General features: G+C 44.2%; 1 protein-coding gene across 1 annotated transcript; it reads left to right on the forward strand.

Moving 5' to 3' along the window:
* Positions 1-651: 651 nt before the first annotated feature.
* rmp24 (ribonuclease MRP subunit p24) lies at positions 652-119,660 on the forward strand. Its single transcript, XM_084312274.1, has 5 exons — positions 652-895; positions 37,430-37,446; positions 42,652-42,869; positions 117,469-117,654; positions 119,299-119,660. The coding sequence occupies exons 1-5, from the start codon at positions 813-815 to the stop codon at positions 119,341-119,343; spliced, it is 549 nt and encodes a 182-aa protein (XP_084168400.1). The 5' UTR covers positions 652-812; the 3' UTR covers positions 119,344-119,660.
* Positions 119,661-128,352: the final 8,692 nt, after the last annotated feature.

Raw genomic sequence — 128,352 nt, forward strand, 5'->3', positions numbered from 1 at the left:
GGGGACAGCCCTACTGGCTGGTAAGATTCTGAAATGCAATACTACCTATACTCCTCAAAAATATACAAGCAAAAAAAAATTTAAATGAAAAAAAAATATATATATATATGTATTTGTATATACCGTATATATACCCTACCAATTCCATGTGAAAACTACTTGGCAATAAAGACCTTTCTGATTCTGAATGGACGGCCCGAGACCTCACTATGAATGAATGAATGAATGAATGAATGCATGAATGAATGAATGAATGTATGCATGAATGAATGAATAAAAACTTTATTTAACAGATTGCAGAATGGGTACAATACAGACAGTACGGCTCAATACACACAATTGTTAAGGGAATGCAGACCAGAGAAAGACGTTTGTCTTGTTTACATCATGCAGTCTCATGCATACATTTATCACGGGTTTACCAAATTATCGCATTATATCTCGTCTCTATCTCTCAAATTATAATCTACTTCAAATATGTTGAAAGAGAAAACAGCATTTAATTTCCTTGTGTGACCTTATAAATGTAGAACTACAGCTGCTCCGCGACGTGAGCCAAATGTACACAGTTTCCCACAATGCATCAGAAACGTCAGAGTCCTGCGACGCAACAACGTGGGTTTCGTTTGTCTTCCTTGGTTGGGAGCTGAATATATGATTCGTGTTTTTACTGCTCTATATAACTTCAGCAGATTGAATTAGCGCTATTTCAGAATCGATACACACTGTGCTGTTATTGTTATATTCAAATAAGTCAAAACAACACCCAGCGTGGTTCATTTATCTCGCAGCGCACTCGGATTCCCTTGAAAATGGAAAACAGTACCGTCACATTTTTAACGAAGGCTTCGGTGTTGTATCGAGAATCTTGCCCGGAGCTATCACGGTTCCTACTGTAAGTTATTCAATTTAATAATATGCTTCAATTGTGTACTGCTCTTGTTTATTTTATTTTTTACAACAGCGTGTTGCCCACTTCTACGCTGGCTAGTTATTTGTTGTTGTAATGACACTGTTCTGCCGCTAGGTGGAGGAGCTTGATCAATGATTGCAGTTGGTCTGTCTCCTGGCTAATGTACCAAGAATAGCATTCGTTGTCGTTCTAGCCCATTCCTAACTCTATGTAATGTTTTTATTGCTGAAGCAGTCTAACTTTTATTTTCAACATGATTCTGGTCATTGTTTCGCCAGACTGCATACAGTAGAGAGAGAGACAGGATGGGAGTAGGGTTGTAGCCTAGTGACAATGCCCCCAAAATGTTGAGATACTCCTACCGGAGGTAGAACAAAACACAAGCATGTTTTCCCTCATCTCTAAGGTCTCCCATATATGAAATGGATTCTTGTATACAAATATTTTACTGCAAAACTTGTTAAATTGATAAGATATTGTTATACACCCCCAAAGGAAAAAATAACCAAAATATAGCCTGGCCGTATGGGAGTTGAGACATATAAACTCATGTAGATTAATAATACAAGCGCCAAGAGCTTTCAAATTTGACATGCTAGCAGTCATACAGTTGCTTAACCTAATAGAAAAACGATCGGTACTCGGTATCGGCCGATACCCACAGCCCAGGTATCGGTATCGTGACTGAAAAAGTCAGATTGGTGCATCCGTAGTCATTGGTCAAGTTCAAGTTCTCTTATTTGTCAAATACACAACAATACAGGGAGCATTGCATGTAATTTTGAAATTATGTTTGAAATTCTGCTCATGTCTGACGCCTGGCCACATGCAGCTGGCTGGCAGTCTCTCTGCTCATGTCTGGCCACATGCAGCAGGCTGGCAGTCTCTCTGCTCATGTCTGGCCACATGCAGCAGGCTGGCTGTCTCTCTGCTCATGTCTGGCCACATGCAGCAGGCTGGCAGTCTCTCTGCTCATGTCTGGCCACATGCAGCTGGCTGGCAGTCTCTCTGCTCATGTCTGGTCTCGTGCAGCAGGCTGGCAGTCTCTCTGCTCATGTCTGGTCTCGTGCAGCAGGCTGGCAGTCTCTCTGCTCATGTCTGGTCTCGTGCAGCAGGCTGGCAGTCTCTCTGCTCATGTCTGGTCTCATGCAGCTGGCTGGCAGTCTCTCTGCTCATGTCTGGTCTCGTGCAGCAGGCTGGCAGTCTCTCTGCTCATGTCTGGTCTCGTGCAGCAGACTGGCAGTCTCTCTGCTCATGTCTGGTCTCGTGCAGCAGACTGGCAGTCTCTCTGCTCATGTCTGGTCTCGTGCAGCTGGCTGGCAGTCTCTCTGCTCATGTCTGGTCTCATGCAGCTGGCTGGCAGTCTCTCTGCTCATGTCTGGTCTCGTGCAGCTGGCTGGCAGTCTCTCTGCTCATGTCTGGTCTCATGCAGCTGGCTGGCAGTCTCTCTGCTCATGTCTGGTCTCATGCAGCAGGCTGGCAGTCTCTCTGCTCATGTCTGGTCTCGTGCAGCAGACTGGCAGTCTCTCTGCTCATGTCTGGTCTCATGCAGCTGGCTGGCAGTCTCTCTGCTCATGTCTGGTCTCATGCAGCAGGCTGGCAGTCTCTCTGCTCATGTCTGGTCTCGTGCAGCAGACTGGCAGTCTCTCTGCTCATGTCTGGTCTCATGCAGCAGGCTGGCAGTCTCTCTGCTCATGTCTGGTCTCGTGCAGCAGACTGGCAGTCTCTCTGCTCATGTCTGGTTTCGTGCAGCAGACTGGCAGTCTCTCTGCTCATGTCTGGTCTCATGCAGCAGGCTGGCAGTCTCTCTGCTCATGTCTGGTCTCATGCAGCTGGCTGGCAGTCTCTCTGCTCATGTCTGGTCTCGTGCAGCTGGCTGGCAGTCTCTCTGCTCATGTCTGGTCTCGTGCAGCTGGCTGGCAGTCTCTCTGCTCATGTCTGGTCTCGTGCAGCTGGCTGGCAGTCTCTCTGCTCATGTCTGGTCTCGTGCAGCAGACTGGCAGTCTCTCTGCTCATGTCTGGTCTCGTGCAGCTGGCTGGCAGTCTCTCTGCTCATGTCTGGTCTCGTGCAGCAGACTGGCAGTCTCTCTGCTCATGTCTGGTCTCGTGCAGCTGGCTGGCAGTCTCTCTGCTCATGTCTGGTCTCGTGCAGCTGGCTGGCAGTCTCTCTGCTCATGTCTGGCCTCGTGCAGCTGGCTGGCAGTCTCTCTGCTCATGTCTGGTCTCGTGCAGCTGGCTGGCAGTCTCTCTGCTCATGTCTGGTCTCGTGCAGCTGTAACACCTGTTCTGTGAATGAATGAGAATTTTATTTCTGTGTCATGTCCGGCGACGACCCATCCATTACGGAATTATAAAACAACAATTGAACATAACGATCACTTCCCAAGGTTTCTAAGCTACGCCATGCACACCATCAGAGGCCAAAATACATCACATAATATGTTCTTTTCGTACGTTTATCCCAAGCTTTCTCTAAATACCTGTTCATACTTCACTGACTCATACTCTTTGCACATAACTGCCCAATTGCACAGCCCTGGCCTATTCCTATTCCTATTTTGTCTTTATTGTACTATATTATATTGTGCTATATTTAATTTAGTTTATATCCCATTTTATATTATTTGACCTCTTTATTTACAGTACAGCCCTGGCCTATATTTTTATTTTATTTCATAATTATTATATTCTATTGTGCTCAACTTAGTTCATATTTCATTTTACTCCACCTCTTTATTGTATTATCTGTCCGTTAATGTCTGTCTGCTAATGTCGCACCGAAAATGACCAAAGCAAATTCCTTGTATGTGAAAACTACTTGGCAATAACCTTTCTGATTCTGATTCTAAATATTCAGCAAGTGCGAATTATACCCTGTGATCAAAAATCCATTTGAATCTATCTGCATCACTAAACCACATTAACTCCAGGTTTTTACACCTGTCGAATAACTTTTGACGCAACTCATAGCGTGTGTAATTAACCTTCCGGGAGGGTCTGTGTTTTCGTTGCTGCTCGACAGTAACAACAGTAATTAATGTTGTGAACTCGTCGCGTCGCTTGACTCGCTTCATCACTTCACCGTTTCCTCGCTTCACCGGAGCTCTTGTTGCTCCAAATAGTCGTCGGCTAATTCATTCCATTTCCTTTTGATACAAGAAGTTTCACACGGCGGGGATTACATTCATCCTGGGTTGGCTGACGGCCCGATGTCATTAAGGTGTGTGTGTGCGCGCGTGTGTGTGTGTCTGTCTGTGTGTCTGTGTGTGTGTGTGTGTGTACGTTTAACCTATGTCTGCTTACAATTTGTGTGTTGTGTGTAGACATTAAGGCTGAGCCCGAACGTTCGAACGTTCGTTACGCTGACATTCGGACTTTAATTAATGGGTTCGAACGTTCGGTGAAAAAAAAATAAAGGAGGCGCACGACGTTGAGGCGATGTGAAGCGGCGCGTCCCCCGCAGCGCTCGGCTCAACCAGTATGGTCTGCCGGGCTGTAGCTGGATACTATTCTCTCAACCAGAGCTCTCAACCAATGCAATAGAACAATTTTGATTGACAGGCGATTCTGCCAATTACGTCACACCGCTTGCACCCGCCTCTGCTGTTACCACCAATCGGCAAGCGTTTATTAGTTTTTTACTTCCGGCAATGCACAACATTACTTGCGAGAAGCACAACAGACTTACCGTAGCTAATACGTTAGCTCCCCGCCGAGGAAGTAAAAGTCGTAACAAGGTTTCCGTAGGTGAACCTGCGGAAGGATCATTAATGAATACCAGCCTTTTTCGGCCACGGAGCACGAGCTTCATGGCGGGAGGTGGTTGCGTTGGAAACAACTCTGGCCGAGGGCGGACGGGCGGCAGGCGGGGGCCCCTCCACCGGTGTCTCTCTGTCTCTCAGCCGTCCCCCGTTCCGAGGTAGACGGTGGACGGGTCTGTTGAGGAGCCGAGGCGCGCGCCTCTCTCCCCTTCTCGTCGACCAAGAGTGAATACCTGTTATTGAACGTGTAACACTAACTATATAACGTTAATGCCACAAAACGAATGCCTTTGTTTATCTAGCCCCTTACGTGACTGCGGTGTGCAAGGGCTATTGTTTATCGTAGTAACTTTGATGCAGTAGCTTGTTTATTTTCTTCTGAGTGCTTTGTTTAATTACATGTTTACATGAACAGCCACCACTGTAAACAACATGTTTTTCACCAATAGACTATGCAATGCCGCCCTCCGTAGGATCTATAATAATACAAAAAAAAAAAAAATTATTATAATTTGTTTTTTAATTAATAATTTTTTTTTAAACGAACGTTCGAACGTTCGTTCGATAAACCCTGGCGAACGTTCAAACCCTAAAAACAGGGTTCAGGGACAGCCTTAGTAGACATGTTTAAATTAGCATCCATTGTGTCTAATGTGTGTGCAACAGTGCAGTGTGTGTGTGGGGACTCATGCTGCACATATTTAACTGTCTCATCAGCCAGAGCCCCAAATCCTCAGCCTTGTCTTTACGCTCAACCTGAGCCGGGACATTTGCGGCGAGGATTATGGACGGAAAAAGGAAAATCCAGGTTTTATTATCCGGGGTCATCTTACGGATTCGTGTTAAACCCGCTGCTACTTTTACACATGAAGCTGTTCCCCAGGCGCTCTGGCATCAGCGTGCCGCGATTATGAAGTGTATTATAGTTACATCTGACGGAAATAACAGCTGTGTCCAGTCTGTGAGGGTTGTGTCATGAGAGACTCCCAGGGCTGTCGCTGTTCTCCATTAAAGAGTCATAGGAATGTCCCCCATTAAAGAGTCATAGGAATAATGTCCTCCATTAAAGAGTCCTAGGAATGTCCTCCATTAAAGAGTCCTAGGAATTAGGGATGCCCCGATCACGTTTTTTGCCACCGATACCGATCACCGATCGTCGTGAGCCATATCGGCCGATACCGATCCGATACCGATCGTTTTTGATTAAAGGGGAACTATCCTATAAATGGCCTTTTTGAGTGTTTAGCATTGTTTCCTAGCTATGTGAACTTATATTAATATGATCTATGTCTCAAAATTCTCATATTGGCGCATTCTTCCAATTCTCCTCTCACAATATTCACCCTCACTGAACTGAGTCATTTGAAAATGTGATGATTTGTGATGTCAGAAAGACACTGCTGCATGTTAATGGAGAGGTGCAGGATGAGCTGCACACAGTGACTGGACCTGGACCTGGAGCCCAGGCTCCAAACGGCTCGAGATCTTGAGGTAGAAAAATGCTGTTTTTGAGGACTTGATTAGAAATACAAAACAATGAATAAAAAAAATATATATATTACAGAGGTGTTCCATAGACTCACAGGAATTGTGTAAAAGTGCCCAAATAGTGAAAGAAATAGTAAAATAGTTCCCCTTTAAAAGAAATTAAAATCTATTTTATATAATTTTTTTTTTTTATAAAATATATATATTATATAATTAGACTTGTACTTGTATTATCTGCGAGACATCGCCACCACGCAACAAGCTCCACTGTCTGTGTGTACTCTAGTAGCCTCCAGCTACGGCCAGGATTCTCCGGAGCTGCACCTGGACCCTATACTCGAGTAGCCTCGAGCTACGGCAAGGATTCTCCGGCGCTGCAGCTGGACCCTAGTATTGGTATAACGTTAAATCACATTCACAAGCCCTCAGCTCGAATACGCATCGAATCAGTGTTATAAGACATTGATATCAGGAGCTATCTGTAGCTACTGCTAGCCGGATATATAACGTTAATGAATTATTTAGTTCAATGGGACATTTAGTTTTGACCAGTGAACTAGCTTGCGCTAACGTGAGATAACAGCTAACAGCTAACAGGTATCATACACTCTACTAGACTTTCTGGAGCGTTTGTTTATGTCAGGAGCTATCGGTAGCTGGCCGGCTAGATTATTTTCATATAATTCGATATCGATAATTATCGTCGATATAATGTCTGTCAAGTTTAATGAACTTCTTATGCTGCTGCGAATGTCTCGAGTCGAGTTGATGTCGTCATCAGTCCGCGCACGTTAGCAGTTAGCCGACAAGCGGAGTATCTCATGAGACAATGTAATAAATATGACACTAAAATACTCTCTTCCGCCACAATATATTGAAACGACGTCCACTGTATACCCCACACTACTATAAACGTGGCCTCAGAATTCACGCCACACACATACTCGGCACGTAAATATATAAAACATCGCTGTGCAAGCTAGTTATCCTAGCCAGCCTGTTGTTTCTAAGCGGTGTATTCCATGACAATGTGCTAAATATGACACTAAAATACTCTCTTCCGCCACAATATATTGAAACGACGTCCACTGTATACCCCACACTACTATAAACGTGGCCTCAGAATTCACGCCACACACATACTCGGCACGTAAATATATAAAACATCGCCGTGCAAGCTAATTAGCCTAGCAAGCCTTGTTGTTGAGTGAGTCCTACCTCTGGGTCTCCTTCCGGGTCTCCTTCGCTCTCGGCCATCTCCTTCACTGATTGGTTGTTAGTGCGTGCTCATATCCAAGCTTGGAAAATCGATATATCGAAACTTTGCGACCACGTTTCATGTTTATTTCGAGGAAATAATTTATCGCGATAGTTATCGTTATCGTTTTATCGCCCAGCCCTAATTCATACTAAAATACGGTCTAAAGTATAAGTATGTTTTTATTGTTTTCTGCAGCTTTCTGCAGAACGTGATTTATAGCCCTAAATGCATTATATTGATGATTGTATACAGTTTGATAGCGATCGGCGCAAGATAAAACATTTCAAATGGACGTGCTTCTAGAAGTTACTACTTATCATCTGATGTTGACCGGATGGGGGGGGGGGTCGTTTATAATTTCGTGGCCAACGTTAGATGATTCATCTAGTGTGGGTGATATGATCATTAGAGCAGTTTGTATCGAACACGTTAAAAAAAAACGCTGAAACTCACCGTAGCTTCCTCGTAGCGTTGGGCGATGAGCGTGGAGCAAAAATATTCCTATTATGGGATGTTGAAATATGCGATCCATCTCCAGGTTGTATAATAGTATATACGTCCAAATCATGTTGTTTATCGAGTTATTGGTACTGGATTGCTATCCATTGTGTCTAGCTCGAGTCCCGGGACTATTAGCGAGTGATCGGACCGAATTGGAATGAGCACCAGCTTCCGTTTCCGGTTTCCGGTTTGGGCGATCCGCCGATTGGCCACCAGATGGCGCTCTTGAACCGTTGGAGAGTTGAGAGGGGATCAACAGTAGATCTCAAGTCTCCGGGGGAGAAATATGCTACGATTGCGATCACAGATTTTTGAAATATTGATCTCAATGACGTGTTACGGCGTCATTGGCAGAATTTGCATGGCGGGGAATGACTAGTTTAGGCGTCCTTGGCAGAGAAAGTGTTAAAGAATGCTCTTTTTGTTTTTATATTATTGACCAATTCAATAGTTCATTCCTAATAAACAAAATCTGTTAGATAACAAAGTGTGTCAGTTATCTGCAGGAAATAGCCTAACTCATTCTATATAGGCAACCCAATACTAGGGGTGCACCGATATATCGGTCGGGTATCGGTATCGGCCGATAAGTGCCTTGTTGACTGCTATCGGCCTATCGGCAGATAAGCTCAAATGTGCCGATAGCAGTCGCCGATAACTAACCATCCATTTGTGTAGCGTCAAAGGGCAAAAAAAAAAAAAGTTCACTCGCGACCCACCTGCACAACGCCCGCCGTCCCCCCCACACACACACAAGCTACTGCATCAAAGTTACTATTATGATTAACAAGGCATTCGTTTTGTGGCATTAACGTTATATAGTTAGTGTTACACGGACAATAACATCAGCATATTATTATTACCCATAGCAGCAAGGCATTACTCCGAGTCCGTTCATAGCCGGGAGGCAGAAGACTAACGTTACTGGTGAAAATGTGATTTACGTTGGAATACTCCTTTGCCAACTTGCTGTACTTTGCTTGCAGGTCTGCAGCCATTATTACTGGATTAAGAATAGCCCCAACTTTAGCCAACGTAACGTTATGGCTAAACCTTTAACATTAGTTAACCCTAGCTTTCGGTTAGCTGTTCAATGCTAATAACACAACCAAGCGAATCCATCAGAGCTCCCCATCAACACCGCTCTGTCGGGAGGATGGCATTTAAGAAAGTATCTGCTGTTAAAATGACACAAACATTCGTTTTGTGGCATTAACGTTATTATAGTTAGTTACACGTTCAATTACATCAGCATAGTATTTACCCGAAGATAGCAAGCAAGCCGTGCATAGCTCGGTTACATTCCGTTGCTCATTCCGTACCCAACTACACATTCTGCAATCTGTTAATAAAGTTTTCAACCAGACAAATGTATAGAAAGGCTTTGTTTTATTATAACATTTGTTGCAGTAAAATCATTGTGTCTCGTTTGGCCATCCTGTGGAGCGCGCTGGTCGGCGGGCACTGCCGGGCAGCTAACGTATTAGCTTGTTGTGGTTCTGAGTTTGACTCGCATTCTCGCAAGCAGATCAATGGCGGCATGCCCCGAAGTAGAAAAATGAATAAACGCTTGGTGGTAAGCAGGAGGTGGGTGCTAGCGGTGTGGCGTAATTGGCCGAATCGACTGTCAATCAAAATGGTTCCATTGCATTGGTTGAAAGCTCTGGTTGAGAGAATAGTATCCCGCTGCAGGCCGCCAGAATGGTTCCATTGCATTGGTTGAAAGCTCTGGTTGAGAAAATAGTATCCCTCTGCAGGCCGCCAGACGATACTGGGAGATTGATCAGTGATACCATAAACATATTTCTTGATGTTTCCTTTTTTAAGTAAGTAAAGAGGCCTACAAATACAAACACACATACAAATATACAGTAGTTTCATTAAAAAAAAAAAAAAAATTAAAAAAAAAATTAAAAAAAATTTAAAATACTTATTTTTTGCCACAATTATCGGTATCGGTATCGGCCGATTGTGTTAGTTGAACAATCGGTATCGGTATCGGTGGCCAATTTTCATATCGGTGCACCCCTACCCAATACTATAGTAAATTAATGTTAGAAGAAGGGACACAAATATGCGTTGTCTGCTTGTGTCCGTCTTTTTGTTGGTGTCTGCCTTTTTCTGTGTGTCTGTTGATTTGAGATGTATTCCCAGCTGTTTGAGGATAGAACCCACGAAACAGAATCCAGAAGCTCTGTGGGGCCCTGCGACAAATATGAGCCTAATATTACTTGCTAATATTACTCATACCTATATTACCTAGAGCAGGGGTTCTCAAACTTTTTTATACCATGATCCCATTTTATTTAGGATTCTTTTTGGCAATACACATTTATAAAATGAGGCATATTTAGCCAAAATATGTTGCCAGAACATTAAAAAAAAAATGTAAAAAAAAAAGAAATAATAATAATTGACTTGCCAATGCTTGAGGCGCACTGTCACCTACCCACGACCCCACTTTGCGTCGCCACCCGTAGTTTGAGAACCGCTGACCTAGAGCACTCTGTACTGGGTTTGGTTACCGAGACCCCAGGAGTTTAAAGTTCTAGGTCAGGCCTTCTCAGTTTTGAGGTTGGGAGGGAGCGGGGTTCCTAGGAAAAACTGCCTAAACAAACTAAAATTACTGTAATTTATTGTCATTTTCAAATAAAAAAACAGGTTTTGGACTGCACCGAAGCCACTGTGACGGTCACTGTGACGTTTGTTAGCAAACTCTTGCTTCCGAAAACTAAACTGCACACACTTTGGTATAGGCATATATAGGCTAGAAACAGACTACTTTACTGCGACCAGCGACCGGAATCTGGATAAAGGAGGGGTTTAGCGCGAAATGTATTACATTCTACGATGGACTTGAGAGAGGATTGTGCGGTTCCACCAGCTAAGAAAGCCAAGAAGAGCTACTGCAAATATCTCGCCAAGTGGGAGGAGACGTTCCCGTACCTCACGAAAAGCAACGTTTCAACACTCTAAGCTTTTTGTAAATTAATGAAAGTCATACAGTCATAATACCCATACCGGGGTATTATGTCAGCAAGGTATGACTGTATGAAAAAAATGATACCGCCCAAGCCTACTTGGTAGTTGTAGTCTATTGTGCGATTAAATACCATGTCCCCGTCTGCGTAGAGTCCATACACCAACACCAAATCCCAGAATTCCTAGCGAACAATCGAATCGAAACTGAATGTTGCATCGCCAAAGAAGAACTTCCTTTCAATAAGTTTAAGCCGCTAATTTTGCTCTGCAAGAAGAACGGAGCGGATATCAGTCCATTTTATGACAACCACGTCCGATGTGGAGAGATGATAAGAGACCATAGCCGATTAAATTAAGTCGGATCTGGCAGTGATGATGATGATGATGATAATGACACTTCTAACGTTCAGCCATACATTAGGTGAGTCGCCCACTATTAGGACGTTTTTCAATACTTAAATACTGTCTACTTAAATTTCCCTCCGGGGATCAATAAAGTATCAACCTATCTATCTAATAATGAGACAATATGCAAATAAAATAATACTAATAATTGTCACGGTTCCCCGTATGAAAGTGGCTTGCAACTTACTGCTGGTAAAATCACTGTTTATTTCTCGTTTTGCATAGTATTACATTCCTCTTCTATAAAGTCCCACCGTAAGAGCTATGGCCTCATACAGGTCCATTCAACCTTTTTGATTAGAGTCTTTCCTTCGAGCTAAGTTGAACTGAACATTTCACTGTCAAAAGCGCAAACTTAAACAAGGTTGCGTTGCAACACGGTTTTCAAAATAAAGATCACATATACAAATACCGTAGTAGGCCTCTCAATTCTTATAAAAAAGTCCCGGATATACATAAACATTAACACTTTGATCGCCATGGTTAAATTCATAATTTACCATCCCTCGCCATCTCTATTTGTCTATGGAGAAGTTCCCCTTCTTTACAGGGCTATAACTTTTTAAATTGTATTGCTAAATTGACATTATTATGGCCCATTCAATGTCCTATATCTATTGTTCAGGGTGTAGCAACGTTATACTTTTTCATTCACATATTCATACTAAAATACGGTCTAAAGTATAAGTATGTTTTTATCGTTTTCTGCAGCTTTCTCCAGAACTTGATTTATAGCCCCAAATGCATTATATTGATGATGAAATACAGTTTGATAGCGATCGGTGCCAGATACAAATTTTCAACTGGAGGTACTTCTAGAAGTTACTACGTATCATCTGATGTTGACCGGATGGGCGGGGGGTCGTTTATAATTCCGTGGCCAACGTTAGATGATTCATGTAGTGTGGGTGATATGGTCATCAGAGCAGTTAGTAAAGAACACGTTGGAAAATAATGCTGGATCTTACCGTATCTTCCTCGGGCCGTTGGACGATCAGCTTGGAGTAGACAGTTTTCTATTATGGGATGTTGATCTAGATGAACCATTTCCAGGTTGTATAATACTATATACATCCAAATAACGTTTATTGAGTTAGGGCGAGCGATTGATTATCCAGTGTGTCGAGATGGAGTCCGGCTAACGATCGCGAGTGCCCAGACGAAATATGGATGAGCACTTCCTGTTTGGCGCGTCACTTCCTGTTGGCCGATCTGCTGATCGGCCACCAGATGGTGCTCTTGAACCGTTAGACAGTTGAGTGGAGCTCAGCAGTATATCTCAGGTCCCCGGAGGAGAAATATGATTTCGATCACAGATTTTTGAAATATTGATATCAAAGACGTGTTATGGCGTCTTCGGCAGAATGAGCATGGTGGGCAATGACGAGTTTCGGCGTTTCCGGCGATTAAAGTGTTAATTGGCATAGATCTCTATAAACGGCCCAACACATTGATCACTTTAGGCACACCCTGAAACCAGTAACATCACAAATATGAAGCGGGTAACAGGCCACGTGAGCGGATCGGCGCGGCCGAGAAATCCGCTCTTCGCTCTTTAAAGCTTGGTCCGCTCCGCTAATCGCTCATGTTGACCCCGCCCCCAAGTCGCTCTCCGCTCGCTCCCCGCTCACCCCCCGCTCACCTTGAATCGAGCGCTCCCCGCGCCAGATCGCTCGGCAGTTTTTTTTTTTTTTTTTTGGAGCATGGTGTAAATTAGCTCAAACTACAACAGTCTACACCCCCTGGGCCCCTTAACAATTGTTTGTATTGAGCCGCATTGTAATTGTAGCCATTCTGCAATGTTAAATAACGTTGTTTATCCATTCACTAGCTCTATTAAGCGATGATAGGCTAGCCGAGCCACAATGCTATGGTCGCTGCCATTAACGTTAGCATGTAAGCTAACGTCAACAACAATGGCGTCGATACTTTTTCTAACAGGAGTGAGTGTGGGCGTCTCTACAGTGACAAAGCCTGAACAGGATATCACAGGTTCACCCTTCTCATTGGTTGAAAATGGCCTTCATGTTTGTACATCGCCATCTGTTGCTTTGGCATTGTACTGCATGTATATATTACATCAACAGTGTTAAACCACTGTGAGCGGCCTGGAGTGGATTGGAGCGGAGGAGAACTCTCGCTCCGGACGTCGCACCGACTCATTTTAAAACCCACTCCTCGCTCACGTCAAAACCGCCCGCTCCGCGCCCCGCGCCGCTCACGCGCCGCGCCGCTCACATGGCCTGGCGGGTAATTACCCATAAAAATAATAAACCTTTCATGGGGTTATTTACAATAATAATAATTCATTTTATTTATAAAGCACTTTTCATTGTGAAAAAATGGTATGCAGAGTTTCTTGTCCTCCTGATTAATGCAATGGTGTGTGTGTTGTGGTGATCTCATTCAAGGAGCACTACAAGCGCGCGCACACACACACACACACACAGTTTGTTGTTTTTGTTCTATTAGTGATTTACACACTTTCTCAGTTGGTTCATTATAAAAGATACAAACCTGAAAACAAAACCACTTAAATGTTAAATAAAAGGACCACAGTAATGAGGCAGGAGGAACATATTTTTTTGCATTATAATGATAAAATTGTTATTAAAAAATTTGCCCCTAAAAAATATTCTGTGCCCCTAAATTTGCCCCTAGTGAAAAAGCTTAGCGTACAGCCCTGATATAAGATATATTTTAAGCACTCACAAATTTTTCGCAGTCTCCCCATTGATTAAATCGATGGCGTTCTAGTGCCCCCTGGCACCCCGCCCCCTGGCGCTGAATGAGACAGACAATAACAGACAGATAATACAATAAAGAGGTGTCGTAAGATAAAATGATGGTGTCAGTGAGGGACCAGAGCCTTGTTGATGAGGCTCACTCCAGAGGGGAAGAAACTCGATGCGATAAGTCTGACGAGAAACCTGTCTATAGACTAACCCTAATTCGATCCCTAATTCAATCAGTCAATTCGGTCGGCATCCAAACAAATAGTCTGGATACCGTGTGTGTGTGCGTGCGCCACTGCGCCATGGTCTTAATGTTTTCCCAGCACTAATTAACAAACTGTCCATCAAGTCCTCTAGGGGTTCATAGGTCGTCGCTTCCTGCACTGCTAGCGGTGGCCGTGCGTCACTGGAGACCTGGGTGGGAGACTGTGAGTTATGACTCATATATGTACTCACTGCCTCGCATATCAGTTCCCGCTCGGTGCTGCCGTCTTCACCCTCCTGACAGTGCAGTGAGGAGTGTGTGTGGTGTGGGGGGGGGGGCTTTGTGTATTAACCTGTTGTGTGTGTGTAGTGTGTACACAAATAGCCATGTGTTTTCGTGTGTGGGTGTTTGTGTAAACATGTGTCCTTGTCCTTGTGAAAGTGAAGTGACGTCATCGTGTTGTGACGGTGCTACCGAGTGTGGTTTCCTTCCTGTCAGTCCATAATCACAGCTATATGACCGATGACAGAGATGTTTGACAACTTGTACTGTATGGATTCAAGATTCAAGAGGTTTATTTGTCACATACATACCAGGGTGAGTGAAATGCGGGTGGCCATGCCCGCTTTGATTGTGCAATAATACTGAATAATAAAATGGACATTAACGGGCAATAAAATAGACATAAAATAGACATGTTAAAGTCCTGAGATAATGCAATACAATGTTAGCTATGAATTAAGGCACTGGGTCCTATCTACACTACTATACAATATACAGTTTTTACTCTATATCCGTATGCTATACTTGCTATTTCTAAACTATACTATACAAGAACCACATCAGTTCTTTCCTTAAAGTGACCTTTATTTTCCTCGTTCCTTTAAAGTGTCCTTTCCATTTTGTTTAAAGTGACCGTTTGTGTGTGAGCAACTGCAGAATGTGTGTTGTGTGTGTGCTTTAGGGTTTTTCGAACTGACGTATTGACTTGTATGGAAGACAGATGTTTGACCTGTACTGTACTGTAGACAGATGTTTGACCTGTACTGTAGACAGATGTTTGTTTGACCTGTACTGTACTGTAGACATATGTTTGATCTGTAGTGTACTGGAGACAGATGTTTGACCTGTACTGTACTGTAGACAGATGTTTGATCTGTAGTGTACTGGAGACAGATGTTTGACCTGTACTGTACTGAAGACAGTACGGGACCCCCGCCCCTCCTGAAGAAAAAGTTTGTGCGTCCGTCCGTCCGTCTGTCTGTCTGTCTGTCTTTGGAAAGACCAAATGAGGTCAGAGGAGTTTGATAGTATTTACTGGTGAGGATGGCCAGATAATGTTGATATTTAAACTTTTTAAATAATTATACAGAGAGAAGCTTCAGCAAACACGTACAAAACGCTGCTGACAGCTGACCGACAAAAGAGAATCCCTCACTGAGGAAAACACAAAGGCCTAATCATCATGTATCACAATGGTGATGTCAGCCAGAGATGGGGAGAAGCATGAATATGACTTGTACTGTACTGAAGACGGATGTTTGACTTGTACTGCATGGAAGACATGTTAATATGAACCGACAGACACCACTTCCACTGTCGGTACAGGCTCCAGGCACTAAATCTTCTCGATCCATTACCATCCCTGATCTATCACTATCACTCTCTGACCTGGCCCCGCCCCTCTCTCAGCCTTGTGCCGGTGGATCTGGCCTTGGTCATCCATCATGGAACTCTCAAGGGGCCGACAGTGGCTCAGTTAGAATAGGTAAAGCTGTGGTCGTCTTGTAATCTGAAGGTTCCCGGTTCGATTCCAGCTCCTCCGCCCGCAGCTTGTAGACGTGTCCTTGAACAAGATATTTTACTCAGGTTGACACCTCGCATGGTCGCCACTCCGCTGTCGATGTGTGAATGTGAGGCAGAGGTTGTAAAGCGCTATAGGAATGCAGTCTATTTACCAGAGTGAAAGGACTGGACTGACCACACACACGCACACATGCACACACGCTAGAGCTGCCGCGATTACCGCATTACCGCGGTATCGCGGTTACATCACGCCCACCGCAAGAGTAGGCTGAATACCGCATCACCGCTGTTTTTTTATAATAATAATAAAGTACCCTCCTCTCGTTGGGCTTGCGGCTCTGCAGATATACCCTACTCCTCTATCGAGGTTCCAAGCGACCCTATTGGGTACCAGAAAAGTCACGTGAAACATTGCAGACCACTGATTGGTCAGAAGAGAGACGCGTCACACGTTGGATCAGAGCTCATCACAACACGGCTAATAACGTTAGCTTTAGCTCCCCGCCGGAGTGGACTACCATCGCTCCTCAGGAGTACTAAACGAGACATAATGATTTTACTGTCTGCAACGAATGTTATAATAAAAGCCCATCGTTCTATACACTTGTCTGATTGAAAACTTTATTAACAGACCGCAGAATGGGACAACTCGGCACGCTCTGAGCAAAGAAAGGAACTGAGATATGAATTGAGTATTTCTTGCCTTGCTATGGTCCGGTAAATACGCTGATGATATTGAACGTGTAACTATATAACGTTAATGCCACAAAACGAATGCCTTTATTATAAAGTAGTAACTTTATAATAATAATAAGAAGAAAGGGTCGGGGGGTAACCACCCCTGCCCGCGACACCGAGTGAACACAACCAGAGGGGAAACTTCGAATCCGTGTTTCACTTTCAATAACGAATGCGTGCTTGCCGAATCCCAAACAATATTCATGCTGCAAAGTCATCCTCTAAAGATAGACATTTAGACTAGAGGCAGGCTATATGCTATAAAGAGTAGACTACTAAAAAAAATGCATTCAAACTTTTTTTTTTTTTTTTTTTTTGTGCATGCGGTAATAACCGCGGCGGTAGGAAATATTTCGCAAATTTGTGCGGTAAGGAAAACATCAATACCGCGGCAGCTCTAACACACGCACACTCCAACTCCCTATCCTAGAGGTATAACCAGTTTCTCTCCACAAGGATGTTTCCAAGTTGGGACATTTGTTCCCTACAAATGACAACAAAACAAGGATACAGACACACAGACACACACACACACACACAGTATAAGCAAACACACACACATACAGTATATAAACAAACACACACAAACACACACATACAGTATATAAACAAGCACACACATACAGTATATATAAACAAACACTAGGGATGACCCCCGGACCCCGGTTTTAAACGGGAACCGGTACTATATTAGAAAATACCGGAGTATTTATAAGCTCCGACGTCATCGGTACTGCTATCGATACTCTAGAGAAATTATTATTATTATTTAAAAGTTGCCAACGATCTCTCCTTTCTCTGTCTCTGCACGAGAAGCGAGCGGCAGCGAGTCATCATTATTACACACACTCCTCGCGAGTCGCTAGACATACGGGTACTTCTTTACATACGGGTACTCCTTAGTGTTCCTCCTTAGTGCTGTCCCCGACGCCCGTGCCCCTGCACACAGACAGCTCTGCCTCTGCATGCACTGAGTCGTGATGGCGGATAGAGCGAACTGCGAAGCGTTCTAAAGTATGGATATACAACGCACGTTGCCACAAGTGCAACAAAACATTTGCCACTGAGGGTGGCAATACGAGCAATCTATCAAAACATGTTGGCAAAACACGATATTAGTGTGCAGAAATGCGCCGTATTTGACTGCCTTGCGCGCACTGTTCCATCTGCATCCACGTCCACTGCAGCCGGTAAGACAAGATACGGAGTTTCCTAGGCTAATAACGAATTATTACAAATAGGCTAATAAACAAAATAATTGTTTAGCTACAAATACTACAATCTAAAAACTTTTTATAGATCGTCAAGCTGAGGCGTCAGCCACCAATGTGTCCCAGGCCAGTGAGCCCACCACACATCCTCCCTCTACCTCCACCACCCAAAGTCCTTTCTCCCTAGCAGCTAGAGGAATGATGACCGAGGATAGGGTGAACGAGTGTCACAGGGCTGTGACAAAGTTTGTTGTCAAAGGCCTGCACCCGTTCTCTACAGTGGAGTCCAAGGACTTTAGGTAACAACTAATCATTCAGTGTATATCGTTTTTTTTGTATACATAGTTGTCTAACTTGTCTGTTGTTGTTGTTGTTGTTGTTGTTGTTGTTGTTGTTGTTGTTATAAGTTATTATTGAAGCAGCTATTCCCACCACTCCACACAAATTTACAATAATTCAATAATTTCTAATCTTTACTGTAGGGAGATGACCAATGCTCTCAACTGCAAATATACCCCTCCCTGCAGGAATGTCCTCAGTAACACACTGATTCCTGCCTGGTATAATGTTGAAAAGGCCAATGTTATCACAGAGCTTAAAGATGTGCCAAAGTTAGCCTTTACATCGGATGGGTGGACCAGCTTAACTCAGGACCACTACTACTAAATAAAATAGAAAGTCCCAAAATAGTTAATTTATCTGACTGCTTGTATTAATTGATAAAAAAGTAGCCATGTGCAGTAATATAGTTATATAACAGAATAATAAAGCAATGTCGATTCTGTTCTTAATTTTTTTTTGCTAAATCAAAAAGAACCGATAAGAGTATCGATAAAGTACCGAACCGTTAAGCAGTATCGATAAGAGTAGTAGTATCGATAAAATCCTAACGATACCCATCCCTAACAAACACACACACATACACACAGTATATATTTACACACACACATACACACATACATACAGTATATATAAACACACACACATACATACAGTATATATAAACACACACACACATACATACAGTATAAACATACATACATACATACATACATACATACATACATACATACATACATACATACATACATACATACATACATACATACATACATACATACATACATACATACATACAGTATATATAAACAAACACACACACACATACAGTATATATAAACATACATACATACATACATACATAAATACATACATACATACATACATACATACATGCAGTATATATAAACACACACACATACAGCATACATACATACTAGGGGTGGGGGGAAAAAATCGATACGTAGTAGACTTTGCGTGGCGATACTGTATCGATATTTAATTATTCATAAAAAAAAAAAAAAAAAAATTTGTATAAGGAAGTTGCATTGTTCATTTCAATACCTGTAATAGTACAGTAGTCCACACACACACATGTGCATTCAGTTGGAATATGACTGTAATACAAACAGTTCAGATTGTCAGGTACATGCAACACGGATTACAGTTGTAGGCTCAATTTGCCTATCTAAGCCAGAATACGTCTTTAACGCGCTCACACCACATTGACTTGGGCTGTCTTGTTACTCACTGTTTTGATGTTGTTGATGGTTGCATCTGATGGGTTCGAACCGGTTGAGTTTTATGGAAGGAGTTGTGTAAAAGTTTCAAATAATAGCGGGGCAAACAATGAAACAAAACAGGCTCCAGACTTGAACTAAAAAGGTTTCAAAACAAACAGGCGCAGCAAAAGGGTTTCAAATAAACTCATAATGATTCTAAACAAAGTCTTTCTTTCATTCATTCATCAATCTGCGCTGTGTGTGTGTGTAGCAAGCGAGCGGTTGAAATCTATTAAATCTATTAAATCAAATGAAATGGCTCCTACAACAGTGTTTACATCTGTCTGCTTGAGAAAATACCATGTTCTGCAATAAAAATTATTGAAGTGAGATGAACACTGAACTTTATTTTATTAGATAAAACATGTTGACAAAGTTTTACTTTGCAGTTGAAAAAAGGTAATAAAAAAAAAAAATTTGATCCACTTTTTCTCCCATTTTCTATATTTTTCTCCCATCCCAATTTCGTATCATCCAATTCAACCCTCCCCTGTCACGAACGCTGTTTCTTGCCTCCCACAAGCCGGCTGCAATGTGGACTAAGTCATACATAGCACAAGTCCCCTCCGGTACTTGAGGTAACAGCAGTCGCATCTTTTCACCTGCGCAGCTCGATCTCTCAGTGGCGAGGAGTAACGCGTGGGAGGCTCACGCTGCCCCCGACACTTCCTGATTCTACTGCGCAGGCGCACCAACCGACCTGTGGGAGTCGCTGTCCACAACGCCCGATCCCCACCCATCAGTTTCCCACCCCCTAATACGGCCAATGTGTATTAGTATGAACGACCAGCTAAACTGAAAGCAATGTGGAGCGCTGGGCTCGAACAGGCAAGCCCAGCATCTCCGTCATGAGCGCCTTGCCCACTACGCCACGTAGCCGCCCCGTAATAAATAAAATTTGATAAAAAAAAATAAAAAATCGCAATACTCAGCGTATCACGATATATTTAGTATCACGATAGTATCGTATCGTGAGGTCTCTGGCGATTCCCACCCCTAATACATGCATACGGTATATATAAACAAACACACATACATACACATAGTATATTTAAACAAACACACTTAAACACACACCCAGGTGTTGTGATGCTATGAGTTATTGGCGGCACTAGAAGGTTCTTCACGGGTAAATGGGACGGTCCATATGCAGTAGAAACCCATACTCCCCCCACTTCAAGGGCTTTGTTGATACTATCTTCCCAGTTCCCGCTCCCAGCGAAGCGGTGGCGTGTGAGGGACCCTATCTGAGATGTCTATCTCCCCTACTAAGTGTGCACTTAAAAGGAAATGCACGACAAGTATGTTAATGAGATGAGTGTGGCGAGGAGGCTGGCTCCCCAGGGGGGAGGTCATGTGATCTAACATCTCCCGACTCCAACACATCGAGTTTTAGATGCACGAGTATAGGTCACATGTGGTGTCGGACTTCAAGAGTTTTATTTGTTACATACATACACGAGACATGCAGTGAAATGTAGGTGGCCGTGCCCGTCTCGATCGTGCAAAAATACAAATAATAAAATAGAAAAATAAAATAGACATGATAAAAAAGTAATAAGAATAAGATACAATGCCAGGCACTGAGTAATATATACAATAATATACAAATATATATAAATAAAATATATCTTTTTTGTAGTCTATTTGTGTGTGGGGTGTGTGAGAGAGTAAGTGAGGATTTCCTGTAGCTGCATTTTGCGCATGTGAGCCGCGGTATCTCTCTCCTCTCCTTTGGAAAACTAGCGTTAGCTCAAAAGCACAGAATCGGATGATAACACTCGGGGTTTCAAAATAAAAGAGCGACGTCTAAAACAGGAAAGACTTATATTTTGTACATTTGTGGCACGCACTTATTACTTGACTATTTTTGTTTTTACAGAAAACCTTTTTTTAAATGAAAACTAAATGAAAACGAAAAAGATCGGATCCATCTTCGTCTGGACAAGGCCTGAGTTTTTGCTGTATGAATGCGGAGGCGCTTGTCTGACCGCAGCAGCTTGAATAGCTTCAGGGGGACCTAATCAGAGCAGCATAACTGGACCACATACCACTTTAACACAACCTTTAATCAGAGCAGAATAACTGGACCACCTACCACTTTAACACAACCTTTAATCAGAGCAGAATAACTGGACCACCTACCACTTTAACACAACCTTTAATCAGAGCAGAATAACTGGACCACCTACCACTTTAACATAACCTTTAATCAGAGCAGCATAACTGGACCACATACCACTTTAACATAACCTTTAATCAGAGCAGAATAACTGGACCACATACCACTTTAACATAACCTTTAATCAGAGCAGAATAACTGGACCACATACCACTTTAACATAACCTTTAATCAGAGCAGCATGACTGGACCACATACCACTTTAACATAACCTTTAATCAGAGCAGCATAACTGGACCACATACCACTTTAACACAACCTTTAATCAGAGCAGCATAACTGGACCACATACCACTTTAACATAACCTTTAATCAGAGCAGCATAACTGGACCACATACCACTTTAGCATAACCTTTAATCAGAGCAGCATAACTGGACCACATGCCACTTTAACATAACCTTTAATCAGAGCAGCATAACTGGACCACATACCACTTTAACACAACCTTTAATCAGAGCAGCATAACTGGACCACATACCACTTTAACATAACCTTTAATCAGAGCAGCATAACTGGACCACATACCACTTTAACGTAACATTTAGAGGTCAATGGATTGAGGATTGAACGCTCCCAAGCACCGGAATACGTTATGTAGAATGCATACTTTTACTTTAGATACTACATTCAATAGCAAATATACATCTCTACTTTTACTTACGTAGAATTTGAATGGAGGACTTTTACCTTTTATTAGAGTACTCATTTATCTGAGTAGTTCTACTTTTACTCAAGTAAAGGAACTGTGTACTTCTTCCACCACTGGCGAATATAAAGGATCAATGGCTCCTCGTTGACGGTCGAAGCAGCTGTTCAGCCAACATTAGAAATATCCTCTCTCTCTCTCTCTCTCTCTCTCTCTCTCTCTCTCTCTCTCTCTCTCTCTCTCTCTCTCTCTCTCTCTCTCTCTCCTCTCTCTCTCTCTCTCCCCTCCCTCCTCATCTTTCTTCTCTCTCTCTCCCCCTCTCTCTCCCCTCTCCCTCCCCCTCTCCCCCCACTCTCTCTCTGTCTCTGTCTCCTCTCTCTCCCTCTCTCTCGTCTCTATCCCTCCCTCCTCATCTCTCTCTTCTCTCTCCTCCCTCTCCCTCTCCATCTGTCTTCCTCTCTCACTCTCTCTTTCTCTCTCTCTCTTTCTCTCTCTCTTTCTCTCTCACCCTCTCTGTCTCTCCCTCCTCATCTCTCATTCATAAATCAAGCGGCTCTCTGAAACCAGTACCATGCTGGGCGAGATGACGAGGCTTCAGTTACGATGCTTCATGCTGGCTTCCAACGATTATGAAAACCAAGATGAATCGAGATACAACTATTTTATATATATAACAATTTACATTTACATTTAGTCATTTAACTGAATGCTTTTATCCAAAGCGACTTACAAGTTCTGTACGACAAGTCAGCAGGAAGGGTACAACTCTTACAGCAGAGTAACAATGATCATCAAACAGTGCTGAGACTTGGGTGCTGCGGTGTTGAGTGCATAGTAGTAATAAAGACATATTAGTATAGTAGGAAGGAACGAGTGCATGATAGATTAAGAAGGTTAGTGGGTTTTTTTCTTTTTTTTTCTCTTATATTTCTTATATATAAAATAAAAATATTTTCAGATATTGATTGAAGAAGTGTGTTTTTAGTCGACAATTTAAGTTCAATAAATGCATGATGTTTTCTCAATGAGCCTGAAACAGATACACTTCCTCACCAAATGTGAAAAATATAAATATCTTAGAGAAACGCATTCTTAAACTATCAGATACAGAAAAACTACCAGTCCTACTAGGGGAGGACTCAACAAGCTGTGAGTCTATGTTGCTGCCTGCCATAGACTGAGGGACAGTGAGTGACAGTCACCTGATACACGTGTATGCTATAATATTTGATGATTATGTGTTGATGATATTGTACTTTGATATTGATATCTGTTTTCTAATTAATGTTTAAATGTTAATATTAATCATTTGCTTTGGCAACATGTACATGTTATGTCATGCCAATAAAGCCATTTGAATTTAATTTAATTGAAATTGAGTAATGGTGTTAAATAACATAACGTGTAAGGCTGAGATGATATGCCATTTGGAAGAATAGATAAATCGGGACCAAATTATCAATAAATATAGATAAATATTGATATCTTTATTAGTATTAAAAATATATATATATCTTTTATTATTATTTAAACAACAAATCTATGTTTATTTTGCAGCAATTCTTTGTCGTTGCCGCCATCTTTAGTGTTAGAGATGTCCCCATTCAAAACGACCACAATGATCCTTCTCATTTTATAGTCGGTGGTCTCTGGATGTGATGGAGGAGTGCACTGCATGTTGAATGCACAGTGCAGACAGAGTTGCAATTCAACTGAATTGAGATGAAATGGGGATGTTTTAACTAAAACATGCCACAAGACCTAGTATTTTAGTATAAAGTATAAAAAACATATATATATATATAATTCTTTTACACAATGCAAAGAAATCGATAAGTGATGCCACTTATCGATTTCACGCAGTTATCGATAATTATCGATACGTGGTCTCAGCCTTAATAACGTGCGTATGGTTCTTGTCGCTATGCAGCGGCCGTGGCGTGTGGTCGTCCTCCTCACATCTCAGTACTTAGTGCCAGGGCTCCTCTATAATCCAGCCAGTGATTAGCCCAGTAGACTGGGGGGGGGGGGGGGGACGTGTGGAAGGTGGAGCCAGCGCCGGACTTCAGCGTTAAGTCCCTCTCTAGCCCCCTGCCAAGCCTCTGCGCAACCGCATTCATCTGACGCCAGCTATACCGCCATCCAACACCGCCGCCGCTGTTCGTCATCGCACGGCACGCACGCGATTGGCAGAGAGAGAGTCGGCCAGTCGCCACGACAGCTGTCGGCGGATCAGATTAGAGACCCTGCCCCCCCCCCCCCCCCCTCCTCTCACCACAGCGGATATCACGGGCAGTATTTTTAGCTGGAGGCTAACTTTAGCAGCACTGGGTCCCACCAGCAGCTCAGCTATCTAAGTGGCTCGTCCAAACACATCCCCTTCCTGAGATTCCTGAATAGAGTCTGTGGAGATGGTTGGAACGCAGTCTCATAGTGTCGTGTGGAGACGGTCGGAACAAGGGATGTGCACACAGGTGCGGTCTATTGTTGCCCGGGCAACAGCCCGTTTAGTAGGGATGGGTACCTTTCACATTTGAACCGATACCGGTACCTGTGAATCGATACCGGTACCCAATGGTACCTTTTTTCGGTATTTTAGTCTCAAGAAATTTAATTTACCTACCTCAGTCGTAAAAAATAAATTCAAACTTCAAATAACTACAATTTAGACAGTTTTCGGCTTGTCATTGCTCCGACTGCTTTGTTGTTGAATCAAGTCAAATCCTAGGTAAGCATATATTGTGCGTGTGAACGTTGACATGAAAAGAAAAAAGTTAAAAAAAAATAAATAAATAAAAAAAGATTTCTTTTTTTTTTTTTTTTATTTCTCACTTGATTCGATACTCGGTAGTACCGACGTGTTTCGGTTCGGTACCTCAAAAGTACCGAATTCGGTACCCATCCCTACCGTTTAGTCTGATTGGCTGAGTTGCCCCTCTGGCGAATGCCCGTTCGTTGGAGGGTAGGATGGATGACCTAAGGGCGAGGGTCCGGTTCCAACGGGAGATGAGAGACATCAACATCATGTGTCTCACAGAAACATGGCTCACGTCGGCGACTCCGGACAAAAGCGTCTCTCCCTCGGACGCCTTCACCGTATTACGTGCAGATCGAACGGCTGCCTCAGGAAAGAGCATCGGCGGCGGGGTCTGCCTCCTCACGAACAATTCCTGGGTTAATCCCGAAGGGGTGCATGTTCTCTCAAGATCGTGTTCCCCGGACATGGAACACCTTTCTATCCTGTGCCGTCCGTTCCACCTCCCCAGGGAGTTCACCGCGGTCATCATGACCGCCGTATATATTCCCCCACAGGCGAATACGGGCAAAACGCTGGGAGAACTACATGATCACCTCAACAGACACCAGATCAAACATCCGCACGCAGCGATGGTAGTGGCTGGCGATTTCAACCAGGCAAACCTGAAGAAAGTGATGCCGTCCTTTTTTCAGCACATCGCCTGCTCCACCAGAGGGAGGAACACACTCGACCACTGTTATTCCCCGTTCAGAGCCGGCTACAAGGCAGTAGCCGCTCCGCCATTAACGGGGTCCTCAAGCTCGAGTGACCACGACTCCATCTTGCTATTTCCCGCATATCAACAAAGATCACGTGACGCCGTCGTGTCACGTGAGACAAAGAAGTGGACCGACGAATCAGAGGCCACGCTCCAGGACGTGTTAGCAGACACGGATTGGGATATGTTCCAAGGAAGCGCCAGTGACGTCAGCGAGCTCGCAGACACAGTGGTGAGCTACATAACAACAATAGCTGATGGTACTGTCCTCACGAAAATGGTGCGGGTTTTCCCAAACCAGAAACCGTGGGTGGACAGCACTATTAGAGCAGCTCTGAACTCTCGCACCACCGCCTACAACCTGGATAGAGAGTCAGGAAACATGGAGTATAAGGCTTCAGTCTATACTCTACGCAAGGCTGTTAAACTTGCTAAGAGGACATATGCTGACAAACTGGAGACACAAATGGCACAAAACGACACGAGGATTATGGCAGAGACTGAAGACAATAACTGACTATAAAGTCAGCGCCCCCTCAATGGGGAGCGACGACGCCTCCCTCGCGGACAAGCTCAACACCTTCTACGCTCGGTTTGGTGTAGACAGTTGCGCTGCTGGCTCTCTGGCTAGTGACGTCACTGGCGCGCCGGCTGTTGTGGAGGGGGGGGGGGGGGCAACCGCGGGGGGGCGGGGATGCTCTCTCGTTGTCGGAACACAGTGTGAGAAGAGCATTTATGCAGGTGAACACCAGGAAGGCTGCTGGCCCAGATGGTATAACAGGACGCATACTCAAGTCCTGTGCCAACCAGCTGGCCCCGGTGTTCACCGCCATATTTAATCAATCAATCAGTGGTCCCTGCCTGCTTCAAGATGTCTACCATCATCCCTGTACCGAAGAAACCCTCCCCAACATGTCCAAATAACTACAGACCGGTGGCACTCACCTCTGTGGTCATGAAATGTTTCGAGAGGCTGGTCAAGGACCACATTTGTGCCTCCCTCCCCAGTGATATGGACCCTATGCAATTTGCATACAGGACAAACGGGTCCACCGACGACGCGGTCTCCCAGGTACTGCACAGCACCCTCTCTCACCTTGACCGTCAGAAGGGGGGCTATGTGAGACTGTTGTTCATTGACTACAGCTCAGCGTTCAACACCATAGTCCCCACCAGACTGGTGGACAAGCTGATCGAGCTAGGTCTGAGCTCCGCCCTGAGCGCCTGGGTACTGGACTTTCTGAGCGAAAGACCCCAGGCGGTCAGGGTTGGGGGTCAGACCTCCAACACCATCACCCTGAGCATCGGGTCCCCCCAGGGCTGTGTTCTGAGCCCCCTGCTGTACTCACTCTACACACACGATTGTGTGGCCAAGTTCAGCTCCAACTCCATAGTGAAGTTCGCAGACGACACGGTGGTGGTGGGGCTGATCTCGGACAACGACGAGAAGGCCTACCGGGAGGAGGTTGAGGTACTGGAACGCTGGTGCCAGGACAACAGCCTGCTCCTGAACATTGGTAAAACCAAGGAGCTGATCGTGGATTTTAAGAGAGGACAGCAGGAGACGCACACACCACTGATGATTAACGGGGCTACCGTGGACAGGGTGAGCAGCTTTAAGTACCTGGGGGTCCACATCTCAGAGGATCTGACATGGTCAACACACATAGACACAGTAGTAAAGAAGGCGAAACAGCGCCTCTACCACCTGAGACAGTTAAGGAAGTTCAGAGTATCGGGGAAGATACTCCAGTCCTTCTACTCAGGAGCGGTAGAGAGCATCCTGACCGGAAACATCACTGCCTGGTATGGAAACAGCACGGCACAGGACAAGAAGGCCCTACAGAGAGTGGTGCGCTCAGCCGAGCGTACCACGGGTATTGCACTACCTCCCCTGCAGGTTCTATACACCAAGAGGTGCAAATCCAGAGCCTGCAGAATAATGAAAGACCCCCACCACCCCAATAACAGCCTGTTTCAGCTGCTGAGGTCAGGCAGACGCCTGTGAACCCCAGCTACTAGGACAGAGAGGCTTAGGCTTAGCTTCTTCCCCCAGGCCATCAGAGTCCTGAACAATGAACATTGAGTACCACAGAACACTGAACTATCCACACATAAGCACACATGAGCACACACACGACACGCACGCAGTGCACGCTCACACACTAGCAGCCACTTAACACTTTAACATGAGCCAGGGCTGTACGCTAAGCTTTTTCACTAGGGGCACAAAAAAAAATTTTTTTTAGGGGCACATTTTTAAATAACAATTTTACCATTATTTATATCGATTGTTTTTGATTTTTTTTAAAAAGAGAAAAAAAAAATTTTATATACATTTTTTTTTAATAAAATATATATATTATATAATCATACTTGTAGTTGTATTATCTGCGAGACATCGCCACCACGCAACAAGTCAAAATGCTCGCTATATGCAACCAGCTCCACTGTCTGTGTGTACTCGAGTAGCCTCCAGCTACGGCCAGGATTCTCCGGAGGTGCAGCTGGACCCTATACTGTAGCCTCCAGCTACGGCCAGGATTCTCCGGCGCTGCAGCTGGACCCTATTGACTATATTCAGCGTGCCCTCAGCTCGAATACGCATCGAGTCAGTGTTATAAGACATTGATATCAGGAGCTATCTGAACTATTTAGTTTAATGGGACGTTTCGTTTTGAACAGTAAGCTAACGCGGGCTATCATGCACTACTATAGACTTGCTGGAGCATTTGTTGATATCAGTAGCTAGCGGCTGGCAGGCTCACGAGGTCCCACTAGAGACTAGTGTTTACAACAGCCACGGGCATAGCTGTCAACATTTCGTTTTGAGAAAACGTGCACGTTTTAGCCCCGCCCCTTCTCCTGGCCCCGCCCCCTCAGCCCGCCCCCTCCAACCCGGCCCCGCCCCCTCCCAATGGAGCTGCCTCGTCGCTGCCATCTGCTGGTCAAAACCTGTATGTACCCAGCCATTTCGTTGTAGGGTAAACTTTTCCTACTTAGAGTGTAAATGCTATGTAAATTATGGTTTTGTTGAACATTTGTATTTCACAGGAGAGAAACTGTATTCAAAGAAAGCTATTAAAATAGTCTTTGAATCTAAATATACTTTCTTTGTGTTGATTTTACATTAATTCCATGATTTTACTCAAGTAAATATCTGTTACAAGCTTCGGTTTTATGTAGAAAAATGCTGTTTTTAATCTAGATTAATCTAGATTGATTACAGAAAATTGTGAGATTGATTAGTTAATTTTTTTTATCTATTGGCGGCGCTGGTGTATATATTATATATATATATATATATATATATATATGTATGTGTATGTGTATATATGTAATGTGTGTATATATGTCAGAGAATCAGCCCCTTGCGTCCTTAGTGTAAAGCATATGACATGGTGTATGTTTGTTCATTGATGTGACAGTGTCTGGCAACATACTATTGTTCTTTTTATTTCTTTGTGTTTGTGATTTGTCTTGATGTGTTTGTGAAACTATAAAAGCAATCAATCAATGAGTGTCTTTATACCTTCATCACTGTAGGCTACATATTAATACTACAACTCGTTAAAGCTATAAAAAAATACCTATGGTCATTAATTTAGCAGTGGGAATATCATTTTGGAACAGTGTGTGTCTACAGAGAAATGTGAGATAGAAAAAAAGCCAATGCGATTTTGTGTTTTTCCTCAATATCTCTGCAATGCCTGCGAGTTACCAGTAACTGTATTTGTCATACCATGACAATTCACGACAACTTTTAAAACGGATCAATTATTATTTATAAATCGCATTCAGGAAATTGGGCGTCAGAGTGAAGGAGGGGGACGCCGAGGCGCAGAGCAAACGGCTGTTCACCAAGACATTTACACATTCCTTCCTGCATCACATACACAGTAACTTTGTATTGTTTTATCCACAGAAGATTTGCAAACCCTTTGTTCCAGAGACAAAAGCCACAGAGTGGGCAATCAAGAGACACTGGCTAAGTTGATTTGACACCCTCGGTGCCGCATCAGTCTCTCCCCTGAGCTCTGAGCAAATCCGCTCGCTACTTCTGTTCTTATTCTTCTTCGGCTCGCAACCGTCTCCCGGTCTGACTTCCTGTGATAACGGTCTAATCTACACTGCTGCCACCTGTCGTCACGGAGGAGAATTGCACCCATTTTGTAAAAAAAATAATAATAATAATTAGTACAAAATACGTACCAATCCGTGCGCCGTAAAAACGCCGTGCAGAGGGTCGAAATACAGGAGAATCCCGGTAAAACCGTGCGTGTTGACAGCTATGGCCACGGGTGCGCTGGAGGAGGAGGCGCAGCAGACGCTGCAGCTCTCTCTGTGTGTCTTGAGTTCAGTTCAGTTCGGCTCACTATAGGAGGTCAAACGCGTCGAAAATATGAAGCAATACTAACTTTACTTTTCTTCATAGCTAAATCAGACAGTCAGCCAGTCTATCAGAGTGAGTGCTCAGTTGATTGTTCCCGCTGATCATACCTGCTGGCTGAGTGCTCACTGCTCAGCTCGCGTGAGTGACGGCATCGCGTCATCACACGCCTTGGATAATTTAGGAGTGAAATGCGAATGCAAGGCTTGAAAGCACTACTCGCAAGCCCGCCCCCAGATAATATTTACCAATCGCAACGGCCAATTAAAGGGGCAATTCGCGACCATCTCGTCGCACTGTACAGCCCTGTGAGCGGGCACACACTCATGCGCACACACCAGGGCTCCAGACTAACTTTTTTCACCACCGTCCCAGAACCGTCCCGAAATACAATTTTAACCGTCCCAAAGTGAATGTAACCGTCCCAAAAATCAAATGTAGTTTCTTTACTTTGGTTTTGTCGTCTATAGTTGTTATTGCCATAAGAAACACCATTCAGAGAAGGGGAGAATAAATTGATTTAGTCAAAAGGCTCCCATGGTGGAAAGATTTCACAAGAATAATTATGATTAAAAATAAATATAAAAAAAAAGTGTTTAACAAGGTGCTAGTATAGGGATATTTGGTCACGGTGCTGTTATAGTCAACCAATTGGAGCCATGTTGATTATTCCTTCCATAGGAAAATATATTTAAATGTATTTTATTTCGTTTTAGTTTTTTTTGTATTACAAATGTGTGTTTATGGTTGAAAATGTTAGAGATAAATAAAGATCAAATCAAATCTAACTGAATAAGTTATCCCTCTTCTAACAAGAAAGAAAAACGTAGTTTAGCTTTAAACTACATAATGTCATTGCGTCCAGAGATTCCACCTTTGATAACTAAAGTAATGACACTTGACTAGTAATGAAACATGTCCCTTAGATCGCGCTGTCCTCCTGGTCGATATTGATAATTGCTGCTAAATTCCAGCGGGCCCTCCTCACTGAATATGGATTCATTGTGTAGCTGAAGTGAAGTTTGCCTATAGCCTGTCGTCTATTTCTCCGCGTTCGTTTAGATAAATGTAACGTTATGCCAATTAACTCGCAATGGTAGTAACATTACGTGTTAGTATAGAATCGAATAGAAATCCTTTAATAATCCAGAGGGAAATTCGGCACTACAGAGCAGACTATGTATCGCTCACATTGAACAACAATAAACATTTAGGTCAATAGGACTAAAATAGGAATAACAATTATAATAATATTAAAAATAAGAATAAAATAGTGTGAACTATGGATTAATCAGTGGCAGTCTGATACGTTAGTCAGTAACGTTAGCTAGCAATAAGCAGCTATAACTAGAACGCGTCGATAACTGTATACAGTTCCAATAGACTAACATTACACTTCTGTGATTTAAATGTGTCCTCACCTTAGACTCGGGGGTAGTATTGCTGGATGCAGTTCCCTGTTGGTCATTTTGGGTCTGTGTTTATCCTCTTCAAATAGCGCAGCATGTTTGCGGTGCTCTCTTCACTGAGAGGATGCCACAGTATAGCGCGCGTTTTTTTTTTTTTTTTATAACATTCTGATCTTTCCGCGGTTCTTGTACAGTGGTCTCGTGCCGTGCGACTGTCAATTACCAGCTGTCATTCACTGTGTCAACCAGGGTTAAATACCAGTGGAGAAAGCCTAGGTAAGAGAGATTTCCCTCACCTGTTAACACGTTTTTCTTTTTTGATGCGAGATTCATTTGGGGTGTGACGCTGCTGCAGCGCGACTGGCTGATGAGAGGTGGGTAGGAGTTTGATGCTGCAGCGCGACTGGCTAAGGAGAGGTGGGTAGGAACTTGATGCTGGATTAGTGTATCGCTGCGTTGGGAGGCGGAGATAGTCATTGGATTTGGCAAATCACGCTACGTTTAGACTTCAGTGAACTTAGTCAGCACGAGACATTCACCATTTGACAGCAATATATGCGCACACTGACAGTCGGCCAATTGACATTTCCTGTGGGAAAAAAAATCCTCTCCGTCCCGGTTGCGTCCCAGCAAAGATTTCTGTTCGTCCCAAATCAATATTTGATCGTCCCCGGGACGACGGGCAGGGAGCGAAATTAACTTTTTGACTCACCGGCCAGTGGCGGGTAGATGGGAAGAGTCTACCCGCCAAGCATATTTCTTACCTGCCAATTTTTCTTTGATTACAAAAAAATATATATATATTTTATATAAAAATTTTTTTTTAAATAAAATATATATTTTATAATCATACTTGTAGTTGTATTATCTGCGAGACATCGCCACCACGCAATAAGTCAAAATGCTTGCTATCTGCAAACAGCTCCACTGTCTGTGTGTATACTTGAGTAGCCTCCAGCTCCAGCAAGGATTCTCCGGCCCTGCAGCTAGACCCTATATTCAGCTAGACCCTACATTCAGCATGCAAGGATTCTCCGGCGATGCAGCTGGACCCTATTTATAACGTTACGGTTCTATTGTCAAATCACATTCAACATGCCCTCAGCTAGAATACGCATTCAATCAATGTTATAAGACATTGATATCAGGAGCTATCTGTAGCTACTGCTAGCCCGGTAGATAACGGTAAGACAATTTAGTTTACTGGGACAGATGGTGAGCTAGCTAAGCTAGCTAACGAGGGAACGGAGGTATTGTGCACTCGAGTCGACTATTGCTGGAGCATTTGTTGATATCAGCAGCTATCGGTAGCTAGCCAGCTAGATACCGTTAGACAATGCCTCGTCATGTATTAAACTAAAAGTGAATAGTTGACTGGGTCATTGTTTAAACAGTAACGGTAGCTGGCTAGAGCAGACTGCCCGCATACGGCAATGGTGGCGTTTCAGGAAGTAAACAAGCCAAATAAGAGCTTCCGATTGGTCATTTGCTTTTTTTCTCATGAAACCAGTCACGTCACTCTACTGTGATTGGACCGTTGACTTGAGTGCAATGTGGGACTTGTAGTTTTTTAACGATCTCGCGGCGGAGAAAAAAAAGACGAGCGCTGCTATAATATCTACTCGCACAAGAGTATCATTATGAACTACACGTCTACACGCCACACGGCGGGCAGCCCTCTAAGTGTCAAGCGCCAAAGGTAAAAACAGAGCGCCCCTGGCGGGCGGCGGGCTTTAGTTTCGGTCCCTGACGACGGGACATCGTTAGTCTCGAGCCCTGGCACACACTCACACTTATTGCCAAAAGGAAAGGCCACTTTAAATCAGTAGTAGCAACAGTAACAGTGTATGCACTACCAAAGCTACCTAGCATGTCCTATATGCTCTGTAAATAACTATGTACAGATACCGATTTTGATGTCACCATGTTACCTGTTACCTGTTATTGCTAGGGATGGGTATCGTTAGGATTTTATCGATACTACTACTCTTATCGATACTGCTTAACGGTTCGGTACTTTATCGATACTCTTATCGGTTCTTTTTGGTTCTTTTTTTGCAAGAAAAAAAGACAATTAATTAAGAACAGAATCAACATTGCTTTATTATTTATAAATACAACTTTATAAATAAGTATTATAAATAAATATAATTTCTTCAGCAACAGCAGCAGCAATGTTCTTTTATATAACTTTATAAATAAATATAATAAATTAATATAATTTCTTCAGCAACAGCAGCAACAATGTTTTAAATGTGTCTGACTCTGAATTATAGACTTTTTATAATAAACAACAAATGCAAAAGGCTAACAGAACTGTGACACTCGTTCACCCTATCCTCTGTCATCCTTCCTCTAGCTGCTAGGGATAAAGGACTTTGGGTGGTGGAGGGAGGTAGAGGGAGGATATGTGTGGTGGCCCTGGGCTCACTGGCCTGGGACACATTGGTGGCTGACGCCTCAGCTTGACGATCTATAAAAAGTTTAGATTGTAGTATTTGTAGCTAAACAATTGTTTTGTTTATTAGCCTATTTGTAATAATTCGTTATTAGCCTAGGCAACTCCGTATCTTGGCTTACGGTTACGGCTGCAGTGGATGCAGATGGAACACTGCGCGCAAGGCAGTCGAATACGCGCATTTCTGCACACTAATATCATGTTTTGCCAACAGATGTTTTGATAAATTGATTTGCTCGTATTGCCACCCTTACTGGCAAATGTTTTGTTGCACTTGTGGCAACGTGCATTGTCGGCATTGACCCTTGTAAAGTATATCCATACTTTAGAACGCTTCGCTCTATCCGCCATGATCACGACTCAGTGCATGCAGAGCTGCTGTCTGTGTGCAGAGCGCTATAGCACGGGGCGTCGGGGACTTTCATTAAGGAGTACCCGTATGTAGTACCCGGATGTCTATGTGTAGCACTAGCGAGCGACTCGCGAGGAGTGTGTGTAATAATTGACTCGCTGGCTGCGGCTCGCTTCTCGTGCAGAGACAGAGAGGATCGTTCGCAACTTTTAAATAATAATAATAATAATAATAATAATAATTTCTCTAGAGTATCGATAGCAGTACCGAGGACGTCAGAGCTTATAAATACTCCGGTATTTTCTAATATAGTACCGGTTCCCGTTTAAAACCGGGGTCCGGGGGGCATCCCTAGTTATTGCACAATGTTTTTGTATTGGATTCTATTATGTTGTACCCACTGTATTGCTCATCGTTGCGGGCAAGACCACCCGCATTTCTTTGTATACTCGTATGCCGTGACAAATAAAACTCTTGACTTGACTTGACTTGACCCCACTGGTGCCCGTACAGTTGAAAAACGTCACGTCAACCGTCAAGTGCCCTGGCGAGAAGTGAATGCAGGGCTCTACGCTAACCTTTTTCCCAAGGAGTACATGTGCTCCTAAACATTTTTACACATCTGTGCAATACCACCAAAGTCACTGGCCCACTGTCTGTGTGGATGTGCGTGTGCAAACGGGAACGGGACACACATCTGTGCAATAGCACATACCACCAAAGTCACTGATCCACTGTGTGTGTGTACGTGCCTGTGCTAACTTTGCTAGCGTTATCAGCCGTCAATATAACGTTATCCGCCTCAGTAACATTAGCTGCCTCGCCGGATTCCTCTTTCTCCTTGTCTCTCTTTCGCTCAAAATAAAAATGAATGGGCTTCATGGCTGGCTGAATTATTAGCGTTGTCTGAATGTATAACTTGCCTATGGTACCGTGACTTTCTTTTCCAGCGCGTACTTCTCGAGTCGTTTCCTTAATCTCGCATGAAACCAATTGCGTCACCACAGGAAACTCTACTGTGATTGGAACGTTTATGCGGCTTGTGGAATGTGGGACTTGTCGTTTTTGAACGATTAGCAGCGGAGCGAAAAAAGCACTGCTGAGGTTGTAATCTTCACTCGCACATAGTGCGAGTAAATTATTTTTCCGGTTCGCACACACATATTTTTAGGGGCAAATGCGAGTGAAATGCTTGCACTGTAAACTAATAAACTGTAGAGCCCTGGAGTGGTGAAAACATTTTATACTTATATATATACTTTTATATGAGGGGGGGGCCCTTTTTCCAGGATAGAGCAATAGCCCCTCAAATATGTGTGCACGGCCCTGGTCGGACCGCAGCCTCATAGTGGAGATCCGTGTCTTCTTTTCCGTTGGGATGTTTTCCACCGTGAGTTACAGCAAGGGAGTCACCGTGACTCGTAAATAGTTTTTAATTTGTCTTGTAAACTTCTTTCTTTTATTTACAAAACTTCATATATATTTTTTTTGTATTTAACATAAACACCCACAACACTACCCCCCCCCCCCCCCCCCCACACTTCCTCAACTCAACCGCCCTCCCCATCCATGATCCCCCTCCCAATCCCAGGCTACCCACTTCCCCCACATCAAGACACAAAAAAAAGAAAACTACATTGAGTTGTAAACTTTTTTTATTGGTTTTGTAGTCGTCAACATGAACCAATTCAGAGGCCCACCAACGTTGTGTCGTCTGCAAACGTAATAGTGGTGTTGATACCATGTATAGTCGAGTGCAGTTGTGGGTGAAGGGGGAGTAGAGGAGGGGGCTCAGCACGCAGCCCTGCGGGACACCAGTGTTCAGGGTGAGGGTGGGAGGAGTTGAGATTGTCTATCCTAACAAACTGGGGTCTGTTGGTTAGGAAGTCTAGTATCCAGTTGCAGACGGAGGGGTTGATGTCGAGGTCCTTGGTTTCCACGAGGTCACCAAGTTTAGAGATGAGTTTGGAGGGGATGATGGTGTTGCATGCTGAGCTGATGTCAATAAACAGCACCGGAACAGTATTGCTCTCATCCAGGTGGGAGAGGGCGGAATGTAGCGCTGAGGAGATGGCATCCTCTGTGCTCCTGTTCTCACGGTAGGCAAAATGGTGTCTGTCCAGTGAGGGTGAGAGGGTTTGAGCTGAGGACCAAATCCAATCAAACTGGGAACCTTATGAGCGCTCTACCTCCTGAGCCACTGTCTAACCCTAACCTTCAGGTTACCAGATGAGCGCTCTACCTCCTGAGCCACTGTCTAACCCTAACCTTCAGGTTACCAGATGAGCGCTCTACCTCCTGAGCCACTGTCTGAGCCACTCCTGAACTATATATATATATATATATATTATATATATATATATATATATATATATATATATATATATATATATATATATATATATATATATATATATATATAAAGGTTACTCTTGATCAAGCAAAGATGAATGTCCCTATTGGGATTAATAAAGTGCAAATCTAACTTTCACCAATCATCACTTTTTGTAAAATAAAAGGTAACTCTTGAAAATAGATTTTTTTTTAATCGTCCTAAATCATGAATTCGAATTAATTGCCCAGCCCTAATCTAGTCTAATGTGAATATGATGTAGGATACATGTAGATCTAGTCTAATGTGAATATGATGTAGATACATGTAGATCTAGTCTAATGTGAATATGATTTGCCCTAATATTTCAATGTAATGTGTTCAAGTTCAATACACAGGTTAGGACTACCTTCATAAGTGATTCTGATTTCACTGTATAATCATTCATAAATCATATAATAAATCATAATTATGAACATGTACACAATTGATGTTGTCATCCTCTTATTTTACAGGAAAGGTCCCCAGGAAGGTAAGTTATTATTTATTTATTTACTTATTACTTATTTACGGTTCTGGTATCTGCCCCCCCCCCCTCTCTCTCTCTCACACACACTCTGAGCCTTATTATCTTGGTTATTTCACGATTGGACTAAATCATGCTATGTAGGCCTGTGCCTGACTGCACAACAATAGTTTTCCTATACGATGCATACCATTAGACATATATAAAGGCTTGATGACTCACTGCTGGCTAATGGAGACCGACGTTGCCACATGGCGGCCATCTTGCCACAGGCAGCACTTCCACTGACTAATAACATGACTGTCTATGGTGCATGTACTATTGAAATAACCATAGCTTGCAAAATTTTCAACCGATTTTCAAACGGTTTGGTTTGTTCTAAACGTCAGAGATTTAGATATCATACTGCATACTTATAATGGACTTTCATATGAAAATAATTTCAACGTGTCCAAGCATCCTGAATCATAGCCACGTTAACACATTCTGGGCCATTTGGATCCATCTAATCTCACTCTATAAGGCCAGCATATCATAATAAGGTTTCATTGTGCGTGAGGCTGTTTGTAGAGCTCAATCTATACTTTATAGTATTGCTATCTGTCCATTCTCATTGTCAATTGACACTATAAACCGTCCCTTCAAAATGGCTTAAAGAAATAATTTTTTTTCATCAATACGTTCCCATTTTATAGCGTCTTGAATATAAGCGTTATATGGGATTGGTCTGGTATATTTCCTGCAAAACGAGATACAGCCTGCTAGGGCTGACCCCTATTAGTAGATTAGTCGACTAATCGGTCGAAAGGAGCCGTAGTCGACTGGCCAACCTCTTAGTAGAATAAAAAGAAATATTTATAATAATTTTTATTTATATATATATTTTTTTTAATCATTCTTTCCAAAAGAAAAGAGGCCTAGAAGCGTGGCTAACGCTAATGGCACGCATACCAGACGCTAACCGCCTACGAAAACAGGCACAGAGGCACTGAAAGAGGATTTCACCCATCTAATGAACACACTAGACTAGACAAATATCAAGATGTATCCATCAGTGGACCAATTGCATGTTTTTGCAGAGGACAAGAAGCCTTCAGTCGACTCCCTCAGACATTAAGCACCCCCCACAGCCCAAATGGAATGATAAAAAAAAAAAAAAAAAATCATAGTCGACCATCCAAATCCTTAGTCGGGGACAGCCCTACAGGCTGCTAAGATAATAACGTTAAATCGAATGGCGTGTCGGCCCTACAGAAGCTAGAGCTAAAAATCAAAATGCATATGATCGATATAATGTTCCACCATGAATGCATGAAAGGTGGGGGGCGGGGGACATCGTTTCTGATTATTGATTACCAATAACGGCGTTAGCCTCAGTAGCCACATTCGCTGATCGCCTGGTTGGCTATGATAACAAGGCCTGATCAGCGTGTAATTTAGGTGAAAAAGATCTTACCTGTGGCCGGTTGGACTGCAAAAAGGATTTCCCAGTTATCGATCGCCATCTGGTAGATCCATATGTCCATTGGCTGATGATCTATTCCTTTACTGCACACTGAATTCAGCTCCCAAAACGTATTCCATGCTACATGCTACACGCATAGATTCACCCTAACAGGAAAGTCCATTCGAGATCCAAAAAAATAAAACACCTTTCTGCCACAGGGAACACTGCATTATCGAGACAGCTCCCCTACGAGGATCTGGCCGGTAATGCACTTTTCCGAATTCCAAGAGTAGGGTAAATCTGCAGTGCCGCTCTGTGACATTGAGTAGGTTATTAAAATGGAATAAAAGCCAAAACAACCTTGCCTGGCCCTCTACCGTTGGATCCGAAACACGGACATGTCCGTGCTTGGCTGGGAATGTGTTAATAACGTTTGTAATGAACCAAACCGCTTGAAAATTTAGCAAGCTATGGTTATTTCAATAGCACATGCACCTGCACCATATACATTGATGTTATGAGTGGGCGTGCTGCCTGCGACAAGATGGCCGCCGGTGAACTACGCTGGAGACTCCGCCTTGCACCATTTAGTAGGGCTGGGCGATATGGCCAAAATGTTTATCACGATAAAAAATTTCATATCACTCGATATCGATAATTATCTCGATATACATGAAATAATCATTTCTGTTAAGGCTATTTCTGCTGCTGAATGAAAGCTGAAGAAACCAGAAGGTTAATTGTGGTTCAGAATATTCTTTATTGTCGGAACATGACAAACTAGGCCTACTTGCCAAACTACAAATCTGAGGTAGAACATGAACACGAACTGTATATAAAACTTTTATAACTGCCATTAAATGAAAATAAATAAATAAATAAAATCTCAATTCTGGTATTAATAATGAAAAATAAATTAAATCTCAAGTCTGATTAGCACACATAGCCTACTGTGTAGAGATGGTTTCAAACGGTATTTTAAATGAGAAAGCAAACTAAATAAATGGACAAGCAAAAAATGTATCTCGATTTGGTCAGTATTGTCATTTGGACAAGCAAAGCCATTACTTTAAGTTGCAAGAAAGACAAGTCTGTCCACAAATCTGAGGTAGAACATGAACATGAACTGTATAACAATAAAACTTTTATAACTGGCATTAACTCAATCAGCTATAAGAAGGCCACCGCTTTAACACGTTGGATGCCCAACCCGAGTTTTCTCGGGTTTACCCCCCCGCGGGTTGAATGCCCATAACGAGAATATTCGTTTTTTTTCTAGTTTTTTTTTTTATTAGCGATCTGAATTCATATTTCATCAACCGAGTCTACCGTTGGTAAATCAGCCACTTCAGGCGCTCAGATGTGAAAAAAGCGCCCCCTATCGTCTCCCAGATGGTAATTCACCCTTTTGGATTGGACTCAATGAAAAGGCATGAGAAAAAAAAACCCAGACTCCACATTTTACTTCTCACGCATGTGACCGGAGTCGATCAGCTTCATTCTGGACCCTCAGAGCAGCAGGGATTATGTGTTGTACAGTATACGTGGTGGATCAATAAAAGGATCGATTTTCGGAATGGCGATCAGGAATTGGAATAATCCATTTGGATACCATCTGATCTCAGGTAAGGAATCTATTTGACCAGTATTAGGATAATCAGACCCGTTTTCACAGAGATATAAGCTTTCCCCCTATATGTGATATGGCTGTTTTGACTGTAAAAGCGATCAGGAACTGAGAGATACACATACTATCGATAATCTAGTGTTTATTTTAAAACTATTCATAAATAGGCCGAAAAATGACAACGTTCTAGAATATTCCAGTACAGGGCTATTATCATGGAATCTCTTATTTTTTCCGTGAAAACGAGGGCTTTTCAAAATGATATAAAACGGAAATGAACCGATAAAAAAACAATCCGCTTTGACAATGTTGACTGGAAATGGGTCATTGATAATGCGACGGGCAGATTAGACACATAGCCATAATTTAAAATATAGATTAGGCGATATTAACGTTAACATTGAAGTGGTGATGGGCATTCAAGCACTAAATGTGCGCCCCCTGCTGGGCATTCAAAGTGTTAAAGAATAGGAATACATGGCGGTGTTTGCAGGGCTCAAACTATATTATATATCATAGCTATGGATGTAATACTATTGCCCATTTGACATCGAGTATCTATCGTTCAATTTGTGAAGAAAAAAAAAAAATCATCCATACATTCCCGTTTTATACCATGGTGAATATGAGTATAGTTTTAGAGTAATCCTGTCTAATCCCAGAAAACAACGCTATGCAGCAATACGTGCATTTCACTAGAAACCGTGGCGTTTCTCGCCTGTATCAACAATCAATCTGAAATCAACGCCATATTATCGGTATTATGTTTCATCATGAATGCATGAAAGGGTGGGGGAGGGGGGGGTAATTTTTCTATGCTTTGATCGTCACCAACGGAATACGTTACACACACACATTAGACACATGCACTCGGATCGCAGTGAAAGGTTTCTTGGATCAACGCAAGATTGATACCATATAGCCCTTACCTTGACTAGGATGTACTCCAAAAAGAATATTATCTGATCGCCATTCCAAGTATTCATGTTGGTTGCCAACATAATCCACCAAAAGAACATGAACCGGGAGTGCTTGATTCTCCTCAATCCATGCGTTATAAACGCTTGTCCTGCACGACAAGGAAAACCCGGCCCGGACTTTTTAGATCGACGCACAGCCCAAGCCAGAGAGTTTCAAAGGATGCGCAAGGCGGCAGGTGGCGGTATTGGACATTTGCGATCTCAGACTCATTCCCAATGATAACACAGGCTCCCTCTATGGATTATGAATGGGAATATCGAATCAAATAAATAACGATAGAAAACCCGACTTTTCTCGGGTTTGGCGCCCAAACGTTGGCGAGTTAACCCGACTTTATTCGTGAGTGGCGTCCAATGAGTTAATAATAATAAAAAAATATTTAAATTATTGACCACGTTTCATATTTATATAGAGGAAAATATATTATCGTTATTGTTTTATCGCCCAGTCCTACGATGCATTAGGGCTGGGCGATATGGCCAAAAACGTTATCGCGATAAAATTATAAAATTATTTTCATATAACTCGATATCGATAATTATTGTCGATATAATTTCTGTCAAGTTTAATTAACTTCTTATGCCCGGCGCCGATGGACGGGCTATTAATAGACTTGTTTTGCTGCTGCGAATGTCTCGAGTTGATGTCGTCATCAGTCCGCGCACGTTCTTCTACGCACCAGTGCATAGATTATTATATTCCACCAGGGGGCAACCTACCGCCACTGGATCATTATGCATTATAAGAATGGAACTAACAGTTAGCCAGAGCAAGCGGTGTATCCCATGACAATGTACTAACTATCACCCTAAAATACTCCGTTCCGCCCCAATACATTGCAACGACGTCCACCGCATACCCAACACTACTCTAACCGTGGCCTCAGAATTCACGCCACACACCCACTCGGCACGTAAACTATAAAATAGCGGCGTGAAAGCTAATGATCCTAGCCAGCCTTGTTTACTACCCAGAGGTGCACCGCGGGTCTCCTTCACTGTCGGCCATCTCCTTCACTGATTGGTTGTTAGTGCGTGTGCTCATATCCAAGCTTGTTTATTTCGAGGAAATAATTTATCGCGATAGTTATCGTTATCGTTTTATCGCTCAGCCCTACGATGCATACCACCAAAACCCCCTGTCTTCCCCTCCCAAGACCCCTCGACCGAGGCCCACAGGCTCTACCGGGAGACGTCTATCTGCCAGCACTGCTACCAGTGGCTCCGACCCGGCAACCACCACGTGAGGATCCGTCCCAAGCGGCGTCCGGCGGCCCGCGTGCAGAGCGTGCTCCTCCGGGAGGCCAGGGGCAAGAGGCTCAGCCTGGTCCAGAGAGCCCTGCTGCGACGCTTCAGGGGCGCCCCTTCAGCACGGGTGAGCATATATTTAGCTTTTAGCATTCTTAGATTATATATTAGATTTAGACTATTGGATTATTAGATTATATATTGCATATATTTAGCTTTTAGCATTCTTAGATTATATTAGATTTAGACTATTGGATTATTAGATTATATATTGCATATATTTAGCTTTTAGCAATTTTTTTTTTTATTATATATTAGATTAGATTTAGACTATTGGATTATTAGATTATATATTGCATATATTTAGCTTTTAGCATTTTTAGATTATATATTAGATTAGATTTAGACTATTGGATTATTAGATTATATATTGCATATATTTAGCATTTAGCATTTTTAGATTATATATTAGATTAGATTTAGACTATTGGATTATTAGATTATATATTGCATATATTTAGCTTTTAGCATTTTTATATATTGAATTAGATTTAGACTATTGGATTATTAGATTATATATTGCATATATATGAGACCACTGCGCACTCCCCCGTAATGGGCACAAACACCTTTTTATATTCTGGGGCATTGGAGTGGAACAAGCTTCCAGTGGCCCTGGGAAGCATTGAAGAGGGGGGGTAGCTTTAGACGTGCCACAAAGAAATGGCTAGCCAGTGTAATGTAGAGTAGCCACGTCTAGGAAGGAGAGGGTAGGGCGTATCTGTTAGTCTCTTGATAGTATATGTAGAAGTGAAATACAGGTTAATGTTTTATGGGGATGCTCTATATTTTTTATTATGATGCTCTATGTTTTTGTATGATGCTCTATGTTTTATGTTGATGTCTGTCCGTGTCCAAAATCAGGGACCATGATGGAAATAAGTGCTTACACTTTCTCATGTTTTTATCCCTTGGATGCTGTCTTTTACTCCACAATAAAAATCAATCAATCAATCTGGACACGGTGCAGTTAGTTTAGTTTAGTGAGGTGAGACCACACACTCCCGGACACGGCTCAGTTTATTTAGTTAGAAATTCTATTTGTTGTGGTTCCTCGACCATAGCAGCTTCCAATAATAGAAATACAATACAATTTGCATTGAATAAGAATAAGATAAAATTACTAAAATAAAGATTACTATATACAGTTCTAAAAAGTGTGCAGTGCAGATAACAGGATGTAGATATACTATAAAATGTAAATAACAAAATGTCTATGTGTAACGGATGGTACCGCGAGGCGCAGTCACAATGGACTTTAGGACTTTGTGAAGTGACTGGCGAGTAGCGGTACTATGGGTTAAACTCGCTCCCTTAAAAGACTCATAGACGTGTTACAAAGCAGTGAGTTCACCTCTTGGTATAGAGGTCTGTGCTGTTGCCCGTGGTGCGGCAGACCACAGGTTCGAAACTCCCTCTGGGCATCGAAGTTTAAGGTGACGATATCACAACCGTTACATATGTACCGTTGTGGATGTGCTATGAGCAATGTGCACATTTTTTATCAGTGTAAATGCAATGTGCAATACCTTTTTTTTTTATTGTCCATAATGTGGAAATTTGTTTTTGGTCTCACAGTAGGAGGAGGGAGCCACGGTGCGTTTCTACAGTTATTCGGAAACGTCTTTGGTAACTTGTAGAAGATCGCAGAAAGGCAGCCTTTGGTAGCTTGTAGAAGATGGCAGAAAGGCAGCCTTTGGTAACTTGTAGAAGATGACAGAAAGGCAGCATTTGGTAACGTGTAGAAGATGGCAGAAAGGCAGCCTTTGGTAACTTGTAGAAGATGACAGAAAGGCAGCCTTTGGTAACTTGTAGAAGATGACAGAAAGGCAGCCTTTGGTAACTTGTAGAAGATGACAGAAAGGCAGCCTTTGGTAACTTGTAGAAGATGACAGAAAGGCAGCCTTTGGTAACTTGTAGAAGATGACAGAAAGGCAGCCTTTGGTAACTTGTAGAAGATGACAGAAAGGCAGCCTTTGGTTGACAAGAAGGGTAAAACAAATTCTTCGTCATAAGATGTTCTCATATCAATGTGTAACCATATTTAATAATTGTGATTTCAATATAAATCTAAATAATCGTGATTATTGGTAATCGAACAGTCGTACAAGGCACTCTCCTCCATGGAAGATTTCAATGAAAAAGGCTTTCTTTTCTTATTTTGAGGTTGCATTGCAAAAGATCAGACCTGTATCTGATTTAGGACATGAAAGTGTCCCAAATCTGAATTGAAAAGATCAGATTCCATTTGATTTGTGTTGTTCACCCTGTCGTGAAAATAACAGATCTGAGTCATATATTAGCCAAAAAGATTCAGATTCGGGCCAACGTAGCCTAAGTCACCTTCTACTGACTACTCACATATAGACCTGTTCGCTGTATACAAACATACCGTGTTCGAGCCAATCAGCAATACCAACTGAGTCACGTGATTAAGTTGCCCCCTACTTGCGCAAGCTGCTGTGCTAAAAAAGTACGACAGGGCTCTATGGAGAAACCGTGACACTCGCCTGACTGGTAGATATTTTATTGTTTTTTTTCCGGGCAGTTTGGTAGAGAGAGAGAGGAAGTATGGGAGGATAGATGGGGGAAGACATTCGGCAAAGGTCGCCGGGTCCGGGAGTCAAACTCGGGACGGCCGTGTTGCACCGCAGTGCACCCTGGTGCCCGACTAAAAGCTGTTTCAAACGAAAACGGCTGGATGTCATTTTGCCAAATCAGCGCGGCTGTGAGTGAGAGTCTTTCACCTTTTACACATCTATCTTTGGCATGGATTGATTGTTTAGATCACTAGCATGGCTAACAAATGCAAATATTGTAGTCTGCCCCGTTGTTCTGACCAGGATTACGTTCCTTTTGCCCCCTTTGTGTTTGTCCCAAGCGTTATGCTGATGTTTTAGGGCCTTTTTAAGTGCATGCGTTTCAAAGTATCAATATTAATAGCTTATAATGTGGTCAGTTAAACAAGAAATATTAATTTACTTCATATTTAATAATTCATCCTCCGGTTCAGGAGCTGTATTTGGTGGCTTGAACACAGAGGCAGTAACATTAAACATTAGTACAGCTGCTGGGTAACGTCTACAGGACATACAGTATACTAGAGCAGTGATTCAGTATATACTAGACTAGAGTATAAGGCTGAGCCCGAACGTTCGAACGGAACGTTCATTCGGATTTTAATGAATGGGTTCGAACGTTCGAAAAAAATAAAAATACGTTTTTGGGTGGAACGCTTGGTGCACATTGCACACGCGACGCCACCGGGGAGGTGGGGACGCACAACACAGCAGTGCTCAAGCACCATGCCCATTTACACCATGCCCAAAAGATCCACCGCTTCCAACAACCTCACTCTGAAGTACGGGGCCGTGCGGGAGAAAGAAAGAAACAAAATAACTGGAGATAAAACATTCTGGAGTAAGCATCGCGCAACGCCTGGGTGAAGTGGCTGGCGCGTATGGCATACCCAACTAAAAGTGAGTGCGTTATATGATATTACCGGTATGTTTGACTGCTGTCTTTTCCCTTTATTTTCTTCTGAGTGCTTTGTTTACATGAACAGCCACCACTGTAAACAAAATTTTTTTCACCCTAACCCTAACACCCCGTAAAATCTATAATAATAAAATTAATTAATTTTTAAAAACTAAACGAAAACCCTGGCGAACGTTCGAACCCTAAAAACAGGGTTCGGGGACAGCCTTACTAGAGTAGTGATTCAGTATATACTAGAGCAGTGATTCAGTATATACTAGAGCAGTGATTCAGTATATACTAGAGCTGTGATTCAGTATATACTAGAGCAGTGATTCAGTATATACTAGAGCCGTGATTCAGTATATACTAGAGCAGTGATTCAGTATATACTAGAGCTGTGATTCAGTATATACTAGAGCAGTGATTCAGTATATACTAGAGCCGTGATTCAGTATATACTAGAGCAGTGATTCAGTATATACTAGAGCAGTGATTCAGTATATACTAGAGCTGTGATTCAGTATATACTAGAGCAGTGATTCAGTATATACTAGAGCCGTGATTCAGTATATACTAGAGCAGTGATTCAGTATATACTAGAGCAGTGATTCAGTATATACTAGAGCAGTGATTCAGTATATACTAGAGCAGTGATTCAGTATATACTAGACTAGAGTAGTGATTCAGTATATACTAGAGCAGTGATTCAGTATATACTAGACTAGAGTAGTGATTCAGTATATACTAGAGCAGTGATTCAGTATATACTAGAGCCGTGAATCAGTATATACTAGAGCAGTGATTCAGTATATACTAGACTAGAGTAGTGATTCGGTATATACTAGAGCAGTGATTCAGTATATACTAGAGCAGTGATTCAGTATATACTAGAGCCGTGATTCAGTATATACTAGAGCCGTGATTCAGTATATACTAGAGCAGTGATTCAGTATATACTAGAGCCGTGATTCAGTATATACTAGAGCAGTGATTCAGTATATACTAGAGCCGTGATTCAGTATATACTAGAGCAGTGATTCAGTATATACTAGAGCAGTGATTCAGTATATACTAGAGCAGTGATTCAGTATATACTAGAGCCGTGATTCAGTATATACTAGACTAGAGCAGTGATTCAGTATATACTAGAGCAGTGATTCAGTATATACTAGACTAGAGTAGTGATTCGGTATATACTAGAGCAGTGATTCAGTATATACTAGAGCAGTGATTCAGTATATACTAGACTAGAGTAGTGATTCAGTATATACTAGAGCAGTGATTCAGTATATACTAGAGCAGTGATTCAGTATATACTAGACTAGAGTAGTGATTCAGTATATACTAGAGCAGTGATTCAGTATATACTAGAGCAGTGATTCAGTATATACTAGAGCCGTGATTCAGTATATACTAGAGCAGTGATTCAGTATATACTAGAGCAGTGATTCAGTATATACTAGACTAGAGTAGTGATTCAGTATATACTAGAGCAGTGATTCAGTATATACTAGACTAGAGTAGTGATTCAGTATATACTAGAGCAGTGATTCAGTGTATACTAGAGCTGTGATTCAGTATATACTAGAGCCGTGAATCAGTATATACTAGAGCAGTGATTCAGTATATACTAGACTAGAGTAGTGATTCAGTATCTACTAGAGCAGTGATTCAGTATATACTAGACTAGAGTAGTGATTCAGTATATACTAGAGCAGTGATTCAGTATATACTAGACTAGAGCAGTGATTCAGTATATACTAGAGCCGTGATTCAGTATATACTAGAGCAGTGATTCAGTATATACTAGAGCCGTGATTCAGTATATACTAGAGCCGTGAATCAGTATATACTAGAGCAGTGATTCAGTATATACTAGACTAGAGTAGTGATTCGGTATATACTAGAGCAGTGATTCAGTATATACTAGAGCAGTGATTCAGTATATACTAGAGCAGTGATTCAGTATATACTAGAGCCGTGATTCAGTATATACTAGAGCAGTGATTCAGTATATACTAGAGCAGTGATTCAGTATATACTAGAGCAGTGATTCAGTATATACTAGAGTAGTGATTCAGTATATACTAGAGCAGTGATTCAGTATATACTAGACTAGAGTAGTGATTCAGTATATACTAGAGCCGTGATTCAGTATATACTAGACTAGAGTAGTGATTCAGTATATACTAGAGCAGTGATTCAGTATATACTAGAGCAGTGATTCAGTATATACTAGAGCCATGATTCAGTATATACTAGAGCCGTGATTCAGTATATACTAGAGCCGTGAATCAGTATATACTAGAGCTGTGATTCAGTATATACTAGAGCCGTGATTCAGTATATACTAGAGCCGTGAATCAGTATATACTAGAGCTGTGATTCAGTATATACTAGAGCCGTGAATCAGTATATACTAGACTAGAGTAGTGATTCAGTATATACTAGAGCAGTGATTCAGTATATACTAGAGCCGTGATTCAGTATATACTAGAGCCGTGAATCAGTATATACTAGAGCTGTGATTCAGTATATACTAGAGCCGTGAATCAGTATATACTAGAGCAGTGATTCAGTATATACTAGACTAGAGTAGTGATTCAGTATGTACTAGAGCAGTGATTCAGTATATACTAGAGCCGTGATTCAGTATATACTAGAGCAGTGATTCAGTATATACTAGACTAGAGTAGTGATTCAGTATATACTAGAGCCGTGATTCAGTATATACTAGAGCCGTGATTCAGTATATACTAGAGCCGTGAATCAGTATATACTAGAGCAGTGATTCAGTATATACTAGACTAGAGTAGTGATTCGGTATATACTAGAGCAGTGATTCGGTATATACTAGACTAGAGTAGTGATTCAGTATATACTAGAGCAGTGATTCAGTATATACTAGAGCAGTGATTCAGTATATACTAGAGCAGTGATTCAGTATATACTAGAGCCGTGATTCAGTATATACTAGAGCAGTGATTCAGTATATACTAGACTAGAGTAGTGATTCAGTATATACTAGAGCAGTGATTCAGTATATACTAGAGCAGTGATTCAGTATATACTAGAGCAGTGATTCAGTATATACTAGACCGGTGATTCAGTATATACTAGAGCCGTGATTCAGTATATACTAGAGCAGTGATTCAGTATATACTAGAGCAGTGATTCAGTATATACTAGAGCTGTGATTCAGTATATACTAGAGCCGTGATTCAGTATATACTAGACTAGAGTAGTGATTCAGTATATACTAGAGCAGTGATTCAGTATATACTAGAGCAGTGATTCAGTATATACTAGAGCAGTGATTCAGTATATACTAGAGCAGTGATTCAGTATATACTAGACTAGAGTAGTGATTCAGTATATACTAGAGCAGTGATTCAGTATATACTAGACTAGAGCAGTGATTCAGTATATACTAGAGCCGTGATTCAGTATATACTAGAGCAGTGATTCAGTATATACTAGAGCCGTGATTCAGTATATACTAGAGCCGTGAATCAGTATATACTAGAGCAGTGAATCAGTATATACTAGAGCAGTGATTCAGTATATACTAGACTAGAGTAGTGATTCGGTATATACTAGAGCAGTGATTCAGTATATACTAGAGCAGTGATTCAGTATATACTAGAGCAGTGATTCAGTATATACTAGAGCAGTGATTCAGTATATACTAGACTAGAGTAGTGATTCAGTATATACTAGAGCCGTGATTCAGTATATACTAGACTAGAGTAGTGATTCAGTATATACTAGAGCAGTGATTCAGTATATACTAGAGCTGTGATTCAGTATATACTAGAGCCGTGATTCAGTATATACTAGAGCCGTGAATCAGTATATACTAGAGCAGTGATTCAGTATATACTAGACTAGAGTAGTGATTCAGTATATACTAGAGCAGTGATTCAGTATATACTAGAGCAGTGATTCAGTATATACTAGAGCCGTGATTCAGTATATACTAGAGCCGTGAATCAGTATATACTAGAGCAGTGATTCAGTATATACTAGACTAGAGTAGTGATTCGGTATATACTAGAGCAGTGATTCAGTATATACTAGAGCAGTGATTCAGTATATACTAGACTAGAGTAGTGATTCAGTATATACTAGAGCAGTGATTCAGTATATACTAGAGCCGTGATTCAGTATATACTAGAGCAGTGATTCAGTATATACTAGAGCAGTGATTCAGTATATACTAGAGCAGTGATTCAGTATATACTAGACTAGAGTAGTGATTCAGTATATACTAGAGCAGTGATTCAGTATATACTAGAGCTGTGATTCAGTATATACTAGAGCCGTGATTCAGTATATACTAGAGCCGTGAATCAGTATATACTAGAGCAGTGATTCAGTATATACTAGACTAGAGTAGTGATTCAGTATATACTAGAGTAGTGATTCAGTATATACTAGAGCAGTGATTCAGTATATACTAGAGCAGTGATTCAGTATATACTAGAGCAGTGATTCAGTATATACTAGAGCCGTGATTCAGTATATACTAGAGCCGTGAATCAGTATATACTAGAGCAGTGATTCAGTATATACTAGACTAGAGTAGTGATTCGGTATATACTAGAGCAGTGATTCAGTATATACTAGAGCAGTGATTCAGTATATACTAGACTAGAGTAGTGATTCAGTATATACTAGAGCAGTGATTCAGTATATACTAGAGCAGTGATTCAGTATATACTAGAGCCGTGATTCAGTATATACTAGAGCAGTGATTCAGTATATACTAGACTAGAGTAGTGATTCAGTATATACTAGAGCAGTGATTCAGTATATACTAGAGCAGTGATTCAGTATATACTAGAGCCGTGATTCAGTATATACTAGAGCAGTGATTCAGTATATACTAGAGCAGTGATTCAGTATATACTAGAGCCGTGATTCAGTATATACTAGAGCAGTGATTCAGTATATACTAGAGCAGTGATTCAGTATATACTAGAGCTGTGATTCAGTATATACTAGAGCCGTGATTCAGTATATACTAGACTAGAGTAGTGATTCAGTATATACTAGAGCAGTGATTCAGTATATACTAGAGCAGTGATTCAGTATATACTAGACTAGAGTAGTGATTCAGTATATACTAGAGCAGTGATTCAGTATATACTAGAGCAGTGATTCAGTATATACTAGAGCAGTGATTCAGTATATACTAGAGCAGTGATTCAGTATATACTAGAGCAGTGATTCAGTATATACTAGAGCAGTGATTCAGTATATACTAGACTAGAGTAGTGATTCAGTATATACTAGAGCAGTGATTCAGTATATACTAGAGCTGTGATTCAGTATATACTAGAGCCGTGATTCAGTATATACTAGAGCCGTGAATCAGTATATACTAGAGCAGTGATTCAGTATATACTAGACTAGAGTAGTGATTCAGTATATACTAGAGTAGTGATTCAGTATATACTAGAGCAGTGATTCAGTATATACTAGAGCAGTGATTCAGTATATACTAGAGCAGTGATTCAGTATATACTAGAGCCGTGATTCAGTATATACTAGAGCCGTGAATCAGTATATACTAGAGCAGTGATTCAGTATATACTAGACTAGAGTAGTGATTCGGTATATACTAGAGCAGTGATTCAGTATATACTAGAGCAGTGATTCAGTATATACTAGACTAGAGTAGTGATTCAGTATATACTAGAGCAGTGATTCAGTATATACTAGAGCAGTGATTCAGTATATACTAGAGCCGTGATTCAGTATATACTAGAGCAGTGATTCAGTATATACTAGACTAGAGTAGTGATTCAGTATATACTAGAGCAGTGATTCAGTATATACTAGAGCAGTGATTCAGTATATACTAGAGCCGTGATTCAGTATATACTAGAGCAGTGATTCAGTATATACTAGAGCAGTGATTCAGTATATACTAGAGCCGTGATTCAGTATATACTAGAGCAGTGATTCAGTATATACTAGAGCAGTGATTCAGTATATACTAGAGCTGTGATTCAGTATATACTAGAGCCGTGATTCAGTATATACTAGACTAGAGTAGTGATTCAGTATATACTAGAGCAGTGATTCAGTATATACTAGAGCAGTGATTCAGTATATACTAGACTAGAGTAGTGATTCAGTATATACTAGAGCAGTGATTCAGTATATACTAGAGCAGTGATTCAGTATATACTAGAGCAGTGATTCAGTATATACTAGAGCAGTGATTCAGTATATACTAGAGCAGTGATTCAGTATATACTAGAGCAGTGATTCAGTATATACTAGACTAGAGTAGTGATTCAGTATATAGGTGTAGTTCAGTATAAGGATAAGGATGAACTTTATTGATCCCCTTGGGGAAATTCGGTGACAATATAGGTGTAGATCAGTGATTCAGTATACTAGAGCAGTGGTTCAGGGGGCGGAGCAATGGTTCAGGGGCGGGGCAGTGGTACAGGGGGCGGGGCCCAGATGTCGCGTCTGCAGAGATAACGATCCCCTCCTCTCTCCTCCTAATGAAAGGCACACAGGCACAAAATGAAGGAGTTATTTTGTCAAATGTCCACTCTCTCTCTCCACTGCTGAAGCCATTAAGATGAGGAGGGAGGGCGACGACGGGGTTGACCGGAGACTGTAGTGGAAGAGGGAAGTACAAAATCGACACCGGCCCTAATGAAGAGACTCTCACGGACGGCCTCGTTAGAAACCAGGAGCAGCTCATTCCGTATGCAGGTGTTCACTTCGCTGCACTCTCCCCACAACACATCCATTGTCTGCGCGGACTGAGAGGAGGACGGAGGAGGAGAGGGAGGGGGAGAGGAGGACAGAGAGGGGGAGAGGAGGACATAGACGGAGAGGGGGAGAGGAGGACAGAGGGGGAGAGGAGGACAGAGAGGGGGAGAGGAGGACAGAGAGGGGGAGAGGAGGACAGAGAGGGGGAGAGGAGGACATAGACGGAGAGGGGGAGAGGAGGACAGAGAGGGGGAGAGGAGGACATAGACGGAGAGGGGGAGAGGAGGACAGAGAGGAGGAGAGGAGGACAGAGAGGGGGAGAGGAGGACAGAGAGGGGGAGAGGAGGACATAGACGGAGAGGGGGAGAGGAGGACAGAGAGGGGGAGAGGAGGACATAGACGGAGAGGGGGAGAGGAGGACAGAGGGGGAGAGGAGGACAGAGAGGGGGAGAGGAGGACAGAGGGGGAGAGGAGGACAGAGAGGGGGAGAGGAGGACAGAGAGGGGGAGAGGAGGACAGAGAGGGGGAGAGGAGGACATAGACGGAGAGGGGGAGAGGAGGACAGAGAGGGGGAGAGGAGGACAGAGAGGGGGAGAGGAGGACAGAGACGGAGAGGGGGAGAGGAGGACAGAGAGGGGGAGAGGAGGACAGAGAGGGGGAGAGGAGGACAGAGACGGAGAGGGGGAGAGGAGGACAGAGAGGGGGAGAGGAGGACATAGACGGAGAGGGGGAGAGGAGGACAGAGAGGGAGAGGGGGAGAGGAGGACAGAGAGGGGGAGAGGAGGACAGAGAGGGGGAGAGGAGGACAGAGACGGAGAGGGGGAGAGGAGGACATAGAGGGGGAGAGGAGGACAGAGACGGAGAGGGGGAGAGGAGGACAGAGAGGGGGAGAGGAGGACATAGACGGAGAGGGGGAGAGGAGGACAGAGAGGGGGAGAGGAGGACAGAGAGGGGGAGAGGAGGACAGAGGGGGAGAGGGGGAGAGGAGGACAGAGAGGGGGAGAGGAGGACAGAGAGGGGGAGAGGAGGACGGAGACGGAGAGGGGGAGAGGAGGACAGAGAGGGGGAGAGGAGGACAGAGAGGGGGAGAGGAGGACAGAGAGGGGGAGAGGAGGACAGAGAGGGGGAGAGGAGGACAGAGGGGGAGAGGAGGACAGAGAGGGGGAGAGGAGGACAGAGAGGGGGAGAGGAGGACAGAGAGGGGGAGAGGAGGACAGAGAGGGGGAGAGGAGGACAGAGAGGGGGAGAGGAGGACAGAGGGGGAGAGGAGGACAGAGAGGGGGAGAGGAGGACAGAGACTGAAGTTACTTTCCATCATACATTTGATTGATGGATGTTTTTTTCTTTTTGTGTGTCTTACATACAGATGTATGCCCAGCCCATATGGGCTTACAAGGCACATAAACAATAAGTATATAGTATACTTAACAATAAGTATATTATAGACCAAGATGGCCACAAAAAATAAAACATAATAACAAGCTGTAAACAATGTACTTCAAAGAAACAGAGGAATTCATATCAAAATGAGAGAGTTGGTGTGGAAGATGGCTGAGAGAGGGCGATGAGGAGGAGGAGGGTGGATTGGGAGGGAGGAAGACTGGTTCTTAGTATGCAGCAGTGGCCAGGTACTCTCCTGACGCTCAGATCCGGTCTCTGATAGGCCGATAAGGATCAGGCAGGAAGTGATCGTTATCAAACAGGAAGAGGAAAGGTCTCCGAACATCTGTCTCTGAAGTCGAGGAGGAGGAGGGAGTTATTGATGTCCCGGGAATCCATAATCTGGGTACGTGTGATGTGCACAATCAGGAGTTTGACTGTTAACCCTTTCACTACCACACTACAGAAGGTTAACCTTTTCACTACCAAACTTAACCGTCTGTAGTGTGGTAGTGAAAGGTTAACGTTCTGTAGTGTGGTAGTGAAAGGTTAACCTTCTGTAGTGTGGTAGTGAAAGGGTTAACCTTCTGTAGTGTGGTAGTGAAAGGGTTAGTGTGGCAGTGAAAGGATTAACCTTCCGTATTGTCACAGTCAAAGGGTTAACCATTTGGTAGTGTGGCAGTGAAAGTGTTAAAATGTCATTTTAGGCAAACATCCAGGTTACGTAGTATGTAGGGTAATTAAACTTAAGATTAACTTTGATTAAGCTAACTCTGTAAGCTATCTCTGTAAGCTAACAAGGTATTTTTACAGGAGAGTAGACTAAACTAAGAGCATTGACATACATAATGTGAATTATAGATATGATGTGCAGAGATATCTGGATAATGACGCCCTAACAAGACAGCTGTGTGTGTACTAGTGGATGTGTAGATAGAGACAGTGAGAGGGGGGTAGTGTGTGTACCAGTGTTGTAGTCAAGTCACTAAATCTTGAGTCCCCAGTGATAGAGTCCAAGTCCGAGTCACCAAAGAAGAGCCTGAGTCGAGTCCCCATTATCCTAGTCAGAGTCCGAGTCCAAGTCATCAAGGTTGAGTCCACTCCACTCTGGCAGTCAAAGAGCTGACATACAAATAAAAAAAGGTCTACATTAAACATAAATGACACAGCGGTCACCGTTTCAAAGGGAGTTTATTTACGTTGTGACACAATAGCCAAACAAATGCACTAGCCATCACTATCTTATGCCAAATGATTAGGGCCTAATACAAATAAAATAACTATTTATCAATTAACAAGTCCGAGTTTTCGTCTGCACCTTCCGAGTCTGGAATGCAGTCAATCCTCGAGTCCAAGTCCGAGTCATCAGTGCTCAAGTCCAAGTCGAGTCACGAGTCCTGAAAATCAGTCCAGGAGTCGAGTCCTACAACACTGGTGTACACAGTTACATTTCACCATCGCCATATAAACTCATGTGGGAGTATTGTCCGATTTGTGTTGTACAAAAGTGGGTAAGATTCTTCCTGTCCCACCTTTATCATCCAACATTGCAAACTGTGTTGGTGTTTGTGCATAGAAAAATAAATATGACATGTATATTAAATCCATAAGAGTTATTAAAGAACGGTCTGTCTGTCCAGCTCTGAGCTCCAGGCTTCTGATTCATTGATTTACTGGTTGAATTTTACATTTCATCTTTTTAAAATATGGGCTGTTCAGCGGACAGAACAGTGGACTCAGGTGGTAGAGCGGTCGTCTGGTAATCAGAGGTTTCCTGGTTCAATTCCGGCTCGACACTTTACCCCTAACTGTTCGCGATGAGCAGGTCGGCACCTTGCATGGCTGCCTCCGCCGTCGGTGTGTGAACGTGTGAGTGAATGGGTGAGTGAAATACATAAATTGTAAAGCGATTATATATACTTTCACAATTGAAGCCTGTCAACTTCAAGAGGACGTAATCAGAGCAGCATAACTGGACCACATACCACTTTAACATAACCTTTAATCAGAGCAGCATAACTGGACCACATACCACTTTAACATAACCTTTAATCAGAGCAGCATAACTGGACCACATACCACTTTAACATAACCTTTATTCAGAGCAGCATAACTGGACCAGATACCACTTTAACATAACCTTTAATCAGAGCAGCATAACTGGACCACATACCACTTTAACATAGCCTTTAATCAGAGCAGCATAACTGGACTACATACCACTTTAACATGACCTTTAATCAGAGCAGCATAACTGGACCACATACAGGGGAGGAAACTAACTTTTTGGCTTACCAGCCAACTGGCGAGTATCTGATTTTTTTTACCAGACAAACTGATTTTTTACCAGCCAAAAAAAATCGCTAATTGTGATAATTACTTCTTTGTATGTCTTCGTCTAAATTGATTTTCAATCATAGTAATAATCACACCGTGTCTCTACTCTTTAAAATATTTATTAGCATAAAACATTAATAACAGTCTCTACTCTTCACAATATTAGCATAACACATATTAACATGAAAGAGGGATCTATTCTGGACTGGGTTGGGCTGAACTGGGCAGTGAAAGATGCTGGGTTGGACTGGGTTGGGCAGTGAAAGAAAAAAACCGAAGTATGTTGTGAAGTGTATAGATAGATAGATGTGAAATGTATAGATGTAGCAGTACTGTCTATCTGTATGTCGTGTACTGTATGTCATATGTTATGATGAATTGAAAATGGGGGACCCTGATGTAAACAAGACGAAAGTCTTTCTCTGGTCTGCATCCCCTTAACAATTGTGTGTATTGAGCCGTACTGTATTGTACCCATTCTGCAATCTGTTAATAAAGTTTTCAATCAGTCAATCAAGTTAACTTTGAACCTCGGTTGTCAAGCCACGTCAATGTTGTGTATGCATCCGAGTGTTCACTGTGCCTTTAAGACGGCACGGTGGCCTTACGACAGTGCTGTGAAGTACCGGCGTCAAGTGTTGTGGTAACGTCAGTTGGGTTGGTCTGCTGTTGTGCACTGGTTGAGCTAGCCCCTTTCGTGACTGCGATGTGCAAGCCAGGGGCTTTTGAGCATGAAATAAAATGTCTAACCTTACGTCGTAGTCCGGTGCGCAATAGACTAACATACACCTCTGTAATTTAAATGTGTCCTTGCCTTGGACTCGAGAGTTGTACTAGGGTTGGATGCAGTTCCCCGTTGCTCAGTCTGTCTGTTTTCCATCTTCTGTGTTTAACGTTATCTGTTTGCGAGTGCTTCCTTGACTGATGGCCAGTACCACGGGACTTTTATTCAACATTCTATATTTCCGCGGGTTGGCCAGTACTGCAGGAACTTTTATTAAACATTCTATATTTCCGCGGGTTGGCCAGTACTGCAGGAACTTTTATTAAACATTATATATGTCCGCGGGTTGGCCAGTACTGCGGGATCTTTTATTAAACATTATATGTCCGCGGGTTGGCCAGTACTGCGGGAACTTTTATTAAACATTAAATATGTCCGCGGGTTGGCCAGTACTGCGGGAACTTTTATTAAACATTATATATGTCCGCGGGTCTTGTGCAGTGCTCTCGTGGCACTGTCAACTCGCCAGACTGGCGAGTGGTCTTCATGAATCACTCGCCAAACGTAAAAAATACTCGCATTTGGCGAGTAAAGTGGCCTAATTTCCTCCCCTGACCACATACCACTTTAACATAACCTTTAATCAGAGCAGCATAACTGGACTACATACCACTTTAACATAACCTTTAATCAGAGCAGCATAACTGGACCACATACCACTTTAACATAACCTTTAATCAGAGCAGCATAACTGGACCACATACCACTTTAACATAACCTATAATCAGAGCAGCATAACTGGACCACATACCACTTTAACATAACCTATAATCAGAGCAGCGTAACTGGACCACACACCACTTTAACATAACATTTAGAGATCAATGGATACACAAACGTCATGTAGAATGTGTACTTTTACTTAAGTACATTCAATAGCAAATACTACTTCTACTTAAGTAGAATTTGAAGGGAGGACTTTTACTTTTACCAGAGTACTCATTTATCTGACTATTTCTACACACCACTGTGTGTAGTTTCATGCGTCATGAACAAAGGATTTTAAGAAAGGACGCGCGGTCAAGCGGGAATTGCAGGCATAGTGTGCGGCGACCGTCTTGTGTGTCGCCTGAACCGTTCACTCTCTCTGTGAGTTTCCCGGCGTTCCAAAGAGGCCCATGTTTTCCTAACATGCCGTTTTCCAGTGTTCGGCACCAGAACTCCTCCGGACCACTGGCTCTGCAACGTATACTTAAATATTACTTCTCCAACCACACGTTTACATCTTTGAAGTCGCTGGAACTTTCTCGTGTAGCGCTGCCGCTACTCCATACATCACCCCCCCTAGGCTCAAAGAACAAGTATTTAGTGTGATTGTGTGTTCTCTCTCTCTCCTCTCTCCTCTCTCTCTGCTTCTATCTCTCCTCTCTCTTTCTCTCACTGCTTCTCTCTGCTTCTCTCTCACTGCTTCTCTTTCACTGCTTCTCTCTCTCTTTCTGCTTCTCTCTCCTCTCTCTCCTCTTTCTCTCTCCTCTCCTCTCTCTTTCTGCTTCTCTCTCTCCTTTCTCTCTGCTTCTCTCTCTCCTCTCTCTCCTTTCTCTCTCTGCTTCTCTCTCTTTGCGTGTGTGTGTGTGTGTGTGTCGGTGTGTGTCGGTGTGTGTCGGTGTCGTACCCTTCACAGAAAGACTCGCACCCCAAACCCATCTGGGACTTTGCATAACCCCCCCCCCCTTACTAATTTCTCAACAATGTTTGGTTTTAAACGGACCGTTGACTCCCCATCTTTATCACGCGACTTCCCAGTAATCCTATAGCCTATCGCACCGAGCTATTTCTACCATCTGGTTTCGAGGTCACTTGTTTGTCAGACACATACTGGAGGGATTTGGGGAGACGTGCGTGTGACCTCTGGGTGACCTCTGAGGTCACAGCGTGGCAGCAAAGTGATACCTTTAAGAGTGGAGGATGCTACATCAGGGAGATAAGAGAGATATGCAGACTGTCTCTTTCTCTTTATTTCCATCCCTCTCCCTCCCCTTCTCTCTTCTTCTCTCTCCCTCTCTCCTGTAGTCTTTTATGGTTGACTCTAGGCTTTGTAGTTTATCTTGTATGTGTTTTTGCTGTTCATTATTTTGTATTGGGCTAAAGAGATTGTAGAAGTGGTTTACCCATACGACTCCATTTTGGATGGATAGCTCCTCATGGTGTTGTTTGTTTAGTTTGTTCCAGTTTTCCCTGAAGTTGTTTGGTTTTATGGATTCCTCTACAGTATATCCTGTAGCTGGTTTCTAACGTGTTGGTCCCTATTTTTCCCGCATGTTTTTGTAGTGTTTCAATGTTTCACTGTATTGAAGACGTGTGTTTTGGTTGTCTGGGTCTCTGTGTGTTTTTTTTTAATTTGTATCCACTTTTTTTCTCCTCATTTTCTATTTTTCTCCCATCCCAATTTCGTATAGCCAATTCTCCCCTCCCCTATCTTGAACGTTGCTAGACTTTGCCCCCCACTGGTCAGTTGTAGTGAGGATAGAAGCCTTGCATCACATGTCCCCTCCGGTACACAAGGAGGCAGCCTGTCGCATCTTTTCACCAGACAGCGCAGACTCTGTGGCGAGGTGTAACGCGTGGGAGGCTCACGCTGCCCCCGATACTTCCTGTCTCTGCTGTGCAGGCATCACCCAACCGCCCTGTAGGAGTCGCTGTCCACAACATCCAATCCCCACCCATTGACTTCCACCCGCTGACTCTGCCAAATGAGCCAATACGACGGCCGGCCCAAGTCGAAGGCAATGCTGAGACTGGGATTCGATACCAGAGTCTCTTGCAATGGTGACGAGTGCAATCTCCGCTACGCCACCCAGCCGCCTCTGTGTTTTTGGTTTGATAGGTTCCTTCATTTCTTCCTGAGATTTTTACAATCATTATCATACCGTCATGCATATTAACATTTTTCCCTCGCTTTCCTATTTGAGGCCTTTAGGTTGCATAAGGAGGCTGTAAGGTCAAATATATTATTGAGGTTTTCTACCGCCCTGTTTGCACTTTTGCTGTTGTGTTGGACGTTTTTTTTCTCCAGGAATCGGTCTAATCATGATTGGACCCTTTTGTAGCTTTATAGCAGTTTGGAATGCTTCTATACTACTTCATTTACATTTGTAGAGTTTTTTTAATAGTGTGTAGTTTGTTTGGTTTTGATACATCCTGGTTGGGTGTTGATCTGTTCAGATAGACAGTGGTTTTGCTGTGGTCTGACAGGGGTGTTTGCTGGCTGACTGATGAACGCTCTGAGAGACTCTAGGCTGAGGTCAGTGATAAAGTAATCTGTTACCCAGAGATGAGCTGTATGTGTAACTACCATAAGGGTCCCCTCTGAGCCTACCGGACTATGCACAGTCCAAGCGAGCGACAGAGCTGTAGGAATTGTGACCCATGTTTATTTGTTGTTTGGTCATAGTTTTTACTGGGGGGGGCATAATTATTTGGGAGGGGATGTTTCCACCTCCTGATAGGTGTTTGTCTCCCTGTGTGCTGAGAGTGTCAGGTTTCTCGTCCTGTCCTGGCATTAAGGTCTCACAAACTACAATGTGACCACAAGCCTGGAACTGGTTGATTTCGTCCTCTAGGATGGAGAACATGTCCTCCTTATAATATGGGGATTCAATTGAGGGAATGTAAGTGGCACACAGGAAGACCCTCTCCACCCTCTCTCTACTCTCTCTCTCTCTCTCCACCCTCTCTACTCTCTCTCTCTCTCTCTGTCTCTCTCTCTCTCTCTCTCTCGCTCTCTTGCTCTCTCCCTCCACCCTCTCTTGCTTTCTCTCTCTCTCTCTCTCTCTCCCCCTCTCTCTCTCCCCCCTCTCTCTCTACTCTCTCCCTCTCTCCCTCTTTCTCTCTCTCCCCTCTCTCTCTCTCTCTCTCTCCCCCCCTCTCTCTCCCCCCTCTCGCTCTCCCTCTCTCTCTCCCCCCTATCTCTCTCGCTCTGTCTCTTGCTCTCTCTCTCTACTCTCTCTCTCCCACCCCTCTCTCTCTCTCGCTATTTCTTTCCTCCCCCCCTCTCTCTCTCGCTCTCTCTCCCCAAGACGTGACTTGAGGAGGAGGGTGGATGAGGAGGGAAAATGAGGTGGAGGAGGAGGGTAGAGGATGGTGGAGGAGGGAGGAGGAGGGAGGAGGAGGAGGGGGGGAGGGGGAGGGGGAGGAGGGAGGATGAGGAGATTAGCCTCTACGCTCGCCCTCCCAGAAGAGATAAACGCCGCTCCAGGGATACCACACCACTTCATCACTGCCAACACAGACTTCAGAGAGCTGTTATATTTAGCACCGTTCCATTAGCTGAAGAGCGCAGCTCACTGGGTGAAGTGTGGAGCGAGACGAGACTCGAGAAGAGCTCTTAACCCTTTCACTGCCACACTACCAAAAGGGTTAACCCTTTCACTGCGACAATACAGAATGTTTAACCCTTTTCACTGCCACACGACAAAGTGTTAACCCTTTCACAACCACACTCTACAGAAGGTTAACATTCATCTGTGATGAAAAAGACACATGAACCGCTTTTGGTTTTGACTCGAAAATAAGTGTTGTGTTACATGAAGGGGAAGTCCGGCCCTATTTTAGCCTGGTAACCCAGTATCTGTTACCAGTGTTGGTGCATGTATTGAGTTTTCCAGTGGTGGAAAGTAACAAAGTATTTTTACTCAAGTACTGTACTTAAGTAAATTTACTTAAGCTACTAGTACTTGAATGTGAGTATTTTCATTTTAGGGAACTCTATACTTTTACTCCACCATTCATTTCATGGGGAATATTGTACTTTTTACTCCACTACATCTGAATTTATGATCTGAACCCATCAGTTACTAGTTACTTTGAAGAAAAGGATTTTGCATAGAAAACACAATATAAACACAAAATAAAAAATGTATGAAGGCTATATACTTTCACATTTGAAGCCTGTCAACTTCAGTAGGACGTAATCGGAGCAGATAACTGGACTACATTCCACTTTAACATAACCTTTTAATCAGAGCAGCATAACTGGACCACATACCACTTTAACATAATCTTTAATCAGAGCAGCATAACTGGACCACATACCACTTTAACATAATCTTTAATCAGAGCAGCATAACTGGACCACATACCACTTTAACATAACCTTTAATCAGAGCAGCATAACTGGACCGCATCTACGGTGTAAATCTCCTCGATTACAGTAGTAGGGAAGGGGGGGGGATTCAGGGAGGGAGGCAAGCAGGGAAGGGGGCCTTCAGGGAGGGAGGGAGGCAGGGAAGGAGGGACTCATGGAGGGAGGGAGGCAGGGATGGGGGCCTTCAGGGAGGGAGGGAGGCAGGGATGGGGGCCTTCAGGGAGGGAGGCAGGGAAGGAGGCAAGTTGATGTTGATCGTTGAGCAGCCTGACAGCCCGTGGATAGAGGCTGTTGGTCAGTCTGCTAGTTCCGGACTGGATGGATCTATACCTTCGACCAGAGGGCAGCAGTTGAAAAAGATGGTGTGCTGGGTGGTACTGGTCCTGTAAGATGTTATTCACACGACGTAGGCAGCGGGAGGTGAAGACTGTGGAGATATCTGGGAGGCTAGCTCCAGTGATCCTCCTTGCAGCCTTGACCACTCTGTGTAGGGCCTCCTTCTCTGCCCTGGTGCAGCTGGAGAACCACACCAGTAGTCCGTATGTGAGCACACTCTCTACTGCGCAGTGGTAGAAGTTGGCCATCAGTCCCTGTGGGAGTTTAGCCCATTTAAGCTTCCGCAGATAGAAAAGGCGTTGCTGTGCTTTCCCCACAGCAGAGGTGATGTTGATCCCCCAGGACAGGTCATCAGACATCGTCACGCCCAGAAACGTACATTTTGAAACCCTCTCCACCTCCTCATTTCCAATGAGGAGTGGAGAGTGGCTGAGGTCACCAGTCCTGCGGAAATCAATGATCATTTCCATGGTCTTCGTGGGGTTGAGAGCAAGGTTATGACCATCGCACCACTCCACTAGTCGCTCAACCTCCCTCCTGTATGAGGTCTCATCATTTCCTTTGATGAGGCCAAGTACTGTTGTGTCGTCTGCCAATTTGACTATGAGGTTAGATCAGGGGTCAGCAACCTTCACTATCAAAAGAGCCACTTTTCCCCCGTCCCACAAAATAAAATGCTCAGGGAGCCGCACAACCTATTTACCCTTAAAATGAAGATAACAGTGTATAACGTTTTATATATCCCCAAGCATACCCCACATTTAGCATAAAACGCCTGACAATTGCATACCCAAAGTAATTTGCGATGTATTATACTTTATACTTATAACACACAGTTTCTTGCATTAATGGGATTATAAAGTAACAAAAAGAAATAATTTGACTTTTTATTGCTGTTTTTACCTGTTATAACAAAGGAAAACGATAGGTTATGTAGATAACCTAGTTATATTAGTATTGGCTGAGCGTCCCGCTCTGAGCCTCCCACGAAAAAAAACACATGCACCCCACCTGTATGGGTCCCCGCCCCTTATGGTGGCACCACCCATATAACCATGACTCTGGTCATGAAACACCCTTCCTCGCCAAAACCCGTCCCAGGAAAAGATCCCTCAAGAGGGAACTCAGGGCCGCGCAGAGCGGGACGCTCAGCCAATACTAATATAACTAGGTTATCTACATAACCTATCGTTATATATCGTATTTGCATCGCGTCCCGCTCTGAGCCTTACGAGATAATGGGGAAGAGCGGGCGCGAGACCCGACAGATGTACCCCCTGAGGACCCGTAAGCCCACATCAAGGGGTGCAGGGAGCCCTGTCACCCCATCCTCCCTAATGAAGGGGGGGCGCAGTCAACTCCACCTGAATGCGAACAAGAGGGAAACTAGAACCCCTTGAACACACCGTACAGGCGGAACCACGTGTGACTCAACACACTGTGGCCCATACCCATACACTCCTGCTACCCGACCAAAGGACGGGAAGCAGGGAAGGCCACAGACCCCAGAACCGCCTGGGAGACAGAACCCCCGGTCATGTCCATGAGGAAAAACCTTACAAAGGAGCCCGGGGAGGACCATGAAGCTGCAGCACAGATGGCCTCCACCGAGGCCCCACCCAGGAGAGCGGCAGAGGCAGCCACCCCACGAGTGGAGTGCACCCTGACGCCCCCAGGGGGATCCTGCCCAGCCAACGTGTAGCAGAGGGTAACACCCTCGCACAACCAATGGGACAGGCGCTGCTCCGACAGTGCCTTACCAGCACGAGCCCCACCGTAACAGACAAAAAGCTGGTCGGTAACCCTGAAATCCTGAGTACGGCTGAGGTAAATCCCCAAGCACGGACTGGACATGACAGGTGAAGGCCCGCAACTAACTCACTAGTGTGAGGAGGAGGACGAAACGCCTGAACCACAATATCCCGGGAGCGGAAGGAACTCCGGATATTCTTAGGCACGAAAGCAGGATTAGGTCGCAGAGTGACACCGCAATCGGCCCGAAAAGACAGGCACTCTGGACATACCGAGAGAGCACAGAGCTCACCTACGCGTTTAGCGGAAGTGACAGCCAGAAGGAACGCGGTCTTGAAGGACAGCTGTCCCAACGGCGCCTGCTCGAGCGGCTCAAACGGGGCCAAGGACAACCGACCGAAGACCAATTGAAGATCCCAAGTCGGAGCCAAGGAGCATTGCACCGGCTTAACGCGTCGAGCGCCAAGCAGGAAACGCTTCACAAGAGGGTGGCTGAACAAGACATCCCCTCAAACCCCTCATGATAGGAGGATATAGCTGCTGCATATACCCTCACCGTCGAAGCCGACAGTCTATCAAGGAGAGACTGGAGGTAACTAAGGACAGCAACCTGAAACCAAACCTGAAAACGGGTGGGGTTGTGTAAACACAAGTCCCCGCCTCACCGTTCTCTCCATCTACCTCGACATATGGTACTGCCGTAGTCATATGTGACGACACTCCCAACGCACCCGCCGTCACGTGGCGCAGGTCCGCCAGGAACTGTAGATAGTTGGCCCGGTCCCCCCGCTGTGCGTAGACAACCCCGGAACCGTGCGAGGAGCGCGTTCCGTGTCGGAACACCTGACCCTGACACACCCACGAGGCAATCGCACCCAAGGGGGAACCCCGACAGAAATGGCCGATCTGATACGGGGGGCTTCCGATGAAAAAAGCCCCCCCACTGAACACCCCTCCAGAACATGCTGAAGGAGTTGTTCTGCAGCCGGACATGCAAGGTGTAAGGCCCCCATGGGTTCCTACACACCGTAGCCCTGCAGTGATATTACTACCACCCCAAACCATGTGAGCTGCGACCACTTGCCAATATTTCAGGAGTGGGAGGCACCAACATGATACCTGGCCTGGCGAAGGCGAGGCCGGGGAAGCCCGCACTGTGTGCCTCAAAAGGTTTCGAGCCCCCCTGCTGACAACACTTAAGTTGACAGACGTAACACCAGGCTCAACCAACACAGTTCAAGGTGTGGGAGCCGCTTGACAGCACAACATTCTCACGGACAGACCCAGGCTCAGCCATCAACTGGGTGTCAGCCCCTGTCCCCATGAGAAGCGAAAAGGGGGGCCGCCCGCGCATCAACGAAGGCACGCGGCCCGCAGCCAAAGGAAACAATCAGAGCCCACTTCTTCCGCTGGTGTTGGGGAAGGGAGTGATCGGAGAGCGGGCTGCTCGCGGCAGGACGGTGACGGCTTGTTTGTTCAAGCCGAACCCATCCTACATGGCCGATCCCTCGGCCGCCAAGGCTGTCGGCCTTGTGGACACCTGTCGAATCAACGCCCAGGATACCTCTGGCGGGGGAAAAACATGGCCGCCTGTCGAGGGCCCCGTCATCGCCGCTGACGAGGCCGTGCTCTCTCTTCTTCTGGCTGCGCGGTGTGAGGCGGTGTAGGGCCTAGGACAATACCGCCCGCGCTCCAGCAGAAGACCAAAATCCCCTGCGGAGAGGGGAACCCTGAGCGGTTATAGCTTGCGGCTGGGTCAAAGCTAATAACGTCAACAACCTCGCGCGATGTGTCGACGTCGGCTGGCCCTCAAGGCCCCTCCACCAGACACCATTTTTTTTAATAGAAAAAACAGCAATTCGAACACAGTTCTAATCGTTGCCAATTCCATACCGTGGCGGTACAAGCCTTAACAGCCCACCAGCCACTCGCCAGGCCGACCCACCCATGGTGTCGGCCGGGCGGGGCATTGTTTCAATATATCAAAAACAAAGGACTGACGTTAACATGGAGCACCAGTGGTGATTGCAAACAGCACCCTCCACTGTGGTGTGCACCATGAAAGGGTTAAATGAATAAAAGAGCTAAACCACAAAAAACTGTAGAATGAGCAAACCCATACACACAAAGTTTAAGGGGAGACGGACCAGACCCGTCTTCATTCAAAATATTCACAACAGAACACCAGCCCTAGTTTAGCCCATTTACCAAAAAAGGTAAACAAAGCCCCCCCCCGCACTACTCCCCCAGTATACCGATTGACCGTCAGTATGAATGGTTTGAGAGGAGAGAAAGCTGTAGCAAGACAGACCTTCTCATAGCAGAGTGACAAAACGAAACAATAGCCCCCTACACAGGGCCGCCCCAGGAGGTGGGGGCCTCGCGTCTAAAAACGCACAGGGCCTCACATTTCTCCCAGGCGGCCCTGCCCTTATACTACTGCAGCCTAACGCCAGGCAATGTGGGACCCAAGACAACAATTGCCTGTGCACAGACACGCAACATGTTTACCATGTCGGCTGGACCCATAGCCCCACTACCCGACGCCAACCCAGATGGGAACACCGTTCAACAAACCCCGCCGGAACACAAGGTAAAATACCTGGCTAGGAACCTAGCCACGACCTACCCCGTTGTCAACCCATTTACCCGAAAAAGGTAAATAGAACTAAAAAAAACCCACAACAGCTACCGACTGACCTTCATTGATGAACCGGGCAAGAGGCGGGAGAGTGACAACATCTCACGGCGGAGACATTAAAACAGCATAGCAATTAACAGTAGTAATAGCATGCGGCAGTAGCGATAGCATGTAGCATAGCTCTAGATGTTTTAGCAGCACGCCCAAGACAGCTTGGAAACCGTTCCCTGCAGAGAACGTTCACCAAACCATCCTGCCCCCGGCGCCAACACACAACATGGTTGTGTTAACAAAACAAACCAGCATTACTAACACTAATACCCATGCCTGAAGACACAGGGCCTACCTGAGTACAAGCTGGCCCGACAGCCAGCCTTGTACAGCTGAACCTCGATGTGCAGTCATCAAACGAGGAACATCAACACAGGCCCGTCGTGTCGCCGAAAACATGCGTCGAAGATGCCAGGGGCCAGCAACCTCCGGTAAGCTTCCAACATTATTAATCTTCCTTAATCTTTTCATTCCGCTAGTCTCGTATGGTGCACGCATCCAATACGCTGGGACGAAAATAGAGGAAGGGTGTTTCATGACCAGAGTCATGGTTATATGGGTGGTGCCACCATAAGGGGCGGGGCCCCATACAGGTGGGGTGCATGTGTTTTTTATTCGTGGGAGATACATTAGGTATCACAGGAGATAGGAGTATCTCGTAAGGCTCAGAGCGGGACGCGATGCAAATACGATATATAACCTCAAACTCTTATGAAGAGGAGAAAAAATACTGGCTGTGTAGACCTATTTTTAAATAAAACACAGAAGAGGAGACAAAACACTGGTGTCTGTAGACCGACTTTGAAATAAAACCCTGAACTATGCAGCTCTATTAGAGTCCTTCCCTTATTTGTGGAACATTTATAAAATAAAAAGTAAGTCTACTTTGAAAAAAGACTACCATGTGTAGACCTACTTTGAAATAAAACACAGAAAAGGAGAAAAAACACTGGCATCTGTAGACCTACTTTGAAATAAAACCCTGAACTATGCAGCTCTATTAGAGTCCTTCCCTTATTTGTGGAAAATCTATAAAATAAAAAGTTAATTTTTCGTTGTTCGCAAATTTCACACCACATATCAGGCATACATGTAAGCCTTTTGTTGATGAAATATTTTTTCATTTCAGTGTCACAGTATGACATCGATCTCCAAAATAATAATAAAAAAAAAAAAAAAAAAATGGGCTAGGGAGCCGCAGCTGATTGGCTAAAGAGCCGCATGCGTCTGACCCCTGGGTTAGATGGAGAGGAGGAACAACAGTCGTGGGTGAAAAGTGTATAGAGAAGTGTAAAGGGAGTGTGGAGTGGTGGCCTTGGGCTTTATGAGAGGCTAGCTGAGGACACCCGCAATGTCATGGAAGTACTGGCCAGTTCAGAACTCACGTGATTGTGGGGAGTTAGTGCTGGGTGTTTAATGATTTATTTTAAGTGTCAGGTCCACACACACATTACGCACACATGGGGGGACAGTGGCTCAGGAGGTAGAGCAGTCGTCTGGTAATCCGGAGGTTCCCGGTTCGATTCCCACTCCTCCCGGGCATCGTGTCAAAGTGTCCTTGAGCAAGACACTTAACCCCTAACTGCTCCCGATGGGCACGTTGGCACCTCCGCTGTCGGTGTGTGAATGTGTGAGTGAACGGGTAAAATGTGAGGAACAAATTGTAAAGCGCTTTGGATAAAAGCTGTTCTATAAATGCAGCAATTTACCATTTACACACACACACATTACACACACACACACATTACACACACGCACACATTATGCACACATTACATTACGAACACGTCATGACTAGCTCATGCCAGCTGGGTTAATGACTCGGCTGTTTGATCTGCAGGGAACCATGTGAGAGGCTTTACATGTGACACAATAATATACACACACACGCAAAACAAACGCATCCATACTTGGGTCCTGGATGCAGATCAGAGCTATTTCTGCTCCCAGTCACTTTAGATGTGTGTCTTTCTGGCCGGATATACATCCCTGTGGTGTCTCCTCCATGTCTCCTCCTCCATGTCTCCTCCTCCGTGTCTCCTCCATGTCTCCTCCATGTCTCCTCCATGTCTCCTCCTCCATGTCTCCTCCATGTCTCCTCCATGTCTCCTCCATGTCTCCTCCATGTCTCCTCCTCCATGTCTCCTCCATGTCTCCTCCTCCATGTCTCCTCCTCCGTGTCTCCTCCTCCGTGTCTCCTCCATGTCTCCTCCATGTCTCCTCCATGTCTCCTCCATGTCTCCTCCTCCATGTCTCCTCCATGTCTCCTCCATGTCTCCTCCTCCATGTCTCCTCCATGTCTCCTCCATGTCTCCTCCATGTCTCCTCCATGTCTCCTCCTCCATGTCTCCTCCATGTCTCCTCCATGTCTCCTCCATGTCTCCTCCATGTCTCCTCCATGTCTCCTCCTCCATGTCTCCTCCTCCATGTCTCCTCCTCCATGTCTCCTCCATGTCTCCTCCATGTCTCCTCCATGTCTCCTCCATGTCTCCTCCTCCATGTCTCCTCCTCCATGTCTCCTCCTCCATGTCTCCTCCATGTCTCCTCCTCCATGTCTCCTCCTCCATGTCTCCTCCATGTCTCCTCCTCCGTGTCTCCTCCATGTCTCCTCCTCCATGTCTCCTCCATGTCTCCTCCTCCATGTCTCCTCCTCCATGTCTCCTCCTCCATGTCTCCTCCTCCATGTCTCCTCCATGTCTCCTCCTCCATGTCTCCTCCATGTCTCCTCCTCCATGTCTCCTCCTCCATGTCTCCTCCTCCATGTCTCCTCCATGTCTCCTCCTCCATGTCTCCTCCATGTCTCCTCCTCCATGTCTCCTCCATGTCTCCTCCATGTCTCCTCCATGTCTCCTCCATGTCTCCTCCTCCATGTCTCCTCCTCCATGTCTCCTCCATGTCTCCTCCATGTCTCCTCCTCCATGTCTCCTCCATGTCTCCTCCTCCATGTCTCCTCCTCCATGTCTCCTCCTCCATGTCTCCTCCATGTCTCCTCCTCCATGTCTCCTCCATGTCTCCTCCTCCATGTCTCCTCCATGTCTCCTCCATGTCTCCTCCTCCGTGTCTCCTCCATGTCTCCTCCTCCATGTCTCCTCCATGTCTCCTCCTCCATGTCTCCTCCTCCGTGTCTCCTCCATGTCTCCTCCATGTCTCCTCCATGTCTCCTCCATGTCTCCTCCATGTCTCCTCCATGTCTCCTCCTCCATGTCTCCTCCTCCATGTCTCCTCCATGTCTCCTCCATGTCTCCTCCTCCATGTCTCCTCCATGTCTCCTCCTCCATGTCTCCTCCTCCATGTCTCCTCCTCCATGTCTCCTCCATGTCTCCTCCATGTCTCCTCCTCCATGTCTCCTCCATGTCTCCTCCTCCATGTCTCCTCCTCCATGTCTCCTCCTCCATGTCTCCTCCATGTCTCCTCCTCCATGTCTCCTCCATGTCTCCTCCATGTCTCCTCCATGTCTCCTCCTCCATGTCTCCTCCTCCATGTCTCCTCCTCCATGTCTCCTCCATGTCTCCTCCTCCATGTCTCCTCCATGTCTCCTCCATGTCTCCTCCTCCGTGTCTCCTCCGTGTCTCCTCCATGTCTCCTCCTCCATGTCTCCTCCATGTCTCCTCCTCCATGTCTCCTCCATGTCTCCTCCATGTCTCCTCCATGTCTCCTCCATGTCTCCTCCATGTCTCCTCCATGTCTCCTCCATGTCTCCTCCTCCATGTCTCCTCCTCCATGTCTCCTCCATGTCTCCTCCATGTCTCCTCCTCCCTGTCTCCTCCTTCATGTCTCCTCCTCCATGTCTCCTCCATGTCTCCTCCATGTCTCCTCCACGTCTCCTCCTTCATGTCTCCTCCTCCATGTCTCCTCCATGTCTCCTCCTCCATGTCTCCTCCATGTCTCCTCCATGTCTCCTTCATGTCTCCTCCTCCATGTCTCCTCCATGTCTCCTCCTCCATGTCTCCTCCATGTCTCCTCCATGTCTCCTTCATGTCTCCTCCTTCATGTCTCCTCCTCCATGTCTCCTTCATGTCTCCTCCTCCATGTCTCCTCCATGTCTCCTCCTCCATGTCTCCTCCATGTCTCCTCCATGTCTCCTCCATGTCTCCTCCTCCATGTCTCCTCCATGTCTCCTCCATGTCTCCTCCTCCATGTCTCCTCCATGTCTCCTCCATGTCTCCTCCTCCATGTCTCCTCCTCCATGTCTCTTCCATGTCTCCTCCTCCATGTCTCCTCCTCCATGTCTCCTCCATGTCTCCTCCATGTCTCCTCCTCCGTGTCTCCTCCTCCATGTCTCCTCCATGTCTCCTCCTCCATGTCTCCTCCTCCATGTCTCCTCCTCCATGTCTCCTCCTCCATGTCTCCTCCATGTCTCCTCCATGTCTCCTCCTCCATGTCTCCTCCATGTCTCCTCCATGTCTCCTCCTCCATGTCTCCTCCATGTCTCCTCCTCCATGTCTCCTCCATGTCTCCTCCTCCATGTCTCCTCCATGTCTCCTCCATGTCTCCTCCATGTCTCCTCCTCCATGTCTCCTCCATGTCTCCTCCTCCATGTCTCCTCCATGTCTCCTCCATGTCTCCTCCATGTCTCCTCCTCCATGTCTCCTCCTCCATGTCTCCTCCTCCATGTCTCCTCCTCCATGTCTCCTCCATGTCTCCTCCATGTCTCCTCCTCCATGTCTCCTCCTCCATGTCTCCTCCTCCATGTCTCCTCCATGTCTCCTCCTCCATGTCTCCTCCTCCATGTCTCCTCCTCCATGTCTCCTCCTCCATGTCTCCTCCATGTCTCCTCCATGTCTCCTCCTCCATGTCTCCTCCTCCATGTCTCCTCCTCCATGTCTCCTCCTCCATGTCTCCTCCATGTCTCCTCCTCCATGTCTCCTCCATGTCTCCTCCTCCATGTCTCCTCCTCCATGTCTCCTCCGTGTCTCCTCCTCCGTGTCTCCTCCTCCATGTCTCCTCCTCCATGTCTCCTCCATGTCTCCTCCATGTCTCCTCCATGTCTCCATGTCTCCTCCATGTCTCCTCCTCCATGTCTCCTCCATGTCTCCTCCATGTCTCCTCCATGTCTCCTCCATGTCTCCTCCTCCATGTCTCCTCCGTGTCTCCTCCATGTCTCCTCCTCCATGTCTCCATGTCTCCTCCTCCATGTCTCCTCCATGTCTCCTCCTCCATGTCTCCTCCATGTCTCCTCCTCCATGTCTCCTCCATGTCTCCTCCTCCATGTCTCCTCCATGTCTCCTCCATGTCCTCTAATGGTGTCTCCTCCGTGTCTCCTCCATGTCTCCTCCATGTCCTCTAATGGTGTCTCCTCCATGTCTCCTCCATGTCTCCTCCATGTCTCCTCCTCCATGTCTCCTCCGTGTCTCCTCCATGTCTCCTCCATGTCTCCTCCATGTCTCCTCCATGTCTCCTCCATGTCTCCTCCATGTCTCCTCCATGTCCTCTAATGGTGTCTCCTCCGTGTCTCCTCCATGTCTCCTCCATGTCCTCTAATGGTGTCTCCTCCATGTCTCCTCCGTGTCTCCATGTCTCCTCCGTGTCCTCTAATGGTGTCTCCTCCTGTCTGGACCTCACTTAGCACTATTTCCATGCAATCGGGTCCATAACATAAATATTAGGGATGCCCCGATCACGTTTTTTGCCACCGATACCGATCACCGATCGTCTTGAGCCATATCGGCCGATACCGATCCGATACCGATCGTTTTTGATTAATAAAAAAAATATATATATATATATAATTTTTTTTTTTTTTTTTTATAAAATATATATATTATATAATTAGACTTGTACTTGTAGTTGTATTATCTGCGAGACAACGCCACCACGCAACAAGTCAAAATGCTCGCTATCTCCACTGGCTGTGTGTACATACTCTGCTTTGATCAAATCACATTCGGCTCTGCAGATTTACCCTAGGCTCTGCAGATATACCCTACTCCCTCAGCTATCCCCGTTAGTGACTGCGACGCAAGCCGGGCTTCGAATATGCATCGAATGAGTGTTATAAGACATTGATATCAGGAGCTGTCTGTAGCTACTGCTAGCCGGAAATATAACGTTAAGACAACGCCTCAGTGAACTATTTAGTTGAATGGGACATTTCGTTTTGAACAGTGAGCTAAGCTAACATGAGCTAACAGAGGTATCATACACTAGTACTAGATAACTAGACTATTGCTGGAGCATTTGTTGATATCAGGAGCTATCAGTAGCTAGCCGGCTAGATACCGTTCAGTTAGACAATGCCTCATCATGTATTAAACTAAAAGTGAATAGTTGACTGGGTCATTTTGTAACGGTAGCTAACGTTAGCTCATGGAGGTCCCGTCCCACTAGACTAGACCCGTGTTTACATGCGTGCGGGAGGAGCTGGAGGAGGAGCAGACGCGCAGCACTGTGTGCAGCTCCCGGTGTCTGAGACAGAACTCAGCGAGTGAGATCTGTTTTGACGATCGGCGAAAATAAAGCATTATCACCGATCACCGATCGCATATTTATACTGATTATCGGCCGATAACGATCGGTGGCCGATCGATCGGGGCATCCCTAATAAATATGGACAATCTTCAAAAGTGTGGCTCTGTACACAACCACAATGGACTTGAAATTAAATTAGATGTGCTTTAAGTGCAGACTTTCAGCTTTAATTTGAGGGTATTTACATCCAAATCAGGTGAAAAGTGTAGGAATTGCAACAGTTTCTATATGTGCACCCCCCCCCCCCTTTTAACCCTTTCACTACCACACTACAGAAGGTTAACCTTTCACTACCACACTACAGAAGGTTAACCTTTCACTACCACACTACAGAAGGTTAACCCTTTCACTACCACACTACAGAAGGTTAACCTTTCACTACCACACTACAGACGGTTAACCTTTCACTACCACACTACAGAAGGTTAACCGTCTGTAGTGTGGTAGTGAAAGGTTAACTGTCTGTAGTGTGATAGTGAAAGGGTTAACCTTCTGTATTGTCACAGTGAAGGGGTTAACCCATTGGTAGAGTGGTAGTGAAAGCAAGGTTTAATGGAACAAAAACCATAAAACTACCACCGCCATGCTTTAATGAGGTGGTATGCAGTTCTCATTCCATACTCTTCTCTTCCCATGATGCTGGTACAAGTTGATCTCAGTTTCATCTGTGTCCATAGGATGTTGTTCCAGAACTGTACAGACTTTTTTAGATGTTTTTGTTTGTGGCAAACTCTAATCTGGTCTTCCTGTTTTTGAGGCTCACCAAAGGTTTACATCTTGTGGTGAACCCTCTCTGTATTCACTCTGGTGAAGTCTTCTCTTGATGGTTGACTTTGATACAGATACGCCTCCCTCCTGGAGAGTGTTCTCGATCTGGCCAACTCTTCTGAGTCACTCTGTCGCGCGCCACCGCTGTTTTCCGTGGTCTTCCGGGTTTCACGTTCAATTACTTTTGGTCCCTTAAAAAGGCGGAGGCACATAAGATATTCCTTTATTGATCCCCTTGGGGAAATGCAGGCATCATAGCAGCATGGGGGAGGGGGGAGGGGAGGTACAGGTAATAGAAGACATGGTACAGGTCATACAGAAACACAACATATAGAAATGGTTGTAATTCCTACACTGTTCAGCGCCAAATGATGAACATTTTGTCAATGTCCAAATATTTATGGGCCTGACCTTTGTGATAGGCCACTTTCATTGCCATGCCCCCCTTTAGCCAATAGGCATGAACACACACCTACACACACACACACACACACACACACGCACGCATGCACGCACACACACACACACACACTAGGGCTGCATGATTTTGGGAAATAATCTAATTGCGATTTTTCTGACAGATATTGCGATTGCGATAAAATTTGCGATTATAATAATTTAAAAAAATTAAGCAGCCCCACAGAGGTTTATTGTAAAATGCGGCTTGCATCTGGCCTACGCGGTGGGTCTGTTCGGGACACCGAGCCTGAAAATGTTTCTTTTTACCTGGGAATCGATACCGGTACGGTACCCAACGGTAAATTTTTTCTGTACTTTACTCTCCCTCTCTGAAGTCTAAACTTCACAACACACAATCTAAAACCCCTTACCTCCCTCTCCCAAACCGTTCCTACAACAATAACAACAACTTGCAAAGGAGATCTTGTATCTCAATGGGACTTCCTGGTTAAAAAAAATATATATAAATAAAAAATAGCCCTAACACACACACCTTCACACACACTCACACACACACACACACACACACACACACACACACACACACACACACACACACACACACACACACACACACACACACACACACACCCACCTTCACATACACACACACACCTTCACATACACACACTTGACCTCCATGCGAAATATTTCTGGGAGGCCCTGGCATTGGCCACCCTGGCATGGGAAGCTACTGTTGCAATGGAAGCTGGCCCCTGTCCCTATTCAACCCCTTGCTCTCTGGTGTTTATATAGGCTGAGGTTAACTACCGGATCAGGTTCGCACATGACGCACGTGAACATTCAGAGGTCCGGCTGGTCATATGCTTCATGCACATAATAATAATAATAATAATAATAATAATAATAATAATAATAATAATAATAATAATAATAATAATAATAATAATAATAATAATAATAAATAATAAATAATAATAATAAATAATAATAATAATAATAATAATAATAATAACTTTATATATTTCATACATGGATTGCAGCTCACAAGTGTGCTTTAGCATAAAATGAACATAGGCATACAATTAGTATACAGTTGACAGAATAAAAGCAATGCATAAAGTGCAGACATTAAGAATAGGTATAAAAGACAATAAAAGTAGTGCAACGTAAAAAGCGCAGACATAAGAATAAGTATAAAATAAGTACAATAAGTACAGTGTTGCTCGAAAGCATGTGAACCCCCTCCCGGAACAGCCAGTTCCCCAAACACCCCACACAACAATCCCCACCACATCCAAGACACCCCCCTGATAGAGCACGTCACGACCGAAAGAAAACACAAACCATTCACCAAATACAATGACCAAACATGAATGAACTACACATGCCATAGTTTTGCCATATCATTAACTTTTTACATCATTTATTATATGATTTTATACCTTTTGGTAATTGGTATAACTTGAGGTGTAACAGGTTAAAAGCAATCAATTGATTAATTCTAATCTAACAAGCACACATTTGCAATATGCAGCTATGCACACACACAGGGGAGTGTGTATGTGTGCGTGAGTGAGTGTGTGTGTCCTTGCCCCAATGCCCCATGATCACGTTTTTGACTAAGTTTGGTCATGTTTAATTTCAAACCTTTATTTCAACTCGTAAGACACTGAGGTTACCCTCGTTTACAGCAACGACGAGCTCACAAAACAAGACACAGTATCAGAAATGTCATACATAGAATAAACTATAAAAATCAACTAAGAGAAGTCGACACAGTGGTCGGAGATCATACTTTTAAATGCAGCAAGAGAAGGAAGAACCTTCAGCTTCAGAGTCAGTTGGAGGACATTCCAGGTGTCGGAAGCATCAAAGGAAAAAGCAGTTCTTCCTGGTTCAGAGTAAACTGGAGGAACCCTAAGAACCAAGCGGTCATTTGAACGTGTAGAATAGGTTCCAAGATTCCATTCCAACAGTGTTGTGATGTAAGAGGGAAGTTTACCAATAAGGGCTTTGGAAATAAATAAATACCAATGATAATTATGCCTTTGAGTTTGAACCAGAGAAGGCCATCCAACCTTTTCACAAAGGACACAGTGGTGGGCAGTGATGCCGGTAATCTGATTACTTTCCCCCGAAAATAGTAATCTAACGCGTTAATCTTTAAAAGCCAGTAATCTGATTGCAGTTACTTGTCCAAGTGGCTGTGCATTACTATTTCGTTACTATCTCATCATAAATTCATAATGCAGGCGGAATGCAGTATTTTATTTCGTTTTCGACAGTCAAAAATACATTTTGAGCTGTTTTTCTTTTGGGAGTGACGTAGTGTGGCAGTGAAAGGGTTACACAAGAATGTGTCCCCGCGGCGTGACTGGACACTCTGTCTGTGAGTGACATCTGCTTTGGTACAATCACATTCCCCATCCACAGTCTGCGAATCAGAGGCAGAGTAGGGCGGGTCTTCACAGCACGTCATGTGACATATGCGCCAATCGTGTGACAGCAGGGCTCCGTCGTCTGAGAATTCCACCCCAAAACGCTTGGCAAAATTAAAAGTGAGTTTCTGTTCAGACTTCCATCCCAAAACGCTCGTATAGCCTCAGTCACTACTTCACGTTCATATGCGGAGGAAACAAAATACTGTCTACCGCTAAAAACAGCACATCCAATTGCATTGAAAGCATCTGGAATCACAACACTGGGGGACCCTGATGTAAACAAGACAAAAGTCTTTCTCTGGTCTGCATCCCCTTAACAATTGTATGTATTGAGCTGTACTGTACTGTACCCATTCTGCAATCTGTTAATAAAGTTTTCATTCATTCATTCATTCATTCACTAGCCGACGCTTCGACTAGGTACAGGAGGACTCGGAGGCCAGCCAAACAGCAAAAGAGAGAGATTGTTTCTTTCCCTTTTGATTAATGTATATTTGATGGTGGCAGAGCAAAAGCTCTTATTTGCCAGATTTACAGTTAATTTACATGTTAAAGAGAGACTGATTGTATGTTTATAGAGAGACATTTATAAAAACAATTTAATAGTTACAGTTGATATAATTGAATAGTTCAGCCTGCATTTGTTAGATGTGAATGGATATACACTGGTTTTGTAAAACCACTGGCTGGCTGCTCTAATGCTGTGAGCATCATAGACTGTTGCTTTACCATACTTGATGGTACAGAAGCTGAAGCACTAGTTTAACAATTTACGTTATGTGCAGAGAAACAAGTTAAAAACAATTTATGCACTTTCAATAAAGCGTTTAAAAAAAATCGGTTGGGGGAACGACGACGACTTCGTAACCTAGTTACTTTCAAAGTAACTAAGTTACTCTGATAATCAAGTAATCAGTAAAGTAACTTGGATTACTTTTTAAAGGAGTAATCAATAATCAGTAATCGGATTACTTTTACAAGTAATCTGTGGCATCACTGGTGGTGGGTATCATATACTGTATATCATAAAGGACACAGTGGTGGGTATCATATACTGTATATCATAAAGGACACAGTGAGCTGAACATGACCATGGAGAGGACGGTCCCTGGATCTATATAAGGACATATTTGGAGAATACTTATGACTGAAAGCAGGAGTGTTTGATCTGCACCCCCCCACCCCCCCCATTTTGTTAGTATGTTTTGTCTGTATTGTACCGTTTGTGAGTTTTGTTTTGTCTGTATTGTACTGTATTGTATTGTTTATTGTTTGTGAGTTTAGTTTTGTCTGTATGGTACTGTATTTATGTTGAGCTGTTTTGTGTTTCAAACTATTAATTAAAAAAAAAAAAAAGGACACTGGTGGGTATCATATACTGTATATCATAAAGGACACAGTGGTGGGTATCATATACTGCATATCATAAAGGACACAGTGGTGGGTATCATATACTGCATATCATAAAGGACACAGTGGTGGGTATCATATACTGTATATCATAAAGGACACAGTGGTGGGTATCATATACTGTATATCATAAAGGACACAGTGGTGGGTATCATATACTGTATATCATAAAGGACACAGTGGTGGGTATCATATACTGTATATCATAAAGGACACAGTGGTGGGTATCATATACTGTATATCATAAAGGACACAGTGGTGGGTATCATATACTGTATATCATAAAGGACACAGTGGTGGGTATCATATACTGTATATCATAAAGGACAGTGTATCATATATAATATCCTTTATGATTTATATGATACCCACCACTGTGTCCTTTGTGATTTATATGATACCCACCACTGTGTCCTTTGTGATTTATATGATATCCACCACTGTGTCTTTTGTGATATATATGATATCCACCACTGTGTCTTTTGTGATATATATGAAGATGGGTTTTTGGTTTACCCATTAATGATGAGTCAAAATGGCCGCTGTGAAAAGGGCCTAATAGCGGGAGGGCGAGCTGAGCGGGAGAATGAATCTTTTAAACCATGACCCTCTTTCCACAGCGCTGGCAGCGAGGGCCGAGTTGACTCGACCGCTACGTTAACTGCTCTTTTCCACATTCCGCCGGAGGACGGTACGCCGCGCTCCGCATGTCAGATCATGGAACATTTTAGTGCGCCGTTAAAAAAACAGACCTCTCCGTATGAAGTTGATTCGCGAACAAACTACATTTCAAGGTCACGGTCTAGTCATCCCTTTCACAGACTCCAGCTTTAAGGACATCTTTTATTTTTAGATCATTAACTCTTTGGAATAACCTGCCTCAAAACCTCTGCTGCATTTACAGGAAATTCACGTTTAAAAAGGATCTTAAATTGTATTTAACACAAGTTTTTTTGTTTTGTTTTGTTTTTTTTGCTCGTATGTAATTTTAGCCATCTTAATAGTTAGTTTCATTATGCATTGTGTGTTGAGTACTGACTTTTAATTATTTAGTTTTGCAATAATAATTGTTTCTGTATGTTTTTTTTTGTGTGTGGACCCCAGGAAGACTAGCTGGTTGCTATGGCACCAGCTAATGGGGATCCATAATAAAATCAAAATCAGTCCTCTGGTGGTTTGTCCTGCCTGCCTGCCGCTGTGGCTAGTGGCTGGATGCAGCTGATGGCGGCGCCGGGCTGCGTTACAGAGGAGGTCTGTACTGCTGACCTGGTGTTGATCCAATAGCCACTGTTCTGCTTTGGCCTTTATTGCATTGATGCTAAGACCCCTCGCCTCCCAACCCAGACATACACACACACGCGCACACGCACATACGCGCGCATACACGCACAGCTGGGCGATATATCGAGTATACTCGATGTATCGCGGCTTGTTCTACGTGAGATGTAGTAAATTACTATATCGTGAACATCGAGTATATGTTGTCACGTCGCGGCTGATATGAGACTTGCTTTAGTGCAGAGCGTTCCTCTCATTTCATTATAGACAGACCAGCGCGGACCTTAAATGACATGCAATTGTAATTTCATTACACAGGCCCAGCGCGGACCTTCAACGCGAGCAATGGGCTAACGTTAGCTGCTAAGTTAAACCGTAAATAGGCTAAGCTAACTAGTTAGCTCTTAGCTGCTAACCCTGGAAGCGCTCAAAGCGGACTCCACGACACTAGTTCCATTTGTGAGAAAAGGGGGTGGGTTATATTGACGACGCTTAACAACAGAGGTTTAAAGATAACTTCATATTTATTGGTTATTCGTTTCTTGCATCCAGTTTCAATCTCCGTGTGTTCAACTTCCTGTGTTTACATTCGAGTGTGACATCATCGCCTACGGCAGCTTATACGCTCAAAACGCAAACGCGCTCTCTCTCTCTCTCTCTCTCTAGTTGATGATATGATTGATTGATTGATTGATTGATTGATAACTTTATTAACAGATTGCAGAATGGGTACAGTACAGCTCAATACACACAATTGTTAAGGGGATGCTATATGATATATGCTATATGATATAATTGATGATATAATATATAAGCCATTATCCATTTGTGTGTGATTATTATTTTCTCACAGTTGTGTGTGTATATATATATGTGTGTGTGTTTGGCTAAAGTGGATAGAAAACACAGTACTGTGCAAAAGTCTTAGGCACCCAATAGCTTTTATATAAATTGTCTTAGATGTAAATAATTTTTTTTATTAGTGTGTCAGTAGACTACTCTTATACATTTACATTTCATTATTTTTTAAAGCATCTTCATGGTTTAATAATGCAAACATATTTTGCAGGGACTTATTATATTTATCATATTGGCGTGACTGTATGCATCAAAGGGTTAAATCAAGCATTTTTAAGTGCTTTGGAGAAAATGTCAAAATATCGCGATATATATCGTGTATCGTGATATGGCCAAAAAATATTGCGATATCATTTAGAGGCCATATCGCCCAGCCCTACATACATACACACACGCACACACACACACACACACACACACACACACACATAGACACCCTCACACACACTGGACTCTTATCACTGGACTATTTTGTACTTTTTTATATTATATTGTATTTTTATTTTATAGTGTATCTATAGTGCATATATATACTGGACAGTATAGGACTGTGAAGCTCTGTATCCCCCCCCATGCTGCTTTGAGACCCTCACACAAACACACACACCCTCACAACACACACACATGCACACACACACAGACACCCTCACACACCCACGCAGACACCCTCACACACACCCACACACACACACACACACAGACACACACAGACACCCTCACACACTAGTGTACTGCATCCCTGCCAGAGCCCGACGGGGCCCTACCCGACCCGACGGGTTCGGCCTGGGTAGGGCTTTGTTTTTAAATAAATAATTCAGGCAGCCCCCTTCTTTTTTATTGCGCGCACGCTGCTTTCACTTTCTATTTTGCACCGTAACGATTAGGGATGGGAATCGAGAACCGGAACCAGTTGGGAACCGGTTCCTAATTGTCCGATTCCTGGAATCGCATGCCTCCGTGACTATCGATTCCTCTTATCGATGCCATGTTTTTCCGACAGTTGCGCATTGGAAAACAATAACGTTAGCGCCACGCATGCAGCCATAGCAGATTATTTGATTCCTTGACTAGGAAAACCTAAATGAAAATGAATGCTTTCACTGTATAAATATTCTCCCATTTCATCCATTTTAGATGATCACAATAGACTGAGGCTGCAGCTAGTGATTCTCGCGCACCTCAGGAAAATCCTTCCACACTAGCACAGTGGGGTAAACTGACTCAGGAAAAGGTGAACGAGTGTCACAGAATCACCAAATTTGTAAGGGCTCGAAATTGCGACCATTTTCGTGGGGGCTCAACAATAAATAACAATCAGAAATGTCAAGTTGCATGTTGTTATTCTAACCAGCTTAGTTCTGTTGCATTTCCAATTTATTTATTTAAATTATAAATTTATCAGGAATCGATAAGGGAATCGATAAAGAATCGGATCGATAAAATCGTATCAATTCCCATCCCTAGTAACGATGAATTACGCAGGGAGAACTCGAGGAGAGTAGAACAGTGCTCAGCATTCCCGCAAGTAGCAGCAGCAGCGAGAGAAACTTCAGTGCCGCGGGGAGAGTAGTGGATAAAAGGCGGACCACACTGAAGCCATCTACGGTGGACTCTATTCTTCTCCTCCACGACGCATTTAAATTCTAAAGGAATTAAATGACTAATGTAAATAGTTCAAGAGAGAGAGGCAAGGTTGGCCAAATAGGCATTATGCCCTGAATGGTCGATTATGATTTATTATTAGCCTACGTTAAAGTTCTTTGTTATTGGATTTTGGACATCTGGACTTTGTTCAAAGCGGTAGGCCAATGCCATAAGCCAAATATTGTATTATTATTTTCTGATTTATTATTATAAGTTATTATTTTCAGATGTATTATTATTTGCTGGTGTGGGGTCGCCGCTGCCCTGTTCTGTTGTGCTTTCATTATATAAATGTTGCTCTGCTCGAAATCTGTTTTCTGTTTGTTTGTATAGTGACTGAGTAGGCCATTGTGTCGTGTGTGTGTGTGTGTGTGCGTCAAAGAAGATTCCATATAGCCTTCAATACGTTTTAAATGTTTTATTGACCATAGTTAATTAATTTACTTCCCATATTTGCGACACAAAGCTTTATGCAATTGCAGCATATCTCGCCATGCGTGTGTGTAACATTTAGCTCATGTGTAAATCTAAAATTAAATATTTTAGGATATACAAAGGTGGCAAAGCTGGCACGCCAGTACCTCTGTATACTCGCAACATCGGATTCGGTAGCATCCTAGCAGTGATTTTGGACTGATTGTGACGAGGCACCGTGTGAGTCAGTCTAACGCGTGCTGGGAATAGACTACATTCTAATAAGAAATACGTGAAACAGGCTATATAATGCTTGTTAGTTTTCAGCATGATATGCATTATTTAGGTTAGACCTATTGGACATTTTTGTTTTTGTTTATTTATTAAGTTAATATATAAACAGTGATTCGAATATTTAAAACAAAAAAATAATTTAATATTTGGCTATATACCGTACTTTTCACACTATAAGCCGCACCTGAATATAAGCTGCAGCAGCTAAATTGAATGATGTGTACATATATAAGCCGCACTGGACTATAAGCCGCAGGTGTTTTAATGTTTAATTACCATATGTAAGGGTTCGTGCACAGAGGGGATTGTCGGGAAAGAGATGGCTGTTTGAGGAAGCTCCCATTTATTAACATTTTTGTTTAAACAGGAACGATAGCCAGTTTGCAGCTCCGGGTACAGTAGGTAGCAACGTTAGCTTTCATAACATTAGCCAGTTAGCAGCTCCCAGTTTGCAGCTCCGGGTACAGTAGGTAGCAACGTTAGCTCTCATAACGTTAGCCAGTTAGCAGCTCCGGGTACAGTAGGTACCAACGTTGGCTCTCATAACGTTAGCCAGTTAGCAGCTCCGGGTACAGTAGGTAGCAATGTTAGCTCTCATAACGTTAGCCAGTTAGCAGCTCCCAGTTTGCAGCTCCGGGTACAGTAGGTAGCAACGTTGGCTCTCATAACGTTAGCCAGTTAGCAGCGCCGGGTACAGTAGGTAGCAACGTTAGTTCTCATAACGTTAGCCAATTAGCAGCGCCGGGTACAGTAGGTAGGCAGCATGTTGAAAGAGGAGCCCTGAGCTGCTCATACACTAGACTCTTGCCGTAATGGTTTGTTGACGTGAGGGGGAGGAGGAGGGGCAAGGCGTGCACTGCTGCAGCAGATTTAGGAGTCTGATCTGACGGTCACAAAGCTGAGGGAGCGTGCCCAGTTAGCTGTAAAAATCCATAGATTAGCCGCACCGTTATATAAGCCGCAGGGTCGAAAAATGGGGGGGAAAGCCGCGGCTTATAGTCCGAAAAGTACGGTAATATAATGCTTCTTTAGTTTTCAGCGCGATATGCGCCTATCTGTTATTTAGGTAGACCTATTGGACATTTTCGTTTTTGTTTATTTATTAAGTTCATATAAAACCGTGTTTCGAATATTTAAAACAAATAAAAAATTAATTTTAAGTCTTAATATATTTTTTCTTTTCGGGTTTTCACTCTGGGGCTAGGGCTTAAAATGTTGCATTACAGTCAGGCTTATTGTCGGGCAGGGCCTGAACGTCATGGGCTCGGGCTGGGCACGGGCTTCATTTCAAGGCCCTTGCAGACCACTATCACACACCCACACAGACACCCTCACACACACACAGACACAGACACCCTCACACACACACACCAGGGTTTCCGTTAGCCGGTAATTACCGGTATTTGACCGGCAAAATCTGTTGAAGTCCGACATATTTAATCTCTCCGGTCATAATGTCCGGTGAAAATAATTCCCTCTAAGCACAATTTGATTATTTGAATTGTATTAAAATAGGCTAAAATTAAATAGCCTATGCAATGAACGAAACAATCATTACATTTGTTTCATCGTTGCTTCACCAAGCAGCCGGTCTAATAATGACAACGCTGTGTCAGCGAGAGCTTGCTGCTAGATTTACGAGAAGCATGGAGCTGCAGACTCACAGAACCCACCAGCTTTTCCGGCACAGTGCAGTACTCCAATTCAGCCATTGGCAATTCAGCTGTTGGGTGGGGGGCGCTGCTGAGCGGTCCCCAGACCGGACCTGAAAACACCGCTGCTCTGCGGTCTGCAGCTCCATGCTTCTCGTAAATCTAGCAGCAAGCTCGCGCTGACACAGCGTTGTCATTATTAGACCGGCTGCTTGGAGAAGCAACGATGAAACAAATGTAATGATTGTTTCGTTCATCGCATAGGCTATTTAATTTTAGCCTATTTTAATACAATTCAAATAATCAAATTGTGCTTAGAGGGAATTATTTTCACCGGACATTATGACCAGCACCAAGTCGTTGGGAGGTGGAGAGTCATCACGCAAACCCACGATAATGTTGCCGTCTCTCTCTGCCAAATTTCTCAGTTCTTCGCTTGATATAATTAATACAAATGTCCAATATAACGGAATTCGTTAGCTCATAAAAATGTGATTACAACAGACTGCTGTTTATTAATGTCGGGCAGACTGCCCACCGACACCTCAAGTCGGCAGCAGCACGAAGTCTCGAGGGACTTATTTTATTTGGAATATATTAATACGCAAAAGTAGCCTAGTTTTAAGTTAAAATATTATAAATGCCTTGAGGATGTCATTCTTTATATAGGCCTATCAATTGTTTTTAAGCTCAATAAACTCGACCGGAATTGATCCCATTTGTCCGGTAGATTGAAATCTACCGGACACTCAGACCGACAAAAAAATATTCTAACGGAAACCCTGACACACACACACACACACACACACACACACAGATACCCTCACACACCCACACACACACATACACCCTCACTCACACACACACACAGACACCCACACACACCCACCCACACACACACACACAGACACACACACAGACACCCTCACACACCCTCACACACACACAGACACCCTCACAGACACCCTCACACACACAGAGAGAGGGGGGGTACAGAGAGAGAGAGAGACAGGAGAGGGGGGTGCAGAGAGACAGAGGAGAGGGGGGGTGCAGAGAGAGAGAGGGGGAGAGAGGAGAGGGGGTGCGGAGAGAGAGACAGAGGAGAGGGGGTGCAGAGAGACAGAGGAGAGGTGGTGCAGAGAGAGAGACAGAGGAGAGGTGGGTGCAGAGAGAGAGAGGGGGAGAGAGGAGAGGGGGTGCGGAGAGAGAGAGACAGAGGAGAGGGGGTGCAGAGAGAGAGACAGAGGAGAGGTGGTGCAGAGAGAGAGACAGAGGAGAGGGGGGTGCAGAGAGAGAGAGGGGGAGAGAGGAGAGGGGGTGCGGAGAGAGAGAGACAGAGGAGAGGGGGTGCAGAGAGAGAGAGACAGAGGAGAGGTGGTGCAGAGAGAGAGACAGGAGAGGGGGGTGCAGAGAGAGACGGAGAGAGGTATTTATGGAGCAAAGGCTATTAATAGGAGAGCAAGAGCTAATTTACGAAATTGATTTTGTGTGTGTTATGGCGGAAGGGGGGGGGGTATGTGAACAAAATTGTAAAGCGCTTTGGATAAACGCGCTATATAAATGCACCATTTACCACAAAGTGAAATAGCCTCTTTATACAGGCCTAATCAATGTGAAATAATCTCTTTATAGACCTAATTAAAGTGAAATAGTCTCTTTATAGACCTAATCAAAGTGAAATAGTCTCTTTATAGACCTAATCAAAGTGAAATAACCTCTTTATTGACCTAATCAAAGTGAAATAACCTCTTTATTGACCTAATCAAAGTGAAATAGTCTCTTTATAGACCTAATCAAAGTGAAATAGTCTCTTTATAGACCTAATCAAAGTGAAATAACCTCTTTATTGACCTAATCAAAGTGAAATAGTCTCTTTATAGACCTAATCAAAGTGAAATAGTCTCTTTATAGACCTAATCAAAGTGAAATAGCCGTCTTTTAAAAAGTCCTCCAGTTCCTTCTGTTATTAGATGCGTCACACATGACACACAGTCTTCACTCATATCTGCCCCCCCTCTCTCTTTCTATCACACACACACACACACACATGACACACAGTCTTCACTCATATCTGCCCCCCCTCTCTCTTTCTATCACACACACACACATTATACAGTCTTCACTCATATCTGCCCCCCCTCTCTCTTTCTATCACACACACACACATTATACAGTCTTCAGTGCTCTTCACTCATATCTGCCCCCCCTCTCTCTTTCTATCACACACACACACATTATACAGTCTTCACTCATATCTGCCCCCCTCTCTCTCTCTGTCTCTATTTCTATAACTCGCACGCACACACAGACACTCACATCCACGTTGCTGCATACCATAATCACACACATACATACTTTCTCTCTCACTCTTTTCCTCTATCCCTCTTTCACACACACACACACACACACACACACACACACACACACACACACACACACACACACACACACACACACACACACACACACACACACACACACACACACACACACACACTTACATCCATGTAGCCTTCTGTCCACATAGCCTTCTCATAGTCTGCATATCATATCTAGAGCTGCCGCGGTATTGATATTTTCCTTACCGCACGAATTTGCGAAATATTTCCTACCGCCGCGGTTATTACCGCACAGTGCGCACAAAAAAAAATTTGAATGCATTTTTTTTTTTTTTAGTAGTCTACTCTTATAGCCTGCCTCTAGTCTAATGGCGCTTTTCCACTGCATAGTACCTACTCGACTCGACCCGCTTTAGGCACCTGGTACTTCGTTCCTTTTCCACTGCAGCCAGGTACTACTCCGTTTGTCTCCGTGTGGGGATGCAGGCGGGGCCGCTCGCTTGTGTACACTGAAAGCTCCGTGGGCATAGATGTCCGAGGGCTTGCAGCAAGCCAGAGTTTAACACAGTTTCAATCAATCAATCAATCAATCAATAACAACATTAACCAGACTCTCGTTGCGTCTATTCTGCCAAAGCTAACGTTACCTCTCATTGTGTATTCTACCAAGCAAACCCGGGTTTAACGTTACCTCTCGTGTATATCGGCTGACGGTAGTATTAACAACAACAAACTTAACACATCAGCGATCTTGTTGTGACACTAAACTCTCCGCTCGGTGGTAAATTGGGTTGATGTCGGTTTTGTTTCATCAATAAATAAGGCAGAATACACAGTGAATCCATTCTTTTTTGTTTATTGCTTGGTTCTGTCGCAAACAAATCCTGAACGAAATGCATCCTTAGCGAGGCAGTAAAGATGGCGGCGCCGGCGTTCTGTTTTTGTTCAGACTGAGGCTACAAAGTGTGACGCGTCTCTCTTCTGACCAGTCAGTGGTCTGCAATGTTTCACATGACTTTTCTGGTACCACTTCTACCCAATAGGGTCGCTTGGAACGGAGTAGGGTATATCTGCAGAGCCGCAAGCCAACTTTATTATTATGATAAAAAACAGCGGTGACGCGGTATTCAGCCTAACTCTGCGGTGAGCGTGATGCAACAGCGATACCGCGGTAATGCGGTTATCGCGGCAGCTCTAATCATATCTATAACCCATAGTCTGCATATCAATGCTCCACTAAGTTGCGTCTACTCTCCTGTTTAAATACTTTGTTAGCTTGTCAGACCTACAGATATCTAGTTGCAACATGTCATTCTACAGATATCTAGACTATAGGGAGGTGTAGTCTGACCGTGACGTCACTTTGGACCGCCCGCGAGGTCCACTCGTATAGGGATTTATCATTGGGAAAATGGATTATCGGCTATTGTAACAATTCTGCCTCATGAACATTGAAAAGCTTTCCATTTTTGCACAAAATGAGTTCCCTTCTATCACTAACATTATTGTTTAAGCGTTTTTGGTTGAAATAAAATTCTGCTATATATTTTTTCCGATTAATTGTGAATATTTCCATGTTGAGCTATAGATTGTGGATGAATACGCACAGAAAGGTACACCATGCAAATGTTCATGCTTTATTTGTTTTAAACGAGACAATTTAGAAATGGGCAATGGGCAACTACACCTCCCTATAGGGTCATTGCTGTAACCTATAGGTCTCCATGTTGCAACATGTCTATATATACATATGAAGATTATAGGCTTTCACATTTGAAGCCTGTCAACTTCAAGAGGACGTAATCAGAGCAGCATAACTGGACCAAATACTGTACCACTTTAACATAACCTTTAATCAGAGCAGCATAACTGGACCAAATACTGTACCACTTTAACATAACCTTTAATCAGAGCAGCATAACTGGACCACATACCACTTTAACATAACCTTTAATCAGAGCAGCATAACTGGACCACATACCACTTTAACACAACCTTTAATCAGAGCAGCATAACTGGACCACATACCACTTTAACATAACCTTTAATCAGAGCAGTATAACTGGACCACATACCACTTTAACATAACCTTTAATCAGAGCAGTATAACTGGACCACATACCACTTTAACATAACCTTTAATCAGAGCAGCATAACTGGACCACATACCACTTTAACATAACCTTTAATCAGAGCAGCATAACTGGACCACATACCACTTTAACACAATCTTTAATCAGAGCAGCATAACTGGACCACATACCACTTTAACATAACCTTTAATCAGAGCAGCATAACTGGACCACATACCAGTTAAAAGCAGAACCTCAGCCTCTCCTGGAATCACTCTGTACTACATTCTGTTGTGGAAGGACAGCTCATTCACTGAGAGACTTACACTGCATCAGGGTAAGACATTTTAAGTCATTTAGTAATATCTTTAAACTGAGACTTGATTGCTGACTTGACCAGCTGACTTGATTAAGGGGCGTGTTTAAAGCGGCCATTTTGTTTCCTTAAGTGCCCCATTAAAAGCTGCTTCCTGCTTAAAGACAGCACTTGTGTACTGAGTGTGATCTCAGAGCCCTGTCACTGCTTAAAAGCAGAACCTCAGCCTCTCCTGGAATCACTCTGTACTACATTCTGTTGTGGAAGGACAGCTCATTCACTGAGAGACTTACACTGCATCAGGGTAAGACATTTTAAGTCATTTAGTAATATCTTTAAACTGAGACTTGATTGCTGACTTGACCAGCTGACTTGATTAAGGGGCGTGTTTAAAGCGGCCATTTTGTTTCCTTAAGTGCCCCATTAAAAGCTGCTTCCTGCTTAAAGACAGCACTTGTGTACTGAGTGTGATCTCAGAGCCCTGTCACTGCTTAAAAGCAGAACCTCAGCCTCTCCTGGAATCACTCTGTACTACATTCTGTTGTGGAAGGACAGCTCATTCACTGAGAGACTTACACTGCATCAGGGTAAGACATTTTAAGTCATTTAGTAATATCTTTAAACTGAGACTTGATTGCTGACTTGACCAGCTGACTTGATTAAGGGGCGTGTTTAAAGCGGCCATTTTGTTTCCTTAAGTGACCCATTAAGGGCCAGGTGTTAGAAAGCACTAATTAGTGATAGGGATTTAAAGGCCTGCTGGCTTAGCGTCAGCGAAGCGTCGAGAAACGAAGAGGGACAAAGAAAGAGGAGTTTTCCTGGAGTTATCCACAGAGGAATCCAGGGATCCACCCAGTGCTAAGTACATCATAATCCTATCTTACACTCCACTCTGAAAAATCTCCCTTTCCCTCCCACTCTGCTATTTCTCTACTTCCTCCCTGCCACTCTTGACACCACAATGTGTCTCATATCCACAATCTGCTCCCCCAGAACAGACTCAACCCACCCACGGCAGTTTGCTAGCAACCCGGCTAATCTATCCTACCCTCTTACAGCCACTAATACACCTGTCACAGTACAGGGAGGCCTATGGAATTGTCAATCAGCAGTCAAGAAAGCTGACTTCATTACTGCCTACGCCCATAGTCAAAATCTGCAGCTCCTGGCTCTAACTGAGACCTGGATAACCCCCAATAACTCATCAACACCTGCAGCATTATCTACAAACTATAACTTCACTCACACACCTCGACCTTCCAGGCGGGGTGGAGGCACTGGCCTCATGACATCTCCTTCATGGACTACAAACTTAACACCCCTCCCAGCACTGTCACTCTCCTCTTTTGAATATCATGCAGTATCTGTCTCTAATCCTTTCAATCTCACCATTGTTACACTCTACCGCCCTCCAGGTCCGCTCGATCACTTCACAGATGAGCTGGACATGCTTCTAAGCTCCTTACCGGAAGATGGTACCCCTCTCCTTCTATTGGGCGACTTCAACCTCCCTGACTCATCTCAGTCAGTCATAGTGGTCTCCCTCCTACAATCATTTGACCTGACTCCCACTGCCATGCCTCCCACCCACAAAGCAGGCAACTCCTTGGATCTCATATTTTCCCGTAACTCCAGCATCATTAACACCACGGTAACTCCCCTACATGTATCTGACCATTCCTTCATATCCTTCTCACTAACTCTCATGCTTAACCGAAAGGTCTTCACCCCAACTCAAACCGTCTCACTCAGACGCAACCTGCCCTCCCTATCCCCCTCCACCCTCTCCTCTGACATACTATCCACTCTACCTTTGAGTGACACCTTCTCTGCTCTCTCCACAGAGATGGCAACCTCCACCCTCCTCTCAGCCCTTGCAACCTCCTTCGACAAGCTCTGTCCCCTCGTTGAGAAACCTGCCCGCCGTTCCCCACCCAGTCCATGGCTGACAGATCCAGTGAGAGAACAAAGACAGGTCCTGAGAGCAGCTGAAAGGAAGTATAGAAAGTCACGCCTCACTGCTGACATCGACACATATCACAACCTCTTGTTAACATTCTCCAAAACCATTACTAATGCCAAAGCTTCTTTCTTTCACCATAGGATCGAGGCCTCTGCCAAGAATCTTCGCAAACTGCATGCTACCATGTCCTCCCTCCTCACTCCCCCCCCACCCCCCCCTCCCTCATCTTTCTCTGCCGAAGACTTTGCGATCTTCTTTGAGGAAAAATTGGAGAACATCCGCAGCTCCTTCTCCCAACCCCCACCCATTCCAAATGCTGAATCGAGAACCTCATCCTTCACTCTGTCATCTTTCTCTCCCATTACAGAAGCCGAGACCCTGACACTGGTAACGTCGAACCGTCCGACTACATGCCAGCTGGACCGGCTACCTTCCCCACTCCTCCAGACCATAGCACCAGACATCCTCCCATTCCTAACTGCAACCATCAACTCCTCACTCAACTCGGGGGTGGTCCCCACCTCCCTAAAACAAGCCAGAGTCACGCCCCTCATAAAAAAACCATCCCTGAACCCTACCGTCATAGGCAACTACCGTCCTGTCTCTCTTCTCTCCTTCCTCTCTAAAACACTTGAACGTGCTGTATCCAACCAACTTACTGCTTATCTCTTACAGAATGACCTCCTAGACCCTAATCAGTCAGGCTTCAGGACTGGTCACTCCACAGAGACAGCCCTCATTGCGGTCACAGAGGCACTTCACTTAGCAAAAGCGAAAGGCCTCTCCTCTGTCCTGATTCTCCTAGATCTATCTGCAGCCTTCGACACAGTCAACCACCAGATCCTCCTCGCGGCCCTCGCAGGAATGGGAGTGGCTGGCTCTGCGCTGACATGGTTGTCATCATACCTCAATGACCGCTCCTATCAAGTGTCATGGAGAGGGACCCTGTCGGCCACCCGCCCCCTGCGGACGGGTGTCCCCCAGGGCTCGGTTTTAGGACCCCTTCTCTTCTCCCTCTACACTAAATCACTGGGTAACATTATCACGTCTCATGGCTTCTCCTACCACTGTTATGCCGACGATACTCAACTCTTCCTCTCCTTCCCTCCCTCAGATATCCACGTCTCTGAGCGGATCTCGGCCTGTCTGTCCGACATCTCCGCCTGGATGACGACCAACCACCTCAAACTGAACCTAAGCAAAACAGAATTGCTCCACCTGCCGGCCAAATCCTCCCCCCTGACCGACCTTTCCATCACAGTCGAGAATGCAGCTGTGACCGCGTCCCCGACCGCCAAGAACCTTGGTGTTGTCCTCGACGACCAGTTGAACTTCTCTGCTCACATCGCAGCGACAACCAGAACCTGCCGATTCCTCCTGAGCAACGTCAGAAGGATACGCCCCTTCCTGACAAAAGAAGCCACCCAACTCCTCGTCCAATCAACAGTCATCTCCCGCCTCGACTACTGCAACGCACTGCTCGCTGGCCTCCCGGCCACTGCCACTAAGCCTCTTCAACTCATTCAGAACGCAGCGGCCCGCCTGATCTCAAACCTACCGAAGTCGGCCCATGTCACCCCACTTCTTAGGGACCTGCACTGGCTCCCCATTGCTGCACGAATCCGCTTCAAGGCCCTCGACCTAGCATACCGTGCGGCAAAGGGAACTGCTCCCGCCTACCTCCGGTCAATGGTCTCTAACTACACACCCTCAAGACCCCTACGCTCTGCATCTTCTGGCCGCCTCAGACCTACTCCTATCCAAGCTCCGGGAGGGTCATCAAAGAGAAGTCGCCTATTCTCAGTCCTTGCCCCACAATGGTGGAATGAACTACCCACCCCAGTTAGGACAGCCGAAACACGTCCAATCTTTCGCCGTCGACTAAAGACGCACTTCTTCAACCATTATCTGAATTAAAAAAAAAAAAAAAAAAATCTAACCCTAACTAACCATACTGTCATGCACTTGTCCTAATAAACTAACCTACACTGTAGCACTCAACACTTTGATGAACATTGTTACTCAGCTGATAGAGTTGTGCTCTTCCTGATGGCTTGTCGTACAGAACTTGTAAGTCGCTTTGGATAAAAGCGTCAGCTAAATGACTAAATGTAAATGTAAATACCACTCTAACATAACCTTTAATCAGAGCAGCATAACTGGACCACATACCACTCTAACATAACCTTTAGAGGTCAATGGATTGAGGGTTGAATGCTCCCAAACACTGGAATACACAAACGTCATGTAGAATGCATACTTTTACTTTAGATACTTAAAGGACCACGGCAACTTTTTGGAAAATTCGCTTATTTGCCATCTACCCTGGACTTAGACCCTTTTCTTCTCTGTGCATGCATTAATGCATTAGGCTTAGGTAACAGCCGCACCGTTAGCCTAGCTTAGCGTCATTCACTGGAAGTAGGTGTGCCAGTGTAGCCTGGTTCCCAACAGTCACGAAATACACTCCAAAACGTTCCTGTAAATATGTTGGGACCTGTGTATTAACCACGTGCCTGGTAGATACTGTAGGGGTGAGGAGGTTGACATTGGATGATCAGGGTGCATGTGGGTCAATGGGGCAACAGTGGCTCAGGGGTAGAGCGGTCGTCTGGTAATCCGGAGGTTCCCGGTTCGATTCTGTGGGTTCTGTTTTGGAGGACAGGTCTCTGGAGCGTGTGTCTCTGTGTGTCTCTGGAGCGTGTGTCTGTGTCTCTTTTGGAGCGTGTGTGTCTCTGTGTCTGTGTCTCTGGAGCGTGTCTGTGTGTCTCTCTGTCTCTGTGTCTCTCTGTCTCTGTGTGTCTGTCTCTGTGTGTCTCTGTGTCTGTGTGTCTCTGTGTCTCTGTCTCTGTGTGTCTCTGTGTCTCTGTCTCTGTGTGTCTCTGTGACTGTGTCTCTGTGTGTCTCTGTCTCTGTGTGTCTCTGTGACTGTGTCTCTGTCTCTGTGTGTCTCTGTCTCTGTGTGTCTCTCTGTCTCTGTGTGTCTGTCTCTGTGTGTCTCTCTGTCTCTGTGTGTCTGTCTCTGTGTGTCTCTGTGTCTGTGTGTCTCTGTGACTGTGTCTCTGTCTCTGTGTGTCTCTGTGTCTGTGTGTCTCTGTGACTGTGTCTCTGTCTTTGTGTGTCTCTGTCTCTGTGTGTCTCTGTGACTGTGTCTCTGTCTCTGTGTGTCTCTGTCTCTGTGTGTCTCTGTCTCTGTGTGTCTCTGTATCTGTGTGTCTCTGTCTCTGTGTGTCTCTGTCTCTGTGTGTCTCTGTCTCTGTGTCTCTCTCTGTCTCTGTGTGTCTATCTGTGTCTGTCTCTGTGTGTCTCTGTCTTTCTCTGTGTGTCTCTGTCTCTGTGTGTCTCTCTGTGTCTCTGTGTGTCTCTGTCTCTGTGTGTCTCTGTCTCTCTGTGTCTCTGTCTCTGTGTCTCTCTCTGTCTCTGTGTGTCTCTCTGTGTCTCTGTCTCTGTGTGTCTCTGTCTGTCTCTGTCTCTGTGTGTCTCTGTCTCTGTGTGTCTCTGTGTGTCTCTGTCTCTGTGTGTCTCTGTCTCTGTGTGTCTCTCTGTGTCTCTGTCTCCTAGCCTGATTTAATATACATACCGGGGCTGTTGACATTCTGCACTTCCAGCAGGTTCACCAGCCTGGGACAGCTGTGATTTATGTACACACTACACAGTGTGTGGGACCTCGTTCTCCTACCCTTGTGGGGACCAAATGTCGTCACAAGCAAGGAACAAGATGTCCTTCTGTTGAGAGTTCTGGACATATTGATGTTTTTGTAGTAGTTTGGAGGGGACACCGTCCAGTACCCTCAGTAGAATAGAATAGAAGTACTTTATTGATCCAGAGGGAAATTCAGCACACAGTAAACATTTCTCTCTCTCTCTCTCTCTCTCTCTCTCTCTCTCTCTCTCTCTCTCTCTCTCTCTCTCTCTCTCTGTCTCTCTCTATCTCTCTCTCTCTCTCTATCTCTCTCTCTCTCTCTCTCTCTCTCTCTCTCTCTCTCTCTCTCTCTCATGCAAATACTGTATCTTTTCACTCAAACACACGCCTGGAAGCCAGTGGCGTCAGACAAACATAAAATACTGTATCCAGTACAGGTTAAAATTACAGTAACACATTTTTTTTTTTTGAAAAGATTTAAACAGAAAATACTAGACATTATCTCTTTGCCTAGCTGGATCTGGCAAGATCATTTTTTGTTGTGATTCTCCATGTTGACATGTTGACTGATTTGGGAAAATGGGAGAAAATGTATATTTTCATCAGTCTGCATCATTGGTTGTCTTGTGTAGTGTTTGGTGAATGTATTGTATATTTTCACGTTCTCCGTGTACAGTACTTCACTCTCCTTCCATTTTGGTTGAAGACAGGTGAACTCACCTGCTGCATTTTTATAGTGCTGCCTTAAACCTGATTGTTTATCTACAATTAAGCAATGGTGTGTTTGTGCATCTGATGGCTGTGTTTAACCAATTGGCTCATATGTGTGGTAATTTGACATTCTGTGTCTAATGTAATGCAAGTGTGTTTAGTGTTTTGCAAATCACTGTGTATTGTTTTGCAAAAGGTGAGGCTGACATTGTAGGGGTGCAAATCTGGGCCTATATTTTGCTCCTTGAGTGTAAGGTTTTGATAATTGTGTAATACTTTTGATTTGAGTGTTTATGCAATTGAAGAAAACTGTAAAGACTAGAGATGAACTGTTTATTTATTTTGTACATAGGCTGTGCATATGTTTGTTTGTTTGTTTATTTGCTTATTTGTATGATTCTTAACACTTTGACTGCCGGAAAACGCTTAAAGGGGAACTCCAACATTTTGGGAAATTAGCTTATTTAACATCTTCCCTGGAGTTAGACAAGAAGATACATACCTTTTTTGTCTCTGTGCGTGTATTTTAGCTTTGGGAATAGACGCTCCGTTAGCATAGCTTAGCTTCATCACTGGAAGTGAGTAGGGGCCGGAGCCTTACAGTGCCTTACAGTGTATTGCAAGGTCTGACATTGACCAAACTTGATATGCATGACCTTGGTGGGCTCTAGGTCAACTCCTGAAAAGGGGGTCAATGTCAGACCTTGCAATCAAAAGTTAGGGGGCACACTGCAATTATGGCAAGGGTTATTAGCCCCCTAACTTTTGATTGCAAAGTCTGACATTGACCCCCTTTTCAGGAGTTGACCTAGAGCCCACCAAGGTCATGCATATCAAGTTTGGTCAATGTCAGACCTTGCAATACACTGTAAGGCTCCGGCCCCTACTCACTTCCAGTGATGAAGCTAAGCTATGCTAACGGAGCGTCTATTCCCAAAGCTAAAATGCACGCACAGAGACAAAAAAGGTATGTATCTTCTTGTCTAACTCCAGGGAAGATGTTAAATAAGCTAATTTCCCAAAATGTTGGAGTTTTCCTTTAAAAGCGCCATTCCCGGCCATGCTCAAGTTGCCGGAGGACGCTTTACAGCGTCCTTATATCAATATTTCAAAAATCTGCGATCGGATTCATATTTCCCCTCCGCTGGCCTGAGATCCACCAGGAGGACCCACTGAGCTCTCTGGCGGTTCAGGAGCGCCATCTGGTGGCCGATCGGCGCAATAGCTTAACAGGAAGTGCTATATAGGTTGTGCTGATCGGCCGTATTACTTCCGGGCACTCGCTATAGGTTCCGGGACTCGATCTCGACACACTACATAGCGATCGATTGCCAATAACTCGATAAACAACATGATTTGGACGTATATACCATTATACAAGCTGGAAATGGACCGGGTAAATCTACATCCCATAATGATAAAATGTCTACTCTACGATGATCGCCCAACGGCGCGCGGAGACTGGGGTGAGTTTTAGCGTGTAAAATTACCGTCTTCGATACTAACTGCTATGATCAACATTTGACCCACATTAGATGATTGGTATAACGCTGCCCACGGAATTATAAACGCCCCCTAGCCCATCCGGTCAACATCAGATGATGTGTAGTAACTTCTAGAAGTACGTCTAGTTGGAATTTTTTATATCGCGCTGATTGCCATAAAACTGTATTGCATTATCAATATAATGCATTTGGGGCTATAGATCACGTTCTGGAGAAAGCTGCAGAAAGAGATGAAAACATACTTATACATTAGACCATACTTTACTATGAATATGTGAATGAAAAAGTTTAACGTTGCTACACAATGAACAATACATATAGGACTTTGAATGGGCCCTAATAATGGCAATGTAGCAATAGAATTTAAAAAGTTATAGCCATGCAAAGAAGGGGTACTTCTCCATAGACAAATAGAGCCGGCAACCTATGGTATATCATGAATTTAACCCATGGCAACCAAAGTGTTAACTGTGTTTTTATTTGGTTATTGGTGTATATGTGTATGTATGTACAGTATATGTATATATATTATATATATATGTATATATATGTGTATATATGTATATTTGTACTCCTGTTGGGGCTTCTTGGACCAGATCAATGTTTTATCTGGCTAAATAAATAAATAAATAAATAAATAAGAAACTGATGATTTGGTCCTGTTAACTTTGAATTTTCTATGGGGACTGCCCAGATCCCTCTCATGGACCTGGACCTCACTTTGAGAACCTCTAATGATTCTAGTTATTCAGTATTCATCTCTAATTACTCTAAAATTGCGTATTTCTGTGTTTAAAAAAAAGGGGGGGGGGGGGCTGACCCCCCCCTCCACCCCCCCCCCCGGGCTGAAGCTCCCAATGTTTTCTAACCCTAAAAACGCCCCTGTTGTACAACACTCCTCTCCGCCACTCTCCAGCTCGACACAGACACAAATAACCTGCGTGAAACCTTCCGATAAGCCGTGTTAACAGAGCGGGTACGTACGCGCCCCCCTTTGTCTCCTGACGTGCTTTAGGACACATAAAAGGTGTTGTTGACATTCCACATATCCAGTGTGTGTGATCGCCGGTCTGGGACAGCTGTGATTCATGTACACAGGGACCAAAGGTGTGTGTGTGTCCTCTGTTTCCTAACCTTGTGGGGACCAAACTAAAAAGATTTCTTCTGTCCTTGTGGGGACCTTGGTCGGAGGTATTTTAGGTAAGGGGTGAGTGAGGGGTTTAAGGAATGAGGGGTGAGGGGTTTAAGGAATGAGGGGTGAGGGGGTTAAGGAATGATAGGTGAGGGGGTTAAGGAATGATAGGTGAGGGGTGAGGGTTAAGGAATTATAGGTAAGGGGTGAGGGGGGGTTAAGGAATGATATGTGAGGGGGTTAAGGAATGATAGGTGAGGGGTGAGGGTTAAGGAATTATAGGTAAGGGGTGAGGGGGGGTTAAGGAATGATAGGTGAGGGGGTTAAGGAATGATAGGTGAGGGGGTTAAGGAATGATAGGTGAGGGGTTTATGGAATGATAGGTAAGGTGTGAGGGGGGGTTAAGGAATGATGGGTAACGAATGAATGAATGAATGAAAACTTTATTTAACAGATTGCAGAATGGGTACAATACAATACGGCTCAATACACACAATTGTTAAGGGGATGCAGACCTGAGAAAGACGTTTGTCTTGTTTCCATCAGGGTCCCCCAACGGGTGAGGGGGTTAAGGAATAATAGGTAAGGGGTGAGGGGCAAGGACGCGGCAACTAGGGGTGCGGCGGGGGCTGCAGCACCCCCTGCTGGCGGGGAGTGTAACTGCAACTGCAAGGTTGTTTTGGCTTTTATTCCATTGTAACCGAGGCTACTCAATGTCACAGAGCGGAGCGGCACTGCAGATTTACCCTACTCTTGGAATTCATAGCCAGATCCTCATAGGGGTGCTGTCTCGATAATGCAATGTTATTAAAGCAGCGTGTAGCCGACGCATGAACCGGTTGGGATTCGAATAGACTCGGCCTGGAAGCGTCACCGCGGAACTGGAAATCCGTTGGTAAAAAAAATAGACTCAGCCTGGACGTTTTGGGACGCTGAATTCGCAGTAAAGGAATATATCTGCGGTTTCCCTGCCGTGAACAAGCCAGCAGAACTATCCGAGCCCCCGGGAGGGTGGTCGAAGACCTTTTGCATGTCGGCGATCATGTATGCGGGGAACGAATTGCAGAGGGAGGGCGCAACAGTTGGGGTAAGCTGGGCTGTGATGTTACATGTTTGTCTCGCACGCTCCGCAGAGCTGAGCGTGAGAGTGCGGCCTCTAGTGAACGAGAGTGTTGGTTTACCAGAGTGGTAAACCTATGACGTTATTATTATATCACTTAACGCTCTGACTCAATAGTAACCATCTGCAGAACGTCAGCCTCAGCACTCTCAGGCCCCACGCTAAATGTGATTTGACCAAAGCAGAGTATACACACAGACAGTGGAGCTGTTTGCAGATAGCGAGCATTTTGACTTGTTGCGTGGTGGCGATGTCTCGCAGACAATACAACTACAAGTATAATTATATAATATATATATTTTATAAATAAAAAAAATATATATAAAATAAAAATTTTTTTTATCAAAAACGATCAATATCTCAGCACCCCCACTTCCCGCGGCCCTGGTGAGGGGGGGTTACGGAATGTTAGATAAGGGGTGCGTGGGTTAAGGAATGTTAGGTAAAGGGGTTAAGGAATGATATGTAAGGGGTGAGGGGGGGTTAAGGAATGATAGGTAAGGGGGTTAAGGAATGATAGGTAAGGGGGTTAAGGAATTATAGGTAAGGGGGTTAAGGAATTATAGGTAAGGGGGTTAAGGAATGATAGGTAAGGGGGTTAAGGAATGATAGGTAAAGGGGTTAAGGAATGATAGGTAAAGGGGTTAAGGAATGATAGGTAATGGGGTTAAGGAATGATAGGTGCGGTGGGGGTAAGGAATGTAAGTCAATGGCATGTCCCGACTAGGCATGAAAACACACATGCGTGTGTTTGTTGATAAACAGATGGGCAGGTTTGCTTGTGTCGAGCGTATTATATTATCATTCCTGAGGGCTACGCTTTTAGTTTCTGCAACAACCTCATATTGCAAAACTGACGGGGATAAAAGATCCTGGTTGACCCAATTTCATGATACATACACACACACAGACATACAGACACACACAGACATACACACACAGACATACACACACATACATACATACATACATACACACACAGACACACAGACATACAAATACACATACACACAGACATACACACAGACATACACATCAGGGTTTCCGTTAGAAAAAATTGTTGCCGGCCTCAGTGTCCGGTAGATTTCAATCTACCGGTCAAATGAGAGACATTCCGGTCAGAGTTTATTGAGCTTAAAAACAATTGATAGGCAAAAGAATGACAACAAAACAAAAGAATGACATCATCAAGGCATGTAGATTCATAATATTTTTACTTAAAACTAGGCTACTTTTGCGTATAAAGTCATTATATTCCAAATAAAATAAGTCCGAGACTCGTGCTGCTGCCGACTTTAAATCAAATAGGTGTCTGTGGGCAGTCGCCCGACATTAATAAAACAACAGTCTGTTATAATCACATTTTTATGAGCTAACGAATTCCGTTATATTGGACATTTGTATTAATTATATCAAGCAAAGAACTGAGAAATTTGGCAGAGAGAGACGGCAACATTATCGCGGGTCTGCGTGACGACTCTCTCTCTCCACCTCCCAATGACTTATTTGCGAGAGTATGACGCTGCAGAGCAGCAGATTCAGCTGTTATTGGCTCTTTTCTGGGAACCGCACAGCAGCGCCCCCCACCCAACATTGAATTGAAAATGGCTGAATTGGAGTACTGCTGGAGTACTGCATTGTGCTGCTGTTGCTCCGGCTCTGCAGCTTCACAAAAGTTCGCACACCCAGCACTAAGCTCTCACTGACAACGTCGTTGTCATTATTAGAAGCAACGATGAAACAAATCATGTAATGATTGTTTCGTTCATCGCATAGGCTATTTAATTTTAGCCTATTTTAATACAATTCAAATAATCAAATTGTGCTTAGACTCAGGGAATTATTTTCACCGGACATTAAGACCGGAGAGATTAAATATGTCGGACTTCAACAGATTTTGCCGGTCAAATACCGGTAATTACCGGCTAACGGAAACGCTGACACACATACATACACATACACACACATAGTTACACACACATACATCAGGGTTTCCGTTGTCCGGTAATTACCGGTTTTTGACCGGCAAAATCTGTTGAAGTCCGACATATTTAAATCTCTCCGGTCATAATGTCCGGTGGAAATAATTCCCTCTAAGCACAATTTGAATTGTATTAAAATAGTTACATTTGTTTCATTGTTGCTTCACCAAGCAGGTCTAATAATGACAACGATGTGTGTTCTATTATGATATGTGTGTAGTGTTCTGATAACGACTATTGGTGAAGCGATGTCGAGATTCATTTGGGTTAGGCAGCAGGAGCTAGATTTGCGAGAAGCATGCAACTGCAGAGCCGCAGAGCTGACAGTTGTGCCCGCACAGTGCAATACTCCAATTCAGCCATTCGCAATTTAGCCGTTGGGTGTGGGGCGCTGCTGAGCGGGCCTGTGACCGGACCTGAGAGCGCCGCTGGCTCTGCGGCTCTGCAGTTGCATACTATTGGTTCTTCGTTGGGACGGAGGCGGAGATATAATAGTCATCACGCAACGTTTATATTTCACGATAATGACTCTCTCTGCCAAATTTCTCAGTTCTTCGCTTGATATAATTAATACAAATGTCCAATATAACGGAATTCGTTAGCTCAGAAAAATGTGATTATAACAGACTGCTGTTTAATCATGTCGGGCCGACTGCGCACAGACACCTATTTGATTTCAAGTCTGCAGCAGCACGGAGTCTCAGGACTTATTTTATTTGGAATATAATGACTGTATACGCAAAAGTAGCCTAGTTTTAAGTTAAAATATTATAAATCTACATGCCTTGAGGATGTCATTCTTTATATAGCCTGCCTATCAATTGTTTTTAAGCTCAATAAACTCTGACCGGAATTTCTCTCATTTGTCCGGGAGATGGAAATCTTGCCGGACACCGAGACCGGCAACAATTTTTTCTAACGGAAACCCTGACATACATACATACACACACAGACATACACACACAGACACACAGACATACAAATACACACACAGACATACACATACACACAGACATACAGACACACACACATACATACATACATACATACATACATACATACATACATACATACATACATACATACATACATACATACATACATACATACATCAGCGTTTCCGTTAGCCGGTAATTACCGGTATTTGACTGGCAAAATCTGTTGAAGTCCGACAAATTTAATCTCTCCGGTCATAGTGTCCGGTGAAAATAGTTCCCTCTGGGCACAGTTTGATTATTTGAATTGTATTTGGATGGGCTGGAGTTGGGTGGCCTATGCGATGAACGAAACAATCATTGCGTTTGTTGTCGTTGCTTCGCCAAGCAGCCGGTCTGGTAATGACGACGCTGTGTCAGTGAGAGCTTGCTGCTGGATTTGCGGAAGGCATGCAGCTGCAGACCCACAGAACCCACCAGCTTTGCTGGCACAGTGCGGTCCCCAGACCTGGAAAGCTGCTCTGCGGGTCTGCAGCTGGATGCTTCTTGCAAACTAACTGCGGCCGGCTCGCGCTGATATATCAGCTGCCAGCTCGCTGACACAGGATGTCATTGACCGGCTGCTTGGTGAAGCAACGACAAATGTAATGATTGTTTCGTTCATCGCATAGGCTATTTAATTTTAGCCTATTTTAATACAATTCAAATAATCAAATTGTGCTTAGAGGTAATTATTTTCACCGGACATTATGAGCAGCAGCACCAAGTCGTTGGGAGGTGGAGATATACATCACGGCGCAAACCCACGATAATGTTGCCGTCTCTCTGCCAAATTTCTCAGTTCTTCGCTTGATATAATTAATACAAATGTCCAATATAACGGAATTCGTTAGCTCATAAAAATGTGATTATAACAGACTGCTGTTTATTAAGGTCGGGCAGACTGCCCACCGACACCTCAAGTCGGCAGCAGCACGCAGTCTCGAGGGACTTATTTTATTTGGAATATATTAATGACTGTATATACGCAAAAGTAGTCTAGTTTTAAGTTAAAATATTATAAATGCCTTGATGATGTCATTCTTTATATAGGCCTATCAATTGTTTTTAAGCTCAATAAACTCTGACCGGAATTTATCCCATTTGTCCGGTAGATTGAAATCTACCGGACACTCAGACCTGCAAAAAAAAATTCTAACGGAAACCCTGACATACATACATACATACACACACAGACACACACAGAAATACACATTCACACACACACACGCACACAAACACACACTACAAACACACTACACGCACACAGACACACGCACACACATATGTGCAATATTGGCATCATATTTGCCCAGACAGCCATATGAAGGATTAGAGTTTGATACTGCAATCATCTCGGTCACGTCTTCCTGTGGGGGAACATATGGTGAACCCCAGGCGTCCGTCTCAGACCCTTCCCGCCCGCTGCACTTCAGCTGCTGTGTCTGCTAAAAGCACTCAACCTTCAACTCTCACTGCTGTGTCTGCTGTTACGAACTGGCTCAAGCTCGCAACAAGAAAGGGGAGACACGGGCACAATTTAAGAATTAACAAAGAATTTATTACTACTAAACTAAGTGAGCAGCCAATATATATGAGTATCAGTGTGTGGATGAGTGTATGTGCAGCATGGATGTTGTAGGTGTAAAAGCAAAGAAAGCAACCAAAACAAATGAACCAAAGACAGCAACCAAACAACCAAAGAACCAAAAACAAAGTGGGGAGTTCGCCAGAGATTGATTGATTGATTGATTGATTGAAAAGTTTATTAACAGATTGCAGAATGGGTACAGTACAGTACATCTCAATACAATTGTTAAGGGGATGCAGACCAGAGAAAGACTTTCGTCTTGTTTACATCAGGGTCCCCCATTTTCAATTCATCATAACATATATGACATACATGACATACAGATAGACAGTACTGCTACATCTATACATTTATGACATATCAGATTTGCAAATACAGTACTGTTTGTGATACAAAAGTGTCCAGAAAAGGAGTGTATATACATTTGGCGTAGAAACTGTACATTGGAGGAGGTTGGTGGGGTGGGGTTGGGTGGGTTGGGTGAGGGCTGTACATTGGAGGTGGGGAGGGGGGGGGGGGGGGGTTGGGTATGGGACACACACACATTTTACACTGTACATTGGAATATTGACAAAGCCTTACTTGGTCATTTACTGTACAACTAGGTTAGGACATTTGTAGGGGCCAGTTTCGAATTGCAGTCTCACATAGGTGTTTTTTGAGAGTGTTTTTGAAGGTGGGTAGTGATTCACATTCCTTTACAGCTTTAGGCAGGGCGTTCCACATTGATGTGGCATAATTGCGAAACGTGTTTAGTCCCTTGTTTGAGCCGAATCTGGGTTTTACATGATTTGTGGAGCTCCCTCTGGTGTTGTGATCGTGGTATTCACTGACCTTTGGGAAGTATTTTGACATGTACATGGGTACCTTGGTCGCGTAGTGTATCTTGTAGACCAGGCCCATTGCAAGTTGCTGTACTCTGTCGTCTACTCTAAGCCATCCTAGGTTGTCAAAGTGGGCAGGGGTGAGGTGGGTTCTAGGAGTCAGGTCAAGTAGTAGTCTGACTAGCTTGTTTTGAGATGTTTGTAATTTGTTTTTTAGTGCCTTTGAGGTGCTTTGGTACCATGAGGTGCAAGCACAGTCGTAGTACCCTTGAATGAGTGCTCCTGCTAGAGACCAGAGACAGCCTCACTCAAGGCCCTCGACCTAGCATACCGTGCGGGTCAATGGTCTCTAACTACACACCCTCAAGACCCCTACGCTCTGCATCTTCTGGCCGCCTCAGACCCACTCCTATCCAAGCTCCGGTAGGGTCATCAAAGAGAAGTCGCCTATTCTCAGTCCTTGCCCCACAATGGTGGAATGAACTACCCACCCCAGTTAGGACAGCCGAAACCCGTCCAATATTTCGCTGCCGACTAAAGACGCACTTCTTCAACCATTATCTGAAATAATGGGGGAAAAAATCTAACCCTAACTAACCTTACTGTCATGCACTTGTCCTAATAAACTAACCTACACTGTAACACGCAACACTCTGATGAACATTGTTACTCAGCTGATAGAGTTGTACCCTTCCTGATGACTTGTCGTACAGAACTTGTAAGTCGCTTTGGATAAAAGCGTCAGCTAAATGACTAAATGTAAATGTAAATGTATATCCTGACTGGGACACACCGACTCAGGTGTGCCCCAATTAGCCTGACGAGCCTTCCCCTGCTCTGCTCTGCCAGCTCCACCCACCAATCCTGTGAATCAAGGGCACCGAGCAGAGCAAGCAGACACAATGTGGGGGAGGGTCGTCACACTGCTAAAAGCACTCAACCTTCAACTTCACCAGTTCAGCTCTCACTGCTGTGTCTCTGCTAAAAGCACTCAACCTTCAACTTCACCAGTTCAGCTCTCACTGCTGTGTCTCTGCTAAAAGCACTCAACCTTCAACTTCACCAGTTCAGCTCTCACTGCTGTGTCTCTGCTAAAAGCACTCAACCTTCAACTTCACCAGTTCAGCTCTCACTGCTGTGTCTCTGCTAAAAGCACTCAACCTTCAACTTCACCAGTTCAGCTCTCACTGCTGTGTCTCTGCTAAAAGCACTTAACCTTCAACTTCACCAGTTCAGCTCTCACTGCTGTGTCTCTAAGAGCACTCAACCTTCAACTTCACCAGTTCAACTCTCACTGCTGTGTCTCTGCTAAAAGCACTCAACCTTCAACTCTCACTGCTGTGTCTCTGCTAAAAGCACTCAACCTTCAACTTCACCCAGCCTTCAACTTCACCCAGCTGCCTGTCTGCGTTTAATTACCCCCTCTGCCCCCCCCCCCCCCCCCCCCCCCACGGCCAGGCTCCGAGATGTGTTGCCCTTCCCATTATACGTTTGGGTTTTTACCGGCTAACCAAAATCAACAGTGCAGAATGAGGCAGAGGAACTCGAATTTCATCAGCAGCACTGATGGCCTACATGTCACATGTCACTCACACCCTCCAATACTATGGCATGGCACAGGGTTAACCCTTTCACTACCACACGACAAAGGGTTAACCCTTTCACTACCACACGACAAAGGGTTAACCCTTTCACAACCACACTACAGAAGGTTAACCCTTTCACTACCACCAAATATGTTGTAATAAAAAATTTGTATTTTAATTAACCTTATGTAATGTTAAACTTAAAGAGAAGACTGAGGTCCCTGTGTGCCCAGTTGAGGTCTGGCACCCTGCCATTGGCTGTGGAAGTGGGTAGATTCCAAGGTAAACCTGAGGAGGAGCGGTTGTGTGTTCTATGTGATCTGGGAGTGGTGGAGGATGAATATCATTTTGTTTTTTATTGCCCTTTGTACACTGCTTTGAAGAGGGCTTTATTTGAGAAAATTCAAATTGTAAATCCGGATTTGTTTTGGCAGTCTTGAGAGTTGTATGTTGAGTTGTTTTTTTGTGGAGGACATCTTCAGTTTTGCAGGATTTTTGGAGAAAGCATGGCACTTGAGACAAAACACATTATATCCTATATAATTGTATTTGAATTCCTCTTGTTTCTTTGTTTATATACATTGCGTACAGCTTGTGTTATATTACGTTTTATTGTATTTTCTTGTATTTTCTTGTTCTTGTGGCCATCTTGGTCAATGTCATTTGTCAAGTAATTGGTCAAGTATATTATTATATACTTATTATTATGTGTCTTGTAAGCCCATATGGGCTGGGCATACACCTGTATGTAAGACACGAAAATAAAAATAAATAAAATCAAACCACACTACAGACGGGAGGAGGTGTGTGACCGCACCAAGCTGGTGTGATGAGCAAACCCCCGTCCCAGAAGGGATCCAGTGTGAACCAGCTGGTGATAGTTTGGAGCACCGGAGGTGACCGGAGGACATTCTGACTATTATTAATAACACCACGTCTATAATTCACCGGGGCCTCAAAGACTTTGCTTTGCTTTGCCGTCTCATCAAGTACAGCCACACCTCCTTGGTACGGCCACACCTCCTTGGTACAGTCACACCTCCTTGGTACAGCCACACCTCCTTGGTACGGCCACACCTCCTTGGTACGGCCACACCTCCTTGGTACAGTCACACCTCCTTGGTACGGCCACACCTCCTTGGTACAGTCACACCTCCTTGGTACAGTCACACCTCCTTGGTACAGTCACACCTCCTTGGTACGGCCACACCTCCTTGGTACGGCCACACCTCCTTGGTACGGCCACACCTCCTTGGTACAGTCACACCTCCTTGGTACGGCCACACCTCCTTGGTACAGTCACACCTCCTTGGTACAGTCACACCTCCTTGGTACGGTCACACCTCCTTGGTACGGTCACACCTCCTTGGTACGGCCACACCTCCTTGGTACAGTCACACCTCCTTGGTACAGCCACACCTCCTTGGTACAGTCACACCTCCTTGGTACAGTCACACCTCCTTGGTACAGTCACACCTCCTTGGTACAGTCACACCTCCTTGGTACGGTCACACCTCCTTGGTACAGTCACACCTCCTTGGTACAGTCACACCTCCTTGGTACAGTCACACCTCCTTGGTATAGTCACACCTCCTTGGTACAGTCACACCTCCTTGGTACAGTCACACCTCCTTGGTACGGTCACACCTCCTTGGTACGGCCACACCGCCTTGGTACAGTCACACCTCCTTGGTACGGCCACACCTCCTTGGTACAGTCACACCTCCTTGGTACAGTCACACCTCCTTGGTACAGTCACACCTCCTTGGTACGGTCACACCTCCTTGGTACGGTCACACCTCCTTGGTACGGCCACACCTCCTTGGTACAGTCACACCTCCTTGGTACAGTCACACCTCCTTGGTACGGTCACACCTCCTTGGTACGGCCACACCTCCTTGGTACGGTCACACCTCCTTGGTACGGCCACACCTCCTTGGTACAGTCACACCTCCTTGGTACGGTCACACCTCCTTGGTACAGTCACACCTCCTTGGTACAGTCACACCTCCTTGGTACAGTCACACCTCCTTGGTACAGTCACACCTCCTTGGTAATGTTGGATAATCGGGTTCTCAGCCAGGAATCTCTCTCTGTTGTTCCGTGAAGTCTGCGTTGTGTTGTTATCTCTTACTCATCGTACTGGCTGATACACTATCTCCCCGTTACTGCATCCGACTCAGAAGAATACGACACACTGGAAACGTGATACCTTTCCTTCAAACGTTATGTTTATTCCATAAACATATCCTCAAGATGGAAAACTGTTCTGAAAAGTCTTTGAAAGGTCTATTGAATTCCTTAATTCTACTGGTCTCTCCTGCTATCAGTTTGATGATGGTTGAGGCCTAGTGGTTAGCCAAAAGCCTTCCCTGTTAGCCGAAGCTAGCTACCTTGTGGCTAAGGAGGGTGGAACATTTTTATTCAATCAATCACCGCACAGGAGATTGAATGAACATTTTATTAACAGATTGCAGAATTGCGGCACGGTGGCGTAGTGGTAACACTGTCGCCTCACAACAAGAAGGTCCAGGGTTCGATTCCCGCTTGGGGACCAGGTTTCCGCGATGCCAGGTACCCAGGTGGGTGATCTCTCAGGCCTTTCTGTGTGGAGTTTGCATGTTCTCCCCGTGCTCGCAAGGGTCCCCCCCCCCCCGATAAGAGAAACCCAATGGAAAAACATGCACAACAACAGATTGCTAACGCTGTCGCGTCCGTGACGAAGATGGGCAGGAGCACTTGGATGGTCCCCGGGCGTGGCTCACGCCACAGCCCTCGTCTGCTCCCGGCTGCCCTTTGGGGGAAGGACGACGGGATGGGTTAAGTGCAGAGGAGTATCGCATCGGCGATCCTAAAAGACAATGCATGCGTGTGTGTTCCGGTGTGTGTGTTAAAAACGAACCACTGTGTGTGCCGCTAAAACATTGAGTGTCGTTGCATGCCGAATAAAGACCTCTGCGACAGGTCCTGCATTATTATTATGAATGGGTACAATACAGTATGGCTCAATACACACAATTGTTGAGGAGATGCAGACCAGAGAAAGACTTTCATCTTGTTTACATCAGGGTCATCATTTTCAATTCATAATGAATTGTAAGTAAGGATGCAATTAGCACCGTGCAATCCATTCTTTGTGGATCTAGCCCTCAATATTTGTGTTATTGTCTCCGTTGCTTTTACTCTTTTCTTATTCTCTGCATTGCTTTTATTCCATCTATTTCACTGCTGTGAAGCACTTTGGGCTGCAATTCTTGTATGAAAGTTGCGATACAAATAGGATCATGCTAAATTGGAATCGGAGCCGATCATGGCATATTTTAATGATCTGTATTGGCTATATTAAGCAGATAATCTTTTTTTTTTTAATGTGGCCTGTCTGCCTGTCCTATCTAGATGTAGGCTTAAAGATCATTGTACATGATAGGGACATTTACCAACTATCTCTCTCTCTCTTTCTCTCTCTCTCTGTCTCTCTGTCACTCTTTCTATCACACACACACAGTTGTATCCACATAGTACATTCAATAGCAAATGCATCTCTACTTTTACATAAGTAGAATTTGAATGGAGGACTTTTACTTTGACCAGAGAACTAATTTATCTGGGTACTTCTACTTTTACTTAAGTAAAGGAACTGTGTACCTCTTCCACCGCCGGTCTTGTTTATCGGCGTGGAGGCTGACGTACTGCAGCTTCTATTACGGGGAACAGGGCCAGTTTACTGTAACCAGCTGACACCCCGCTCCGCTTCATGAACGCAGCCACTGGCACAACATGTCAAAACGTACACTGTGAGTTATGGAGTTATTTACAGCGTGGACTCAACCTTGACGACTCGGACTCGACACTAGGGGTAATGGGGACTCGACCCGGGCTCTTCTTTGGTGACTCGGACTGGAACACTGGGGACTCGAGACTCGACCCGGACATTCTAGATGTAGAGACTCTCGGCTACAACACTGCTCTCGGGCAGTAAGTGCAGTAAGCTGTCCTTACTTGCATTGATCTCTCTGTCCTGGGCTGCCCTCCTTCAGATGCATGCTGGGAAATGAATTGTCTGATGGCAGCAGCACCCAATCGATTTGCCCGGAAGTCATATCATGACAACATAGGCCTTTCACCAAGGTTGAATAACCTCCATAAAAGGCCTCATCTAACAATGGGGATCATTCGCCACATATCTTAGTAGGGCAGGTGGCTGTTTAGTGTTAATGTACTGTACACGTATTGATTTGATTGTATAGCGTTTTCCTTTAGCACTTAATCCAAACGTGTGTGTGTGTGTGTGTGTGTGTGTGTTTGCATATGGATTAGGCCTCATTCATGTGAGGGGAAATTGGCGGGACTTGGATACAACACAGTAGCAACAGGCGACCAGATTTAGTCCACGTCTCTGTTCGCTCCATTGGTCAGTCCGTCACAATAAGCCCAACCCCTTTTGTGACGGTGGGGGCGGGGCCAGCTGCCGCGATCAGGGGGGGCTATATAAAGCCGGACGCGCGGAGGGGTGTGCAGTAAACACTCTTTACACACACAGTCTCCAGGGCGAGAGGGTCTACCGTATAGCTCGCACAGGTTTTCAGCCGAAACCCAACTCGACCTCCTCCCGCCAACCCAGCCGACAGCTGTCAGGATCTCATCATGGCCGCCTTCATCTCGGTGAGTTTTTCCACATCATCAGGACTGTCAACAGGGCGTCTCAGACCCGCTGACCCGGGGGCACCGAGGGCAGGTTCTTCTGACCCGTTTTCACTCTCACGTAACTTAATGTCCCACGTCACTGTGCGAGCGGGGGAGTTGAGTTGCTTCTTCTTCTTGGAGGAATGTTTAGGGCTGAATGTGGCAACAACGTTGTTTTGGAGTTGTTGTTGTTGTTGTTCAGGTTGGGGGCTCAGTCTGTGTGGTTGCACCATACAAGACACTGGATATGGGCTCGGGATATTGGATAAGATCACACTGATATTTCTGACTGATGGTTTTGTATAATTTACGACACCTTTCATTACACCTTACAATTACATTTACATTTAGTTGTTTAGCTGAACACTTTTATCCAAAGCGACTTACAAGTTATGTACGACAAGTCAGCAGGAAGGGTACGACTCCTTCAGCTGAGTAACAATGTTCATCAAACAGTGTTGAAACGTGGGTGCTGCAGTGTTGAGTGCATAGTAGTAGAGACACATTAGTAGGAAGAGTGCATGATGGTATAATAAGACCGTAAGAAGTTTAATTTTTATATATATTTTTTTATTTCATATATTGATTGAAGAAGTGTGGTTTTAGTCGACGGCGAAAGATTGGACGTGTTTCGGCTGTCCTGACTGGTGGGCAGTTCGTTCCACCATTGTGGAGCGAGGACCGAGAATAGGCGGCTTCTCTTTGATGACCCTCCCGGAGCTTGGATAGGAGTAGGTCTGAGGCGGCCAGAAGATGCAGAGCGGAGGGGTCTTGAGGGTGTGTAGTTAGAGTCGAGACCATTGACCGGAGGTAGGCGGGAGCCGTTCCCTTTGAAGCGGATTTGTGCAGTGCAGTGACTCGAGCCTTCTTCTCGTTTCCAAGAGCGACCTGGCCAAGAATGACGGCACATTACAAACAAATCAGCTCAAAAGTACTTTACAGTAAAAGTGCAATTACAAATTACAATTACAAACATCGATAGAGTCTGTTTCTATAGCTTTCACTGTGCCTTTACATCCATTAAGAGTGACTAGATCCTGGATTTAAGTTTTCTGCCGACGGTGCAGAAAACATAAAGGCCCTCTTTCCTAATTCAGCCTGAACCCTACCAACAGTCATGTGTATACTGCCCTGCAGAAGCTAACTGGAGTAACTATCATTATTTTCAAAAAAAAAGATATTCCTTTATTGATCCCCTTGGGGAAATTCAGGCATCATACAGTAGCAGCATGGGGGAGGGGGAGGGGGGGTACAGGTAGTAGAAGACATACAGGTACAGGTCACAGAATTATAGTTCAGTGGAGAAGTAAAAAATAGAATAAAAAGGCAGTGTAAACCATAATACAACATAATTAACTAATTAATGTGCATATGGGCAACAAGGTGCGAGATGAGGGTATGTATGCCCTCTGTTATATTTGCCCAATATATAATCTAATAATCTAAATCTAATATATAATCAAAAAAAATGTAATGCTAAATATATGCTATATATAATCTTATAATCTAATATATAATCTAAAAATGCTAAAATGCTAACATATAACAGAACAAACACATGCTCTTTACCTCTTGGCATGGTGCAGGAGAGTGGCTGCAGAGAGCTGTTTATGATGTCATCATGTGTTTATGATGTCATGCGTTTATGATGTCATGTCTTTATGATGTCATGCGTTTATGATGTCATGCGTTTATGATGTCATGTGTTTATGTTGTCATGTGTTTATGATGTCATGCGTTTATGATGTCATGCGTTTATGATGTCATGCGTTTATGATGTCATGTGTTTATGATGTCATGTGTTTATGATGCCATGTGTTTATGATGCCATGCGTTTATGATGCCATGTGTTTATGATGCCATGTGTACACCCTAACACGTTTACACCGCAATCCTGTGGACATCCGTCACTTTCATTCTTGGTAGCTCTTCTAAGCATCTGGTGTAAAAAAGAGCCATGCTGCGCTGGTCAGGGATGTTGAATGAATGCTACTCGGGTCCCTGTATGCAAAAATTAGATGTGAAACGATTAGATTTTCATAAAGAATCAGTCTATTTTGAGAATCACACAAAAATGCTGCATTCTTTTAGGTACAATGTCTTGCACATAGAAGTACATTTGACTTGGTGAGGTTGGTGTATAATACAGCCTGCAGATAGCATTACATGCAGGTAAACAACAGGAGAAAAGACATGCATGCAGCATAATAACGCTTCCCAGATCGGCATAACATGATAAAATGTCTTCTGATTATCAAACAAGTCCATATGGGGGTCTAACAAACACGATGGTGACAACTAGGGATGCACTGAATGGGAAATTCTTGGCCGAAACCGATACCGAAAATAGGAAACAGTTGGCCGAATGCCGAAAGGCCGAAAATGATTAATATATATAATGTATATATATATTATTTTTTTTAGCTACCTGATTATGGCAAAAGACATGATTATGGCAACTTTACTTAAATAATATTAATTATCACTATTATGGGCCCATAAAACATTTATTCAGCACTTTTGAATCCATACATTAATTCCAGACTGACTGCTGAAAGATTGTACAATTTAAACATTTTCTCTTTGCATACAACAAAATGTGCATTAACCCATTCTCTGCCGGAGCTTATATCCATCGCTGTACCCTCTCTGCCAGCGCTATTTGTCTATGGAGATGTTCACCTTCTTTGCAGGGCTATAACTTTTTAAATTGTATTGCTAAATTGACATTACTATGGACCATTCAACATCAATTATCTATCGTTCAGGATGTAGGAACGTTTTACTTTTTCATTCACACATTCATACTAAAATACCGTCTAGAGTATAAATATGTTTTTATCGTTTTCTGCTGTATTTCATAGAACGTGAGATATAGCCATAAATGCATATATTAGATGATCAAATGCAGTTTGATACCGATCAACGTTATATTAAAAATGTCAACTGTACATGGTCCTAAACGTCATGACTGGTCATCTGCGGGTGAACGGAGGGGGGGGGGGGGGGTCGTTTATAATTCAATGACCGACGTTAAATTATTCATGTAGTATGGGTGATATATTGATCAGAGCAGTTTGTATTGAAAATGGTAAAGAAAAACGCTGAAACTCACCCCAGTCTCCTCGTAGCGTTGGGTGATCACACTGGAGCAAAAAGATCGCTATTATGGGATGTTGATCGATGCGATCCATTTTTCGGTTTGTATATTACTAATAGACGTCCAAAACATGTTGATTATTGAGTTATGGCAAATATTCATATCGACGGTGTCTGTAGTGAGCCCCGGGACGCTAAGCGAGTGGCCGGACGAAAATAGGGGACGGACCAAGCACTTCCGGCCACTTCCGGTTTGGCAACTCGTCGAGCGGCCACGAGGTGGCGGTATTGAAGCGTTGCAGAGTTGTGATGGCCCAGACAGCATCACCCAAGACTCTGTGAGTGACATATGAATACCATGATGAAAATATGAAATATTGATCTCAAAGACGCCTTACGGTGTCATTGGCAGATTACGCATGGCGGAGAATGACGTGTTAACACGTCATCGGCGGAGAATGGGTTTAAGTCAAGTGCATTTTCTTTTCTCTGTAGGATAACTACAACAAAGTGCATTCAGAACAAAGCCACGGTGCTTTAAAACTGCATAAAGACACACACACAGGACTGTTGTATTTACTACATCTCCCATGACTCTTAGCGGGGGATGGCGTAGCTTACGAGAGATGGGTCAAAGAGGAATGGAAGCGTTAGCTAGCTTAACGCTAACGTTAGTTCAAAAGGTTTTAACCGCGACGGGCATATAGTAATGGCGAGGATATAAAGCATGTTAAAGACGCATTTATTGGATGCGTTGCTCGCGGAGTTACATAGAAACAGCGCGACTCCCAAGAGGAGTTAGTTATCACAGGCTGCAGAACGCAGGAAGAGCTGCCAAGCTGCTCACGTTACACGTTGCGCGTTTTGATTACGTCATTACAACAACACTTTAGGTTACGAACGTTACGTAACCCTGTTCTTTGACATTCTGTGATATATTTTCGGTGCTAAAACCCTTTCGGCCGAAAGAGCCTTTTTAACCATTTTCGGTCGATAATTTTCGGTGGCCGAATTTTCTGTGCATCCCTAGTGACAACAGCAATTCATTGATCATGTCTCATAATATTAGCTAAAATGCTAATTTGCTCCTGATGGGATGAGTCTGGTCCTGGGCTCCACCAGGAGCTCCTGATGGGATGACCGCAGTGACCGGCTGGAGGAGAGTGGATGGATGAGCTCATTAATGTAGGGGCAAAGGCTAACTAACTCTTTTTTTTTGGTGATCATTGATTTTCAAATATATAGTGATATTTTCACTTTGCTGCTTGGTCTACAAGTATTAACTCTGTCACAGCTAATCTGCCTGCCATAGTCATGACTAGACCCCCCCGCCCCCCCCCCCCCCACACACACACACACTCTATTGCCCCAGGGGCCATTTTGTTACCATAATCAATGTCCACATTCAGTGCGGGCCACAACAAAGCCTACCACGCCCCCGGGGGGGGGGGGGGGGGGGTACAGCATCTAAAAACAGCTGTGTGCTGCGTGTCAGAGTTGATTAGCTACAGTAATTGGAACGACACACAGGCGTGTCCGTGATCGCCTGTATTCTGTTGCCTATCGATGGATGTCTGTATGTAAATGAGGTCATTTGGAATTCAGGTTTTGCAGCGAAAGGGGATGGGAGAGGGATAATTGCTTCATTTTCTCCAAGACCTGTTTTTTTTATTTCTTTTAATTTTTTTTTATTTAACTGCTGAATCAAATCAGATTCTTCCTTGATGATACTTTGAACGTGAGACGTAGCTCCGACTGTCTGGATGTGACACATTGAATGATGCAAACAAGATGTTTATGGGGGTGGAAACCATGCGTATTCCTTTTCAGGAAAAACTCATCTTTATGCATGAAGAGAAAACGTCTGGTTTGCCGAGTGGGTTTCAGTTTCAGTTTTAATTTATTTGTTAGAGAGGGACAACATACATTAAGGAACATGTAAATGTACCCAATTGTAGCCAAAAGGCTAGTTTACATTGGCAGTCCCTCTGCCAGAAATAATGGGCTAGTACCTAGTACAAAAAAAGATTAAAGCACAAGTACAAACACATTAGTAATAACATACATAATTTAACCCTTATATACACAGCAATATACACAGTTCAATCCCCACATAGTATACACATCAGTGTTCACATCTTTGATTATCTATCAACCAATTCCTAAATTTGAAGGCGGTGAATGAAATGGACTCTCTTAATGTTCTGTGGGATTTTATTCCACTCGGGCGCTGTTTTTCCACCTGACTCCATGTTTCATGATTCCGTCTAGAGATGTGCATAATTTTCAAATAGTCTACTGTTATTAAGACCGAATATTCAAACATTTATTTTTATAAAAACGAAATTGTTATTTTCAGTTTCAGTTAAATTCAGTTATTATTTTTTATAGAATGGATCATTAAATGGATAATTAAAATCAAAGGGTAAATAAATAGGCACTTCAGATAATCCTTCAGAACGTTGATTGGCTCAGCTGACCGACAATAAATCTAAATTACACCGTTCACCATCGTAGCCCATAATAACAGCATTGTATTGGCCTATCAACCGGGTTTTAATAAACAAACAAACAAACAGTAGCATCTGCATCTTTTAGATCAATTAGGCTATGAAAATTAGGCTGCCTCTAAATATAAAAATGTATTAAATAAGAATGGTTTGCTTCACTTAAAAAAAAAAAAAAAAAAATATATATATATATATATATATATATATATATATATATATATATATATATATATATATATATATATAAAATTAAATAATAATTATTATATATATATTTTTCGACTATGACATGAAAATCGAATGTGGAGACTGGCCCGACTATTCGAAAATTCGAACTCATCCCTAATTCCGTCGTTCCTTTTGATCTTTTCCTCGTCCCAGATGGCAACCTGTAACTCCTGCAACCAGACGTCCAGACTCAACGGCGCCAACAGGGACTTCATGAGTGGTTTCTCCAAGAGCCACAGCACGCCGGGCAAGCGCCACACCCCGCAGTCAGCCAACAGAGCCCACACGACCGCCCCCCAAGTCCGCCAGCAAGGACAAGACACCCTGGAGCACCCCGAGGTACGTTACGCTTCATAGGATTAATAATAATTCATTTATTTTATATAGCGCTTCTCAATGACCCTAAAGTCGCTGACGATAGGCAAAAGAAAAACAAAGAAACAAAGAACCACAGGGAACAATATGAATACACAAGAACATAGAACCACGAGTAACAGACAACAAGTACAGGAGCCAGTAGGGGAGGCAGTGGGAAGTGAGTAAGGGAAACCGAGGGGGGGGGGGGACAGTAGAGGAGAGAAGGTAGGGAGAGGGAGAAAGGGGGCGACAGGTTGGAGGACTCGGAGGGTGGTTATGGAAGGTTAAATGCTAGGCAGAACAGGTAGGTTTTAGGATGGGATTTGAAGGTGGAGAGTGAGGGAGAGTCTCTGATGGTCTGAGGGAGGGTGTTCCAGAGTCTGGGTGCAGCACGTGAGAAGGCCCGATCACCAAAACATTTTAGTTTGGATGACAGTGAGGGAAGCAGTGCAGGGGGAAGGGTTGCGTCAACTTGCTTGATATCGTCTTTTAACACTCATTACTTGAGTGTATGGTCTGGGATATACCCAGTGGTGGAAGACGTACACAGTTCCTTTTACTTAAGTAAAAGTAGAAATACTCAGATAAATGAGTACTCTGGTGAAAGTAAAAGTCCTCCATTCAAATTCTACTCAAGTAAACCTAGAAAGGTTTTTGCTATTGAATGTACTCAAGTATCTAAAGTACACATTCTACATGACGTTTGTGTATCCATTGACCTCTATAGGTTATGTTAAAGTGGTATGTGGTCCAGTCCAGTTATGCTGCTCTAATTACGTCCTCTTCACGTTGACAAGTATAGTATCATACATTTTTTATTTTGTATATATTGTGTTTTCTATGCAAAATCCTTTTCTTCAAAGTAACTAGTAACTGATGGGTTCAGATAAATGTAGTGGAGTAAAAAGTACAATATTTCCATTGAAATGTAGTGGAGTAAAAAGTACAATATTTCCCTTGAAATGTAGTGGAGTATAAAGTTCCCTAAAATGAAAATACTCACATACAAGTACAAGTAGCTTGAAAATGTACAAGCTTAGTTACTTTCCACCACCGGATAATATACCATAGAGGCTTCCAGTTTCGTACCTAGAGCTATAAGAACATAGAACGTGGGGATTCTGCTGCGTACGTGTCGGTATTCCTGAGTGACATCAGATCACTTTACTTGTCGACAGCTCATTTTCAAATCCCCCTTACAAGGCACAAGCTCATGTTACCGTGCGTTTACCCTGTCTCCACCCCTCTCTCCTCCCCATCCCTCCCCATCTCTGCCTCTCTCCTCCTCTCCATCCCTCCCTCCATCTCTCCTCCTCCCCATCCCTCCCTCCCTCCTCCTCCTCCCCCTCCCTCCCTCTCTCCTCCTCCCCCCCTCCCTCCCCCCTCTCTCCTCCTCCCCCCCCTCCCTCCCCCTCCCCCCTCTCTCTGCCTCTCCCCCTCCCTCCTCCTCCCCCCTCTCTCTCCCCCTCCCCCTCCCTCCTCCTCCTTCTCCCCCCTCCCTCCCCCTCCCCCCCTCTCTCTGCCTCTCCCCCTCCCTCCTCCTCCCCCCTCTCTCTCCCCCTCCCCCTCCCTCCTCCTCCCTCTCTCCCCCTCCCCCTCCCTCCTCCTCCCTCTCCCCCCCTCCAGGTCCTCTACCCCCAGCACTCCCAGCTCCGGCTCTTCCTCCTCTAAGTCCCCCTCTCAGGCGAAGGCTTGGGTCGTCCAGCGCCTCAGCAAGCTGCTCAAACGGGACGACAAGCAGAGCAGCAAGAAGGGAACGTTGAAGGACTTCCTGTCCTCGCTCTGAGGACCGCGGTGAAGCCAAGCACATCTTTCTTCTTCTTCTTCTTCACAGAAACCAAGGTTCAGACACCAGGGTTTAGACCCCGAGCTTGTTTACACCAAGATCCACTTTGGTCCCCGAGCGGGTGTTGCAAGGGTTAATGTCTGCCCACCACCGTAGCTATTGCTGGGGCTATCTGGCCCCATTTAGAATGGCACTCCCGGAATCCGACCGCCACAACAACAAGCGGGGGGGTGGGCGGGGTGAACTGTCAATCATGGCTAAAGCACCTTCTATTGGCCCCATTAGGAGAGCGCGTTGGGGTGTTTTGGGTGGTCGTTAGCATAATACCTCTTCCTATCCCCCCAAACTGGGAACGGTGCTCATTAATGGTGTCAAACGGGTGGATGGGAACACAAAGCTCACCTTTGCCGGTGTTTGTGGTAAAGTTCGGTTGACGACGGGCCGAGAGTTCTGCGGACGATCCCTTTCAGAAGGCGTTGTTTTTTTTTCTTTCTTTCTGTTTTTTGTTATAATTACATTTATATAATGTATAACATTTTATATGACAATTATAACAGATTCATATTTATACTACTAGAAGTAAGAATTTTATATTTGATTTATTGACTTTTATTTTTACGGTCCTCTCCACTGAGGAGTGTCTGTGTAACACTTATCTCACAAAGTCACGGGCTAGAAATACTTTTTTTATTTGTATTTTTTAAAGCTCATTTGTAGCTGTTTACAAATGTCCCTGGTGATGTGTGTGGTATCTCCTGTGATCACTACGCCACGTGTTTTTTATACTTTGTACGTGAAATATATTCGAAGCACTGCGCATTCAACCAGCAGAGCTATTTTGACAGGATCATTCATGACCCATCTTAAAGCTCCGCCCTCTCTTTTCATTGATCCTCCAATCGCAAATATTGCTTTCCGAGGGAAGCAACACCGGTTGTGATTGGAGGATCAAGAAAAGAGGGCGGGGTTGAGATGGGTCCACAGCGTGTTTGTTTACATTTAACGGGGCACACCTGCCTGCCTGGAAACTGTACAGTGAAGACTTTTTCTTTCAAGTTTCTTTGTTTGGTTGAGTTTTTTTTAAAGTGCTTTAGATGAACAATATACCACTGAATTTTGTACCTTCATATTATCTCACCTGAATTTGTATTCCTTTAGCGATGCATTCTTGTTTTGTTAGTCAATCGAATGTATGAGTCTGTCTTTCATTGCGTCATTGCGCAAAAATGCTGAAATACCTCACATTTGTATTGCAACTATACCTTTGTAAATACCTTTGATTCCTGAAATTAAAACACCTTTTCAGTCTGTAATTCGTGTGCTGATTATGATTTTTTTAACCCTTTCACTACCACACTACCAAAGGGTTAACCCATTCACTGCGACAATACAGAAGGTTAACCCTTTCACTACCATAACCCTTTCACTACCACATTACAGAAGGTTAACCTGAGTATATGAGTGTGTGGGAATGGATTTCATTCACCTGGTCACGTGCAACACAGAATCCTTGTAACTATAGATTTTATGGTAATGAGATTATGCAATGCAATCCTTTTTTACCGGTAACTTGATTTTATGGTCATGGTAATTGCAACACAATAATTTTAACTCGATTTTATGGTCATGGTAATATGCAACAATAATTTTAACTTGATTTTATGGTCATGGTAATATGCAACAATCATTTTAACTTGATTTTATGGTCATGGTAATATGCAACACAATTATTTTCACTAGATTTTATGGTCATGGCAATATGCAACACAATCATTTTAACTCGATTGTATGGTCATGGGTAATATGCAACACAATAATTTTACTTAGATTGTATGATGATGGTGGGCGGCTACGTGGCGTAGTGGGCAAGGCGCTCGCCACGAAATGCTGGAAACGCTGGGCTCGTCAGTTCGAGCCCAGCGCTCCACATTTGCTTTCAGTTTAGCTGGTCGTCCGTACTAATACACATTGGCCGTATTAGGGGGTGGGAAACTGATGAGTGGGGATCGGGCGTTGTGGACAGCGACTCCTACAGGTCGGTTGGTGCGCCTGCGCAGTAGAATCAGGAAGTGTCGGGGGCAGCATGAGCCTCCCACGCGTTACTCCTCGCCACTGAGAGATCGAGCTGCGCAGGTGAAAAGATGCGACTGCTGTTACCTCAATTACCGGAGGGGACTTGTGCTATGTATGACTTAGTCCACATTGCAGCCGGCTTGTGGGAGGCAAGAAACAGCGTCCGTGACAGGGGAGGGTTGAATTGGATGATACGAAATTGGGATGGGAGAAAATATAGAAAATGGGAGAAAAAGTGGATCAAAAAATAAAAAAAAATTGTATGATGATGGTCATGAAATATGCAATGTGCTTTTTAAAGAAGGTGTTGTAACACAGTATGTTGATGTCTGAAGATGTGAACGAGGGACAGACAGTGTTGTCTCGGCCTCCCTGACGTAGAACTACAGTATTAAACACCCAAATGACCGATGTCTGACCCCTCCTGACCCTTTATTAAAAAGGGCACATTAGGCACCTGTTAGATCCTGATCAATCTGGCCAGTATCACGTCTTCGTCTGTTTGGCTCTCCATCCAATTCCTCTGCGTTGTGTCATTTTAATGGTCCTGACGTCTCAGATACTGGCAGATAAGATCCTTATCTCTCCCCGTTAGTACAATCCGCAAACCATAATAATTCTCCACCTCCGTAAGAATCCGACACTCCGACAACGTGAAATACCTTACAAGGAAAAGCGTGGTTTATTTGATAAACAGAAACCTCAGCTCAGATGTTAACAGATGTTATTGTCCTTGAAAAGTCTATTCTAATGATCTTCTATCGTCCTTTTGTTATTCAGTCCAATAGTGTTCAGGCCTGGTCGTCAGCCTAACCCTCCTTGCGTTAGCCGAAGCTAATGATGATGTGGCATTCTTCCCCCCCCCCCCCACTCTCGATGAGAGGAGAGAGTGTCTTCTGTATGATCTCAGTCCTACTCGCTCTTGGTCTGCCTTACACCCGGAAACACCGTTCGACTTATAGATCTTTGTCGTAACAACGACGGCCCCGCCTTCTGGTTGTCATGCGACGTGCTGTCATGACAACTGCATAACCTTTCACACCATTAAACTTTCATTAAGATGAACCTCTCCCTCCTGCTCTGGGCCTACAGTACACTCGCTCTTATCAATGTTTTGTTACAAGGAATTCAAAACATTCTGCTGGCTGCTAAACATTCTGCTGGCTACTGGACCACTGTTCTATCACCGTCATCCATGCACATTTCGATCTCACCGTTTTAGCTGTGGTCATCTCCCCCCAATCTATACATCACATACATTGGAAAAGCACCCCAAATCCTTCATTCCCCCCTTTGATTCTTAATCAACCTTCAGAATCAACAGACTACTTGGTTTTTCAATTAATTATACACAAAAAAAACAATGAGGGCCCCGCCGTCTGCTGTTTTGCCTTTTGTTTTCCATTACCCGCATCACACCCAAACCAGAAAGGATAAACAACGGTCAGGGAGGAGAGAGAGAGAGAGAGAGAGACAGAGAAAAACACAGATTGCAACTTTTCAGACGACACACCTAAACCCTTCGGCCCCCCTATTAGGTACACCCCACGTCCAAATCAGAGCGCTCCCTTCCCTCTTACAGTACACCTCCCATCTTGGGCCGGTCCCGTCTCCTAGGGCAAGGGCCCCTTTCAGTGACGGCTCCTTTCCTGAGCTGGTCCCCCTCCCAGGGCGGTCCCCTAGGCAAAAATGTCTCCCCTGGTCTGCTACTGCTCAGTGTCTCTGGCTGTCCTCTCCACATCTGCTCCTCCACCGCCGCCGTCTCCTCTCTCTCGTCGTGGATGATCTGTGTACCAGGCTGCGGTGCCTGGCCCCTGCGGCTTCCTCCTCCTCCAGTCTGTCTCCTGGTCGTCTCCACCGCTGTCGGTGTCTTCCCCCGCTGAAAGCAGAAACACAACACCAGCAGTCGTCTGTACATTCGACTTCCCTTGTTTTGCTATTAGTCTACCGCCTTCTCCACACCTATTCTCCATCTTACAGGGCGGTTCCCTGTTTGTTGTCTTCCGGCGTGACACTTGCAACTAAACCGATTCCCACTTTTCGATGCTGGCTATCTTCATCCCAGTTTGACCCCCAGCGCGTGCCAGTTCTTCTGGTGACGTGTCTTCAAGACTCTGCCTATTAGGTGTGAGAAAGCCCCACTAGAATTCAAACTCCCTCTTTATTCCATAATTAACCCATTCAAATAACTGCACCTCCTCTCTGTGCAATTATTATTTAATCCATTGTATGATTAAACTATTTAATTAACCTGTATATCTATATTATTATTATAATAGATCCACTCTCTGTGCTGCAGTAGATTCTCTAACTTGACTCACTCCCCCACTCCGCCGCTAGATGGTAGTACAGACTTATATCTAAATATTCCCCTATGGGTAATGAAAACTCCCCCGCACTACCCCCCCTCCGCCACTAGGTGGCGACCTACTCCTCTATGGTGTTTTAGTTGACGTGTCACTTCCTGGTTCTTATCTGTTGTTATCTCCTCGTGGTGCTCACAGCCATTTTGTCTCGGTGCAAATGGCTACTCTCTCAAACAAACGGCCGCTGCCCTTCCTTCCAAGGCCTAAAAACACAGCTGTTTTTCCTCTCTTTCCTATCCATTATCAGGGGACGCTTTCTCAGACTAATACTCTTGCCTGATCGGACATAATACACACTGGTACAATCTCCTTTCGACTTTCCTTCTGTTATGAAAACAGTCCCGCCATTAACAATTTTTCGATCTGGTTCAAGCGTTCCCCCCCCCTTTCCTCATCTCGCATTTACCCTCCTTAAACCAAAACTGTGCAGCCTGCCTCGTTTGCTTTCATTCTCTGTAGATAACACCCTCGATTTTCACCATGGCTCTCTGCTCATATTATTACAGCTGGCTTCTCTGTCGCTACTTATTTACGGGATGCACTATCCTTACCATGTCTTTATTTACCCAGGGTAGGTTCTGAGCACTTAATGATCATTATATGATATTCTGTACCCGCAAAAAGCTAAAACTAAAGGCTGGCTGTCACAAAACAGTCACATCTAGAGACCTCAAAACCTACTCTAGCGAGGCCTTTAACCTTGAACTGGAGAGTCTGGACTGGTCAGATGAACTCAATGGTACACTGGTTGAAGAAACTTGGCTTGGCTTCAAAACCAAATTTTCATCAATACTAAACAACATGGCCCCCCTAAGAACCACCAGGGTAAAAAATCGCGCTGAGCCATGGATGCACACTGAAATACTGACCGCTATGAAAGCCAGAGACAAAAAATGCTCTGAGTTTCGTAAAAGTCAGTCAAAGCTTACCAAAAGCACGAGCAGTGAACTCCAAGACCACGTGACTGAACTCAAACTAGAAAGAAACAGACTAAGAAATGACGTAAACTCCATGATCAAAACTGCTAAAAAAAATTTCATCAATGACAAAACCGAGGAAAACAAAAATAAACCACGTGAACTTTGGAAATTACTCAACAATCAACTAGGCTGCAGTAAAAAACTCAAAACCAGGTTCTCAAACATAAACATAAAGACGGACAACACGCTCATCACAGACAAGCTGGATGTAGCCAATTACTTAAACACTTTCTTCACAAACATAGCCACAACACTGGTAAACAAACTACCCTCCCACTCAGGGCAGTATGGGGTAGAACACATAGTAGCATACTACAAGAACCTAGGCGTCCACAAAGACGACTTCAAACTGGAAATAGTAACTACAGATGAGGTACTCAAAAAACTGAGCGCCCTCCAACCAAACAAGGCCACTGGCCATGACAACATCCCCTCCAAATTCCTCAGAGACTCAGCAGCAGCCATCACCCCAGTCATCACACACATAATAAACCTCTCCATAAAACAGGGACACGTTTTATGCCCTGTTTCTATCCTTACATCCATCTCGAAAGTCATGGAAAAAATAGTATACGAACAGATCGAAAAGTACCTCGCGGAAAAAAATCTAATCTACGAATTCCAATCTGGCTTCAGAACATCCCACTCCACTGACACATGCCTTCTCTACTTGAACGACCACATCAAACAAGAGGTGGACGCGGGCAAATACTGCGGCATGGTCATGCTGGACCTACAAAAGGCCTTCGACACTGTCAATCACACCATTCTGATTGACAAGCTAAAAGCAATTGGTTTTGATAGTTTATCAGTGAGCTGGATACAATCCTACCTGGAGGGGAGGGAACAGATGGTGGAAGTAAACGGTACCCTATCCCCCCCCCTCACAGTGAGCTGTGGTGTTCCACAAGGAAGCATACTAGGACCGCTACTATTCCTAATTTATGCAAATGACATGTCGTCAGCTTGTGACTGCAACTTGTTCCTGTTTGCGGACGACTCAGCCCTGCTGGTCTCTGACAAGAACAAGTTACAGGTTGAAAAAGCCCTCAGCTCGGAACTAGGCAAAATCTGCATATGGCTCGCCGACAACAAACTATCATTACACATGGGCAAAACAGAGTCCATTCTCTTCGGTTCAAATAACAAACTCAGCAAGACCGACGGCTTCTCGGTTACAGTGGGTGACAATATTATCACAAGGAAAGATGAAATTACCTACCTGGGTTCCATCCTAGAGGCTAATCTTTCCTGTGACAAAATGGCATCCAATGTAATAAAAAAAGTCAACCAACGAACGCGATTCTTGTACCGGATCTCCTCTCTGGTAAACAAGAATACCCTGAAGACTCTAGCAGGAGCACTCATTCAAGGGTACTACGACTATGCTTGCACCTCATCGTACCAAAGCACCTCAAAGGCACTAAAAAACAAATTACAAACATCTCAAAACAAGCTAGTCAGACTACTACTTGACCTGACTCCTAGAACCCACCTCACCCCTGCCCACTTTGACAACCTAGGATGGCTTAGAGTAGACGACAGAGTACAGCAACTTGCAATGGGCCTGGTCTACAAGATACACTACGCGACCAAGGTACCCATGTACATGTCAAAATACTTCCCAAAGGTCAGTGAATACCACGATCACAACACCAGAGGGAGCTCCACAAATCATGTAAAACCCAGATTCGGCTCAAACAAGGGACTAAACACGTTTCACAATTATGCCACATCAATGTGGAACGCCCTGCCTAAAGCTGTAAAGGAATGTCAATCACTACCCACCTTCAAAAACACTCTCAAAAAACACCTACGTGAGACTGCAATTCGAAACTGGCCCCTACAAATGTCCTAACCTAGTTGTACAGTAAATGACCAAGTAAGGCTTTGTCAATATTCCAATGTACAGTGTAAAATGTGTGTGTGTCCCCTTCCCAACCCCCCCCCCCCCCCCCCACCTCCAATGTACAGTCCTCACCCAACCCACCCCACCCAACCAACCTCCTCCAATGTACAGTTTCTATGCCAAATGTATATACACTCCTTTTCTGGACACTTTTGTATCACAAACAGTACTGTATTTGCAAATCTGATATGTCATAAATGTATAGATGTAGCAGTACTGTCTATCTGTATGTCATGTATGTCATATATGTTATGATGAATTGAAAATGGGGGACCCTGATGTAAACAAGACGAAAGTCTTTCTCTGGTCTGCATCCCCTTAACAATTGTATGTATTGAGCTGTACTGTACTGTACCCATTCTGCAATCTGTTAATAAACTTTTCAATCAATCAATCAATCAATCAATGCTCTTTTTCAGTAACACCCTGCTTCACACTTACACAGTTCCATTCACACCTGGGAGCCGCCCAGTACAACCACAGTCTGACACTGTTGACCACTAGGAGCTGCCCAGTACAACCACAGTCTGACACTGTTGACCACTAGGAGCTGCCCAGTACAACCACAGTCTGACACTGTTGACCACTAGGAGCTGCCCAGTACAACCACAGTCTGACACTGTTGACCACTAGGAGCTGCCCAGTACAACCACAGTCAGACACTGTTGACCACTAGGAGCTGCCCAGTACAACCACAGTCTGACACCGTTGACCACTAGGAGCTGCCCAGTACAACCACAGTCTGATACTGTTGACCACCAGGAGCTGCCCAGTACAACCACAGTCTGACACTGTTGACCACTAGGAGCTGCCCAGTACAACCACAGTCTGACACTGTTGACCACTAGGAGCTGCCCAGTACAACCACAGTCTGACACTGTTGACCACTAGGAGCTGCCCAGTACAACCACAGTCTGACACTGTTGACCACTAGGAGCTGCCCAGTACAACCACAGTCTGACGCTGTTGACCACTAGGAGCTGCCCAGTACAACCAGTCTGACACTGTTGACCACTAGGAGCTGCCCAGTACAACCACAGTCTGACACTGTTGACCACTAGGAGCTGCCCAGTACACCCACAGTCTGACACTGTTGACCACTAGGAGCTGTCCAGTACAACCAGTCTGACACTGTTGGCCAACTCCACTGAAGCAGTTGGGGGGGGGTTAAGTGCCTTGCTCAAGGGCACTTCAGCGGTTGGTACTGAGGGACGGGAGAGAGTTATTCATTCACTTCCCCGCCCAGATCTTTCCTGCCGGTTTGGGGGATCGAACCAACGACCTTCCAGTCACAAACCCGCTTCTCTGACCTTTAGGCCGCCGCTGTGACCACGTCTAACCTCAAAGCAGACGGGTGCAGGTGTTTGCTGTATGTAGCCTACTGTTGGTGGTGTCTCTGAAGGGCAGTGTTGACCATATTCACGCAGGCAGTGGACATTTTGCTCCTGTGTTATGCTCAGGTTGAGTTCCTTTGGGTTGGGGACAGTGTGGAAATGAACCCAACCTGAGCACGACATGAGAGCAAAAAGGCTGCTGTGTGGATATGGTCAGTCAGATTATTTGCAA

This window comes from Notolepis coatsorum (genome assembly GCF_963971535.1).
Source record: "Notolepis coatsorum genome assembly, chromosome: 4".
Taxonomy (NCBI): Eukaryota; Metazoa; Chordata; class Actinopteri; order Aulopiformes; family Paralepididae; genus Notolepis; species Notolepis coatsorum.

What these genes read in the sequence shown, in the direction of transcription:
- rmp24 (XM_084312274.1), top strand. Translation starts at nt 813, where the DNA reads ATGGAAAACAGTACCGTCACATTTTTAACGAAGGCTTCGGTGTTGTAT. An exon ending in GGGGCGCCCCTTCAGCACGG is followed by an intron (nt 42,870 to 117,468) that starts GTGAGCATATAT and finishes TCCTCGTCCCAG; the next exon opens with ATGGCAACCTGTAACTCCTG. An exon ending in ACACCCTGGAGCACCCCGAG is followed by an intron (nt 117,655 to 119,298) that starts GTACGTTACGCT and finishes CCCCCCCTCCAG; the next exon opens with GTCCTCTACCCCCAGCACTC.